General features: G+C 42.9%; 4 protein-coding genes, 1 long non-coding RNA gene and 1 other non-coding gene across 7 annotated transcripts in view; 3 read left to right on the forward strand and 3 right to left on the reverse strand.

Moving 5' to 3' along the window:
* Positions 1-138, forward strand: part of LOC117470800 — a 495-nt gene extending 357 nt beyond the window's left edge. The window contains exon 2 of the long non-coding RNA XR_004554725.1: positions 1-138. This exon is cut by the window's left edge and continues 61 nt beyond it. This is a non-coding gene — a long non-coding RNA (uncharacterized LOC117470800).
* A 32,730-nt stretch (positions 139-32,868) lies between these two features.
* Positions 32,869-32,942, reverse strand: trnai-aau. Its single transcript has one exon. It is a non-coding gene; the product is annotated as a tRNA-Ile (tRNA).
* Positions 32,943-40,877: 7,935 nt separating this feature from the next.
* tgfb2 (transforming growth factor, beta 2) lies at positions 40,878-119,711 on the reverse strand. Its single transcript, XM_034115544.1, has 7 exons — positions 118,479-119,711; positions 56,465-56,628; positions 45,265-45,397; positions 45,061-45,171; positions 44,415-44,574; positions 41,170-41,323; positions 40,878-41,070 (listed from the first exon to the last, which is right to left on the reverse strand). Exons 1-7 carry the CDS (start codon positions 118,822-118,824, stop codon positions 40,912-40,914), a joined length of 1,227 nt encoding a protein of 408 aa, XP_033971435.1. The 5' UTR covers positions 118,825-119,711; the 3' UTR covers positions 40,878-40,911.
* Positions 119,712-122,664: 2,953 nt separating this feature from the next.
* Positions 122,665-128,615, reverse strand: rrp15 (ribosomal RNA processing 15 homolog). Its single transcript, XM_034115677.1, has 5 exons — positions 128,509-128,615; positions 127,314-127,654; positions 126,340-126,437; positions 126,065-126,254; positions 122,665-123,248 (listed from the first exon to the last, which is right to left on the reverse strand). The coding sequence occupies exons 1-5, from the start codon at positions 128,543-128,545 to the stop codon at positions 123,105-123,107; spliced, it is 810 nt and encodes a 269-aa protein (XP_033971568.1). The 5' UTR covers positions 128,546-128,615; the 3' UTR covers positions 122,665-123,104.
* A 1,017-nt stretch (positions 128,616-129,632) lies between these two features.
* Positions 129,633-133,741, forward strand: LOC117470797. Its single transcript, XM_034115674.1, has 2 exons — positions 129,633-129,726; positions 131,982-133,741. Exons 1-2 carry the CDS (start codon positions 129,708-129,710, stop codon positions 133,469-133,471), a joined length of 1,509 nt encoding a protein of 502 aa, XP_033971565.1. The 5' UTR covers positions 129,633-129,707; the 3' UTR covers positions 133,472-133,741.
* A 3,259-nt stretch (positions 133,742-137,000) lies between these two features.
* Positions 137,001-144,179, forward strand: part of LOC117470771 (alpha-N-acetylgalactosaminidase-like) — a 10,848-nt gene continuing 3,669 nt past the window's right edge. Inside the window, exons 1-4 of one of the 2 annotated variants that reach the window (XM_034115645.1) lie at positions 137,001-137,116; positions 137,543-137,699; positions 138,935-139,075; positions 144,043-144,179. The exon at positions 144,043-144,179 is cut by the window's right edge and continues 75 nt beyond it. In XM_034115645.1, the coding sequence (XP_033971536.1) occupies positions 137,545-137,699; positions 138,935-139,075; positions 144,043-144,179 (433 nt within the window). In that variant the 5' untranslated portion in view covers positions 137,001-137,116; positions 137,543-137,544. The remainder of the gene's footprint in view (positions 137,117-137,542; positions 137,700-138,934; positions 139,076-144,042) is intronic. The other variant, XM_034115644.1, reaches the window with a different exon arrangement.

The raw sequence follows: 144,179 nt of genomic DNA on the forward strand, positions 1-144,179 counted from the left end.
GGAAGCCTACAAGGGGAGCCAAGCCAGATACGTCGCTCTCTCACTCCTCTGGGCACTCTCTCCGTGCCAGCCTCGGGGACCTGTTGCTGGTTTCATGGATTTATTTGTTTATTAAGAATAAACTATTGTGATATTCTTCCCCCTCGTCTCGCCTCCCTGCTTTTTGTTGCAGCCCAGGAGCCGGGTTGTAACACGTGGAACACCAGTTTGCCACGAGAGATCGCCAGGTGTTCCTTGGGAAGTTGTCCAATCCAACTTAATCGTTCCAAAAAATATTATTAAGCGCTGCAAATAAAATCTAACAGTGCCTTGGTCCCAAGCTAGCTTAAAGTGGACCTATCATGCTATATTTAAATGATATATTGTAGGGCCATACCTATATAAGGTATATTTATTTTTTATTATTTTATTTAACCTTTATTTAACCAGATAAAAACATTGAGATAAAATCTCATTTTCAGTGCTGACCTGGCCAAGAAGGCAGCAACGTTACACATAACACATAACACAAACATATAAAATACAGAGAACATAACAAAGAAAACAAAAGACGAAAAAGCAGTCACTATATTTATACGTTTCTGTTTTCAAAATACCAAACAGATCATGCATTTTAGCCATGCCTCATTTCGCTCTATGTGCTGTTTGCTGTCTACGGGGCTGATCTCTGTGAGCTGCAGCTGACCACGCCCCCCTGCAGGAGAGGGGAGCCGTGCTCTGATCAAGTCAAGAGGGGGAGAAAAAAAGATCTCCGTCCTCCGTGTTTTATTATATAGAGTCGTTATTCATTTGTTTTAAAGCTCAATAAATAACAAAGAAGACCTTTGACCGGCACTTTTCTAATTTTGTCCGGAAGATTTAAACTAACGGACATCTTGACCGGCGAAATAAACTGAAACTGAAACTCTGCCGCACGGTCCCCTCGTTCCTTGGAAGAGGCGGAGAGGTGGGTGTTTGTCATCTGCTGGTGGACTAACCGGAGAGAATTACAGTGCTTGCCTCGACGGGGAGGGATTGCATTGAATTAAAGCAGCAGAAGGAGCAAACGCTTGCCTCGGGGAGGGAGAAAGAAAGCCACAGTGGAGAATAAACAGAAGGGTAACCATGGTAACTATGGGCAGGAAGTCTTCTTTGCTGCTTTTGTGTCAGACTACAGCGCCACTTACAGGCCTGGCATATGTACTACAGCGTCTCGAGCGGCAATGGCCGGCCGTGGCCCAACCCCACATTCCCCTGATAGGTGGAGAGTTGGCCCAATAGCCGTAGAGCCACTGTCCTGACGTCAGGACAGTGTTCAAATCTGGATCAGTTTTTATCAGATCCGTTGCAGCCCCTTTTTTAGAGATTTGGGTATGGAGGAAAATAGAGAGGGTTGTGTTTTCTGACACTTGGTGAGTTCCCTGGAACACCGGGGACACATATTCATGTATAAAAGACGTACAAAAGTGCATTTTGCATGATAGGTCCCCTTTTTAAATATCATCTCCAAATGAAACACCCGTCACTTCAAAACAAAACACATACTTTTTTGTTTGCTGAGTATATAAACTGATTAACTGTTGTGAGAAAAAAGACAGGTAAAGTTAACATCTTACTAAAACCTTTATGATCAGTTTGCATTAGGCTATTTAATTCTTAGTTTCCAGCGTTGTACCATGCAAGCCTAATATGATGCATTTATTTCAGTCACAGATGCTGAAACCCTTGCCCTAATTAGTGCAAGGGTTAAGATGGAGCACATGTTCAGTGGGAAACTAAATGCTGCCAAATCAGGCTGGGAGTAAGTACATCTATATTTGTCTGATAAAATGTTTTAATAAATGTGGTGAATTAAGATAATTTGTAACTAAAGGCAGGTTGTTAAAGAGATGGGTCTGGAGGGCCAGGTGACTGGTCCACAGACAGCAAAGAAATGGGACAACTTGAAAACAAAATACAAGGTAAAGCAAATCACATGGCTGGGCACTGTGGTGGGTTAGTGTTTGTAGATATTATGCTACAGACTTAAACTGGCGACCCCAGCCTCCTATATTATAATGTGAATTTGCTTAGTTGTTTACACTTTTTAACACTTAAGGCGTAAGCAATTACACATTTCGAATTAGTACAATTTTTCGTTTGCTGTGCATTTATATACTAACTAAGCACTCGTATACTAACTAAGCACTTATATACTAACAAAGGCCTGGCTTAAAAAAAACGGCAGAACCGAACAGTGAACCGTGGAGGGAGGCGGGGCAGGAGTCGGACGACTCCTGCCCGGCACTCGGCCCCCGTCCGCGGGCTCGTAAGCCCGGATGGGCCAATCGTCCTCCTCGGCCACAGCAGCGAGAGCGTCCGCTCTCCGCTTCCTGTCGCCCGAGGAGGGCACACAGCATGTGAATCCAGGCAGGACTCACACACTGTGTGCTAGTCATAACTCATTATGAACCCAGAGCCACATGAGGGACAATCTCTCACACAATTGTCACCCATGTTTACTCAATTGAAGTGTCTCTTGTGCTTCAGTAACGGGGTGCTGAAGAAAAGAGGGAGCAGCTGCTGCCAGTCTGTCCCTATAGTGCTGACCAGCATGTTCATCCCTCTGCACAGGTCCCTCTGGAGGTAGCGGCACTGGCTCCAGAATGTCTCCAGCAGTGAGGCAGATGTTGTGGTGGAGCACTGCACACACTGCTATCACCTTGGGGGAAAAGGTGTGATGCACTTCCAGGGCCTTGAAGAAGATCCCTCTCCACCGTGTCTTCATCATCCCAAAAGCCCTCCCCACAACCGATCGGGCTCTGGCATGGTGTCGGTTGAAGCGCGCCTCCACTCTACCCCTCAACGGTTCCCGGTACGGTGTGATGAGGTTAAGAGGCTCCCTCAGGCACGGGTAACCTCCATCCCCCACAATGTAATGGCCAGCTGGTGGGTAACAGCCCCTCACAAACACTGGACTGTTCCTGAGCACCCTGGTGTCGTGGACCGAACCAGGGTAGCCAACAAAAATGTCCAGGAATGTGCCATAACTGTCACAGATTCCCTGAAGCTGGACAGAGAAGAACAGTTTCCTGTTCAGGTAATCCTGGGCAATGGGGGCTATTGGGAGCCTTGATGCGGATGTGGCATCCATCTATATCTCCCACACAGTGGCTGAAGGCTGGGCTGTTGGCAAGGCGATGAAAGCCATTGCCAACTTCAGCACACTGCCTGTGTGGGGAAATGGATGACCTTCTCCAACAAACATAATATTGCCTCACACATCCTGTGTACAATATCGAAAACTGTGGTCTTGGGCACATCAAAGACCCTGGAGACAACCGAATAGGACAACCCATGTGCCAGCCAGTAGACCACCAGGAGGACCTCCACATGCTGAACCCAGCCATGGTTCTTCTCCCTCCTGAGAAGGGTCATCAGGGCCTCGATGGATTCCCTCGACAGGCGGTAGTCAAATCTAAGATCTTTGGACTGATCCATATAGATTTTTACCACAGGGACATGGTGGTTGGGGTTGGCATACATGTTGATCCTCTCCTGTAGAAGACAAAACAGGTGTAAATAGTAAAAGGTTCAAATACATCAATATTGTGGCTTTCCTTTTTTGATGCATATTTGTTGTGTAAGGCAAGCACATGGGAGGAGATAGCCTTCAAGTTTGCTATGAATAACCAATACTGGAAATATGTTTGTTGGCTAAACCATAAGACCATTTTCTGTCAGAAAGCCCTCAAACCTAACTTCACCCAGGTACACAGAACATATACAGGAACAATTTTAGCTATACTCTTGATAGTATGTGCAATGTAAGCATCTGTAATCTATCATTAAAACCAGTATCAGAATCCACTTACCCCTTGTAAACCTACTGCCAGCCTCTGCAGTCGTGCTCTCCTCCTCTGAATATTTGCTCTGTTGTTTTGCAACACAGCAGCCATTTCTGCCATCTTGCTCTGAAATTGTGATACTGCCCACCTGCTCTTATATAGGACACTAATAGGGTCATTGAGCAACATACTACTCAGCTGGGTGATTATTGGTTATTCATTGAGTGCAACAGTGTTGGGCCTGTGGTAATTTGATAGTGTCTTTGGGTAAACAACTATTTTGTCCCATAACACATCAATAAGCCAATACAGCTTCAAATGTAATTGAGACTTTTGGCCATATTTTAATTCAACATGTTATAAACTTAAGAATGGTGATATGTACAACAATACATGTGTAGGTCTAACATGGTTTCCATCAATTGTTTTGTATGTTGCCAGGAGGGTGAGGTGAGTGTGAGCCACAATTATCAATGTGACAACGATTTTCTTTCACTTTACTTATTTGCTTTAATTTCAACCTTAATGAACAACATATTGTTCGCTGTTGCTCACGTTCATAAAGCATAAAACACAATAACAGCGCTTATTAATGATGCGCTTATAGTAGTCCGCTTTCGGAAAGTTGTAGTTCAGCAGATGCACATTTATGACGTCCGCTGGCGCATCATAAACACGTCGGATAGTGAAAGTGCAGTCGGATTCTCTAAAGCACCGCAGTCTCGTCTCCTAAATCCTTTTGAATTATCCTATCCACTATCCCTTAACCCTGTGACGTTTCACTCAGAGATCAAGGAATAGACGATAGGGTTAGAATTTAGGAGCTGATTTTTGGACTATTCGACTGCAGCCCCAATCACCGAGTTTAAACCATAGCTGAGGATCTTGGGTAATCAGTTCAGTGGGTGTGTACATGGGTTGTGTATCGCAATGATGCTCGAAATGTCCCTTATAGGCCTACGTCTGTTTCCGGTTATTTTATTTTGAAATTCAGTTCCTGACGGACGCCAAAAAAGCCAGAGATTATAGAATTATAACAAATAAATAAAAACAAGGATAATTGTGTGTTATTGTTGAGTAAATAACAGGGATGCAAACTCATCAGGTATGAAAAAGGTGACAAGGATCCGAGCCCCCCGACCCCACGGAATGTCGGCTTTAAAATTAGGAATAACAGATGATTTTAGCAGTCAGAACAACTAAAGCAGTTAATAACTAATACAAATGTATAAAAGCATTTATTTTAATTGTGTAGCAGTCAGTTTATAATTTTGGCAGCACTGTTAAAGTAAACAGATATGGTTCTAAACTGTATTGAAGTAAACATGTATTATTTTGAATTGTATTTTAGTGAACATGTATTGTTTGAACTGTTTTAAGTAATCCCATCTCACTTACAACTCACTGACCCAGAGATCCTGTTACACACACATACACCTCCTCCCACCAGCGCACACACATATTCTTTTCAAGGTCCTTTCTGGGCATCAATATATCTGTGTACAATGTTTGGTTGTCTGGGAAAGAATAGTTTGTGTGAAATATTCCTTGGGAAAGTAAAGGAGTGAATATCGGTGCAGAGATAAGATTGACTCTGTCCTTGTGTACTTCCGAATCTCACGCTGTGCTCAGAAGAAAACATACTTTTTCCCAGAACTCTGATTCGCTGTATTGGACCAGACCAGAAGTGAATCCAACCAGTAAAAACACCTGGGGGAGTGAGCAGCTCACACTGCTCCTCCCCACGGACTCTCTGATTCGTTTCAGAGTAAAATGGGAAGGAGGAGTAAACACATCTCCGCCCCAAAATATGGATATGAATACTGTTGTTTATGCATGTAAAATGCTTCCTGTTGCTGACTGGCTGGTCCCGATACCTGTATCGCACAGCGGTAGAACCTGAAGTCCGGAGTACTCTGTAAACTTGTATACGTGTTTTGTTTCTTACCAGTAAAATCAGATTATTGTTATAACCTTTATTCCGGTGTTTTGAATTCCTTCTCTTATTAAATATAACCAGGCTCATCTAACGAACGGCGCGTAGCGGAGGTGGGCTTTAAGCCACCATCCACAGTGTTTGCTACAACACTGTTGAGCATTTTGAAAATGTATTTTCATGCCTCTGTGCAAGGCTTAGTCTTTCTATCTTTATAGCCAGTGGTGTAAATTAACTAAGTTCATAAACTCAAGTACTATACTTGGGTACAATTTTGAGATACTTGTACTTTATTTAAGTATTTCAATGTTTTGCTACTTTGTTCTTCTTCTCCTCTACAGTTCAGAGGTACATTGTGTACTTGTACTCCACTACATGTATTTAATACCTTTAGTTACTTTACAGATGTGGATGAATGATGTGAAATATAATCAAATGTTAAATCAGACTTTAGTTCCACCTGGAGTAAATTCACAAGCTACCAGGCAGTATACAAAGCCATTCAAACTAGCTTCATCTTTACCAGCTTTGAGAACACTTTCATGATCAATCATTATAAAACATATCCTATATATTATTCTGAAATGGACCAATCTGCACAATCACTACTTTTACTGTCGCTACTTTAACTATATTTTGATGAGAATACTTTTCTACTTTTACTTGAGGAACATTTTGAATGCAGGACTTTTACTGTAACAGAGTATTCCTACACTCTGGTACTTCTACTTTTACTCAAGTACAAGACCTGAGTACTTCTACTTTTACTCTAGTACAAGATCTGAGTGCTTCTACTTTTACTCAAGTACAAGATCCGAGTACTTCTACTTTTACTCTAGTACAAGATCTGAGTGCTTCTACTTTTACTCAAGTACAAGATATATACTTATACCACCTCTGTTTATAGCCTATGAAAAAAACTATTTGAAAACGAAGGCTAAAGCTAACGTTAGCAGATAGTGACAATGTATGCTAGTTAGGTAGCTCAACGATTCCTTAAATAATATTGCGACAGAAAAACCTTTCAGTGTACATCACGCTCTGCCGCTCCGACAGGGAGCTCTGCTCTGAACACCTGAACGGCCCGTTCTAACAGCTGTTCACCAGCAGTCCAGTCTGTGCCACAGTGACTCCGGACCGCACAGTTAATATTAACGAACGCACCGTAGGTAATGTAGCTGCTGAAGCTAGACCCTCATCCCGGAGCAGCAGAGCCTTATTATACATCCATGAGCAGAGCCGACAGGCAGGAAGACTCGAGCACACAGCTTCATTATAATATATAAAAAAAGAACACCATGCGTGTCATGATGGCACATAACAGCTCGCGGCCGCAGATTACTCCGGGTCCCAGACCCCCCCCATACCCCAAAAATATTTTTATTGCAGATCTACATGAATCACACAAACGACCTATTTTGGATTCAAAACGGCGAATTTCGCCGAAAGGTGACAAGTTTGCATCCCTGAGAAAAGAATAACAAATTAGAAGGAAAAAAAGATTTTAAAAATACAGATTTCAGTATTCTGAGGCTCTGAGCCCCATTTCTTTTCCTCGTGGACGGCAAAAAAAGTCCGACATTATACGATTTAAAATAAAAACAATAATCGCTTGATATTTTTATGAACCCCACAGCTTCCGTTATTCCAAGACCCGACCGGACAAAAAGACGTGGTGCAGGCACGAAACACACTACCAATAGAAATACATTGCTTTTAAAATCGTTCTGTGTGACAAGAAAAAAAGGGGAAAATCGTGTTGGTGAACACGAATCAATAGATTAAATGTTGTGACTATAACACGAAATGCCGTGAGACTGGGTTGCGCTGGCTGTCTGTGTTGCTGCCGGTGCTCGAGCTGAACGGTGCTCTGGAGCACTGCCATCACTCGTTGTTCGGGACTCCTCCTCGCTAGTCACAACGGCATCTAGAACAGCATACATGACTTGTTAATTCCACAAACTACTGCAGCACAATACTAAATAGCAACAACAACTATAGAAAACTGGACGTAAACAATGGTACATATCAGGGGTGGGCATTTTACGGCCCGCGGGCCACATCCGGCCGCAACCTTTATTTTCAAAATAAAAGCAACACAGCTGTATTGCTTGCATGGCGTAAATACTTTTCTAACTGTGTTGCTTTTATTTTGAAAAGGGTGCTGCTGTTTTTTTAATTTATTTACGTAAACGCGCATGCCGTGAACAGCTACGAGTGATGCTGGCCGGCTAGTCCTCGAAATGTCCGCTAAGGGCAAAAAAAGAAAGATCGATACTGAATGCCGCGTTTTCAACAAGACATGGACCGCTAAGTATTTATTTACAGAAGTGAAAGGTAAAGCTGTGTGTTTAGTTTGCAGGTCGTTGTGTTCAAGGAGTACAATTTGAGTCGCCACTATGCTATCAAACACGCAGATAAATACAATAACCTGTCTGAGGAAGAGCGGGCAAAAGGGGTCGGATGCTTTGCTAGCTAAGCTGCAAAGCCAACAACATATTTCCACAAAACATTCCACATTGAAGTAAAAAGATATGATTCTACACTGTATTGAAGTAAACATGTATTATTTTGAATTGTATTTTAGTGAACATGTATTGTTTGAACTGTTTTAAGTAATCACATATATAGAAATTATATTCTCACTTTCAACTCACTGACCCAGAGATCCTGTTTCACACACACACCGCTCCTTTTCACCAGCGCACACACATTTTCTTTTTACTTGGTCCTTATGGACATCATTATATTTGTGCACAAAGGTTTAATTGTATGAGAAAGAATAGTTTATGTGAAAAACTCCCATGGGAAAGTAAGGGAGTGAATATCGAAGCAGAGATAAGATTGACTTTGACATGTGAAAGATGCTATGGGAAAGTAAGGGAGTGGATATCGGGGCAGAGATAAAATTGACTTTGACCTTGTGAAACTTTAGAATCTCACGTTCTGGTCAGAACTCTGATTCGCTGTATTGAACCTGACCAGGAGTGAATCCAACCAGTAAAAACACCTGGGGGATGTGAGCAGCTCCTCCTCACGGACTCTCTAATTCGCTTTGGAGTAAAAGGGGAAGGGAAAAGTCAAAACATCTCCGCCCCAAAATATGATTATGAATACTGTTGTTTTTTAATGTAAAAGGGCTTTCTTGTTTGGTGAGTTGGCAGGTCCCGATATCTGTGTCCGCATCGCATCACAAACCTGAAGTCAATTTCTTCTTGTTTGATGAGTTGGCGGGTCCCGACACCTTTATCCGCATCACATCACAAACCTGAAGTCCGGAGTACTCTGTATAACTTGTATATGTGTTTGGTTTCCTACCAGAAGTAAACTCAGATAATTGTTATAACTTTTGATTCCGGTGTTTTCAATTCCTTTCTTTATTTAATAGAGATTCAGCCTCATCCAACGAACGGCGCGTAGCAGAGGGGGTGGCTATCAGCCACCACAATAGGTGTTCTGCTCCAACAACATCCAGAGATGCAGCTGTCAAGACGAGTTATGTCTTATCCCACAAAATTGCAAAGAAAAGTAAACCGTTTTCGGACGGAGAGTTCATTAAGGAGTGTTTGTTGGACTCTGCGAAAGTGAAATGAGAAAGTGCCGCTCTCCCGACGCACTGTTACGAGGAGGATTGAGGACATCGCGGGAAATCTGGAGCTTCAGCTGCAGAACAGAGCGGTCAACTTTGACTTTTTTTCCTTGGCTTTGGATGAGAGCTGCGATGTACGTGACAATGCCCAGCTACTCATCTTCCTACGCTTCTCTCAAGCCAAATGGAGGACAACATTCTCAAGCACTTGCCAACACTGAAGGAAGCCACACCATCAGCTGATCACCTCCAGAGGTACTCATCCATGTTAGAAGCACTGCATGGTGAGTTTTCAAGGCGATTTAAAGACTTCAGTTGAGAATGAAATGAACATGATCTTTTCCCCATTTACATGCCATGTGGATGATGCACCCAGTGATGTTCAGCTTGAACTCATTGACCTGCAGTCTGACACACTTCTGTCAGAGCACTTTAGGTCAGTCTCACTGCCTGAGTTTTACGCTTCCCTGAAAGAGGAGAACTTTCCACACATCAGGAGACGTGCTCAGAAGATGATGGTCCTCTTTGGATCTACCTACATATGTGAACAGACATTCTCAGTGATGAAGTTCAACAAATCCAGATACAGATCCTCTATCACTGATGATCACCTCTCAGCTGTCCTTCGCATATCCACCTCAGACATTGAACCAGATTTCCGTGCACTTGTTCAAGCCCAAGACAAACTGGATTTTTCTCACTGAACAAGTAAAATTAACTGAAAAACAAAAATCAAAAGCACTCATTTCTTTTTGTATAAAGCTGATTCATTTCTTATCTTTAACATACTGTAAAACACCTTTTCAGTATTGGTATATTGAGCAGAATTAAGTTCAACTTATTTTTGATTCGGCCCCCCAACACAGCTCGAGTTTCTGAAGTGGCCCCTTGTAAAAAATAATTGCCCACCCCTGGTACATATGGTGTTAGCAAATAATAGCTCTAGCTAATGCTATCTGTGCTAACCGTAGCCCTTCGGGGTTCAATAAAAGCATAGGTTGTCAAACATAAATGTAAGGATAAAATAGGCTTGTTTGTTAGAAGTGAGCTGTACAATAGATAGGGACACAACGCTTTCAAGCAAAGCACAGAGCGTTAGCAAACACTTACCATCCTGCATGGCCGTTGCCGAGTCCAGGCGACGTTTCGCTTTGCGCCGTCGAGCTCCCGCTGTATTTTTTCATCCGCAACGAGGTGGAGTAACGTCTGTACCTCGTCAAACGACCACGGCGTGTTTTTGTTGTTGCTGCCATTTCTTTATGGATTTGTTGACGGTAGCTCGTCTGTTTTAAAAATGGTGCTTGTCTCGCCCAAGAATTGTGACTATTCTCTCTGACCAATCAGCAGTCGGTAGTGTTTACGTTCAAGGTTTAAGGTTCTTTATTGTCAATCTGACATAGCTACAGAGTAATTATGTAGTTGAAAATCTTATGTCACAGGCTTCTCCAACAATGCAACATAATAACATAATAACAATAAGAGCAAGAGCAATACAAAAAGAAAAATAGTTATAAAATAAAGTGATGATGTGGAATAGTGCAGTACGAGTCTATATACAAGTTATTGGAATGATATATATATATTAGGTATTAGATACATATTACTGAGTAGCAGAAGAATGTTTTGAAGTTGTTTCAACAGTTCAATTGTTTAACAGTCTCACTGCTCGCGGGAAGCAACTGTCTCCGAATCTTCTTGTCCTTGCCAGGATGCTGCGGTAACGTCTGCCAGACGGCAACAGAAAGAACAGTTTGTGGCTGGGGTGATGGGGGTCTTTGATAATCCGTAGTGATTTCTTCCTGAGCCGCTGGGAGTAAAGGTCCTCCATGGATGGCAGCTCCGTCCTGGTGATGTGCTGTGCAGTTTTCACCACCCTCTGTAAAGCCTTACGATCGAGGTCGGTGCAGCTGCCGTACCAGGCCGTCATGCTGCCAGTCAGGATACTCTCTATCGTGCACCTGTAGAAGTTGCAGAGTATCCTGGAATCCATTTTGAACCTCCTCAACCTGCGGAGGAAGAAGAGCCGCTGTCGAGCTTTCTTGGTGATGGTGGTGGTGTGAAGAGACCATGTCAGGTCCTCTGTGATGTGGACCCCAAGGAACCTGAAGCTACTGACTCTCTCCACCGTAGTCCCATTGATGGCGATGGGGGCGTGTCCCTCTCCCTGCTGCTTCCTGTAATCCACAATCAGCTCTTTTGTTTTGCTGATGTTGAGATGGAGGTTGTTATCCTGGCACCAAGATGTCAGGTTTTCGACCTCCTCTCTATACGCCGTCTCGTCATCGTCTGTGATCTGGCCGATGACGGTCGTGTCATCAGCAAACTTCACGATGGTGTTGGAGCTGTGTGTGGCCACGCAGTCGTGGGTGAACAGGGAGTAGAGGAGAGGGCTGAGCACGCAGCCTTGAGGGGCACCAGTGTTGAGAATCAGGGTGGAGGATGTGATGTTTCCCACCCGCACTGCCTGGGGTCTGCCCGTCAAGAAGTTCAGGATCCAGTCACAGAGGGCGCTGTTGAGCCCGAGGTCTCTGAGCTTGATGGCCAGCTTGGAGGGCACAATGGTATTGAATGCTGAACTGTAGTCAATGAACAGCATTCTCACATATGTGTTCCTGTTCTTCGGGTCCAGGTGTGAGAGTGCAGTGTGGAGGGTGAGGGCTATGGCGTCGTCTGTGGACCTGTTTGCTCTGTAGGCAAACTGCAGGGGGTCCAGAGATTCAGGGAGGGAGGAGGTGATGAATGATTTGACTAACCGCTCAAAGCACTTCATTATGATGGAGGTGAGTGCTACTGGGCGGTAGTCGTTGGGGCAGGTGATTATTGTCTTTTTCGGGACAGGAACGATAGTGGAATGTTTGAAGCATGTGGGGACTACAGACTGCAACAGGGACCTGTTGAAGATGTCTGTGAACACCTCTGCCAGCTGAACTGCACACACCCTGAGAACACGGCCAGGGATGCCATCAGGTCCAGGAGCCTTGTGTGGGTTAACCCTTTCAAAGGATTTACACACATCTTCCCTGTTTAAAACAAAAGGGCAGGATAGCTCCTGGTCCCTCTGTACCTCCACAGCCCGGCTGCTCTCAAAGCGTGCAAAAAAACTGTTCAGCTCATCTGGGAGAGATGCGCACGCAGACACTCCCGCAGCACCCCCCGCTGCTCCTTTGTAGTCAGTCATTGTCCTTAGTCCCGCCCACATGTTCCTGGTGTTACAGCCTTTGAAGTCAGATTCCACCTTCTCTTTGTACTGTCTCTTTGCATTGTTAATTGCTCTCCGGAGATCATACCTAGATTTCCTGTACTCCTCCAAATCTCCAGCTCTGTGCACGATAGTGCGCGCTTTCAGCTTGCCGCGCACATCGCAGTTTATCCAGGGCTTTTGATTTGGGAATGTCCGTACACAAACCTTCGGTACCACGTCATCGATGCATTTCCCAATGTAGCAGATGACAGTGTCCGTGTGTGTGTTGATGTTATTGTCCTCAAACACACTCCAATCCGTAGATGCAAAGCAATCCTGCAGTGCTGCATCTGACTCCTCGCTCCATCGCTGTACTGTCCTTGTTACCGGTCTGTCCCTTTTAAGTTTCTGCTTGTAAGCAGGCAGCAGCAGCAGTGAGATGTGGTCTGATTTGCCGAAGGGAGGGCGAGGGAGAGCCTTATATCCATTTCGGAAAGGGGAATAAACATGGTCCAGTATGTTTCCCCCGCGCGTCGGGCCGCTGATGTGTTGGGAATATTTTGGCAAAACCTTCTTCATGTTGGCGGTGTTGAAATCTCCGGCCACAACGAACGCCGCATCTGGCCGTGAAGTCTCGGTCTTATCAATAATCCCAAACAGCTGATCGAGTGCCGTGTTGTTGTCGGCGAGCGACTGCGGGGGGATATACACTGCTGTTATCACAACAGATGTGAATTCCCTCGGCAGATGAAAGGCCCGGCATGTGATCATGAGGTGCTCTAGATGAGCGGAACAGTCCGAAGAAATAATATTCACATCTGAGCACCAGTTGTTATTAGTCATTACACACACACCGCCTCCCTTACTTTTCCCCGAGTTAGCAGTCCGGTCCTGACGAAAAATAGAGAATCCATCAGGAACAATGGCGGAGTCCGGGATAGCAGGGTTGAGCCAAGTCTCAGTGAGAATTAACACGTTACAGTTCTTAATGTCCCGTTGAAAAGCAATCCGGCTTCTGAGTTAATCTAGCTTATTTTCAATGGATTGAACATTAGCCAGTAGAATACTCGGAAGAGGGGGTCGATTCTCTCGTTTCCTCAGTCTGACCAGCAGCCCGGCCCGGCACCCACGCTTTGTCTTCTTCTTGTGTCTCTCAGGTAGAACAGCAACAGGTAGCCATGGCGAATCTCCATTGTCTGTCGGAGGGTTATTATTGTCCACGAAGTTTCGCAATTGAAGAAGTTCCTCTCTGCTATATTGTATGGCAGAGTAGGTGCGGTCGGCTTGCATGTTGCGAACCATGTTAAAAGTAAAACGGCAAAAGTAAAATAAATATGTATAAAATACGAAAATGGGCAAAGTTGGAGAGGAGCACAAAGACGATGCGGCCATCTTCACCGGCGCATCTTATCCAGTCACTAGTTTAGCATATTCAGCTCGGTTGTTGGCTCGGTAAGAACCTCGATTTTGGAGGGCCAGAAAAAAGTGAAAACGTACCCGTGAGCCGGTACTACCCCTAGTGGAAAAGCAAATAAAAGCGGGCCGGGCTGCACTAAACCGTGCTACGTGCTGCAGTGGAAAAGCGCCATTAGAGGACCCAAATAATCCTGCAGCTGCTGACTCTCTCCACTGTAGTCTCATTGATGGTGATGAGGAGGGATTCTCCCTGTCGCTGTCTATGTTTTGCTGACATTGACCTGGAGGTTGTTGTCTTGGCACCCAGATGTCGGGGCTCTGACCTCCCCTCTCTACGCCGTCTTGTCGTGGTCAGGCCGATGACATTGGTGTCATCAGCAAAGTTAATGATGATGTTGGAGCTGTGTGTTGGTTTAATTAGTGTTGACAATGTTCATTTAGACCTTTAAATACAGTATGATTAGAACAAATCTGTAAGGCTTTTAATAACTGTTATTACCTTGTCATCCATTTTTCACTTGCCAAGCACAGATAACTATGCTATACCATGATAAATATGGTTGAATCTGCTCCAAACTGTAAGAATAAAAGGTTGCTGTTGCTAGTGTTATTCCTGTGAAGCCAGACTGTTTACATACAAGAGCCAGAAAGTGTGTGTGTTTGTGTATGTGTGTGCGTGCGTCTCTGTAATCTGTTAACCTGCTGGCGTGTCTCTGCTTCATTGTCAGCTACAGTAGCTAGCATAAAAGTCTCACACCTGGGAACAAGCAGGGAGCACACACACACACGCTCACTTCCTAAAAACCTTCATGATGTTATGGTTTGTTTATTGTTTCACCCCTGAGGTCTGCTCTGTGAGATGAAACTGATTGGACAGTATTAGTCTTCGTGCATTTCGACTTTGGTGGAAATGAAAAATGTTGCCTATAGTCAAATCTTTTTGGCTCCTTTTTTAAACAATAACTCCCATTTAACTTGGTTTTATAAATGTGCTGCAACCTTTAAACACATGTAAAGCATAGTTTTTGTTTCATTTGCATTAAGCATAACACATGATTGTAACAAGCTCAACAGTTAATAGTAAAGATAAAGGTGTGATGTGTAAGATATGCCAGAATTTAAGCCTACAACATAATATGAGCCACACTGTTTCACAGGGTCACATGTTTCCTCATCAACATGTTAAAAACTACAGAAATGTGCACACCTTTTCTCCTTTTTTACATTAAATACAATGATGTGTTTTGCATCTTAAGAGCCTCTTAATCCATGTATCTACCATCCATTTGTTTTTCTTTATTACACAAGTAAGTGGAAGAGCATCTGAGAGGCCTTTTTGCTTTTTGCTTTTTACCTTACTAAATGATCAAATGGTCATTGGAGCGAGGGGCGGGGCGAAACTCACGGAAGTGATTTCAAAACAAAAGCACTCGTTTGCTTGGATCTGTGATAATATTATAAACAAGGTGAATTTAGCGATCACAACGAAAACAGTCAATACACATTTTGAGCCCAGAAAACTAATGTTATTAAGGGCTGTAAATATAATAAGCCTATGTCTAAAATGGACAACATTGTAAGGAGATTTAAACTACAGCGATTCTGCACTGCGGTCAACTCAGCCGTCTCTCGCGTTTGTTTTTTCAAATCAGCAGCTCTTCATTTTTTCCTGCTATATTCAATGAGTGATACAAATATTCTTTACCACAAGTTCTTAATAAAACTAACACTCTTGGAGTCGGTACTAGTTTGACTGCTACCAGAAATAAAATGAAGTACTTTTACTGTGTACTTTGTGAGTAATCCTCTGTCAGAGTCCCCTCCATAGTACATAATGCATGTTTTTCTGCTATCTTTGATGAGTGATACAACTAAAATGTTACCATTAGTTTTTAATGAAATTGATAATGTTTGACTTTGTATTAGTTAGCCTACTACTAACAATACATTGAAGTACTTTTACTGTGTATTTTTTGAGAAATACTCTGTCAAAGTCCCCTGCTGAGAACAAAATCAAGCCACTTCTGCTAAGTTTGATGAGGGAATAATTTTTTGTTGCCATTAGTTCTTCGTGAGATTGATTTTGTGGACTCAGTACTAGTGAACCGATACCCCCACAAGTACTTTGAAGTACTTACTGTGTACTTTTCCAGTAATCCTCTGTCAATGTCCCCTCCTGAGTACAAGAATGCATGTTTTTCTTTTAATAAGCATTAAAGAACATTTCTTCCTGAGACTGATATTGTTGGACAGAGTATTTTAAGAGGATATGGTAGAGTCCAGTCAGTACTCCAGCAGCAGCATTTTTACACCTTGGAGTCTGGCCTGGATAGCTGGTCACAAATATCCTTCAGCAAAGTGACACACCCTGTCACTCTGGTTGGCCTCTTATGATGCTGCTGTCTTTTAATATATGATTATTTCTCAGCCGCTAGTTCGATTCTTCAGTCTCATCAGCCTCATCAGCCTCATCCTTCCATCAGTCCCAGTCAATGCCTCCAGCACACTTCCAGTGTCTGACTCCATATGATATTGTCCTGATGCTGTATACAAGGGTGATGCTAGGACTGACTTAGGGAAGAAATGCTGAACACCAGGAAGAGGAGACAGAGATTAGTTGGTAAAAAAGGTTTATTTAACCAAAAAACCCTTTGGGAATAAACAGAGGGATTAAATGTCCGCTTAATCCGGGGCCAGAGTTTTGTCACCAGCGGAGGTGCGGAGATGCACGGAGGTACACAGGCGAGGATAGCCGGGGATCCAGAGCTGGCGAGAGTTGACAGTCTCGAGCTGGTGTGCGTGGAAGCACGGAGGGAACACCGGCAAGGTGAGCCGGGGATCCAGAGCTGACGAGAGTAGACAGGTCTGAGCTGGTGTGCGTGGAAGCACGGAGGTAACTCAGATGAGGAGTCGGAGGCTGGACGTGGCAGGCAGAGGAGTAGGCAGACGGATACTGGACAGAGAGAGCATAAGGTAAAGATACAGGAACACAGAGAGTATAGTTAAACTATAGTCAATATACCAAGTCGTATTTACCAGCATGGTGAAACGACAAACTGGTGAATACTGGATGGAGGACCCGGGTATATATGTATGCAGGTGAAGGTGATTAGAGTAATCCAGATGATGAGCCACAGCTGAGGAGGTGAGTTGGCGGGAAACAGAAGTGGGTCAGCCACGCCCAGCCAGGAAGACAGACACACAGACAGACAGACAATAACAAACACAAAACAAAGGGGAGAAGAAGGAGGAAGAACTGCAAATCCTCACACTAAAAGCTTTAGGAATCCAAAGTACAACATATAAGTACTCTGTATCAAGATTGATGCAAAACAAGTGACATTTGACCTTTTTAGAGAGATTTAGCCAAAAAGAAACCACTTCTGGGGTCATTTGGGTGGATTTTCCATATCTCTGGCTTCCCTTGCTCGATTTTGATGGTTGACACCTCTTTCTGACCGTTAGAGCCAATAGAATCGAAGGGGGAGTCCCCCACACACACACGTTGTGAAGAGAAAAGGTGGGGGCTTCGCGCATGTAATTTTCCATCAGAGTGAACCTATCTCTAGCTTTGACATCTGGAAACGGAAAAGCAGTTTTAATGCTTATGGATTATCAGAAATCATTTCAAAGGGACACAGACACATTAGATTAACCTATGGATTAACTTCAGCAGCGTTTTTATCGTTTTAATGCCATTGAAGACCACTTTGGAGAGACTACAGAGCCAAGGTAAAAATGTTAGCATTTTTAGCTACCTAGGGTCACCTGTTTTGATGTCCGTTTTTGCTTATAACGTCGCAAATACGTATAATTCAGTGGTAATGTCGGTGTCAATCGATTCTGTGTCACCTTACGATGTGAAACCATGTTTTGGATGTGGTGAAAAGATAAATAATAAGGTTTTGTGAGTGATTTTCGGTGCAGTAAGGTGTTAGCATTTTTCGCTCGTTGCTAATTCAGAGGCTCAGTGTTAGCATTGTGGGTTTTCTTTTGAAAAAAAAGCATTTTTTCGCTCAGGGGTCATTTAGACGCTTCTTATGAGACTTGTGTTTTGTTTTGGTAAAAATGGTTCGTATCGTCAATTAGCTGAGATTCTTCCCGTTAATCTGGTATGACACATTAATAGGTTTTTAAATATTAAGAAGCCCTACACAGTTTCGTGAAAAAAACTACCCGCCAGACCCGGATTAGGGTCCTCTCGGGCTTAACAGGTTAATAATATTCATTTTCTGGGCTCAATATGTGTCTTGGCCGTTTTCGTTGTGATCGCTAAATTCACCTTGTTTATAATATTATCACCGTTCCAAGCAAACGAGTGCTTTTGTTTTGAAATCACTTCTGTGAGTTTCGCCCAGCCCCTCGCTCCAATGACCATTAGACCATTTATTAAGGTAAAAAGCAAAAACGCCTCTCAGACGCTCTTCTGTTTTTAATAAAGAAAAACAAATGGACAGTAGATACACGGATTCCTCTTGTCCCGTTAATCATTAACCAGGCAATTCTTAAAGGGGACAAAAAACTGCAGAGCGAAGCCATTTTAAGGCCCAGACACACCAGGCCGAAATCGGCCGTCTTCGGTTGTCTGACGACGAAGCGTGCCCTGTCGCCCAAAGTCAATTTGGTGTGTCCCGAACCCTCGGCCGTGACACGCCTTATTTGGCCTTTCACGGTCGATACAAGCTATCGGGCCAAGAAACCACTCTGATCAGCTGTTCAGCTAGCAAATGAGAAGCGAAACGGAAGTGAGGGACGTAAACAAACGATTTAAGAAGGCACAGGACAGCAGCTAAACCCCAGCAGGTGATACTTAAAGACATCAAACATAGCCCTTAAATGTCCTCTCTTACCTCCCACACATAGCAGGGACATCTCTGATATCGGCGGGAGCGTCCCCGGCTGTCCTCTGCTGAGAGCTCCGTGATTTGTTTGGTCAAGTCCGGTTTTTCATCTCATCGGTTTATTTGTCAGTATAAAGTTGCAGGATTAGTCTCAAGTACCTCAACATTGTCCTTAAGTACAGTGTCTAAGTAAATGAGATACTGTCTACTGCTGTTCATTTACTTATTGTGAGTCGCCTCGGATAAAAGCATCACATGGAAATGTAAATTTAGCAAGAAGTGGCCATTATTACATTACATACATTACTACATTGCTGACTCAATAAACTACACACCCACCAGAACACTGTGATCATCAGATGCAGGTCTATTAACTGTGATTTTATAGTATGTCTGCACTTTATGTGCTCATTTCATCATTCATGTATTTTATATTCTACTAAAACTGAATCTAACCATAAACAAGGTGGCCTGTTGGGATATATATATATAATATATCTGCATTATTTTACTATAACCAATACTAATGCTAGGGCTGCAACTGACAGTTATGTAGGCACATTGTTATTGTTTCTTATCGCTGTGTGATTAAAAGAATAAACACAAATAGCAGGATAGGCAATGCAAAACTTTATTTCGTACCTTCATACACACATAACACAACATTAGAATGAGCTTTTATCAACGCCTACATGATGATAACCTGTCAACATGACAGGAAAATAAACAGTTCGTTTTGTAGCTGATATTTCGACACTAAGACGGTGGACGAGAGTGAAAATGGAACGCACACGCTATTTGTTGTTTGTTTATATCACAGTCTGTTCTTCTTCTCTGTCTTCCGGTTGTTGCCTATTTTGAATGACGAATACACACTACCGCCGCCTGCTGGTAAGGAGAGTTATTGCCACTCACGCATGCGCAGTTCGTACGTGCTCGGCTGAAGTCTTTGCGGTGTGTTCCAGTGCGACACACCGCAGGAGAACTCGTCGACGCAACAGTCGGCGTCGGTGAGTTCTCTGGTGACTGCTTGGTGTGTCTGGGCCTTAAGAATAGTATATATAGTTTAGAGAGACCTTAGTCCTTCTAAATTGCAAACATAGTACAGTATAAAGTGACTTCTATAGAGTGGTGCAGTCATGACATATTTTTGTAGGCTGAACTGGAAGTTAGCATCACAAGGGCTCCTGTTAGGATTTCTTAGCCCTGAGAGCAGGATTAACTGAAAAGAGTCCAAGGAAGCTTATAAAAGTTAACAGCATTTAATTAAACAAATAATGCAATATTCAAATGAAAATATGCAAATTGGGTGGCTTGGCTCCCCCCCTCAGCTGTTGCCGGCCGTTTGCGTGGGGCTGCTGGGCGGAAGAGCTCGATTCTTGGCTTGCTGTTATCATCTGTGGTCTTCTCCTATTGGCCGGCGTCGACGGGGGCGTGTCCAATGCAAATCCTGTTGTTAATTTACAATATTCTAATGTCTGTGGTTTTTAAAACATTCCCTAATAACAGTATTGCAGTGTCAATAAGTGAGGGTTAAAGACAGTGTGTTTAGTGTACAACACTACGTGTCATTTCACCTTTAATTCACTGTTTCAAAATGTAGTCTTTAGCCACATGCTAATGCTAACCTTAAATTGAAGTTAAGAAGAAACAATATTTACTCACAAAACAGGAAGTCGTTCTTCCGTTTTTTCAGAATAAAACAGTGTATTCAATTTAAATTACGCCATATAAACATTGATTTGATTTCTTACACTCCCTCGACAAAAAGCAATGGACTACCTTGTCGGATTTTGGTACATTGCAGAAAATAAGCTTTGTGGCTAACACCAATATGTTGTTTTTGAAGCGTAAATGCAATCGGCAGAAATGAAAAGCTAACGTTAGGCTATAAACAAACAAAATCCAGATCGCTGTGCATTACACCCAAAAGCTAAAGGGGGGCTTGTGCCGTGTGTTGACGTTTAGTAGTTTATTTAGTCACTTTTGTTATGACACAGAAGCTTTGGGTATTCACGAGTGAGGTATTGACTAACGTATTTTATCTCGTGGAACAAAATGTGAAAATCTCTTAAGCTTGTGCTAAACACAAACTTTATTTCAGGCTCCTAAAAACAAAACCTTTTCAAAAAAACTATGAGTTCGATACGAGGGAACAGGAATGCTAAGCCTTTTCTGTGTTTAAGACACAAATTACTGCCCCACTCTATGATCCCTAACTGTCATACATCTCTCTTCTTGTCCATAAACCAGTACTTCTGCCTGTCCCTTCACTACCCCAGCCCTAACCCCAAACTTATTTTGCCCCCCTCTCTTCCAGGTCATTGGGTTTATCCCCGGCTAGGCTTGTCATACTGATGGACAGGGACAGTTGGGTTTTCTGGCTTCAAATCAAGGCCAGCACTCAGCCTTTGAGACAACGCTGCATTCAATGAGGGGGTCCATTCCACCGGGGCGAGCTGAGAGTCATTCAATCCACTGCTACCTCTCACATGCGCTGCCCAAACAACACACAAACACAGGAAGAGAGGGGGGGTCACATACACTTTCATATAGAGGCGTACGTCACAGACTCATGCATATTACTCAGAGCTCAAGATCAAGTAAAATAAAAGTTGGCTGAGCTACAATGATATCATATGTAGCTTTTCATCTGTCTCATTCAGATGATTATCAGGATCCTGAAGCAATAAACAGCACTGGGTCCACTGGATACAGATAGATACACATCCTCTCAGTTCTACAGACATTCCATCCACTCTGGCAGCAGCCATTTATCTGGATAATGATGCAATCTCCTAATTTAAGGCGAATTTCACGCAGAAATACCTCCTGCATTACTTTCGTTCATTTTTTGCCAGACCTATGCAATAAGCAAGATAAGGCCAACAATCTCATGTTTCTCTTGATGATGAATCCGACCCTGTGGCCCTTTGCTGCATGTTGTCCCCTCCCCTAATAAAGGCCAAAAGATCATTCCTAAAATATTCTTTGTTGGCTTTTTTTTAAATTATGTTGGCATTGGACTGGTGTCTTACTGGCTTCCATTACAGCATGTGTAGTTGGTTTTAATCCAAGCTATTCCTGTAAATAAATACAAATCTGCTCATTGTTGCATGTCCGACCTAGTGGACCTAATTTATTCTGAGATATCAGCAGTCCTTGCACTAAGATCAATGCCACGCTATACTGATAGTGCAAAATGCAACACTTTAAGTCAATACAGTTTTATAGCGTAACATTAAGAAAATACAAAAATCCACTAAGGAAATCCAATTGGTCTTTGTCGAGGGAGCCCTGGTGATGCTTTCTTCCGGGTCGGCCAACAAAAAGACCTCTTCATTGCAATGCCCACAGACAATGTAACAGACCTATTAGCACTATTAAGATATCAGGCCAACCCATTCTCGATCTCAGCTCTTCAAACAGGGACTCCTACTGTAGTCACAGTACTGCCCCTGGCCAAATTAGAAATCAAGTGTAGGATGTGAGTGTTTAGGTTTGTTAATATCTGCCCTGAAGGGAGTGGGAGGGGGACACAGGAAGTAGGGTTTTCTGCGGCCCTCTGGATTAACTGGTCTGCAGGTCACACAGTTTAAATACAAAGTAGTTCCTAACAGCTGCAACACAAACGTTGTTCCCTTTGACAGTATATATGTCAATCATAGAAGCACAGCAACCAGCAGGTCAGGTGTTGTGCCTAAATCTGTGTCCCATAAAAGTGTATTCTTATTAATGTGACTTTTGTGGCCTTCGAATGGAACCAACAACAAGTCATCACAATGTGCTTGTTAATCTCTTGTGAATTTCAAAGACCTGAAAACAAATAAAAACAGTGATGAAGACAATTTAGAAAGTAGCAGCCATTGGCTCTTACATTTTCAACAATACATTCTGAAATTGAATTTTAAAATAAGAGGTTTTAAGTGCCTCTTAAAGGTGGGGTAGGTAATTTTGGAGAAACCAGCTCGAGTGCGCTAGAATTTGAAAATACACAGCTGGAAGAAATCTGCTACTTCCTTACAGAGCCCCTCCTCCAACACACACGAACGCGCACATGACCAATGAGGGCACGAGATAAGTTTGTGCACAGATGGAAGGCTGACAGGCAGGTAGGCCATCCAGTTATTTTAGCCGGGCCGGCTAAAATGATTGGTCGTGCTTTTTACAGTACTACGGCTTCCACAGATGACATTTTTTTATGGATTTTTGGCAAAGCACTTACAGTAAGATATTCATTGCTATCGGGATGTAAAGAGCATTCCATGGAATATAACAAAAGTGTATCTCGAGCCGGTTTCTCAAACTTACCTACCCCACCTTTAAAGCCACCTGTTTTAGCTAGTTTTAAGTTTACCCCCAAAAGCTTTATCAATGTAACTTGAACAGCACTTCTCACCATACACACCTAAGCATGCCTCTGATTCTCTGATTAAACCTTAGTGTCAGATATTCCACAGGACGAGGCAGCACACCTGGGCCAGGTTAGGACCCTGCTGTTCCATCCTCCACGGCTGCTGAGTAGGCAGAGCAGCGCCTCTCTCCACATCCTGCCTCCATGTCACCCCCCTCACCCCCCAAGTCTATAAACTCTGGGAAATTCCCAGCCTTGTAATGTGACTGTGTAAAACATAATACTATGTGCAGGATTCTCACTGCGTCCTTAGTCCTGGGCTACTACAGCCACAGATGTTTGAGCAGGCATCCAGGAACCCTGGCGAGGTCATTTGCTTGGAAAAGAGGGAAGAACGGAAGTGTTTGTGTGTGTGTGTAAACATGTGCGTGCTTGTGTGGGCATGTGAGTTAGCGCAAGTAAAAGAGGGATTTCAAAAGGCAGATTTTCACACCAAATCTGAACGATATTTTACTGATAACTTCTTTTTATCTCGTATTTCAACTGTCAACCTTTTCCAAATGTCCTGACCTCACAAATGTTTCAAGAATTTTCTTTCTTGGTGAAGTGTAAATTGCAGAGGGACATTGGCACACATACACATATTGGTCTGGAAGCAGCCCCAGCTGAGCGTGGAGCTGCAGTGTGTGTTGGAGAGGTAGAAGCATGTGAGCAGCAGTGAAGGCAGCTCCGTGGAGTTTCCATTCAGCCATGTCATATTCCCCCAACACGCTATGTCTTTCCACACTGACTGCTGCACACACTGCACTCTCTGTCCTCTGCTCAGAACTACCTTTACCTTGTCTCGCCATCTTTTTGTATATTATTGCCTTATATTAGAAAAAGTTGGTGTCTTGGGAGAACATAATGCCACTTGGGAATCCATGTTCTTCAATTTATAAAGCTACATGCTACGCCATTTGCTCTTTGCTCGGAGCAAGGTTGGGCGCAGACCTTTCCATTGAAAACAGCTAGTAGGGTTTTGTTTTTATACCTACCCTGCTAGTTTGCGCCATGGATGTATAATAAGAACTGGATACAGCGTGGGAGGCGGGGCCTCATTCATTCCTATGAGAGTTGCTCATTGGCGCATGATGATAAAATGGTCCAACTTTTGAGAGAGCGAAACGTCACAGATTACCCGTCATGCCTGAGAAGTACCCGTATGTGTGCTCATAGCGCATGCGCAACTTTAACCACGCTCCCCAAAATGCTCATTCACATCAAGCACGTCTATTTCAAGAGAAGAAGAAGAAGAAGAAGCACGTAACAGCACCGCGCGTTCATGACAGCATGGTAATGGATTGTTATTATGATGGATTTGATATTAACGAGGCGGCTGTGGCAGTTAGCAGCTAGCGGCTAGCTAGTAATTATGCTAATTTACACATCAGTCGTGTAGGCTACTTTTATATTACGCTGATGTAACAGGATCTAGTGATATCCAAGCAACAGAGCTTAATTTAGCATGATACGTGTGTGGGTTGTAGCCTACATGAAACCACTTGGTAATATATACAAATATATGTATTTGGAGTTATGATCAATTGTGATTTAAATCTTTATCTAAAAAGACAAGCTGATGATGGATTACTGTGGTGGAGTTAAAATAACAATAGCCTATTTCTCTTTGAAATGTGATGGAGTAAAAGAATAGTAACTGTGATTATTCATGTTAAGTACCCAACAAGTAACTAAAACTTATAATACTTGAAGGAAAGGTGTAAAATGTTTCCATAAATACCAATATCACACACTACAACACAGACTATAACACCCCTTGTTGTTAAATACCAACCATGTCTGTATATATATATATATATATATACATATATGCCGCTAAAACTGTGTAATATACCAGGCTGCTAAATCCTCCAAACTGTTACAGGATGTGTATTTTGTAAAATGTGTAACTTTTTTTATTATAATTTCTGGTTTTTAATCTTTAATACTTTTTGTATGCATACTTTAAGTAACATTAGGCTGTCTTTGGCTCTTTTCTGCTGTAACAATGTAAATGTATTCTGATTCTGATCTAATTGATATGTTTTTGTCACAGTTTGTTTCCCTATATTGCGACACTTGTTTTGTTTAAGATTATTTCTCCTTTTTTTACAGACATCCCCAACCATAGTGGAATGCTGTTGTAAAGGATTGCATTGATCCGTGCATCAATACCTTCACCCAGCTTTGAGGCCTCCAATGAATGAAATCATCTTGTGGCTGGGAAAAATGTGAAAAAATAAATCTCACAAAGAGTGACTTTCTGGTGTAATCATTATAATATCAAAGACAAGCACTTTTAGTAACAATATATAAAATCATTCAGCAGCAGAGGTTGGGGTGAAAACAGCATTTCTCATCACATCTCCTCTTCATCCCATCTCCTTTCATCTTATCCAGTGCCAGGAGAGCTAATCCAAAGACCTCATCACACCTCCTCTTCATCCCATCTCCTCATCAAATCCAGATCTTCAGCATCATCACCAGTGTCTAGACCCCGGGGGGTTCCCTATATGCTCACGGCTGCATTTCCCCCTTTAGATATACGATTTCAGGTTCGGGGTCTAATCGCCAAAGACTTGGCACGTGTCAATAAATGTTCTTTAAACAAAATGAAGTCTCTCCTGATTTAACTGTCTGGACCACATCCTCAACTTTTTTTCAAACCTTAACATGCCTTCAGAGGGCTTTCCTGTTGATCATGTTTGGTGGATTTTTTAATAGAATCATTGTAATCAATATTATATTACCTTTTAATCTATATAAATTGTATTAAAAATTGTTGTCACTATCTTCTAGTTCTACTATGCCAGCCATCAGAGGTATACATTTTGTAACATCTCTTTTAGGTTTCATTTCTTATTTTTGTGAATTTCTATATAAAATGCTGATTTCTACCTGAAATGCTTATGTATTTTGAATTACATTTTCGTAAAGCTTTGACTTTTTCAGCTGAATAAATATTATAACTCTAGATGGTTTTGTTCAGCATTGCCAGCTTCACTGTTGAGCTTTATGTTGTGCCCAGCATTCTCCTGTGCTCTGAAATCAAAATGTGGATAAGCATAAAACAACACTAAAATAAACACTACAATACAACTTTTTATTTGACACTCGCAAGGCTGTTCATTTGTGTGTATAAATATACAACACAGGCTATATACATATACATATATATATATACATATACAAGTATAATTAATACAACTGTTAATTTGATTAGAGCTTTGACACATATATCTTTATTTATATATGTATAAGTATGACGACTTCCTCGGGCGATATCATATGGTATATCTAATTAATCTGTGTCAAAACGTGTTGTGCCCACATGCAAAGGTTGTAAACTCTGGTTTATCCCTGCGTGGTATTATAGTAATAGCAAACAGCAACGTGCAACTCCTTTAATGGTATATTGCAAGTGCAATAAGAAGCTACAGGGACGTTAATCTACGTCGGTAATATTAACTTTATTTAATACAAGATTTACATCATACAGCCCATGTAGTATAATATTTTACAAATGATGAATTACAGCAAACATGTGCAATATATCCATTATTACAGCTCCGTGGGCTGGCAGTAAGGCGATATGGGTCCGTTCTTATTGTGCATCCATGGGTAAAGGTAAAACTCATGTAGTACTGAACACGTCACATCACATGAACGTGCCGGGCGGCGCGGTCCCGTGGGTTAGATGCACGTTCATAATGCAGAGGGAAATAACTCTCAGAATAACGTTATTAGCACATTTTTACAACTTGAGGAACGAATGTTTTTAATAAGGGCTATACAAGTGTTTTATTTAGTTTAAAAAAAATTATCCAACGATTTACAGACCACTCTTTCCCCATGTAAGTCAATGGGAAAAAGTGTTTCCGGGCCTGGCAACCAAACGGAAGTGTAGTACCGCCGTTTGGCCACCACGAATATTTTCATCTGAGTCCGGCGCACTTCCTGGGGGCTTGGTTTGCGCCAGTTAGCACAGCTGTCATCTGATTGGTTGCATGCAAGCCCCGAGGAAGACCGCCAGCCGATGAAGCACATTCTCGTAGTGGCAAAACGGTGGTACTACACTGATTTCTAGTCCGTGAAGTCATTGGGCCCAAAAATACTTATGGAAAACTGTATGGTGCCAGATATGGGTACTTTTTTAATCTACTGTCGCTCCATTTTGGCTTCATGCGCCATTGAGAAACTCTCATAGCAAATGAACGGGGTCTCGCCTCCGACGCTGTAACCAGTTCTCTCCATGGTTACACGTTGAAAGGTGAGTGACAATCGAGGTCATAGTTGAAGTAATTTGAATTTTGACCGTAACCATTTAAAATCTCTCCATAGAAAGACAACAGCAACATCAGAGCAGAGCCGTTTTACCGCTGGTCATGTGAACGCAACTTCAGGCAAAACGATTACAACCAATGTTTTATGGTTGGTAACTGTAGAAAGGTTTCGGAAACAAAAATCCAATATCAATCTGCTGTTTTGAATTTTCTAAAGCTCTGATTCGCTCCTTCTACTGTCTTCTCTATAGCACCGGGCATATCATTAATGTAGTATTCTCCACCCATTTAACATGTCAAACCGTGGAAAATACCCCATTTATCATTAATACATTGAAATAATTACAACAGATGGCTACAGACCTACAGCATGGTTGCATTATCTGGGAAAGTCATTGGAAGTTAGGGAGAGCTTTTTTTTATACTTTTATTGCAAAACAAACTCTTTTATGTGTGTGTATGTGAAGCGCACACACAAACACAGATACTGCTGAACCTGTGTACTGATGTGGTCTGACCACAGAATGAAAATGTGTTCCTCATTTGGGCAGAGCGGGATGTGTGTTCACTGCAGCTCGGTGCAAACCAAGAGTTAAAAGCACAGTGGTTAGCTGTGGATGTGTTGGCCGGCTCCCCATAATGACAATACCAGATCGCTATTATCAGAGGTAATAGTATGAGTGCCCCCCCTCTCCCCCACAACATTATATTCCTCTCTCCCTGTGTACACCTCCGTTTACCAGTGGGAATCTCCAGCTCTATTTCAGCCCAGATTTCCTTTTAATTATTATTGGTTATTATCCTAAGTGGGATTTTACACGCACAGCTCTAATGTTGCACAGGGTCACTGAACCAACATAGAATGGTGGTTACTCAATCTGCATGTTCTCATCCCTGACCTCACACTCCCCCTCACACACACATATTCAGCCCTGGGCTAAACCGCTCTCCCATGGCCCACCCACGCCACATCCCTATGGGTCTCCCTGTTACACACTGGTGCACCATGGGAGAAAATAAATCTGAACTCTCTAGCAGGCCCCACTTCCATTTCTCACAATCATAACTCACTCCAACAATAAATGACAGCTATCGCTCACTGCTGGCTGTCCATGGATGAGGGAGTGAGTTTCACCGCATCTGAACTGAGGCTTGAAAGGGTCAAAGAAAGGTGTGAGAGGATGGTCCAGAGGACAGGCATTATTCTCAGACTTCCTCCTTTCTCTTTCTCCCTGTGTGTTTGAGACTGTTCTCAACAAGAAGAGCAACTTAATCTGTTGTTTCAGCAAGTGCCCCAAAACAACATGTGTTTATGTTAATGTGAAACACCTTCTAGTGGCCGTAGTGGTTATGATTCTAGGAATTATGTATGTCAGAAGAAAAGGAGGAAGTCAGGTGACGTCCTGTGTAGGGAGTAGAATGTGGCTCCTGGCTGAGTAAAAATAAATCAGACCTTAACACAGGAGACTGCGTCATTTCTAGTTTCCAACTGACAGTCAACCCTGGATTCTTTCTAATTGTTCACTTATCTTTATCAACTGTTGAAACCCTAAAGACAGAGGCCCCTAACACGGCAATCATTTAAAATGGACCCTGTTCTGCTCATGTTCAGGTTCATATTTGTATTTTGTGCCACTATTGTGACATGTCTCCATGCTTTAATGTTCAAAAAGCTCTTTATTTTTCTCATACTGCCTGTGCTGCAGCACCTCTTTTCACCCTCTGTCTGAAACCAGAGCCCAATAGGCTCTGATTGGTCAACACACTCTCACTCCATAAACGTCCAGGAGCGACGCTTGGTCAGGGTCCCGAGGCGTGCAGTTGGGACGCTCCTAGGCTCCTTCAGCTTCATAAAGGGACGCAAATAGCTTTCAACTGATTGCAATGTATTCCCATCTGCGGCGGGATTTGGCGCTCATGGAAGCACGGCATTCGTTTGTGTCGGAGGCTGTTAAAGGCAATGTGAGAGTCCATTCCCATTGGATAACGAAGAATTGTACACCCGGAAGTAAGTATTCCCCTTACTGTCGTGTCGATTGATTTGACAGTGATATCTGCACTACTCCATCAACTCAAAAACACCAGATTATCCTTGTTAATTACACAACATTGATTGGTTTAAATTGTGTGCAATGCTTTTGTACTGCACCCTCTATGAAACGTCAAGCTACCCCACAGCACCCCCAAAAGAAAATCTCTGGCGTTGCCACTGTGGGCTAAGCCCCGAATGTTTCCAGGTCCAGGAAACGCCCCTGGATGTCACTACGTTACAAAAGTAAACGAGTCAAATGGAGGCAGGAACTTTGGGATTTTAGCCTTTGCAGACCATTTACATGCACACAAATCTATATAACACAGTACAGGAAAGAGAAACCACACAGACATTATTTACCTAGGTTGAAACATCATCAACTCATGCAGACTTTCTGTCACCTTAGTTGCGCCTCCTGTAATGATTGTGTAGTGGCAACTCTTTTGGGGGCCAGTGTTTGTCATGTGATCCTGCTTTGATTGCCCGTGCATTTACGCTGCACGTAACTGGAGCTTATCAAAAGCTGCTAACCTAAAACGCTGTATGTTTTATTGGCTGGGTTTGGGGAATTTTAACCGCATGGTTGTTGCTGCCTGAACGGCCTGTTCTTAATCCATGTAAAGCACTAGTGACTTTGCTTTGAAAAGCGCTGTATAAATAAAGTTATTATTATTTAACAGGTGGGATTACTAACAATAGCCATGTTCCTTGTTAACATTAATTATCGTCTATGTTTATGATTACAATTTTTAGGGAGTGGCTTTGAAAGCTCGGATGTCAGTGTTGCAAAAAAGGTTGGCAACTTTAGGAGCTATCTAGCTACCTGATGCTACATGTTGCTATCGTCTTTCATTGGAAAAGGGTGGGCAACATTCTGATCATTTTTAAATCAAATCTACTCTTACTGGCTTCTCTGAATTGACTGAATCGCTATTCCTATTAGCATCTCAATAGATTTAATCCCACCGAAGTGTGTCTTGGAGGCAATTTCTAAACCAAGTAGAGTTTTCTTTTAGTTTTTCCCATCAAAACATTGTACTTTAGGCCTGATAGTGAACAATTACAAACATATTTTGTAATAGCATGCATTCTTTGGCATTTTTACCTTGGTAGATTTCCTGTCTGTCTCACTTGGTGAACTCCCAAACTGTTAGCGGCCAGGTTCAGACAATAAAAAAGATGATATCTCTGGATGTGTTCAAGGCTCAATATATTAAAGTGAACTTAAGTTAAACATCAGACAGACAGACAGGCAGGCAGACAGGCAGACTGCTGCTGGAGGGATTGAATGTCTCTGGCTCCAGGGCTGCCTTCCTGCCTCTTTCTCTATCATGATATCTCCAAGATGCCTGTCAAACTTTAGAAGAAACCAGTACAGAGGAAAGAACAGAGGGTGGGGGGGGGTTCACTTTGTACTGAGCTTGGGAGCGATACTCCTGTCTGCCTTTGTGCCCCCCCCTATTCTGGGTGAAACACAAAGAGAGTTGCTAATCCAGAGCTCAAAGAGAGTTGGCCTTCCTGTGTAATTACAGTCGCAATACAACACTCTGTCTTCTGGGCTATTACCGCCACCACAAGAGAGGCGGGGCCGGGGAGGGGGGCACAGTGAACCACACCGAGATGGTATCAAGTTTGGTTGAATTGCTGTCAATGGAATGCCTTGGCTGCGAGCATCCAAACACAAACACACACACACATTACGCGGTTAGACATGTACTTTCTGTCAGTAGCCTAGCCTCTGAGAGTTTTCTCTTCTTCTGTGGGCCAACACATTTCTGGATGCTGATGTCACAGTTTCAGTACCTCTCTCTCTGATTTTGTGTTATTGTGTGCCGCCAGCTGCAGCTGAGTAACCAAAATCTCCAAATCGCTTTTCTCCCCGGAGACAGAGTGCCCTTTCACCCTGAAAATCTGTCTCCTGCTGCAGACCTTTCACAGGGAGTGCCTGCTGCATGGCTGAGGCTCTGTGCAACATTCAGCAGGACCTCAGCCCGTCCCCTCAGAGCTCACCCGTGGTGGTTATATGCGAAGACAGATAGTGAAGAAATGTTGCACAAGCCTCAGGAATCTGATTGGATTCAATATTCAAGAGACAACCGGTCCTCTTGTAGCAACATGTCTCTGTCAGTAAGAAAACATCACTTCTTTACACAGAAAACGACAAATTACAGCTTAGTTTAAACAGAGAGCTGATGGAAATGTATGTGGTGGTGATATTTGAAGTCAGAATACAACAACTCGTTTTTTGGGCACTTGTTGGGTCCAGTATAAAAATGGAGGGAAGGTTTATTTACTCATTGTAACAAAGCTAGAGCAACTCACAAACACATGTGAAAGAAAAGCTACTGAAAACCGCTCAAAAAAGCTCAACTAAATTAAACGAAAATGTAATTTTCTATTAACACAAATTAAATGAATCAGGTTGCACACATCACTAGTAAATGACCTGCACTGGATTATTTCTTAAAGGTCCCATGTCATGCTTTTCCGGTTATTACCCGTCCCCTTGTGTGTTATGAAGGTTTTTATGCATGTAAACGGTCTGCAGAGTCAAAAACCCTCAAAGTACACCCTGTAGGGAGTAAAACTCTAACACAGACCTCCCCAAAACGCCTCGTTGGAGATTTCTCATTTTCTTCCTGGGTATTCTGACGTGGGGATACCCAGAGGCCACGCCCAGAGCTATGGCCGCACCCTCTGCCAGCCTTTCACGAAACAAAGCTTCCCAAACCTTTCAGCGATTCATGCCGGATATGTACAGCGTAGGGCACTGAAGAACGATGCTGTTCCTACTTTGTTTGGACCAGCGGGAGATTTGGGTACACAACCTGTAAGTATTCATTGTTGTTTGTGTATTTATGATGTTTAAAACAAACAAGGTATCTACCACGACTGTTTAAATGGGTAAACGTTTTTCGGGCTACTAAGTTGGGATCGCGGAGAAATGCTCTCCGCAGACCCATTCTCACAGCGTTATAAACCTTTTTCTTACTCAATATCAAGCCACACTTATTGTTTTTACTTCGGCTGTGAGTGTTTGTGTGTGCTCAGGATGAATTTCGCTTGTTCTCGCTGTATCGCCGAGAGGCTCGTTGCTGCGATCTGCTGCGAGGAGCCGACAGGCTTCCGCTCCTCGCAGCAGATCGCAGCAACGAGCCTCTCAACGTCCCGACCAATCAGAGCACACTGGGCTCACAGGGAGGGGGGGGGGGGGGGCAGGAGCTCCAACAAGCCGTTTAGGACAGAGAGTGAATACACATACTTTACAGAGATGCTGTATGAGAAACCAATGTGAGTTTGGAAAATTGCACAGTATAAATCTATTTTAGTATACCTCAACAATGGAATTATGATCAGTAGAAATGGCCATGACATAAATTAGATTCACTGGCTAGTATGGGGATTGAACCCATGACCTTGGCTTTATTAGCACCACGCTCTAACCATCTGAGCTAACCGGCCTAGAATTCCACTGTATTGTGATGTGTGTGACCTTTTCTGCTATACATTCAATGTGATATTTTTAACTAGTGAAAACCCTCACATTAGAGGGCGGCATACTGCCATATAATGGTAGTTTATTGTTCTTTATTTAAAAATTAATGTTAAGATTGTTATCCTGCTAGTTATTCCCATTTTGCTTTATGTAATCTGATGAAGTCTCTTTTTCTGTACGGTTTCAGATTCATCATTATCATATCCTAATAATGTGACAATGTTACATTATCTTCTGTTACTCTCAAAGACTGATCCTAAGTAATTTAAGTACAAAAGTCTCAATTACTATACTTGTTATGGCCTTACTTTGACTTTACCTCTTTCATATATTTGTTCTTTTTTATTGCATGGTGTGAATGTTTGCGGGAGTTGCCTATGTCCTGTCACTGTGTTTTATTAAACCCTAACATAAGTGAAAAATGTCATGCCTTACCTCAGTGGGTTATGGAGTTGTTTGTGCTTCAGATCAAAGTCTTCCTCAAAGCATTTAATGTAAAATGCTTTATTGTTTCCTGCAGTTAACTGAAGGAGGATCCAGAGGAGGGAAACCGCAGTCCAGTCCCCTCGTGTCGTTGAGCATGTGAGCAGCACTACTGTGAAGCTCCTGTTTCACCATTTTATTTTATTTATCCATTGTTCACAGCTCTCAAGAAAGGAAACAATTATTCTGCCTTAAATGTTACAAAAATAGTCCTTTTATAAAAAACGAAATATGTGTTTGTTTTTTTAAGTTTAAACCAGTATCTGGATGAAGAACTTCCACAATATGTTTACAAATCAGGTGTACCTATAGTGTCAAAGAAGAAAACGTAAGCCAAATACAGGAAATATACAGCCCTAATGATTCCAGATTAAATGTTAGTACTGTATTCTCCTCCAGAAATTTATTTTAGTGTAGTATAGTTTACAGAAGTTTTTGTTTAGTACATGAATTAAAGGTGGGGTAGGTAATTTTGGAAAAACCAGCTCGAGATCGCTACAATTTGAAAATACACAGTCGGAAAAAATCTGCCACTTCCTTACAGAGCCCCTCCTCCAACACACACGAACGCGCACATGACCAATGAGGGCACAAGATAAGTTTGTGCACAGATGGAAGGCTGACAGGCAGGTAGGCCATCCAGTTATTTTAGCCGGGCCGGCTAAAATGATTGGTCGTGCTTTTTACTGTACTGCGGCTTCCACAGATGACATTTTTTAATGGATTTTTTGTCAAAGCACTTAAGATATTCATTGCTATCGGGATGTTAAGAGCATTCCATGGAATATAACAAAAAGTGTATCTCCAGCCGGTTTCTCAAACTTACCTACCCCACCTTTAAAAGCGTACACATTTTTTTTTGTTAAATCAGGTGTCCAACTACTGCATTAAAAAACAATTTTAATGTGTAAGCATGTGCCTTTTAATGTATCATTCGGTGTTTTAAAAAGTATTCAAATATTGTAATCATGCTAGTATTCCATAAGTACAATTTTGATGTACATGTACTTGGGTATTTTTCCATTATCTGCTATTTTATAATTCTACTTCACTGCAATTCCAAGGGAAATATTGTAATTCTTACTCCACTACATTTATTTGACACGTGTTGCTACTAGCTACTTTTTACATAAATAATGTGTTCATATGAGTACTTTTCAACCTCTCCTTTTTTTAATGTGACTATAAGGGAATACTGTTACCTTTTTTGTGTATCCTGATTACGTAATCCCATTTCAAGTAAGACACTTCTCTCTAAGCCTGATCAACTCTGATTTCTGGATTTTATGCTTCATGTACAAATTCCTTCAGCACTCTTACACACCCAAATCATTTTTTAAAGTATCAGAGTTAACACATATTGACTGGTAAAAGGCTGATTAATCATCAAACTGTTCTCTAACCCACATCAGCAGGGGTGTGTGTGATGATGACACACTGCAATAGTTTCCAGTTGATATATATGATTCGTGGAGGTCCAGATTAGGCCTGGGAGCCGGTGCCAGGCTCTCCTCGGGTCTTCTCCCCTGGACAGGAACCACACAGAGCCGGGACCACACGCTCTTTATTTATCACAGGTGCAGACCTCTTCCTAATGGAGCCTCATTCCACAGCTGACAAAAAACCTCCCACACTCTTTGTGCTGATCTCACTCCCATTGCTCTTCACCCCACCAATCACTCGTTTGTCCTGTCAGCATCATGTTAGTACAGGATAAATCCATCCCATCAGGATTTACCTTGTTGTGTCCCCTAAAACTAATAATTGTATAATTTCAGGATAGACTGGAGACAGGAGCTTACAATTTCTTTTTTATTTTGTGACACTCATGGTAAACAAACACATGTACACAGAAGACTTTAATTAAATGTATTATGTCAACTAATTTCATCTAACTGTATTAGGTTAGTTGAAACCAATAATATTAAGTTGAACCTACTATTTTTTATTTAAATGTAATATTGTTCCTTTCAACTTGTTGACATAATACATTTAATTTAAGTCAATGTTTCAGTTTCTTCAGTGCACTTTGATCAGTTTATACAGCCCATGATGGAAAGGAACAGGGAGAAAAAAGTCTTATGTTACCTCTTATTTAAAAATAGATGGTCAGTCAATCACAGCTGCCTATATTAACATACTTTTTCAGTAAATTGAAAAAAAACTAAAACAAGTAACCTGAAAAAAAGAAAGAAAATACTCAACACAACAATCTTCCATCAGCAAAACTGGTTACCGGACATCTTCTTACTGTCTCTTTAATTTTTTTTTCAATACATTTTCTTAAACCTCAGGATGTTCATACAGCCTTTTGAATTGTTTGGTAAAGAATTCCACATTTCAACCCCGACTACAGAGATACACGACTTTAAAGTAGTACTTACAAACTTATGCTTATTCTAGTCTTCTGGCCAATCAGCATCAAGATTGTTGCCGGAAGTCCCCACGGAGAATAACTTTGCGGTAGAACTATTCTTTATACATCCATGGGTACAACTTCAGATAACAATGAACACATAATGAAATATGACCCCCGGTTTGATGATTGACAGGTCACAGAACAATGGGAGCTATCTACCCTTACCCACAATTTAAAGTAATTCACACAGACTATCTCCTCTTTACTCTTCTCTCTGTGTGGAGCAGCAAGCTGTCAGAACAAAGTGAAACACAAACAATGGCATAATCAGAGCTCCGTGTGCGGAGTTTAAAGCAATCAAGTCATATTACAGGATAGAGGAAATACAGAAAAACTGCCGTTGCAGGAAAGACGGCTGGCATAAATCAACTGACTGTGTGAATGTGAAAATGTATAGAATATCCCCTCCCATCTTCAGACACAAACACTTTTTCTTTTACCAGCTGTATTCACCTTGCAGGTGCAGCTATGTGGCTTTTATCCTGGATAAAGTGTTTAAGTCATGGATGTTTAAAGTTTAACTTCTTCATATTTGACTAATATTAAAGTTCACTTTTCATTCAGGAAGTATGACGCTGCGCTGTCAGTACACTTCTCCGTGTTTGAGATTGGTCGAATGCTCCAAATACCACCCCTTTCATGTGAACGCGCACCTAACTAGATAGGACACGGCTGGCTTGAGCGATCCACTTGATAACCAGCGTCGTAGTACAGCTTAGCGAGAGCGCGTATGTTTTGGATTGGGCCAACCGGCTAACTCAAACATATCCATGCAGGTTAGAACCAGCTTCGTAGTACAGGCCTCAGTTGAGAACCACTGCTCTAAAGCAAAACATTTTTGTATATATTCTGGAAAAATCTTTTTTTGCTCTGTTAACAACTAAAGAAATCTGAAATTCAGTTAAATCTTTAAGTTTTATCAATAAAAAACGTTTTTTGAAGTTTAATTTGAAGAAAACCAGTCATCCAATACAACCTCTTTATATTGTAAAGAATATGACATATCCTTAGAAATCATTCTGTTATTGACTCTGAATCTGTTCTTTGGACAGTTGGGTCATCATGTTCTGGTGCAAGCAGACCCAGATGTTTATTACACACACATCTGCTTCAGAAAGTACACACATAACACAAAATTCCCTTGACACTTAAATAATTTATTTACCACTTGAGCACCACAACAACAATGTGTTACAATACAGCTTTGTGGGTCACAATAACATCATCATCAATGATCAAAACAACAACAAATACACATACAAATAACAGCTCTGTTGTGATAAACTAGGTGCCTAGCTCTCTTGTCTTCTGCTGCACAGCGAGTCCACGGGGGGGTGCTGGGGTCAACTCTCCTCCCGTCATTAAAGGGGGGGGTTCACACTAACTAAGGACACTAAATACTTTGAAAATTAAACAGCATCAGTGCAATTTTTTTTTGTTAAAGAAATAAAAAAGATAATGATGGACAGACAGCAAATGTATGGGTGAAATACAATTGTTATATTAACAGTATGACGACACACAATGACTCTACACTGAAGAAATTGAAGCATTGACTTTAATTAAATCTATTATGTCAATAGACTTCACATAACTCTATTAGGTTAGTTGAAAGCAATAATATTAAGTTGAACCTCGTATTTTTGTTATTTAAACTTAATATTATTGCTTTTAAACTAACCTAATTCAGTTATGTGAAATGTGTTGACTCAATACATTTAATTAAAGACAATGTTTCAGTATTTTCAGTGTACAAACCAGTCAGTGCCTCTCAACGGTTGGATACATATGTTTTTCAATGTCATACCTACTCTTCATTAATACCTTTTTTAACCTTTTATCAGCTACTTCTGTCTCTGAACCTTCATCTGTGGCTGTGCTGAGCGCATGAGAGGGCACCGCTGTACCGCTAAAGTTTAGGAAATGTCCTCACTTCTTTAAATGTTCTCAATGTGGGGAAAGTCTCGAATTGTTCGATATCAATCTCTGCCAAACAAACCAAATGGGACATGAAGGACACCTGTTCTTTGAAACAGGTGGGCTTTCTGTGTGCAGTTTGCATGGTTTTCTGGCGTTTCCTTTGATGGTTTACAGTTTGATTTGATTGTCTCAACTTACTCAGAATTCCAACATATATTGATTGTGGGGCACATGTACGTATTCCATCTGTTATGGTTTGTTCAATATCAGAACTCAAATGACACGACTCTATCTTGCACACAATTAATGAAAAATCCGGACACCAAATGATGAAATGTCAGGATCAGGCTACTTGCATACTTCTACGCTGTATATATTTTTATATTCTAGTTGTAGATATCTGGGAACACGGTTACTACTTTAAACATGCCGAAACAGGCAATCTATTTCCAAATTATTTAAATCACTTCATTTAGGGGTTAAAATGAAAGTGAGCACTGCTAAAATATCAATAATACTCTCTCAATGCACTGTGAAAATACACACTGAACACTGTCGTGGGTCCAGTTCAAAGTGGGTCTGTATACTGTGTAAAAAAACAGCCGTACCCTTGACGTCCTTTAACTGTCTTCAAAGCTAAACAACCGTTTATTTATTTGTTTACAAAAACTCCCGAGAGATCATTTTACTGTGAAGGATTCAATCTTGGTTGGTCCCTTAAGGCGTGTGAGCACTGTTTACAACAGATATCATCATTCCCGCTTTAAAGCTTTTGGAATGACTTCCTTTGGTTGGTGACTATGGTGACTTAACAATGTCAAACAAATAGATAGTAGCACAAAAATATGATGAAAGACAATGGGGCGATACTAGTCTGTCATACAAGGGGGTGATTAATAAATTGTTGCAATAGGAAGATAAGATGCTGCTCTGAAGCGTTCCCTAGCACCTTTCTGTCAGTAAACACACTCTGTGGACACACAGCCTTATGTCATCTTCATCTTTATCTGAAGTGAGGGTTAGGGTCAGGACAGTAAATCCCATTGTGACAAATATATTCGACTCCTTCACTAACTCTGCGGCCAACAAAGAAATCAGGTTTCGCTGATTTCTAATGTTTAAATGGAAATGATGTCTAACTGCAAAAATTAGACCATTGTTATAATAAACCGGAATTATCCTTCAAAGAGCTTCCATGTAATTCTCTAATGGTGGCTCATGCATTATTCAACATAATCCTTTCCCAACATCTTTAAATCACAAAATGAAGTAGATATTATACATACATATATGTACATCATCAGTTTGAGGTTGATTCCAATTATCGACTGGGTCAAACTCTTCAGGGTGCTAAATTATAAACAGATTTATTTTAAATAGCAAACAAAATGACAAGATTTATAAAACTCCAAAGGATACCAAAAGGATAGACAAACACAGAAATGAGGACACGGTATGGTGTGACTGTGAATACTGTGGAGGGCTGATGGGGTGGGGGGTGTTAGTGGTGGGGCTGGGTACATTTCAGGACTTATTTCACATATAGATCACTTATATTTCCAGTGTTTGCCTTACTCTCGGTGTGACAATCGTGTGAGGTGATGCATAGTGACAGGGCCTTCAAAATGCAAAAAGGGATATTGACATACTGTGTGTGTGTGTGTGTGTGTGTGTGTGTGTGTGTGTGTGTGTGTGTGTGTGTGTGTGTGTGTGTGTGTGTGTGTGTGTGTGTGTGTGTGTGTGTGTGTGTGTGTGTGTGTGTGTGTGTGTGTGTGTGTGTGTGTGTGTGTGTGTGTGGCTTATATGGGTCCTGTGCAGTGGGGTCACAATACAAACATATTTGCATGACTTTTATACAACTGCTAAAGATTATTTTTTAAAACATCCCGTTTTGTTATCAAATGTGTTCTGCCAGCTGAAATTGTATTAGCAGGGAACGTTATAAGAGGACAATTGTTGTGTCTCTACTGGGACATGTCTCCATGCTTTAATGTTCAAAAAGCTCTTTATTGCTCTCATACTGCCTGTGCTGCAGCACCTCTTTTCACCCTCTGTCTGAAACCAGAGCCCAGTCTGCTCTGATTGGTTAGCTGGCCGACTCTTTTGTGATTTGTAAACCGCTTAGAGATGTCCCACCCCTTAGCCTATCACGTACAATGTATTGGAGTGCTAGCCAATAGAACGTGAGTTACATAGTGATGTCATTATGATACTGAAGTAAACAAAGGACTCCAATTGAGGCGTTTCAGGCAGGGGGGAGTGTGTGGGAGAGAAACTCCCTCTGGAGGGAACACAGGGATTGTAGTCTTTGCAGACCATTTACATGCATAAAAACCTTTAGAACACACTACAGGAAAGGGAAAAACCGAAAAGCAGAATAAGGCCTCTTTAAGACAGTTATCGTTATTAGTCTGTGATAAGCTCATACTGTCCGATTCATCAGTTAGGTTTTATTCAATACAGTCAAATCTTTTGAAACCAATATTTAGTTAGCAACCAAGACAGCAGTGAAAGTCCTCAAAGCCTCTCTTGCATTAGTTCATGGTTTAAGCTGCACAAATAAAATATAAGGGCAGTTATACTTTTTGTTTGGTTTGCTTGGCCACATAAGAACAAACTAATTCATGCAATGTCAGACTCATGTACGAGCAAATACCTGCATTGGCACTCTTCTGGGAGAAGTAGGTTCAATATGTATAAAAAGCCTTTTGATGCTTGGGTAGCAGGGGTAATAGCTTGTCGTTTGCAAGTGCCTTCATCATTTTATGTGTTAGTTGTACAAATAAATGTTACTATGAAATAATGTAAAGCTCAATTGTACTTGTACAGCATTGGTATATAAGTCAAGTTTCTGGTATAACACTGTTCCTCTTTGTTGTGCTCGCATTGAATTGTTCTGTACCACCATACTCCAGCAAACCAAGCAAATAGTCCAGTTGGACTGCATGTATATCCAAATCCACTGTGTGTGTGTGTGTGTGTGTGTGTGTGTGTGTGTGTGTGTGTGTGTGTGTGTGTGTGTGTGTGTGTGTGTGTGTGTGTGTGTGTGTGTGTGTGTGTGTGTGTGTGTGTGTGTGTGTGTGTGTGTGTGTGCTGCTGCTTTGTAAGTTCTTTCAGCTGCATTTGCAGGACTTGACCTTCATGTTGGAGAGCTGCTCTATTTTGGGGGTCTTGCCGATGTAGTAGAGGATAGTGAGGGGCTCCAGGTCCTGGGATACGCAGCAGGGCGATGCCGAAGCTTCAGGGTTGATCGTGTTATACAGGCCTAACACCTAAAGACACAACATTTAGAGATGTTTCATAAAGAAATTAAGTAAAGGAAAACGACCTGACCCCATAGATAGTTAAATGGTCGACCTGTCCCTCAGTACCTTGGAATGCTGGGTGTCGGCGCTCCACAGATAGGGACAGGCCCCGGCACAGAAGTTGGCCTCGTAGCCCTTTGGCTCGTGGATCCACCTCCAGCCGAGGTCCTTCTTAAAGTCGATGTAGAGAGAGCGTAAGCAGCAGTTGTCCTGAACGTTTCTGCAAAGAGATCAGAGGAGAGTTCAAACAGGGTGCAGTATGTGTAAAATGTTTAGAGGGGATACAATAGATAACGTTTATACAAAGGGTCCTCCATTCATAGTCAGGTTTTAGTTTTTTTGTGTCAATGTGGAGCAGGATTTTTCTTCATGGGTAGAAGGATAAGTCTCTGCGCCCATGCATCGACTACAGACGACTCAATAACATCACTGTCAAGAACAGGTACCCCCTTCCACTTGTTTCCTCTGCATTTGAATTGTTACAAGGTGCTACTATTTTGACCAAGCTGGACCTACGTAACGCTTACCATTTGGTGAGAATCAGGGGGGGACGAGTGGAAGACGGCCTTTAATACTCCTAGTGGACATTATGAGTATTTGGTCATGCCTTTTGGACTTACCAATGCACCTGCAGTCTTCCAGGGGTTGGTGAATGATGTTCTTCGGGATCTGCTCAATATCTATGTTTTTGTGTACCTGGATGACATTTTGATTTTCTCCAAGTCCTAACAGGAGCATGTGGTCCATGTACGCCTAGTCCTCCAGAGGCTCTTGGAAAACCACCTGTTCGTCAAAGCTGAGAAGTGTGTGTTCCACACCACAGAAGTTTCTTTCCTGGGTTTTGTGGTCACCACCGGAAACATCAAGAAGGACCCTGACAAGACCAAGGTGGTGACTGACTGGCCGCACCCTTCAACACGCAAGGTGCTCCAACGCTTTCTGGGTTTTGCCAACTTCTACCGAAGGTTCATCCGAAACTGCAGTTTGGTGGCAGCCCCTCTCACAGCCCTCACCACTGTGGCTGAAGGGGCTTTTGGTGAATTGAAATCACGCTTCACCTCTGCTCCTATTCTGATATTTCCAGATCCTACTCGCCAGTTTATTGTGGAGGTAGATGCCTCGGACACTGGAATTGGGGTAGTTCTTTCTCAACGGTCAGCCGAGGATCAGAAAGTTCACCTGTGTGCCTTCATCTCTTGAAAGCTGTCCACAGCAGAAATAAGTTATGACATTGGGAACCGAGAATCTAAGAACATCAAACCTGACGCTATGTCTCGCCAGTTCAAGCTCCCTCCGGCCTTCTTCATCCCTTGCCTATTCCTCAGCGCCCCTGGTCCCACATCTCCTTGGATTTTGTCACTGGTCAACCACCCTCAGACGGTAACACAGTCATACTCACCGTCATTTTCAAAGTCTACCCTGCTTATTCCATTAACCAGATGACCTACTGCCAAGGAAACTGCTGAAATCATGTTACAACATGTGTTCAGGCTGCATTTTCTCCCCATTGACATGGTCAAGCATGTTGCCTCACTCCAGAGATGGAGTACTCGAGTCCTGGATTCGGACTCGAGTGCCGATTTTCGGGACTCGTGACTCGACTCGGACTCGCGCACTGATTGACGCGACTCGGACTTGGACTCGTGAATTCTCGCACACGATGACTTGGACTCGGACTCGGACTCGTGAATTATCGCGTACGCTGACTTGGACTCGGACTCGGACTCATGAATTTTCCCCCCCACGATGACTCGGACTCGACTTGTACATTGACGCTCCGACTTGGACTCGGACTCGGACTCGAGCAAGTTTTCTATGGAGTCTGATGTCCTCTATCCTGGCGTGTGCACCGGCCGCGAGGCGAGTTCACGTACTGGGCCCCGCTATTCCAGTCTAAAGATGTCTAGAGACACACCCCGCATCGTGCTGTATGCTTTCACACATTCTGCTTCCACATTGGAAAAGAGCAGCGCAAAATGCTCTATGTGGAAACAATATTGAAGAGAAGGCTCCGGAACACATTACTCTAAACATCGAGTTCAGACATATATGAAAACTATCATCAGAGTAACGTGATCTAATCAATACATAAAGATTCAGCCGATAACACGAAAGCACACGGCTACTTAACATGCAGAATGACGTCATTTTGCATGCTAAGTAGCCATGTGCTTTCTGGGGCTAAATCTTTATCAGTAAACCGATTTAACCGGTAAAAGTTCCTTCAAAATAAGAGTCCCGATCTTATTACTTTCAAAATAAAAGTGCAAAACGAAAACTTTACCATAGGAAAATATTGGCATACAAATATAATCACTTCTCTAAAAGGTAACTCATTTTAAACATAGTTTATTTATATATAATAATAATAATAATATTAATATTAGTAATAAGCTTTATATTTGTATAGCACCTATTACAAGAATTGTAGCCAAACTCGCTTTACAGCAGTTCAATAGACAGATTAGTATAACATGACAGGATAAAAGCAATGTAGAGGAGCAGCTACATTTCAACACATATATCCATGAAGATTAATACATGAAGACTTGTGACTCGGACTTGACTTGGACTCTTCTTAGGTGACTCGGACTTGGACTCGGACTCGAACACAGGTAATGATGACTCGGACTCGGACTCGACTCGGACACTCCTTGGGTGACTCGGACTTGGACTCGGACTCGAACACAGGTAATGATGACTCGGACTCGGACTCGACTCGGACACTCCTTGGGTGACTCGGACTTGGACTCGGACTCGACTACGACTCTCCCTTGGTGACTCGGACTTGGACTCGGACTCGAAGAGTGGTGACTCGAGAGTGACTTGGACTCGTGAATTGGTGACTTGACTACAACACTGCCTCACTCCCATCACTCCTGGACATATACAACATCCACCTCACCCGCAGAGCACTCAGCATTCTGGGTGAACCCTTCCATCCCTCCAACTGCCTCTTCACCCTCCTGCCTTCAGGGAGGAGGTTCCGCAGCCTGAGGTCGAACACAACTAGACTAAAGAACAGTTTTTTACACCAGGCTGTCAGGAGGCTGAACTCTCGCCCCTCTCTCCCCTCCCTCCCCCTTTGGTTCATTTGTTCTGTTTTTAATTCACTAGGTGAACCTATATGTTCATAAAATAGTGTGTGTGAGCTTAACTGAGTGTATTAAACTAAAACGGAGCATTTTCCTTTTTTTTAAACAGTAAAATGTGCTCACGTGTTAAATTATTTGTTTATAGACTTACTTTACAGGTGACTGGTCATTTTAACGGAATATATTTTTAAAGTAACCCTTATTCCGGGTTAGTACCTGGAGCAATAGGCAGCATCCAGAGCTCTCTTGGCTCGATGGTTGGTTTGGTGGGAATGTGACTCCAGCCGGTATGAAGGCAGCAGCATGAGCAGGAGGTGTGGAGCCCGGGATCTGTGCTTAGGCACCGCTGCACTATGGACGAAGCTGTCATCAATACCTGGAAACATAACAGAGACCAATAAGCTGCATCTAAGGCACAAATTAGCTTCAAAGGAAGTTATTGGGGGATGGGGTCAGCCCACCAGTGATATTGATTGCCAGTCCGACTTTGGCTTAACCCCGTGGCTCTTACAGGATATAGTGAAACTTTGGTGCCTACACCTCAAACCCTCTGGGGGGTCCCTATACTGTAGCATGCTCTACTAGAAGATACATGTGTACATTTAAGAGTTAAATGCATAAATTCTGTGCAATTTGACAGAAAAATTAAGCAAAATTCTATGAAGAACCTTGTGCTCTTTTTAGCAAATTATGTATAAATGCATTGGTTTTATACATTTTAATGGATAGGGTATAGGGAAATCAGATAGTATTACAATATAAACAACACAATGCTTGTGTTTTCATCAGAGTTGTTGAAATTCATTCAATTTGGAATAACACCAGACTTATCCTGACTTAAACATTTTCTGGTTCTCCTTACCTGCAAAGCGTGCTTCCAGCTCCTCACTCTTGTTGGGAATAATGTAGTTATTTGATGGCACAAAGGTACAGCATGGACAGTGCAGGCTGATCTTGAAACCGCTGTTTCTGTCTGTGGAGAAACAAAAGTCACAGTAAGAGGATGCAACCAAACAACACATGGGGTAAACCATGAGGAATGTGATGGGGGGGGACATGTGCTCACCTCTGTGGTTCATCCATTCACTCACTGCCTCCGTCACATCGAAGGAGAGCCACTCGCCCTCCGTCTGTGTTCGTACCACCTTGCTGTCTATATATCGCTGCGTCGGGGACGTCAGGTCTTTGTGTCCTAAAATCTGTGAAGAAAACAGAAGCAAGCTAAGTTAAAGTTGTATAACAGAAATGTAATTACTTCAGTTTAAGAAACTTGGAGTAGTCTCAGTAGATAGAGAAATGTCTAAATATATATGCATTTCCATCATCTATTATTGCCTTTCAAATAACATGATACTAGTTTTACTAATACTACAATATTAGTTTTTTTTCTGATCAGCCATCAGAAGGTTTGATCAGGGTTTTGTGACTTTACTTCTTTGTTTAAGTTAGAGAAAGCTTGCAGTCATGGTTAAAGAAATGAAGTGAATTAGCAAAAAGGTTCGGGGGTAGAGCCAAACCTGAACCACACCTCTAATCCGGCCTTCTTTTACCCCTTTCACACCAAGGCTTTTTCCGTTCTAGCTCCGTGCTAGAGCTTTTCTGGTTCGGAACCGGTTCTTCGGTTCAGCTCCCGCTCTGTTCACACCGCTCAGAGCCCGACTGGTGCTGCGTCATTGCGTTATCGTTTGCGTCATGACGTAACCGTTTGCGTGCCTGCTTCATAAAGCCAAACCATGCGGAAACCCCTCACATCGACAACAACAACAACGACCGATTGTATTGAAGCGCTACTCGTTTTGGTTTTGCTCTGTCGAAACGAAATGGAAGAAATGGGACGACTTTACTACCAACTTTACAGTCGTTACATGCTACATTCAAAAGTTCTTTACAATCATCATCATCAACTTCAACGACGATTCCGTAGGAGAAAGAAGGTACATATACGTCCTATTCGATCGCGTTAGAGCTAGCTGTTGTTAGCCTCTGCATGCGCCAAGCTCAAAATACCCAGCTTTGCAGCATTCATTACTATGGTATAACATTAAAACTGATGCCCCTGCCCCCGCCTCCGACGTAAGCGTGATGTATGCGGTGCTTGCTTTCTAGACCGACAACTTTTTGGTGCTTGAAACGAACTGGATTCCGGAGCTTAGAGGCGGCTCCGCTGCGGTGTGAACAGGAAAAACCGGTGCTTTTCAGGCTCCAGCTCCGAACCGGCCCTGGAACCGCGTTGGTGTGAAAGGGGCATAAGTCTCTCAATTTTAAGACCCACCCTCCCCTTCTCAATTCAATTAATCTATTCCCCTTCCTACCCCATCATTTTCCACATCGCTACATCCCTTCATAGATAGATAGATAGATCGTACTTTATTGATCCCAAATTGGGAAATTGTTTTTGTTACAGCAGCATAAAAGGCATTTTACAATAAAACAAAATATACAAGAATAGAAATAAAATAAAATAAAATATAAAATAAAATATAAAATATACATGTCAAAATACAAAATAGAAAATATACATACAGATATTATATATATATATATATATATATATACAAATATACAAATATATATATATTCAAAATATATGGAATTATGGAGTATTAAATATGAAACAGATTATGTATGAGTAAAATGTACAAGGTGGTTTTATTTCTAGAGAAACTATGGAGCAGAGAGTTCTCTTCCAGCCAGAGGTGATTTGTTGTACAGTGTTATTGCAGTGGGCAGGAATGTTTTCCAGTATCTGTCCTTGAGACAGGGGAGCTGCAGCAGTCTGTTGGAGAAGGAGCTCCGTTGACTGTCCAGCTGTAGGTGGAGAGGATGGGTGGGGTTATCCATGATGGACAACAGCCTGTTCAGTGTCCTCCTCTCCACCACAGCTTCAAAGGGTTCCAGCTTGATGCCGATGACTGACCCAGCTTTCCTGATCAGTTTATTGATCCTGCAGGTGTCACCGGCTCTGATGCTGCCCCCCCAGCAGACCGCAGCAAAGAAGAGTGCACTAGCCACAACAGACTGATAGAAGATCTCCAGCATCTTACTGCATACGTTGAAGGATCTCAGCTTCCTCAGAAAATAGAGTCTGCTCATCCCCTTCTTGTACACAGCGTCAGTGTTGATCCTCCAGTTCAGCCCATTGTCTAAGTGCACTCCCAGGTACTTGTAGACCTCCACAACTGCCACATCCTCTCCCAGAATGCACAGGGGCAGAGGAGGAGATGTCCTCTTCCTCCTGAAATCAATGACCATCTCTCTGGTCTTGGCCACATTCAAAAGCAGATGATTTCTTCCAGTCCACTCAACAAAATCACCCACCAGCGCTCTGTACTCCTCCTCCCGTCCATCCCTTATACACCCTACCACTGCAGAGTCATCCGAAAACTTCTGCAGGTGGCATGACTCTGAGTTGTATAGAAAGTCAGAGGTGTATAAGGTGAACAGGAAAGGAGACAGCACAGTCCCCTGTGGGGCTCCAATACTACCAACCACCACATCAGACAGCACACTGCCCAACCGGACGTACTGTGGTCTGTCCGTGAGGTAGTTGGTAATCCAGGAGATGGTGGACGAGTTTACCCTCATAGCCTGCAGCTTGTCACTCAGTAGCCGAGGCTGGATCGTGTTGAATGCACTGGAGAAATCAAAAAAGGTGATTCTCACAGTGCAACCCGATCCATTCAGGTATGAGTGAGCACGCTGCAGCAGGTAAATAATGGCATCGTCCACCCCCAGGTGAGGCTGGTAGGCAAATTGCAGAGGGTCAAGGAATGATCTCACCTGCGGTCTGAGATGGGCCAAGACCAGTCTCTCAAGCACCTTCATCACATGAGATGTGAGTGCTACAGGGCGATAGTCATTGAGCCCAGAAGGAGTTGTCTTTTTAGGGACCGGAACAACGCATGATGTCTTCCACAGCACCGGGATGGTCTCCAAGTGCAGGCTCAGGTTGAATATATACTGGAGAACAGGAGCCAGCTGGCGTGCACAGGTCCTCAGGACCCTGGGGCTGATACCATCAGGGCCAGCAGCCTTGCCTTGGTGGAGTTTTTCCATCTGACTCTGGACCTGTCCTGTGCTCACAGTGAAGCGGGGGGGGGGGGCTAGATGGAAGGGGGGATAGAGGGGGGGGGGTCTGAGGCAAGATGAGCAGAGGGGGGGGGGGGGGTCAGGGGCAATGTGAGCAGAGGGGGGGTGCAGAAGCCAGGCTGGGTGGTGGAGGAGAGGTGTGAAGTGTAGGTGGTGAGCAGAGGGGGGATGTTGACGCCAGGCTGAGAGGAGGAGGTGAGGTGAGAAGAGGAAGTGGAGGAGACAGCAGCGGGCGGAGAGCTAAACCTATTGAAGGTGTTCAGCTCGTTGGCCCTCTCCAGGGTGCCCACAGTCAGTCTGTCTCTCCCTTTGAAGCCAGTGATAGCCTTCATCCCAGCCCAGACATCCCTGCTATTGTTCAGCTGGAGCTTAGTCTCCAGCTTCTTCCTGTACGAATCTCTGCCCCTCCTCAAATTGTCTCTCAGTTGATGCTGGACACTCTTCAGCATTGATTTGTCCCCAGACTTATAAGCTTCCTTTTTCTTATTTAAAAGAGTTTTCAGGTCACTAGTAATCCAGGGTTTATTATTGGGGAAACAGTTGACAGTTTTAGCCGGTAATATTGTTTGTTCACAGAAGTTGATGTATTCTGTGATGCAGTCAGTCATATTATTGATGTCCTCTCCATGTGGCACACAAAGCACGTCCCAGTCAGTGGTCTCGAAGCAGTCCTGTAGAGCCTCATTAGCCCCTGGAGTCCATTTCCTCACAGTCCTGGTGGATACAGGCTGCCTCTGCACCAGTGGGACATATTTAGGAGCCAAAAAGACGAGGTTGTGGTCAGATCTGCCCAGGGGGGGGAGGGCAGTGGCACAATATGCATTCTTGGTATTTGCATATAGAAGATCCAGAGTATTATTTCCCCTGGTGGGGCATTTCACATACTGAGTGAATGTAGGCAGAGATTTGTCCAGTTTTGCACGGTTAAAATCCCCAGTTATTGTTATGAATGCATTTGGGTGAAGAGTTTGGAGTTTGGCCACAGAAGAGTGAATGACGTCACCAGCCACCTCCGCGTCCGCGTTCGGTGGAATATAGACAGCAACTACGATGACAGAATAAAGTTCTCTAGGTAGATAAAATGGACGTAATCCCACAGCTAGCAGTTCAATGTCCGGGCTACAGAAACGCTCCTTCACAGTAACATGTCCAGGATTACACCATCGTTCGTTCACATACAGTGCAATCCCTCCTCCTTTCTTTTTACCGCTCAGAATAACGTCCCTGTCCGCCCGAACACTCGTGAAGCCGGGGAGAGCCGTGTTATTATCCGGGATGAGCGAGTGCAACCAAGTCTCGGTAAAACACATGATGCTACACTCACGGTATTCCCACTGCGTCTTCGTCAGCACGCGGAGCTCGTCCATCTTATTCCCCAAAGACCTCACGTTACCCATTATGATGGCCGGTACACAGGGTTTGTACCTCATCTTCTTCTTCATCCTCAGCTTGGCCCCAGCTCTGCAGCCACGCTTGAGCCTCCGAAGCTCCTCCGGGATGTCATGCCTGGCTCCGGGCAGCAGCACGGGTCGGCACAGCGCAATCAGCTGCTCACGCGTGTAAACAATGCCATCACTCCTCTGAGCATGGCTCTCCGACACAAAAAGTGAAAAAAGTAGCAGAAGAATGACCAGAAAACGTTCGAAGTAAAACGTGGCCATAGTTCGCTGCAAAACAAAATAAATATCCAAAGAAAAAAGTACAACTAAGAGAATAAAAGTAAACAAAAAGACAAAGAACAATAAAACACCGGGAGCTGCATGCAACAGGCAGCCACCAGCACGGCGCCTTACTTCATCCCCCCGAACCTTCATCCCTTCTTTCGGTCTCCCTTATCTCTTTCTATTTCATCTGGCACTTTTTGTCTCATTCCAGGTAGCATCTGGGGGCTAGATCGGGCCGAAGCACACCTGAAATGGAACCCCCACCCTGAGTCTTCCTCTGCCTGAACTTCAGGGTAGTCTAACACAAATTAACTGTTGTGTAGAGACAATATGTGAATATCTTCAACAACAACAATTTGCATTAGATCTTAAGTCAGTGGATAAGAAGAGTCAGTCAACGTATTATCTTGGGACAAATATATAGTCTGAACATAGATCATTATAAGTGTCACTTAATTTAAAGAGGCCCTATTATGCTTTTTGGGGTTTTCCCTTTCCTGTAGTGTGTTATATAGGAGTTTGTGCATGTAAATGGTCTGCAAAGGCTGAAATTACACTCCCCTTCCTGAAACGTGTCCATTGGACTCCTTTGTTTACTTCCATAAAATAATGACTATGTAACACTCGCGCTTGAGCATAATTTGTCTCCTCAATGTGTGCTGTAGTTTGTTGCTTTGTTGCTATGAAGCACTGTGCATTTAGTTCCAGTAGTGCCATTAAATTCATGTGTCAGGACTTGAGAGCCAATCAGAAATACGAGACACCAAAGTATTTTTTTCCTTTAAGTAACTTTAAGGAAAAATCTGTTACTGCAAAATCAGTTACCAAATATGCAGTTTACTGAGCTTTACCACCTGCTGTGTTTGCATTTGGTAATGCAGTGTATTCTAAACAGACACAATCACAAGACACACACACAAAGTCATAACTTAATACACCATACATTAGCATAGAAGACACACAAGCAGACAAAGTATATTTGGAGGACAATTGTTTGAGGCGTTGGTTGAGGTCTAGCAGTCCGCTCTTTTCTCTCTCTTTGATTGATTGGCCAGGTCTGGGAGGAGCATTGAGAGCGTAACCAGATGCTGGACAGAGTGTGTTATTCAGCTGTCCTTCAGAACCATGTGTTTCTGTTGGCTCATCCCTGCCTAATGTGTAAAACACAATTCCTGCTGCTCTCACTGAGATCTCCTGTTAGGACTGGTTAGGAAAACCTGAGAGAAGCGTAGACACAGTAAATAGAGAGAAGAATCACAGGTGAGATTAATGAGTTTGTATGATGTGGAAGAAAGAGATTTTATAACTCTTCTGAGGATTGTACTTGTTGACCCGTCTAGGTGACTGTAACATTGTAATATACTCATGATCCTCTAAAGACTTTTGTGTTTCTGCTCTATTTTATGTGTAAAGCTGAATTCACATGATGCGTGATTTGCTCTTTGCTCAACACAAGGTTTGGCGCAGAGCCTTGCAGTGAAAATAGCTAGTTACGTTTTGTTTCTATGGTTTCCTCCCTTGCTAGCTTGCACTGCTTCATACAGCTGTCATCTGATTGATTGCATGTTGAAAGGGCAGCAGTAAACAAAGTAAATATTAATCATAATTTTTACTTTCAAGTGGTGCTGGACTCCGAAGGTAGCGCTTCCACGTAGTCAGCAGCACTGCTCTCTCCATAGAAACACAAAGGCAACGCCAAACGAAGAGCTGTTTTATCACGTATCATGTAATTGCAGCTTTAGATCCTCATTTTTACTTGTGTTACTTTTTCAATACATATTTGTTAAAACATTGTGGCAGGGATTCAGTAAAAAAAAGCGATAGACGGCCGTGGGAGGTCCACGTCAAAGTATACAATACACAACAAAAGCAGTTCTAAAAGTAGAGTTTTTATGTGTTATTCGAACATGGACAGAATGATGCAGTAATGGGTGTTTGTCAAGAGAGTTCTAGAGGGAGGGGCAGCTATGGAGTAACATATGTAAGTCAACTTAAATCATGTGCGTAACTTACATACATAACTCGAGTTACATAAGAAATATACTTAGAAAATAAACGACTTCTGTTTTCCCAAACTATGATGTTTTACCAAACCTAACCAAGTACGTAGTCTTGTGTTTAAGTTTATCAAAGTACCCTAAAGATCAATTTACAAAAGTTGGTCTGAATTAGCTGTTGAAAGTCTTAAAACAAGACTAACGTGTCTTTGAGTGTGTTGTTGGTTGGCTCTCTCTTAAAGATTCCTTCCAAATGTGCTTTCAATATATGTAATGAATGAAAGATTCACAGTCCTTGAACTATGTGAAAAGTTATTATAGGGCTTCTGTCATCTGAGTTGGGTAAATCAATTATCAAATCAAGTAATTTTGAGTTAATAATTCCCCCTTGGTTTTTTTCATCCATAGATTATTTTAAAAGCATATATGGAAGGGATCTTTCAATAGTCAGTGGGCTACTGTGGCTCTGAGTTAAAGTGCTTGTCCACCAATCGGACATGGTCAACATGTCCATTGTCAGAATGGGGAAAATAGGACCCAAGACAGGAAAAACAAGAAACTAATTAACATAAACAAAACTGGGGAGCACGACAGACAGGAACAAACTTACAGACGGGAACAGGCAGGAGACATGGACAAGCATAGACGAGCGTGGACGACGATCAGACATGGAGCACAGGGGAAGACAAGACTAAATACACAGAAGGGTAATCACAGGACAAGACACAGCTGGGCAGGGGAGGCAGAAACACAGGGCAACAAGTGAACACAATCAGACAATCAGACACACCAGGGAAGCTAAAGACAGGAAGGCAAACACAGGAAGCAGGACCAGACAAGACACAAGGAGGAAAACATTTCAAAAATAAAAAGGTGGAAAATGAAAACAACATAAATCCAAAACCATGACATCCATGGGTCCTTGGGCAAGACACTTAACCCCAAATGGCTCCCAATAGCATGGCCAATGACGTGTGTGAATGTAAGTCTCCCTGAGCAGGTGCACCTTGTATGGCAGCCTCTGCGTCTAATTCCACACTTGTGTGCAGTAACAAAACTCAATACTGGAATAAAGTGGAACCGGCCTGAAGTTAGACAATCCAAGGAATTTTAAAGTTCTACTCACTTGTGTTTTACAAATATAACCAACTGATGATAGTGTCACCTGGCATTACTGTTTAAGAAAATGTATTCATTTTGCATGAATTTATGACATGACATGTCTTGTAATAATTTGTTAAAACTGTGCATTATTGAGTCTTAGGAGTCAGCAGTCTTACTATGTATAGACATAAATAAGTGTGTGTGAGTGTGATGGATGTGAACGAGGTGCATGTTATCGGGTCTCCCTCTTTGTACCGGCCCGTCCCTTCCTCCCTCACACTTCTAGGCGCTGTGTTTGCGTGAGAAGATCTGTGTTTGGAGCAGAGTGCAGCCCAGCTGTCAGCTCCTCGTCTGTAAGTGAAAATGTGACCTGGGGGGGTGCAGACAGGCTGACAGACAGGCAGCCAGGGGTGACTGCAGGGTCCATCACTAATGTCAAATCATCAGTGTGTTAGAAACAATCATCCCTGTGAACAGTGCCAGTCTTATGTGTTTATGTGTCCACCTCAGGTGTTAATAGTACTGCTATAATGCAGCCCTGTCTGAGATCTGCCGCTGTCAGACACTATGGCCTATGCTTTTCTTGTTAATGAAGTTTGAGTTTCTGCTATTTCATTTCACAATGGATTTTAGAGCTCTCCAGCTCTTTCCCAAAAGGTGGTCTTTTCTGATTCCTAATGAACTGTAGTAAGAGGATGAACCTGAGCCACACAACACAAGTGAGGTAGAAATTGAAGCACATTTTTCGTGGTGACCAAGCTCAACCTCTGTGTCAATCTATGACATCATTGGTCCCAAAAATACTTTTCCCCCATCGACTTACCATGGTTAAAAGACTGCTATTATTTATTTTTTACATAAATCAACTTGCCAGGGTGTACACTTCACTATACCTTATTATTTTCTAAAAGTTGTAAAATGCGCTTAATCCGAATCCAACATTATCTGCCCTAGTCATTCATCTGACTGAGCCGAGAGCGGCCATGAAGCTGCAGATTGGAGGCGGGGCTTAAAGAAAAAGCAATTTTGGCTTCATGCAGCCTCCATCAAGTTTCAAAACAGTAAACAGGCCCCCGCCTCCAACAATGTATCCAGTTGTCTTTAAACATCAATGCGGGCAACCCAAGTGTTGTTTTCTCAATAGTTAATAGCTGATCTGTAAAACATGAACAATTCCATTAGTTACAATTTATATAACTTTTGCAAGGGTCCCTCATTCGAAAGCTGCATCCAGATATTTTCTAGCACTGCTGCTTATCTGTTTTACTGATTATTTAACCAGGAGAGTTTAATTGTATCTGAGTTGTGTTTATCTGTGAAGAAATGGACTGGGACCTTATTGTAGATAGATGAGCGCAACACAACCGTCCCTTCTGGGCGAAAGTGACAGCAAGTGTTTTCCCCCGAAAAGGGGCGTGGCCGTACGTAGAGGGAAAGTACCCAGATGCGTTGCTCTCATCTATCACAGCAGCACATGTATTAACCGGCTGTTGAAAAAAAGACAATTTAAGTGCCTGTCTCTTTAAGGCCCCACTCTGAAAAAGCCCAGTCTGCTCTGATTGGTCAGTGTTTCTGGTGTTGTTAGCTAGGATTCAGATTCATTTTAATTGTGTCTGTACAGTGCCCATAATCCACACTGTTATAAACAAATGTCTTGTGTTGCTTACAGCCTCACTGCTTGTAGTAAAGATTTTTGAGGAAACCACTTTTTCACATTTTCCTAGGCTGGATGAGATCTGGAGAAGCTTTCACACACATCGTACACACATTAAAATAACAATGTTCAAGTGTTGTCTTTCAATCTAATCATGATGTTAAAGTAAAAATAAATGTTAAACCTTTAAATGTATGCTGATGATACTGTAATTTATGTTCACGGAGGCAGTCTGACACAAGTGGCTAATGAACTGACGAACAAGATGGTTCATGTAACAGCTTGGTTGGAGCAATGCTGTCTGCAACTAAATGTCAGTAAACTGTATGTATGTTCTTCACCAAAACCAAGTCCTTCTGCGTTGAGCCAGATGTGTTTGTGTCCGGGGAGAGGCTACAGGTGGTCTCACAGTACAAATACCTGGGGGTCTTAATTGATTCAAGACTCAATTTTAAGGCTCAGGTGAAAAAGGTTTGCAACAGGGTCAAATTCAGTCTGTCAAATTTGAGGTTTACCAGGGACTGCATGTCAACAAAGGCGGCTCTGATGTACATGCACTCTATCGTTCTATCTCACATCACATACTGCTTAACAACCTGGTCACATGCCTGTACAACCACTCTTAAACCCTGGAATCATTATACAAACAAACACTTAAAATAGTAGATAAGAAATCAGTTTATTCTCATCATTGCCCAATACTCACAAAATATAACTTGTTGAGTTGGGAAAATGTAATGAGATATGCAAATGCTTGCCTCATGTACAAAATAATACACGGCCTTACCTCACCTCCGCTCAGACATTTTATCACCATACGCACACCTGTAACTAGGTCAACAAGAGCTGCAACAAGAGGAGACTGCGTTGTTCCATTAAGGAAGAGTTCATTCAGCCAATCTTCTTTTTCTTTTAAAGCTGCACAACAGTGGAACTCAATCCCAGTAACGATTAGAGAACAAAACACCTGCAGTTTATTTAAATCTAACTTAAATACATGGTTAGTGGAAAATCAGCTCTGTCAACACTGACACAATCTGCACTTTACAACGCTCTGTTTGTACATGTGCCTTGACCTGTTGCTATCTGTCTGCTTTGTGAATATGTATTTTAGTTTTGTTTTTATGTTTTTATGTTTTTATATATGCCTTTATCATAATATAAGCATCTATGTTGAATGTTGTTTTACTGATTGTATTTACCTGTCATTTGAAGTGAAACATTTTTTAGGATGACTTTCAACATCTGTCCAGGGACTACAGATGAAAAATAGCCTGTTGGCTAACTCTGGCGCATTTACAGAAATGTCAATCAATGTGCACTGTCCCTGTCAAATAAATAAATAAATAAAAAAATAAAAAAATGTCCTCGCCCAAATAAATTGAACTCTTGAATGATGAAAAAAAACAACAATATACCACAAACAAACAAAACAAAGACTCTGACATCACTGATGTGCAATAAAATCTATGTGCAATATGTAACTAGTTAAAATTATTATTATTGCTTGCTGTCTTCTTAGTTTGACTACTTAACACTGTAACAAGAATCTGTACGTATCTCTGCGCGATATATAATTGTACTTCTGTGTTCTACCTTCTACCACACTACATTCTACATGTTACCCTTAATTTATTTTACAAATACTGCTGCCGCTGCTACTTTTCTACCCGAATATGTACTTTGTACTTTGTAAATTGTAATAACTGTTCATTCTTATTTGTATAAAGGGTTCCCGCCCGGGGGAAGTGTGTGTACCTGGTACAGTTCAATGCGCTGCTCAGACACCCGGGCCCTGTGGTTTTGAAGACGGAAGATCCTGAGCTCAGCCTTCACCAGGTTGGAGGCGTTCTTTTCCATGGAGGACACATCAAACGTCAGCCGCCTGAAGTAAGGGTTGAAGTGTGTGGGAGAGATTACATCTATAAGAAAGGAGAGAGAGAGCGGCTGATTAAGGATAAGTGTGTGAATGTTAGCGAGAGAACAGACAAAATGACTCGATATCTCTCCAGGGAGACATTACGTTATCTGTGGTGATCCACACTGAAATTGGAAAACTTTTTGGGATCGGAAAACAGGGAAAGATGGGGACCTCACAGTGTGTCAGAGAACTGTACTCTGCCAATACAAATTAAAATAATATCTTCCTTTTAAGTGGTTTGTTGACAGCTGCACAGAAAGTATAGATATATATAAATATATAAGTATAGAGAACAGAGTTTTTGGGATTAAGAATACATTTTTGAAAAGACAACATAAGATTTTAAGAGTAAGGCAGGCTATAGGCTCACTATATTTTCAATGTATGTTAATTTGATAGCATTTAAGACATATCATACAATCCAAATATTGGAAAGAAGAAGACATGGAAATTCATAATTCACGAGAGGTCATCCCCACCGAAGTGGGCCGGTCGGACAATTCACTAGCACACCCCCCCCCGTTGACAATTGACTAGCGGTACCGAGTTGGGCCGGTCGGCCGGTCGAGTTTCCCGGGCTGATTTTTAGTCCCAGTCCGCCCCTGTTGGTAATAAATACAAAACAAACACATTGCTTGTATTTCTACACCACCTTATATGTTGGATTGAGTCAGTATCAGATCGGGATATTTCTGTTTAGGTAAAACAGCGCCCCGTCAACGAATAAGTAAAAGTTTGGGTGGAGAGTGTTGACGGCTAAAAACTTTAGCGGTTCTGAGGCCTGTACTACGAAGCCGGATTTTCGCTTAGCGAGCTGACTTCAGGGAAAACTCGGGCTTTCCGGTCCTACGACGCTGGTTCTCTTTTTAGCGGGCTAGATCTCCATGGTAACTTATGCTGAGCGGCTAACCTCCTCGGGAGGAGGTTAGGTTGCAGGCTAAGAGATCAACTCAGTGAAAGCACCGCCTGCTGACCAATCAGAGCTCCGTGTGCGGAGTTTAAAGCTATCAAGTCATATTACAGGATAGAGGAAATACAGAAAAACTGCCGTTGCAGGAAAGACGGCCGGCAAAAATCAACTGACTGTGTGAACGTGAAAATTAATAGAATATCCCCTCCCATCTTCAGAGCAATCTGACTATTATAACATTAGCGTTAAGAAAGCTTACTTAAATATCTGCCACACCATAAGTAACCGGATCAGAGTAACATTAAGTACAGTCCGCGGCACTGTGAGTGCAGACGTCGATGTGTCCCATTATCATTCATATCATATCACATCATAATGTATCATATATTTCCTTATTTGAGTCAGCTTCTTGAGCCGTATCTGGCCGTGCAACACTCACAGTGTCACATACTGTATGCAGAAGTATTATTTTAAGCAACACATTAAGTTGACGAAACACTCGAGTCAAATGTAATTAAAGTCAGATCCACTCGTGTCTTAGACGGGGCAGTGATATCATAAACCTGTTAATGTACGCATTCAAACGCTTTTTCTTTTACCAGCTGTATTCACCTTGCAGCTGCAACTATGTGGCTTTTATCCTGGATAAAGTGTTTAAGTCATGGATGTTTAAAGTTTAACTTCTTCATATTTGACTAATATTAAAGTTCACTTTTCATTCAGGAAGTATGACGCTGCGCTGTCAGTACGCTTGTCCATGTTTGAGATTGGTCGAATGCTCCAAATACCAACCCTTTCATGTGAACGCGCACCTAACTAGATAGGACACGGCTGGCTTGAGCGATCCACTTGATAACCAGCGTCGTAGTACAGTTTAGCGAGAGCGCGTATGTTTTGGATTGGGCCAACCGGCTAACTCAAACATATCCAGGTTAGGAAAATCCGGCTTCGTAGTACAGGCCTCTGATGGACACAACAACATGGATGTAAATGTTGTTGTGTTTTCTATTTTTCTGTTGTGTATGTCTGAGCTGTGGCTCAGGATCAGAATTAATCTAAAGGGGTCTTATTGTGCTTTTTGGGGTTTTCCCTTTCCTGTAGTGTGTTATATACTGTAGGTTTTTGTGCATGTAAATGGTCTGCAAAGGTTAAATCCCTGTGTTCCCTCCAGAGGGAGTTTCTACACACTCTCCCCCCCCTGCCGGAAACACCTCCATTGGACTCCTTTGTTTACTTCCCTAACATAATGATATCACTATGTAACATTCACACTTATTGGCTAGCTCTAACACATTGTACCTGATAGGCTAAGGGGTGGGACATCTCTAAGCGATTGACCAATCACAACAGAGCTGGCCAGCTAATCAATCAGAGCATACTGGGCTCTGGTTTCAGACAGAGGGTGAAAAGAGGTGCTGCAGCACAGGCAGTATGAGAACAATAAATAGTTTTTTAAACATTAAAGCATGGAGACATGTCACAGAAGAGAGACAAAAAATGTATAATAAGAACCTGAAAATCAGCAGAATAGGGCCCCTTTTCGTACGGTACTTTAGTAAATGTACTTAGGTACTTTCAACAACTAATGTGTTCATGATTTCTACTCCCTGTGACTAGTAAACAGATCCTGCAGAGTCCAGAGTGTGCCTTTAAAGTCTGAATGATATCTCTCCTGGCGTCAAACATTTCAAAGCCAGGTCAGATGAACCCTAACACCCAATGACAGCCGCCATGCACAGTAGCAGCAGCACAATCCCACTAACACACTGCTGAGAACCATGTGTGTGGAAGTGTTTGACATACGCTTACACAGCACTGGGGGGGACACGCGCAGCACTGACAGCCACATGTGTTGCCATGTCTGACAGATGCAGTGGAACACACACACATGAACAGCGGAATACTGAGAACCATGTGTGCGGTGGAGAAGTGTTTGTCAGCGTCCCACAGCACGATGAATCAGGAGGCCCGGAGGTCTGAAAATGATGGCTGTAACGTAAGGCAGAAGCCCAGGATTAGCAAGACACTGCGGTGTGTTTAGAGAGAGAATACAACCACAGCAAGCAGCCAGACATGCAGCAGCTGACAGGCCAACACACAAACACACACACACAAGAGAAATACGTTTTTGATTCATGTCCTTTACTTTTTTTTTTAATATGGCAATTCTTGTCAAACCTTTAGATGTACTGTCTCTGATTGAAATGACCATACATATATTTAAAGAGTACATATTCTGCACAGTTTCAGGTTCATATTTGCATTTTGTGCCTCTACTGTCTACTGTCCATGCTTTAATGTTCAATGTTTAATATGTTTCTCATACTGCCTGTGCTGCAGCACCTCTTTTCACCCTCTGTCTGAAACCAGAGCCCGTCTGCTCTGATTGGTTAGCTGGCCGACTCATTTCTTTCACCACAAGCGCAAGTGTTATAGGGTTTTTTCTAAAGCTGGTAACAGTGGCGCTGGACCCTATTACTTTCGGCGTGCGTCCTCATACCGAAATGCAGATTTACCCCGTAACATTTTAAAGTGAAGTAAAGAGAAACTCCCTCTGGAGGGAACACAGGGATTTTAGACTTTGCAGACCATTAACATACTCGAAAACATATATAACACTACAGGAAAGGGAAAACCACAAGAAGCAGAATACAGCCTTTCTAACAGACAGCGGCAGTTATGAAAAGAGTAATAAGAGACAGATCCATTTGAAACCTTTCTCTATAATACTTAAGTATTTGCACAGTCATGCAGTTTACTGAAAGTGTTTTCCCTTAGAATAGAATAATACGACTTTATTGTTCACAGACATGGAAACTTGTTTTTGCCCCTCTGGCAGTTCATTAAACATCAAAGCTATAGACCACATGAAGACAGCCCTGACACTATGTATACTCCCATGTAATAACATTTAAGAAAATATGTCGTCTCTTAAGAACAGAGCAAGCCGACTCCCTGCAGGATAATTGACTTCCTATGTACATTGTTAGTATCCAGCTTCACTAATCTGCCAAATACATGGTCATGAATGTTCCTCAGAAAACAGAACACTTTATATTTAAAGAATATATGAGTAAGAAAAGCCAAATCAGTAAAGTAACCAAAGTAACTCTCCCAACCCTGGCTATAACATATCAAGCTTTTCAAATATGAACATGCTGCAGTCCATATGAATGAGTACATTGTGGATAGAATGCACAGAGTACTGTACTACAGTACTGTACGTAGAGCTGTGAGCAGGCCAGTGGGAATCCTTTTTATTTGCTTGATGAGAGAAAGTGCCATCCTTGGTGGATTTGGAGTATCTATGTAAATGACATAATAGCAGAAACACACTGTGGCAGAAGAATGAAGCGTACAGAAAGACTTACTGTCTGCTTCAACTTCTGACTGTTTGTCCAGCCAACTCCCAGGACCCTCACAACCCCCTGAGAAATACCTCGCCGCTGTTGTGTTTCAGCCGGCTGTCTCCAGAGTGTCTATCTCTCTCTACACTCAGCATATTCAGCCTACCATCAGGACACAAGTTAACATATTTGCCCAATATTTGCCAACTCCAGCAGCAGATATCTATATGTATGCATGGGTTTAAATGTATTTGTTGAGATGCTGCACCACCTTTGCTCCAACCAGGAGTTGTGAGTGTCAGAACAACAGGAAGATCTTCAGTACAGCAGCTTTGAGCTAAATGGTTTGTCAAAATGCTCAAATTCACAGTGACAATGTTACAATTCTGATCTTAGCTAATTTGGGTTATTTTTACAGTGTCCCTGATCCTATTTAAATGTGTGAGCATTGCTAATCACTGCTTATAAGCACAGCTAAGGTTGATGGGAATGATTTTTGAAGGTTTTAGGTCAAATATCAAAGTATTGGAATCATTTAAACTTGACCTAATGATGAAAATCCAACCAAAAGTTGTTGAGACATTTGAATCTTGAAAGTGTTGCTATACCAGATAAGCAAGAATTTATTTAATGTTTCACATTTTAATCCCGGTGGATGAAAATAGGGATTTAAGTGGTAGGATTTTACAGTAGCGATCTTATCACGATAAACAAACACATTTTGGTTTTAGCACAAACACGATAGCTGCAGTACCTGATGAACTCCGTTACATCGACACAGTTATACTGTCTGCAGTTTGTGCAGGCTGCCACTGAACTCTGTGCTGCTGCTCGCCCTCTTTGCAGCTCATTTTCACCGTCTGTTTTGACAAGAACCGTGCGTGTGCAGCACTGCTCTCAATCTTCATGTGTCATTTCCTACAGCAGTGTCTTTTGAAAAGAGTCTGCTGCGGAGAGTGTTTTAAACTCATTCTACCTGTGGGTTGAAAATCATAGACTATGGTAAGATGTAAAATATTACGTAGAAATAAGCCTAAAGTTCACTCACAACTTAAAAAAACACAGTGTTTACTTTTTAATGAATCAACATACATTAACTTCATACATCTATGATACTCATCCAAAAACAACATGAAGGCCGTTACCATATTTTCATTTATATTTGGAAATAAGACATGTTCTCATTGTCTGTAGAGTGAAAAGAGATTGAATAAAGTTTTAGAGTGGGGCATCCCGTTTAATTGTATAAAATTGTCACTACAAAATACAAAAAATATATTGTGACATACATTTTAGGTCATATCGTGCAGGTCTTGTGGAAGCACAATATGTGAGCTACTCCAAAAGTTGCAGCCACCAACATCAGATAGATAGTTTGTATAAAACATAACAGTAATAAAACAGATACATAAAATAATACTTGTAGGTTAAAACCATTAGTGAGAACAATACAAATCAGCAGTAAGAATTAATAAGACATGTGCATTGGTTAACCAACACTTCCTCAAGTGATTTCAAATGTACTAAAAGTGTGATGCAATCCACCTTGGATTCCAGTCAGCAGGACCTGTAGTACATTGCAGTTAGCATATCAATGAGAACCTAAGCACAATGGAGATGCAGCAATGCTCTATGGGAAGCGGTGTGACGTATGAACTCCGAAGCAATGCTCTGATCAAACAAGCACACATCAACATGTTTAATCCCTCTGCTCGATCCGGTCAGTGGCCGACACTGAGCAGTATGCAGTGTGAGCAGCGGAGAGCAGATGAGCCAAACACTAACAATGCTCTTTCTTGTTTCCTTCCCATTCCTCAATGGAGAAAGTCACCACTTCAAACTCCTGGAGGACCAGCTTGAAGGTGAACAGTTTTACACAAACTGCTGCAGAGCCTCATGAATGAGTGTGCTGTGCTTTGAACACAACACTGGAAGCATTGAGAGAGGCCACGCGACACATGCTGGGAATGGCAGACACACACTCCACATTCAAAACACACACACATTCTGATGGACATCCAGTTGTAGAGCCCAGTTCTAGGGTAAGACTGATATTTGCTCTCATACCAATATTTTCGATACAATTAACAACTAAAGGGGACATATTATGCTAATGCTAATGTTCAGGTTCATATTTGTATTTTGTGCCTCTACTGTGACATGTTTCCATGCTTTAATGTTCAGAAAGCTCTTTATTTTTCTCACACTACCTGTGCTGCAGCACCTCTTTTCACCCTCTGTCTGAAACCAGAGCCCAGTCTGCTCTGATTGGTCAACTGCTTAGAGATGTATTGGAAATGTCCCGCCCCCTTAGCCTATCACGTAAAATGTGTTGAAGCGCAAGTGTTACATAGTGATGCCATTATGTTTAATGACTGTGGGATATGTGTGAGAGGCAACTTTGGGATTTTAGCCTTTGTAGACCATTTACATGCACCAAAAACTATAACACACTACAGGAAAGGGAAAACCCTAAAAAAAAAAACATAGACAAAATAAAATGTTTTTGGTGTACTGACTCCTTGAGGTACACTGAGGCAGGTTTCAGTTCACTCACACATCACTAAAAATAATCTGTGTAGTTTGACACTTACATGTAAGTATTAAAATAAAACAATATATTGACTGTACTGCAGGGTCAATATGTAAAACAAATTCTAAGTCATTGCAGGGACTCAGTATGCTTCAGGCAAACAACTTGAGCTGTATAACATGTTACATCCAACCACGATTATGCTGACTACTTTCACACCACCTGACCATTCACTGTGAGAAGCATTATCTACTTTTTCCCTTTTTTTCCAATGTTGAGATGGCTATTGGTGTCATGGTGTAAAGAGTGTAGAGAGCTGAAGTAAACAGTAATGTGGGAACAGCAGTTTGTGGTTTTAGGGAGGGTTAATGCTGGAGCTATTGATATCATGCTGTTCACCCACTACTGCAAGCCCCAACATAAGGAAAACTCTTATGTGTACTTTGACACTACCATCATTGGCTGGAATATTACAGAGTGATGCTCAGAGAACTCAGAGAGCTCAGAAGAAATTAGTCATCAAAACAAGAAAATTACTAAGCATTTTACCATTCCCAACGCTTCACCTTTAAATATTATTATTTTTTAAATGTGTGTTTGGTCAGATGCCTGAAATAAGGTCTCTGGCTAACACAAGCTGATACACAAGAGATATTCACATTTGTTCTACATAAAATATGTCAGTAAATACCCCACTGGTGAATGTCTGAAGCTTCTATGTGTCATTAAAACAGCCGTTTCCAAAAGGTGACTACTAACCGCCATCACTCTGGACATTAGCCACCTTTAGCTTAGCAATGTTGATGCGCAGCCATGAAATTGTGATGTAGTTTGTTTAAAGTCTAATGGTAGCTTTTCACTTCAAAAAAAGTGGTGCTAACTCGTGAAGGTCCTGTTGTAGGACTTGACACAACTTGTACGTATCATATATGTGTGTTTGTCACAGAGCTTCATTTCTGCAATATATAAACAGATAAATTCATCCCTTTTTGTTGAGGGAGCCCTTGCAAAGCTTACTTGCTGTTCAAAACTGCTGACGTCTGGAAAGGAATACAGTATTCACTATCAGCCACCAGCAGAATGAGAGCAGCTTCGTTCCACAGGCCTGTGAAATACCTAAAATACATTCTACACACATAGCATAAAGGGACTAAAACTGCATTTTGTTGCACCATCCTGTGTTGTACAATGACAAACAAATGTTCAACCCTTGACGGACAACACAAGTATTTTTTGTCACAGAAAATTGACCAGGTATATCATCGGTGATGTACATTAGAACTTTACACTAGATATTGTTATCCAGCTTCTTATCTCAATCTTAAAAATAAATGTTGTAATATTATTTTCAATGCTTTACCACAAGCTGTAGCTTGTCATACATCCACAAATGGGATGGGTTTAATGAAGTCAGAATTTTACTGACTTTTCACTATTTGTGACGATTTAAAGTGCTTCAATTCAGACCCTCCATTTCTATTTCCAAATACATGGGTATTCTAGTTAAAAGGAGATCTGCAGGGAAATTCCAGAGGTTGGTTGAGGTGGGCCACAAGCCAATCATGCATGAGTGGCTGCAGGCAGCGGTTATACAGCGGAGTCAGCCCACATTACCACTGATTATCCAACTTGACAAAAAATGATCCACAACAATGCGATTGGTCGTTTCTATGAGTGTGTGGCACACCACTAGGGAACGGGACTAAGACAGAAGAGAGAGGAGGATGCAGACACACAAACACACACACACAAACACACACACACACACACACACACACAACACACACACACCACCACAAACCACACACACACACACACAACACACACACACACACACACACACACACAGTGACATGAAGGCTTTCATAGAGTTTCTCTCTCAGAGAAAAGTTGATGTCACGAGAGAGTTGTCACACACAGCCATCACGGGGCCCCTGATTCCCGCAATCAGTCACTTCATTACTCATCACTCCCATTACCTCAAATAGCAATGGCAAAGCACTAAAACATATGATTGTAGGACTAACCCAAGTTACAGGAGTACAGAGATCATATGAGAGACTGTTCTCTGTTGGTTTAATTAGCTGTTAGATAATGAGAACATGAATGGCACAACCATGTTGCCCTGCTTGGTCCTTGGCTCTAAGTTAGGGTTAGGGTTCTATCTAACCCTAACCCTAACTTCAGTACTATCCACTGAACCCTACCACTTTTTCATCCACTACTATCCAAACATTGAAGTTAGTATAGAACAAATAGCTTCTTCCCCAAAATAAAACATATTTTAGATTGACCTAAGTGTCCAACATTTTAGATATAAAGCTATTTAGTTTGGTGGGCACCTATTGAGACCTATTGTTGCTATACATTTTATTAAACACAATGACCACCAATCTTAATCCAGTTCCCTCAATATTGACACAAATGTGTAACAAAAGCAGCACATGTGTAACTTGTAAAAACTGAGTCACAAATATTTAGCAATAGCCGCGTTCACACCAAGTACTTTGCCGATTTAGTGCCGGCACTCAGAGCCCCGGGCACTTATGACCCCAGGGCATTTAGTACAGATCGCGTTCACACCGGAGTACTTTTCCCTGAGGGAAGATTACGCAATATGAGCCGCTGACGTCACTTCGTCTCTTCTGCTTTGGGTGTTTACTGGCAGGCAGCAAACAACTTCACGGCGTATACTGCCACCCGGAGTCCCCGGCCGGAAGTCCCCGGAGCTTCAGTAGAAGCTGCTGGGAGTCCCAGCAGCTTCTACTGAAGCCTTCTGAGTAAATCGCCAGAACGCCGACACCTCCTCATCTCCACCGCTCCCATGTTTTGTTTTGTGTTTGCCATAAGTTAGTCTCTCTGAGTTTGTGCGTGCGGCGCGAATGACTAATGCTAATAATGCTAATAATTGCTAATGCGAGGATAATACAATGGCGGCTCTACAAAACATTTCAGAGTTGTACGAGGCGTGGTTTGCAATTCGCCCAGCAACCAGAAACTGGGGCACTTTTTTTCCCCCAGGAAAGTACCATCTCTCAGCAGGCACTAAAAATGGGGGTAAAAGTTCCGAGATGAAGTGCTCTCTTTTTGGTGTGAACGCGACATAAGGGGTACTAACGGAACTAACGCGAAAAGTACAGTGAAAAGTACTCGGTGTGAACGCGGCTATTGTAGCAAATATGCTAAGTAGGACTGACCTAAATAGTCAACAATTTAAATGAAGTGAAGGAAATTGGAGGTTATGAAAGAAAGGAACCTTCCATTTGGTCTACATGGGGCTGCTGAAAGTTAGATTTTACCAGAACAATTGTCTGGTTTCTCCCAGTAAATTATGTACACTCTGTTGGTATAAATATCAATGTATTAACACATTAACACTGTTAAAAAAAATTTCCATCTGCTTGTTGTGCGTGAACAAATCACCATGTAGACTAAGTTCCACTATAATATAATAATACTGTCCTGAGATCCAAGAACATATGTTATATTTAGAGCATTGGACACAATCCCCCAGTTTGTTTGACTGTCTAAAGTGCTTCATGTATTTCAGAATCCTTCATGACATTGACACAGTACAATAATAGACAAAAATGTACACCTCATAGTGAGCCGGAAAGCAAACAGCGGCCATCTGTCAGTACCTAATATCTTTAAAATAATTAAACCCTCTAAAGTGTTTCTGACCAAAGGACATTTAGAGTTATAAGAAACCTGTGTGAGGATTGATTAAAGGGGTTGCTTTCCTGCACGGGGGGAGAAGGCTGCTCTCTGTACCCTGGCCGGTAAACTCTGACTGGTGGCTTTGTCAGCAGAAACCATGGCTTCAAGGTTCTCTTCCACTCTGCAATGAGTTAGTAGAACTCTGAGTGCCGGACTTCTGGCTAATCTGTCATTACGACATATTTCCATATGAAATGTAAGAACAGAATAAGGCTGCACTGCACATAATGTGGTAAATGATATGGTAAAACTGAAACATATGCTTAGATTCTTAAATATGTCTAATTGGGGTAAATTATCAGCCAATAAAATGTAGTGTGTCATGCTTATATATCCTTTTGAATATGTTCTTGAACTACATCATAGATTGTAATGCTCAGTATCACCAGGTTTGGACCCAAAAGCACAACTAAGAGGCTGGTAATCAGGCAGGTTAATATAAACGTTCAGATTGTAATGGTGTTCAGTTACAGCCTGTCTGTAGGCCATACTTATCCGGAATCAGGCAAAGGGTCAGAAGTCCAAAGAACCATCCAAAGGTTAAAACAGACAGGAAAAAGGCAACAATAGATAATAGCTGGTAACTAGAGTATACTGCAAGGCCAATGGGAAAGTAAAAAAGGTGTGCAGGGAAGCAGGGGAGATCAGGTAAGTTGAATGGCAGGAACACATAATTTACTGCATGGCAGAAAGGAGTGGTACAATATATGTATATATCCCATCTGCCTCCAGGCTTTATGCCTAAGCTAGGCTAACCAAATATGTACATAGCACACATACATGAGATGAAAATGTTATCTCCCTCTTGGAAAGAAAAGGAAAAATCGTATAACCCAAAATGTTGAAATTTTTCATGATTCAATACTGAGATATAACTTTCTTCGATGTATCTAAAAAAGCTTTGATAAAAATTTTAAAAAAGCATAGTGTCCCTTAAAAAGTGATGGTTGGGTCAATTTTCAAAAGATAAATATAGATAGTGTGTAATTTGAAGTATCAGTTGCAGTATCCATGTGATTAACGACCACTCTCTTTTCCTTTAGACCAACTCCATGTTTAATATGTGATTATTTTTCCAGTGGTTGTAGACTAAAAATCTGTGCTGTGGAAGATAAACTCACATTGTTCATGGTGATGACAGTTTCTATCGTCTTTAAATAAATACTAACTTCTGCCAACCAGGAGGAAATGGGAACAACAGCTCTTGGCAAATAGTCAAATAGCAGCAGATAATCAGCCCTACTTGACATCAAATGTGTGTTTTCATTGCCAAAGGCTTTGGGCATGCAAATTCTCCTATACTCTGGGCGCTTGACATTGCAAGTGTGGGGCTTGCCCAGCAAAGTGACGTCAATAGCCAATAACTTTTACCACGCTTTTTTTACCAAACTATTTTATCCAGCCGCCTGGACAGGCTCCATTGGCCCAACTCCTTAACCTGTTAAGCCCTGAGCCTGTTTTTCAGGTCTCAGGCTCGAAAATGACATTCCCAGAACAAATGACCATATCTTCCCTTATAAAAGGGTTAAATTAATAATCTTTTTTCTCAAAGTAATGATAAACCTGTGAGTTGGATGTAGAAAAGTCAGAATCAATATAGATGTTTTTTATTTTAAAGAAAATTCAGATTTTACATAGTAAAAAACTGTAAATTATAGTGTCCGTCCAACAATTCTTTTTTACTTATAGTGAAAACTACCCTTGGATGATGGTAAGGTAGACTAAAAGCTTTAGGAATCCAAAGTACAACATATAATAAGTACCCTGTATCAAGATTGATGCAAAACAAGTGACATTTGACTTTTAGAGAGGTTTAGCCAAAACACTCCACCTCTGAGGTGATTTGGGTGGAAATGTTTTTTTTTTTCCATATCTCTGGAACCCATTGGTCGATTTTGATGGTTGACACCTCTTTCTGACCGTTAGAGCCAATAGAATCGAAGGGGGAGTCCCCCACACACACTCATTGTGAAACAAAAAGGTGGGGGCTTTGCGAATGTAATTTTGCATTAGAGTGAAGCTACACTCTAGCTCTGACATCTAGAAACGGAAAAGCATGGATTATCAGTCTCATTGCTCATGGATTATCAGAAATCATTTCAAAGGGACACAGACACATTGGATTAACCTATGGATTAACTTCAGCAGCGTTTTTATTGTTTTAATGCCATTGAAGACCACTTTGGAGAGACTACAGAGCCAAGGTAAGCTTGTTAGCATTTTTAGCTTCCTAGCGCCAAATGTTTTGATGTCTGTTTTTGCTTATAACGTCGCGATTTCGTATAATTCAGTGATAATGAGGGTACCCATCGATTCTGTGTCACCTCACGATGTGAAACGATGTCATGGATGTGGAGAACCGATAAATAATAAGGTTTTGTGAGTGATTTTCGGTGCAGTAATCTATTAGCATTTTTCGCTCGTTGCTAATTCAGAGGCTCAGTGTTAGCATTGTGGGTTTTCTTTTGAAAAATAAATAAAAATGATCAGTTAGATGAGTTTCTTCCCGTTACATGGATATAAAACATTCATAGTTTATTAAATGAACATGCCCTCAGACACTGTTTCCTGCAAGATGTTGCGGCAGTGCCCCGGTACCGGGGTCTCTCGGGCTTAACAGGTTAAGTAAAGGGAACTGAGAACTTCCACACCAACACTATGTGCAATATACATATCATTATAATTACCATCATTACAATACACTCGCTGCTATATAACTATGTGCAATATTATTATTAGTATTATTAATAATGCTATGATAACGTGCAATTACGTAACTGCCACTACGTTTTATTTTTTGCACTACTAAATACTAAATACTGCTAATAATTGCATTGATTGTGTGACCATCTATGTTTCTATGTTTCTATGTTTCATGTTGTCTGTAGATGTTTAATTGCTCTTTTTGCTGCACTTTTTAGTTTTGCTGTTGTGCTGCTGTGTTTATTGTGTTTATTGTATTTTGTTACTCTGGCACAACAATTTCCTTCGGGATGAATAAAGTCTTATCTTATCTTATCTTATCTTAAATGTCGCATTCACACCAAAAAAATCCGGAATAAAATTAGTTCATGAGAACCTTTTTACCCCCTTTTCCGTCCCTGCTAGAGAGCAGGTACTTTCGTGGGAGAAAAAGGTTCCTATGTCTGATTGGCTGGGCGGAATGCAAACCACGCCCCGTAAAACTCCCAAAACGTTATGTGAAACCGCCATTTTATTATCCTCGCATTAGCATTATTAGCATTAGCATTAGCCCGGCGCACAAACGCAGAGAGACTAACTTATGGCAACACAAAAGAAAACATGGGAGCGGTGGAGATGAGGAGGTGTCGGCGTTCTGGCGATTTTACTCGGAAGGCTTCAGTAGAAGCTGCTGGGAGTCCCAGCAGCTTCTACTGAAGCCACTCCCCAACTCATGGGACTTCCGGCCGGGGACTTCGGGTGGCAGTATACGCCGTGAAGTTGTTTGCGGCCTGCCAGTAAACCCAAAGCAGAAGAAGAAGAAGTGATGTCAGCGGCTTCATTTTTCCTAATCCTCCCCCAGGGACTTATTCCGGTGTGAACGCGATCTGTACTTAGTTCATGAGAACTAAAGAGTTCTCATGAACTAAGTTCTGATGAACCTTTGTGGGAAAAGTACTGCGGTGTGAAAGCGCCTAATGCACATTAATGAACACTTAAAACAATAAAATGTGTCAAGCGTAAATATGCCAGATTTAGCTTTGAGCTCATTTCCATCCGTCATCACTACAAGTCACAGTAAAATGTATCAGGATCTGTTACTAAATCAGCAACAGTGTGGCGAAGCAGCTTCTCCCAGCAGCCTCCTGACCTCGGCTGAGTTTCAGATGCAGGTTGCAGCTAACCAAACTCTTTGAGCTTCCCACACTGAGCCAGACACGAGGGTTTCTCAGGAAGAGATGTAATGATCCAGCTGCGACTGGACTCAACTTTACGGGGCAACTTTACGCACTGTCAGGGAGTTGGAGGTTGCAACATGAAAGAGTCGTTACAGTGACCCTGAAGACAGGAACAAACAAAAACGGTTGGATTTGGAGCCGGTTTGAAAGGATTTAGGCAGCCTCATTTCTTTAAACCTAATTCTAGGCCATGAAAAGGGTGTTCCAAATGTACTTTCCAAACCTTGGTTAGCTTGGTTAGCTATTCATGTCACGACCAGGTGGCAGCCACATTATTCAGCTCTATCCGTGGGCCGAACAATAACAGATTTAAAATGTGGGAATACATAAATGAAAACATTTGCTGTGAAATAATTACGCTGTGATCCCAAGCTGTTAGGAATTCAGCTGTGACTGCATTTGCAGATGTACTGGCATGAAGGAATGGACATGTGCACATGTGTCTCCTCAGCACTGGTGGTGGGTTCTGGCACCGACATCATCATTACCATCTCTTTGGACTCGCACACATATGGTGATATTATGAGGTGTTTTGTGTAATATTTTAAACTGTTCGGAAACCATAAGTACCATTACTGAAAAGCATGTAGATTGAATGTAACATCATTAAGCTGTACAGGGATCTTATGTTTTTTTTCTTCCAGTGTAGGCATAGTGCGTTGACTTCTTCTGTGTGCAAGTTCCCCAGAACTCAGATTTATTACCGGATGCAACTGTTTACTACCTCAGAATCACTTTTACTGTTTGAGAATGGAAACACAGGCTGCATATTAGTCTGCAGGGCAGAAATGCCGGGACTGTCTTGAGGGAAAACTATTTGACCTACTTTAGAATATTTCTCACTTCTGTAAGCCATGCACAGGGGAAGAGTAGGGGAGAGGATGAGGAGTATTTAGAGTGATAAAAACACTTTACATAAAAATTAAAGAAGACATATAGAGAACATATAACTACAGTAAAACAGTACAAGGTCACGTAATGAAATGTGAAGCAATTATACGATTCAATTGGTTGAGCATGGTAATCTATTCCACAGAAGTTACTTACAGTATAAAATTCCCACCGCTTATAAATGCTACGTATGGAGGTGCTTATCCATGTGGAATTTTAGGTAATAAAGTGTTCTGACCTTGATTGAATGAGGACAAAATCAGTGTTTTGTGTATAAAACAAACAACGACATTTTGGACCCATTCACACTTTTCTCTCACTTTAATGTACTGACAATTTTATCTTAATTTCACCTGTCTCTCACACTGTGTGTGTGTGTGTGTGTGTGTGTGTGTGTGTGTGTGTGTGTGTGTGTGCTCTCTGAAACATGAGCAGAGAATATAAATAATTGTGTGAGCGCCACTGCAGACTGAATATAGGGGAAACACAGTTCAATCATTTGATTACAAGCTGTTATAATCAGCTGTCCTGGTGAATACTACACACACTTACACACACACAAACAAACAAAAACACACCTGCACACATACACATGTATGACTCTGTACGCTATATTGAATACTGTAAAATAAGTTATCTTAAACATTTTTCTATATTTGTATTTCTTAATGTATTCATACCTTGTGTTAAGAGTAGAAGGCAAAAGAGGAATTTCATTGTACAATGAAGCTGGTTTTTAACCGTGCATATATACAAAAAATGTATGATCTTGCAGCCAATGTAGAAGCAAACAGACTAACACATAAGGCACTATGAACCTCAAGGTGACAGGATACTTTAACCTGCTCTTATTCTCCCAATTTTGGCAAATTTCACACAGCACGTTCACAAAATCAACATTAAAGAGATAGGACTACTGCTTTATGAGCGATAAGCAGATGCTTAAGAAGTATGCCTCAGCTAAATGTCTTAATTATGAAGCTGGTTTAGTATGCTACATGCCATGTAAGCTGTTCTGACCTGTTAACATACACACAATTTGTACTACTTTCCACCCTGTTTGACCTCAAAGTATTTCAAATTGTCTAATTTAGAGACCACTATTAGGACTTCCACGATTAGGTCCATGTGTCTTTTTCACAGTACTGAATGAGATGGAATATAAAAACAGTATACAACAAATGTAATAATACAAGCTAAATGTTTTCATAGCTAAATAATTCGTAACAGAGACTGTAAATGACATTGTTGACCGGGTTTATAGAGGTGATTTTGATTGAAGCTAAGATGGTGCCGCAGATGGCTGCTTCGGTGTTTTGGTGTGCTCTGTTTTGTCTTGTTTTGTGCGTTAATTCAGTGTTTACATACAGTACACCGAACTCTTTCACCAGGGAAGAGCTCCTAAACATTAGAGAAACAACTTCAGCGGATTACTTTCCCACTTTTCTCTGCTCTTCCGTGGAATTATTGAACATTCTTGTCAATGGTACCCTCACGTGCATTCGAGCACTGAAACGCCACAGGAGAGGGAGACGGGCCGGGACACTCGTGCGCCTCCGGAGCCGCGGAGTTCGCACGCCGCTACCCGGAATATTCCTCTCCAACGTGCGTTCCATAAGCAATAAACTGGACGAGTTTCAGCTACTGGTTAGTAGAAACAGAGACTTTTCTTCATCTTGTGTTTTGTGCTTCACTGAGACCTGGCTGTGTGGATCGATTCCGGACTTGGCGCTGCAGCTGGGAGGCTTCCAGCTGTTCAGAGCGGATCGTGACACGGAGCTCTCTGGCAAATCAAAAGGTGGAGGAATATGTTTTTACACAAACAGTGGCTGGTGCAACGATGTGACAGTGATTCTGCAGCACTGTTCTCCCAACTTTTATCATCAACTACAAACCCTTTTATTCCCCCCGCGAGTTCTCTTCATTCATACTGGTCAGTGTTTACATCTCACCGCATGCGAACGTGCAGGAGGCGCAGCGCACACTCGCCGACCAGATACTGTGTGTGGAGAGGACTTATCCGGACTGCCTAGTTATTGTTCTTGGTGACTTTAACAAAGGCAACCTCAGCCACGAATTCCCAAAATACAGTGCCACAATGCCCCACCAGAGAGGGGAATATTTTGGATCACTGTTACACAACCATCAAGGGAGCCTATCACGCCGTCCCCCGCGCTGCATTGGGCCACTCTGACCACACCATGGTCCACCTGATTCCTGCATACAGGCAGAAACTCAAACTGTGTAAACCTGTAGTGAGGACATTCAGACAGTGGAGCAGTAAAGCTATGGAGAAACTTCAGGCGTGTTTGGACTGTACTGACTGGGACATGTTTAGGACTGCCACTCAAAGTCTGGATGAATATGCAGAGGCTGTGACGTCATACATCAGCTTCTGTGAGGACAGCTGTGTACCAACACGCACCAGGGTGAGTTTCAACAACAACAAGCCCTGGTTCACACTAAAACTGAAACAGCTAAGATTGCAAATGGAGGAGGCGTTTAGGAGTGGCGATAAGGCACGTTTTAGAGAGTCGAAGTGCGTCTTTGGCAAGGCGGTGAGAGATGCTAAACGACAATACTCTGAGAAACTCCAACATCAGTTCTCAGCAAACGACTCTGCTTCTGTCTGGCGTGGTCTAAAGCCTCTGACACACCAAACTGACACCAAAGAACACGTCCCGACGGAACGTCGCCTCACGTCTCCTGCGTCTTGGCCATGTTTCACACTGGAACACACCCCAAAGACTTCAGCCGACGGCCAAGTTGCACGTACGAACTGCGCATGCGTGAGTGGCAATAACTCTCCTTACCAGCAGGCGGCGGTAGTGTGTATTCGTCATTCAAAAGAGGCAACAACCGGAAGACAGACTGCGTTATACACCGAGAGAAGAAGAACAGACTGCGTGATATAAACAAACAACAAATAGCGTGTGCGTTCCATTTTCACTCTACAGCGAGAAGCTCATGGGGCTTTCCCGAACCTGTGTCGAGAGCTGGAGTTAAATGAAATCTCAGATTTGCCTTCTTAATAGTTTGTTTGGGTCCCTCACTTCCGTTTCGCTTCTCATGCACTGATTCGCTAAGCTGAACAGCCAATCAGAGTGATTTCTGTGGCCGACGGCCTACCGATTCGACATTCGTTTACGCCGCGTATGCGTTTGCAAAAAAGTCTTCCGTTCACACGCATTCGATTCATTTAACGTGTCCGTTCACACGAGACTGCTGGAAACGCTGTAGTACATATGCCAGGCCTGTAAGTGGCGCTGCTGCCGCCACAAAATACACCAAAAGCAGCGAAGAAGACCCCGCCCCCGGAGCATTGTTGTCATGGTTGCCCTTCTGTTTATTCTCCGCGGTGGACGGCGTGTGGAGTCCACCGATGTTTTTCATCTGCTTACTCGGAAGGCTTCAGCAGAAGCTGCTGGGACTCCCAGCAGCTTCTACTGAAGCCTTCCGAGTAAATCGCCAGAACGCCGACACCTCCTCATCTCCACCGCTCCCATGTTTTATTTTGTGTTGCCATAAGTTAGTCTCTCTGCGTTTGTGCGCTGGGCGAATGCTAATGCTAATAATGCTAATGCGAGGATAATAAAATGGCGGCTCTACAAAACATTTCAGAGTTGTACGGGGCGTGGTTTGCAATTCGCCCAGCAAATCAGAACTGGGGCACTTTTTTCCCCCAGGAAAGTACCATCTCTCAGCAGGCACTAAAAATGGGGGTAAAAGTTCCCGAGATTAAGTGCTCTTTTTGGTGTGAACGCGACATAAGGGGTACTAACGGAACTAAACGCGAAAAGTACGGTGAAAAGTACTCCGGTGTGAACACGGCTATTAGCAGAAAAGCGGCTGGCCCTGACAATGTCTCCCCCTCCACCCTGAAGCTCTGTGCTGATCAGCTGATGTGACATCTTTAACAGCTCCCTGGAGACATGCCACGTCCCAGCATGCTTAAAAAACCTCCACCATCACCCCGGTTCCCAAGAAAACAAGGATCACAGGATTAAATGACTACAGACTCGTCGCCCTGACCTCTGTGGTTATGAAGTCTTTTGAGCGCCTTGTTCTCTCCCACCTGAAATCCATCACAGACCCACTCCTGGACCCCCTGCAGTTCGCCTACAGAGCCAACAGGTCTGTGGACGACGCTGCCAACATGGCCCTTCACTTCCTCCTCCAACACCTGGACACAGCAGGAACCTACGCCAGGATCCTGTTTGTGGACTTCAGCTCCGCCTTCAACACCATCATCCCGGCTCTGCTGCAGGACAAGCTCTCCCAGCTGCACGTGCCCGACTCCACCTGCAGGTGGATCACAGACTTCCTGTCTGACAGGAAGCAGCATGTGAGGCTGGGGAAACACGTCTCTCACACCCGGACCATCAGCACCGGTTCCCCTCAAGACTGCGTTCTTTCCCCTCTGCTCTTCTCCCTGTACACCAACAGCTGCACCTCCAGTCACCAGTCTGTCAAGCTCCTGAAGTTCGCAGACGACACCACCCTCATCGGACTCATCTCTGGTGGGGACGAGTCTGCCTACAGGTGGGAGATGGACCATCTGGTGACCTGGTGTGGGAAAACCACCTGGAGCTCAACGCCCTCAAGACAGTGGAGCTGGTTGTGGACTTCAGGAAGAACGCAGCCCCACCCGCCCCCATCACTCTGTATGACTCCCCAGTAACTGCTGTGGAGTCTTTCCGCTTCCTGGGCACCATCATCGCCCAGGACCTCAAATGGGAGCAGAACATCAAAAAGCACAGCAAAGGATGTTCTTCCTGACCCCTAGATTCCACCGGGTCCGTCTGCGCCGCGTTGCAGTTTTGGTCCGGCCTCCTCCGGCGTCATACCCTACCAGGCGCGTTTCAGAAGCATTTCAGAAGCGGAGCGTCTTGCCTGCCGGCTCGCAGTTTTTGTTGATTTGGGCATATTTCCTGGACAGGCTACTTTGTACAGACAAAGTTAATAATAACTGTAATATTCCAGTTATAAACGACATGAATCAAAGATGTGTTGCTGTATTTTAGTGGTAAAAAAATGCATTCATCATCATAATTATTCTATATATATATAATTTACACAGTGCCTGTAAACCGGAGGAGAACGCTGGCATTTCTCCTCCTACTTGAAAGACTACGGAGGGATAGGGTCTGCAAAATTAGTTTGTGTGTGTGTATATATATATATATATGCTATATATGCTCTGACCGTTCCACTTCCTGCCTGCCCGACCTACGTTACGGCTGCGCCGCGACAAAAATAGGATTCGATCCTAATTTTAGAGGAGCCCTGCGCCGAGCCGCTTCTGGGCCGCTTCTGAGCCGTAACGCGCCGCGTGTGGTGAAATAGCACCCATTGACTAGAGTGGCCACGATCGCCGTGAGCACCGCGGCGCAGCCGTAACGCGCCGCAGACGGACCCGGTGGAATCTAGGGGTTAGGCAGCTGAAGAAATTCAACCTGCCAAAGACAATGATGGAGAACTTCTACACCTCCATCATCAAGTCCATCCTCACCTCCTCCATCACCATCTGGTATGCCGCAGCCACAGCCAAGGAAAAGGGCAGGCTGCAGCATGTCATCCGCTCTGCAGAGAAGGTGATCGGCTGCAATCTGCCATCCCTCCACGACCTGCATGCCTCCAGGACCCTGAGGCGGGCAGGGAAGATAGTGGCCGACCCCTCCCACCCTGGACACAAACTGTTCACCCCCCTCCCCTCTGGCAGGAGGCTGCGCTCCATCAGGACCAAAACCTCTCTCCACCTGAACAGTTTCTTCCCCTCTGCTACCGGCCTCTTAAACAAGGCCCGGCCCCCCCCACTGACACTTACCTCAGCCACAACGTAGTCTCTATATGAATTACATTAATGCATACAATGTTCATACTGCTTACTGCACATATTTCTTGTTTCATATTTTTATATCCTATAATTCATTCATAGCATTCTATTTCCATGTAAATTACTACTTTATTTTATTGCTATTTAACTATATTTTATTACGGTGTCCTTAAAAGATTTTTTGTTTTATATTAGATTTCTTGTTTTATATTTTATGTCTGCACCATGACATCAAGTCAAATTCCTCGTATGTGTGAACCTACCTGGCAATAAACCTGTTTCTGATTCTGATTCTGATTTATGGAAAAGGAAACCTGACAAACATAGAGAGTAATGGCGACAAAAAGAGGAAGAGGAATGAAAGAATGATAAAGAGTTGAGCAGATAGCAACAGACAGCTACAGACAGCCAAGAGGAAATGAAGGAAACAGCGAGAGGGATGGGAGACGGGAAGAGGGGAAGGAGGTGTCGGGAGCGTCAAATAAAAGCCTGAGAATAAGTGGAGAGAGAGAGAGCAGGAGAGGAAAAGAAAAGGCTCCGCAGCAGGGGAATGTGAGCTCCCGCCTGTCTGGTTCCCTGCAGACACCTCCGCCCAGCCACTCACCTGCCAATACTAAATTGAAAACAACTCTGCACATAATCCAGAGGAACTAAAAATACCCGGCGCTTTGAAAGCCCCTCCACCACGTCAGTCTCCACAGGCCCAATTCCCAGCAACAGATAAACACACATATACACAACGCTGATGCATGCTCTTTATGCACTGTGTGACCGGGATTATTGAGGCATTATAACAGAAACAATCATAGACATAGAGGGATGCAGATTTACATAAACTCTATCACATAGGTACGAGCCAAGGGGTTTGGAGCTTTGGCTACCAGCTTCACCAATCCAAAAACAGCTCAAATAATATATGCTCTGATTATCTTCACCTTGTTTTAAAAGGGTACAATTAAAAGTCGTCAACCTCCAAATCCTCCTTTTGTTTTCTATGATTTCAAACGGCTCACAGCCATATCCAAAATAATTTCCATATCACCAGTGAACAAACTGCAACAGAAATAGATCCAGCACTCTGAGCCAGCGCCTGGCAGAGATAATGTGTTTAAATGTGCGCCTGTCAGTCTGTCCACAGCTGATCTTGCATCCTAATGGCCCTTTCACTCTTATATTTGCCGTGATAATATATGACTGTTTGCACGAAAGAAGTATTATGGTTGTGGGGATTTACCATCTATTATTAACATATTCTATTGACGGCTGACCCCAAAGTCCTCTTAACCAGCCTGTGGAGGCTGCAAGTGATCATGTTAGTGCAATTAATGGCTCACCAACTTTAAATGTTAACACAGAGAGAGAGATCAATAAAACACAAACACAGATATGGTTGAGATGAATTATCATTCAGTTGCGCAACAACAAATAATGAGGTACATCACCTTGCTTCAACAACAACCAATTGCAGAAATGCCCCCTGAGTACAACAAACAGACAGCAGATATAGGTTTTCTAAATGACGCACCCACATTCTCCTAATCATGTTTAACGCACGAACATAGAATAGTTGATATGTTAATATGTTCCAGATATCAAAAGGTAATTATCTCATGACGTCTTAAGGAGTAATTCATATCTTATCAGGATATGAATTTCTCAATTAACAAAGCATATACGTTTGCACATGACCACATACAATTTTCCTTACATTAACTAACAAACTAACTGTATTATAATCTAATCAGCGTCTTTGTACTTCCTCTGACAATGGGTCAATTTATTTAACGTTTATTTAACAATTTATTTAACGTGGGTCTGCTGATAATTAGCAAAGAGACAATGGGGCCTCTCTGACCTGTGTTACCTTAATGAATAAGCGAGAAATACGCTGTATAAGGAATCTGCCATGACAATCAACATCTTCCTTAGTGGCTAAAAGTTCTGGCAATGGGCTAGGCTTAAAATAAATCTTTCCTAGTCTGTCAAAGTCCCCATTTTGGCCTTTTTTTCGCTGCCAAAATGTTTCACTGTAAGGGAAAACTTAATGGATTTTAACTATTTATATTGATTAGGAGTGGAAATGGACCCATCCATTGTCCCTAAACCCAAAAAGTCCCAAAATATCCCAATAGGACCAACAGCACATTTGTCCGACAGCCAGTCATTTTGAACAGGAACTCCCATTTTTGTTGTTCTACAATTGTTTTGATTTTATGTAAAGCACCTTGAGTTTTTAGTGTGCTGTATCAATTATTATTATCTGAGCAGCATATGTAAATCAAGAGGTAAGTAATACAATACAGTAAATTACTTCCATGATTAGAACTTAAAGGTCCCATGTCATGCTTTTCCGGTTATTACCCGTCCTCTTGTGTGTTATGAATGTTTTTATGCATGTAAACGGTCTGCAAAGTCACAAACCCTCAAAGTACACCCTGTAGGGCAGGGGTCGGCAACAGGCGGACTGCGGTCCGGATCCGGACCCAGACGCCGACCTATACGGACCCGGACCTATAATCAATACATTAATAGGGGATTTCAATTTTGACGGGGCGATTCTATTTTAACCGCTGCCGACAGGGGGCGAAAGAGACGAGTGAGCGATACAGGGAGAGAAACACAGAAGAAGAGATGAGAGCGCGGCAGAGAGAAGCGGAGAGGAAAGTGAGTGAAGAGAATAATTAGCGATACAGGGAGAGAAGCGGAGAGGAGAGTGAACAGGCGTGTTAGCGGCAGACAGGGAGAGACAAATAATGACACATGGCGCTCTCCAAGAAGAGGAAAGTGAGAACAGAGCTTTTAACCCTGAGTGGACTCATTCATGTTCATCCGGCCCACTGGGAGCACAGAGCCAGTGTGTCTCATTTGTTCAGAGACCGTGGCGCTCATTAAAAGTGCCAAAACGCCACTATGAGACAAAACACAAAGTGTTTGACCAAACATTCCCTCTCAAGTCAGGACTGAGGTCACAAAAAATAAGCAGTCTCAGAGCCCAATATGATCAGTCCACCAGGATCAAAATTAAAACTAAATATCGTTCCAGGGCAGGCTAACCGAGGCTAACCAATGAGCACCTGCATGTGTGTATGAGAATGGCCCTGACACCATTTCAGCCCAGATTTAAACTCCTGGCAGGACAAGCTCAAGCTCAATTCTCGCACTGAATTAATAAAAAGTGAGTGAGGGACTGCAATATAAGAGGGAAAGAAAGAGAAACTTTAAAACTGTTCAATTGTTATGATGTGTAAAGACTGATATTGTTCTATAATCGTCTGAAACTGTTAGGTCATGATGTGAAACGGTTAACAAAGAAAAAGGGAAACGCAAGCTGCTGCTACACTTTATTTTATTTATCTAAAATTAAGCACTTTTAAGATGCACATATTTTCAAAAGCTATTTTATTTATTTTCTCTATTTTATTTCTAAATGCAGCCCGAGAGGAACATTACACATATCCACAGTATGTTACTGTATATCTGTAAAGTTCAATGTTAATTGACAATAAATAGTTGTTTTTGAATTGTACTTTCTTTATTTGATTGGCAGTCAGTTGTTGATTACATGCAGACGTTGATAAAGCTACAGTTACTTCAATATATATCACACTAATTCATAAAGCAACTTAGACATTTTGATGTTCCGGACCTTTGCATGGGGAGATTTTCTCTAACTGGACCTCGTTGAATTTTAGTTGAATACCCCTGCTGTAGGGAGTAAAACTCTAACACAGAAAATACCTGTCTATGCTGCCCCAGAACGCCTCGTTGGAGATTTCTCTTTTTCTTCCTGGGTACAGTGACGTGCCCATACCCAAATGGACCCATTGGTCAATCCGTGGAGCCGTTAAATTAAGTCCGTGGATTGGTCCAAATGGACCAATCCGCGGACTTCCTCACACACACACTCAATCTTTTCTCAGCTGCAGCTCCGCCGATTTGAGTGAGTGAATACACATACTATACAGAGATGCTGTATGAGAAACCAATGTGATTTTGGAAAATTGCACAATATAAATCTATTTTAGTATACCTCAACAATGGAATTATGATCAGTAGAAATGGCCATGACATGGGACCTTTAAATGTGCAAGATATGGTCAAGGACACGCAAGGCAAGGCAAGGCACGGCAAGGCTATTTATATAGCACCTTTCAACACAAGGCAATTCAAAGTGCTTTACAAAAATGAAAGACATTAAGAAAATGGCATTTAAAAACAGTCATAAAATGCAAAGATAATAAAATAAACATTAATAGACAAAATACATGAATAGAAGTTACAGTGCAGTGTAAGATAAGAATAGTTCAATTAAAAGCAGCAGCAAAAAGAAAAGTCTTCAGCCTGGATTTAAAAGTAGTAAGAGTTGCTGCGGACCTGCAGGTTTCTGGGAGTTTGTTCCAGATATTTGGAGCATAATAACTGAACGCTGCTTCTCCATGTTTAGTTCTGACTCTGGGGACAGAAAGCAGACCAGTCCCAGAAGACGTGAGAGTTCTGAGTCAATTATTTGACACACAGGAAGCCAGTGTAAAGACTTCAGAACTGGAGTGATCCACTTTCTTAGTGTTAGTGAGGACTCGAGCAGCAGCGTTCATAATTAGCTGCAGCTTTCTAATAGATTTTTTAGTGAGACCTGTAAAGACACCACCGTTTTTTTGTATTCTTGTGTTTTTAGTATTTTCTAGTGTTTTAAATGTTTTGTCTGCTAACTCCAACTACCCCGAACCGACAGGCAAGGAGTATTCAATACAGTTGCGAGTTCTTGCTGGACAAGAAAACAACTACAACAACAACCCACACACTGGATACTACGCTTACAGAGGAACTAAGCGGCCTCGGAATATTCCACCCGACCTCGCACTCGAGTGCTACCCCCCAGCTGGAAAGGAGACGCCGCAGGCAGTGTGAGAGGAAGCAGAAGAGGGGTAAGCGCGGAGGCATCCGGGCTAGGCTAGCCCACACAGGCCGTCTATCCCTAGCATGCTGATGGCTAATGTTCGCTCACTTGACAATAAAATGGACAATATAAGACTTCTCCGGTCGACCCAGCGTGAAGTGAGGGAATGCTGTGTTTATGTATTTTCGGAAACATGGCTAAATGACAACATCCCGGAATCTGCCATTCAGCTCGACAGGCTAACAAGCTACCGCTCGGACAGAGCTATGGTTAACGGTGTGGGAAGACTCGCGGCGGCTTGATTGTTTACATCAGTGATGCTTGGTGTAGGGATGCTGTGGTTGTCTGCAAACACTGTTCACCACTGGCGGAGTTTATGATCATGAAGTGCCGGCCTTTCCATCTTCCAAGGGAAATAAACGCCATCCTGCTTGTCGCTGTATACATCCCCCCCAGCTCCAACAACAGGGACAGAGAGGAGGCACTCTGGGAACTCAACACAGTCACGAAATTAATCTATTGATTCGTGTTCACCAACACGATTTCGCCATTTTTTTCGTGTCACACAGAACGATTTTAAAAGCAATGTAAATAATAACAAATTAGAAGGAAAAAGACATTTAAAAAAAATACAGATTTAAGTATTCGGACACAGAACGATTTTAGAAGCAATGTATTTCTATTGGTAGTATGTTTCGTGCCTGCACCAAATAATAACAAATTAGAAGGAAAAAAAGATGACATAAAATACAGATTTCAGTATTCTGAGGCTCTGAGCTCCATTTCTTTTCCTCACTGACGGCAACAAAACTCAGACATTATACAATTTAAAATAAAAGGGATAGGGTTAGGCTTAGGCCCCGCTCACACGGGACCGTTTGCGTTTATGCACAGTATGCGTATTCAAAAAAGTCTTCCGTTCACATGCATTTGTTTCATTTAACGTGTCTGTTCAAACGAGGCCGCTGGAAACGCTGTAGTACATAATGCTGGGACTGTAAGAGGCGCTGTAACTTCCGCCAAAATACAACAAAAGCCGCGAAGAAGAGCAACCGAGCAGCCCCGCTGCAATGTTGCCATGGCTACCCTTCTGTTTAAGCCCCGAAACTGAAACTGAAACTGAAAGAAACTGAAAGAAACCGAATCTGTGGATATTGCATCCCGACCAAGAAGCACGTCTCCGTGGATATTGCATCGAGAGGACGGCTCAGAAAGAGAGAGATATTCTCTACAAACACCGGGTGAGATCCTCCTTTGTCAATATAATGGATCAATGCATGAAATCTGACTCTGTTTATTTTGTTTAAGGAGTATATTGGGCGTTAACAATTCTGGTTTGCCTTTTATAATATTATTTCATTCAAGAACCCCTTGTGCGTTTAATTAACACAGCTATTTTTGATAGTTGCTACAGCAGGAGAGGTGGGGAGAGGCGGGGCTATCGTTATTTTTTCAGGAAATATTCGTATCGAGGTGATTACACGGACTCGGTTGACCCCCCAGAGCGTTTCGTTTGCAAATCTATCCATCTTGGGACCCGTTATTGTTTGTGGGGTCAGTTTCTATCGGCCTCGTGTAAATAATAGGGCTATACGCACGCGAAACTATGCAGATACAAGCAGTTTTCTCCTCGTGTAAACGGCGCCTTAGGGTAAGATATTGAGTAAGAACATGTTTTTATGAACCACACAGCTTCTGGTCTTCCAAGACCCGACCGGACAAAAAGACGTGTTGCAGGCACGAAACATACTACCAATAGAAATACATTGCATTTAAAATCGTTCTGTGTGACACGAAAAAAATGTGAAAATCGTGTTGGTGAACACGAATCAATAGATTAAATTAATTTCGTGACTAATAACACGAAATGCCGTGAGACTGGCTTGGGGAACTGTACGGGGCAATCTCTGAGCAGCAGACCGCACGCCCTGACAGCCTTCTTATAGTTGCTTGTGACTTTAATCATGCAAACTTAAAAACAGTCATGCCGAAAATATACCAACATGTTTATTTCCCTACAAGAGAAAACAACACCCAGCTTATGGCGCATTTCCACCATGGCGCGGAGCGCGGTTTAAGCGTGCCGTGTCGTGTCGGGCCCGTTTTTGGTTGCGTTTCCACTATGCCTAGTTCCGGCGCTACTTTTTCACCTTTTTTCTGGCCCGACAAAATCGTGGTTCTATCGGGGCCAACAAACAGGGCTGAGTCGGGCTGAGTTTGCTAAACCAGAGAGAGAATCGCTGGCAAGGGGGCTACAACTACAACAAGATGAACATATTTGACCGTGATTTAATTGTAATACACGTTTCAAAATGATGCCGAAGTAACAACATACTGATACCGGTTAGTAAAAACCATGAATTAATGCTTTGACAAGTCTGCAGACAGACGGCAGGCGAAAAACCTTTTAAAATGCGCGTTGTCTAAATGGAGATCGGCTAAGCTAACGCAATATATGCTCCGACCGTCCACACTCACAACGGCCTATACAGACATAAATAAACCAGCGACTGTACTCGCCATGACACAGACAGTCTGTGGTTTGTACTTGTTTAACTTTTGTCTAGTTTCTGAACAGATATGAGGAGCTGTGAGCTTGAGTGCTAACAGCTGATGTTTTTCTGGGGTGCTCATTGAAGATGACGTCACGGCTCCGCCTACACTGCGTTACTATAGATACTACCCCAGTTCCTAAACTGTAATGGAAGCGCAGCATAAAGTGAGCCAATCCTAACAAGGCATAACGAGGCCTAGCCATACCGAGCGAGGCCGAGCGAGGCTGTGTAGTGGAAATGCGCCATTAGAAGGCTTCTCCCCTCCCCCACATCGGGCTCTCTGATCACCTCACTGTTATGCTAAAACCAGCATACAGACCTCGGGTGAAAGTCACAAAACCTGTTTCCAAGGAGGTACGTCTGTGGTCAGGGCTGCACTCAAAGACTGTTTTGACACTACAAACTGGGGAATGTTCAAGCAGTCAGCCACATACAACAACACAACCAACATCCAGGAATACACAGAGACAGTAACAGGCTACATCACCAAATGCATTGATGATGTGACCCACACCAGATTCATCAACATCAGGGCCAACCAGAAGCCATGGCTGACAGGGGAGGTCCACAGGCTGCTGTGGGCCCGCAACATTGCCTTCAGAGAGGGCAATCCAGCTGGTCTCAGAGCAGCCAGGGCCGACCTATCCCGTGGCATCCGGAAAGCCAAACGACAGTACTCCCGGAAAACAACACAACACTTCCGTGACAGCAGAGACACACGGAGCCTGTGGCAGGTAGGGCTGAATGATTAATCAATTTTAAATCGAAATTTGAAATTATGCAATTATCATGTGAAGCTGACCGTTGAGCGGCCCGACCAAGCAAGGAGGCAGAGGCAGAACGTCCAAAATACAACCCGGTGTGGGCATTTATTACTCACGGGCACATGACACAGCCTCAATCTCGCTGTTCACGTGAGCACAGTCACCAGCCACAAGGATCTCACACACCACACTACCAGCCCACTGACAGGGAAAACAGAGCCTAAATACACACACACTAATCAATCAACAAGACACAGGTGAGGGGGGAGGAGACAACACAGGGCACCAGGTGAACACAATCAACAACAATGAAGCTATACAACCCGTAACGGAGGCCGAGATCTATGGGCCCAGAGATCACCTCCGTGACATTTCCTTACCCCTCTCCCCCGGAAGCACAGTGTCTTAAAAATATTGGCTGCCCTGCAAGGTGTCTGCTTCCCCTTGTGCAGCATGGTTTCCTCAGGGGGGGGCGTGAAGTCAGAAAGAAGCTTCCCTTTCTTCCTCTTCAGGATCTGATTCTTCCTCTTCCGGCGCTCCTGCTGGTTCTGCTGCATGACGCGCTCTCTCTCCTGACGGATCTTCTCGGCCATTTTCACCCGCTCCTCCTCGGCTAGTAAACCATCTTCCTCGTCTTTGATTTTCTTCTCCTCTGCAAGGTTCTTCTCCTCCTCCAGGCGTATCAGACGAGCCTCCTCCGCTAAGCGCATCTCCTCTTCCTTTCTCACCTTCCTCCCTCTGTAACCAGAGCTGCTCCTCTTTCTGCTCTTGCATCACTCTCCGGTTCTCCGCCAGGATCTTTGATGCCTCAGCGGCAGAGTTAGTGCCCGTCGAGCCTTTAGCCAATCTGCCGTCTTGCCTCCGGAGTCTCCGTTCCTCTTCCATCATGGATTCCTGTTCCTGTATCCGTGCGAACTGCTGTTCTCTGGCTGTCTGAGACTGCATGAGTGATCTCATCATCTCCCTCAGTTCCTCCATCGTTTTCACCTCCTCACTTGGTAAATCCCACTTCTGACACCAATTGTGAGACTGACCGTTGAGCGGCCCGACCAAGGAAGGAGGCAGAGGCAGAACGTCCAAAATACAACCCGGTGTGGGCATTTATTACTCACGGGCACATGACACAGCCTCAATCTCACTGTTCACGTGAGCACAGTCACCAGCCACAAGGATCTCACACACCACACTACCAGCCCACTGACAGGGAAAACAGAGCCTAAATACACACACACTAATCAATCAACAAGACACAGGTGAGGGGGGAGGAGACAACACAGGGCACCAGGTGAACACAATCAACAACAATGAAGCTATACAACCCGTAAAGGAGGCCGAAATCTATGGGCCCAGAGATCACCTCCGTGACATATCAAATCGCAAAGCCTGCGATTTTGTAGTTGTTTTTGTTCTTCTTGTGTGTCAGTCATCCACACCAATCAGAAGTGCTGTGCTCCACATGTACCAGTCATTGTTAACCAATCAGAAGTGGCCCATGATAGAAGGTGATAGACAGATTGATCCAATCACCTGCCAAGTATTTTTGAAATACTTTTCCAAATGGCTTCCAATGGAGCTTTCCTAGATGGTTTGGTGAAACAAACCATCTGAGTCAGGTTAGTAATGCTCCATCACATGTTTCTATTACAGGGTGAATCTTAAACTGAAGCTTGACTTTAAAGCAACCCAACGGAAGTTTCATGTAAGTTTAGTTATTTCACTCGTAGCTCTGGCTGCGGGGGTGCTAGAGACGGGAGCACATTGATACGACCTTCCTAGCCGGAGATATGGCCGCATTTTACAATAAACTTCCATTGGGTCGCTTATCGCAAATCAAATCGCAATCGTAATATCTGTCAGAAAAATCGCAATTAGATTATTTCCCCAAATTGTGCAGCCCTAGTGGGTATTAGGACCATCACGGACTACAAACCTCCACCACAGACCTGTGACAGTAACACCTCTCTGCTGAACAATCTCAACGGCTTCTTGACACGGTTTGAAGCACAGAACAGCACACCTGCGCAGAAAACAACACCACCACCCAACGACCAGGCTATCTGTCTGTCCCCAGGCAGTATGAGCACACCCGAAAAGCCTCTGGGCCCGACAACATTCCTGGTTGTGTGCTAAAGGACTGCGCAGCTGAGCTCACAGAGGTCCTCACAGACATCTTCAACATCTCACTGAGCCAGGCTGTTGTTCCCTCGTGCTTCAAGGCATCAACCATCATACCAGAGCCGAAGAAGTAATCTCCATCCAGCTTCAATGACTACCGCCCCGTAGCGCTGACCTCCACCATCATGAAGTGCTTCGAGAGGCTAGTCATGAAGCAAATGAAATCCACCCTCCCCCAATCGCTGGACCCGTTTCAGTTCGCATATCGAGCGAAGCGGTCCACTGAGGATGCCATCTCCTCTGCTCTCCACCCAGCCCTCACCCATTTGGACACTAAAAACTCATATGTTAGAATGCTGTTCATAGACTTTAGCTTAGCGTTCAACACCATCATTCCCCAGCAGCTGGTTTCTAAACTAACAAAACTGGGCCTCAGTCCCTTTCTCTGCAACTGGCTGCTGGACTTCCTCACTGCCAGACCCCAATCTGTACGGGTCGGCAGCAACACTTCATACACCATCACACTACGGGTTCCCCCCAAGGATGTGTGCTCAGCCCCCTCCTCTTCACCCTGCTGACCCACGACTGCACACCCACCTACAGCTCCAACCACTTTGTCAAGTTTGCGGATGACACAACCGTGGTGGGTCTCATCAGCAACAACGACGAGACCCACTACAGGAAGGCGGTGAACCAGCTGGCCACGTGGTGCATAGACAACAATCTCTTCCTAAGGCTGCCTTTACACGGGAACGTTTGCGTTTACGCACCGTATGCGTTTTCAAAAAAGTCTTCCGTTCACACGCATTCGATTAATTTAACGTGTCTGTTCACATGAGACCGCTCAACCCGCTGGAAACGCTGTAGTACATATGCCAGGCCTGTAAGTGGCGCTGCTGCCGCCACAAAATACACCAAAAGCAGCGAAGAAGACCCCGGAGCATGGTTGCCATGGTTGCCCTTCTGTTTATGCCCCGACACTGCAGCGCATCGTAAACAAACACTGCTGAGAGGATCATTGGTGCCTCACTCCCATCACTCCTGGACATTTATAACACCCGCCTCACCCGCAAAGCACTCAGCCTTGTGGGTGACCCCTTCCATCCCTCCAACTGCCTCTTCACCCTCCTGCCCTCAGGGAGAAGGTTCCGCAGCCTGAGGTCGAGCACAACCAGACTGAAAAACAGCTTCGTCCACCAGGCTGTCGGGAGGCTGAACTCGCCCCCCCCTCCCACCTCTCCACCCTGCCCCCACTGGACCGGGACTTTAACACCCCCCCACACACACAGACACAACAAATCCAGCACCAGTCACTTTTACGCTGCTATGGAAATGTTTGCACTCTCATTTGCACTATGTACATCATCTTTTTATATATATATATCCTGCTTAATTGAAGTAAACGGTTATTTTGTGTGTTTTTTTTGCAATTATTGAGTCTTCTCGTAATTTAATGTGTGTTTTTTATACCTCGGGACTGTGGGAAACAGTATTTCGATCTTTCTGTGTGTACAAACATATTTTGAGATTGACAATAAAGTTGACTTTGACTTTTGACTTTGATTACAGTAGTCCAGTCTACTGAAGATAAAAGCATGGACAAGTTTTTCCAAATCCTGCTATGACATTAGTCTTTTAATCCTAGATATATTCTTAAGGTGATAGTAGGCTGATTTAGTAATTGTTTTAATGTGACTGTTGAAACTCAGGTCAGAGTCCATGACTACACCTAGATTTCTGGCTTTATCTGTTGTTTTGAACATTGCTGACTGAAGCTCAGCGCTAACCATTACCTCAGTTTTATCTTTGTTTAATTGGAGAAAGTTCTGACACATCCAGTCATTGATTTGTTCCATGCACTTACTCAGTGTCTGAATTGGAGCATAGTCTCCTGGGGAAATGGTTATGTAAATGTGTGTGTCATCCGCATAACTTATTTTGTTGTTTTTCATTATCTGATCCAGTGATAGCATGTAGATGTTAAAGAGAAGAGGCCCCAGGATGGAGCCTTGAGGAACCCCACATGTCATATTTGTCAACTCAGATGTGTAGTTACCTATAGAAACAACGTTTTTCACAATAATTGTAGAAGTCCAGTGTACATTTGAGTCAACAAAAATATAGTTTTTACTGGCTTTAAGAATAAATTAGAGAAAGGCTGCTTCTAAAGAAAAGGCCACAATGTTTTCAACATCAGTCAAAGAAAAGCTGAATTCTGAATCTTTCATTTACACTATTTAATAATATTTGATATAACTGCATCCTATAATATCATCATATATCTTGAATATTCAAGTTCCTAGTATCAAGAACAATAATTAAAATATAATTATAGATTACGTGTTATGCTTGGGTTAATATTTGTATGTAGTGCCTCTACTGTGACATGTCTCCATGCTTTAATGTTCAAAAAGTACTTTATTGTTCTCATACTGCCTGTGCTGCAGCACCTCTTTTCACCCTGTCTGAAACCAGAGCCCAGCCTGTGATTGGTCAATAGCTTAGAGATGTCCCGCCCCTTAGCTTATAATAGGCATTTGACTGAGCCATAATACCACCCTGTAAGAACTGGTGTCTATTTGCACTGCTGTAAATAAAAGCTTTTAAATGCTTGTTGGGGTGGCTCACTCCCAATATTGTTTTATGAGAACAAAGCAATTAAAAAAACATGGCAGAGACTCAAACATACACAGGGTGTGTGCACATGCAGAGTGGCAGCCTCTCTCAGAGGGACACACACCTCAGTGCCCACAGCTCACAGCTCTGCCACCAAGCTGTTGCATAACCCAGGCTGAGCAGCGAGACACACACGCTGCCTACTGCACTCCTGATAAGACTATCATCTTACACAGGACTTGTGCCGTTGCTGTAAACAATACAGAAAGTGCTGGAGGAGAACTTGTTATTCTTTTAACTCTCGCTCAATCGTCTCTTTCTTTCCCCCTTCTGTTACGCAATGCTGCTTGGCCACAGTGGCTGAGCAACTGCTCATATGGCAGCAGCGTCCAGGTCTTGCGTAAGTGAACAGAGAGCGGGCACTCAACAACAACCCTGTGCTGAGGTTCCTCACTCAGGAAAATGCTCAAGGTCTTAGAGTTTTCAGCTCTCCGTGCAGCTGCTTTCTCTGTATTACTCAATCACAGGAATAAAGGATCTCAGCTAAATATGGAAGATTCTGATAAAGAACTGTAGCCAAAAATCTGGGCTTCGGTCATCACAGTTGAATACTCACACTCCACAGAAACAAAAAATGACGGTTAGTTACCATGCAGTGTGTTTGCAGCAACGCAGCAATAACAACGTGACGGCTAGTTCTAATACTGCCCAAAAAAGATCCATCATAGTGACAATGACATAAGCTGAAACGTTTAAAAAAGAGCTCCCGCTCACGGGAATCAGAAGAAAATCAGTTCCATTTACCCTGGAGAGGATTGAATTATTACAAAATGTGAACACAAACACCGTCTGAATACATACTGAACTATTTGCTGAGGCTTCAGTATACTAAACAAATAGTGGTAGTAATATTGATAGACTTATCTCACTACATTTAAATCAGGCCCACTTTACAGTGACTAGCTGTGTGCAGATAAAATGCTGCAGCTTTTGAACCTCGAGTTTCTCATTCCTTAATATCAGAGTTCTCTGCAGGTCCTCACTTAGACATGTAGGTGTGTGTCTTTCTACAAGTTTCTGAAAGTCCTGGAGACAACACAAGAAAGATTAAGTCAGAATGCATCAGAGCTATAGTTTGACTCTTATACAATCATCTGAATACAGTGTGCATATCACAGTTTCAAATTTGGAACAGTGTATATTCATGTAAGCATGTGGCTCTGTTTGGCCTGATGGCTGGAGCTCAACCCCCACTGGCTTCATCACTCATGCTGTAAATACAGACTTTCAAAGCAGCATTCGTCCTCTACCAGGTCTCTAGTCTGCAGCCTATTCATATCTCTACAGACTGAAACAAGAACCTTACATTGTTCTTTCCTGAAGCTTTGACTACATTTACTTCACAAAGGCTGCCAAGGTTTAGCCAATTTCTTAAAATTAAAGCACTTTCCACAGTTCATCCAAGACGTAGAATACTTATCCCAAATATTTTGCCGTTCTCATTTGTCACTTTTGAAGGATGTAAAGCTCTTACTGTAATGTGTGAGGACCGGTACATACAAGCTATACTATAACACGACTGTGTTTCTCCATTGTGACATCCCAGATCAAGCTGTTACAGTTGACAGTTGGACAGCAGGACGGAGCAAGGGGGTCCGGTGAAACAGGAGAATACTCTGTATTTACAATAATAAGGATTGAACATCAAAGTTTATGTACAATGTTTCCCTGATGTTGATTTGCTTTAATGGTAAAGTTGCTGTCAGATTATATGCTCAGAGAATCCACAATTGTTTTTGTATGTTTACATTTCCCCTGTTGCAAATTAAAAAATTGCACTTTGGGAAAGCCTTTCGGTTCGGTACGTACCTCGGTTTTTAGGTCACGGTTCGGTACGTTTTCGGTAGAGCAGAAAAATTGATCACAAAACATAAAAATGTTTTGGGGGTTTTTAATTATCATTAAACTGTGAATAATGTATTCACTCAAATAAATACAAAATATAATAAAATAAACATTAAGGTGCAGCATTTCGATGAACTGAAATAATCTGTACTTGAACTGTACTGTACTGTACTAGTTTGACATTAGGACTTGCTTGCTTGTCATTGTATTTTCATGTTTTTTTTAAGAAAAATTAACTTGTCCACATTGCTTGCCGAAAGGGCAGATCTGCTGGCACTAACAATCTCTCATGCTGTGGAGAACACCCTCTCGCTAGGGACAGAGGTAGCAGTCAGATACAGCCAGGTAGCGCTTTGCTAACATGGCACTGAACTTTTTGCGAGTGGTGGAGGCTTAAATGCTAGTGGGAGTTGGGTTTGCACTTCAGTCATTTTTCTTTTGATACCGGTGATATTCACGTTCGGGTGATGCCTTTTCAAATGAGTGTGCAAGTTTGAAGTATTGCCAGCCGCGTAATCAATTTTAGTTGAACAATGCCGAAAAACAGCTTTGGTTCGGTCCACCTGTCTTTGTCCGTCATCCTTGTACGTAACTGCGGAACCAAAATGTTCCCAAACCGGAGACTTCAATGATGCTGGAGGATTTTCGAGTTCAACTTTATCTGCGTTCACCATTTCGACAGTTCCCCAAACTACTGACTAAATTTGAACGCATCCCTGTGACCAGCTCTCATAGTATGCCTCTCGTCCAATGAAATGACCTGGTCGCTCTATGACGCGTTGAACCCAATGTGAGCAAATTACACTGAACGCTGCGACGCAGCACCTGAGATTACTTCCAAAAAGTTTTTGACGTTGTCAATTTTTTACGTTTAACGTTATATTCGTTCGGTACACTTCGGTACACACATGTACCGACCCGAAGGGCCCATACCGAATATTTTCGGTACGAATACGTATACCGTTACACCCTTACTTTCTACTAATACTGACAGTTCTTTATTTCTGTATAGTCATGTTTTCTGGGATAGCATAATGGATTGCATTATAATCATTATTAAAGACTAAACTTTACATTTCAGAATCTACAATATTTGATGTGCAGCATTTCAGGGATTCTTGGAAAGTCTAACAAACAGTGATTTGGTGTTTTTACAAGCCTCCCTACACAAACAGCCGCCACACGACTGGGTTTATTTAGAGAGGTGCAGGGGAGATTAGCCAGTAGTTTCACTGTGTCTAACTAAACACCATCCATCATGCTGAACAACATGCACACCGGGCTCTACATGTCACAACACACACACATGTTAGCAAGGAAAGCTAACAGAACCACGTGTCAATTCCTATACTTTCATTTTAACACATGAACCCCACATCTTCCATTTTTATGTCATTCCACACAATCTTTAACAAATACATAAAACGTTGAAAAAACCAGCTGGGCCCTCTAGTCTCTTAGATCTGGACCTAGGTTACATAAACAGCTAATTCTGTCAAAATCAAGCACAGAGTTGTTCCCCACTATATATATATTATAAATAAAAGTCGCTACATGCGGTGATAATAAAACTTAACATTCAAATGTTACTCCTGAGTTCTCATCATTGACAATATAATGATGATTTTGCTAACAAGAAGTGGTGCAGCAATGAGTCTAAAACCCGTAAATTCTTTTTTTCTTTTTTCATTTTACAACTTCCTGTTCCCTCGTCTTTAAGTATGGGATTAGTTTTGTGTCATAAAGATAAAGGAACACTTTCTCAGAATCAAGCAAAACTAAGAGTTTAAGAGAAGAAAAAAAACAGAGTCAAGCAAAATACATTTAATTTCAAAAATAAAACTATAAGTTGCAAACAAATCATTTGTGTAATCATGTAAACTATAAGTCTTTTTTCTTTGTTTTAACATATTTTTTGTTTGCAGTTGTCTTTGCCTCTTTCTCAATGATCAGACTTTTGCTCTCGCTGCAGCTCTCTCGTTTGCGCTCCTTCATTTTTTGTTTTCGATTTTGACACGAACATCCCAGGTGGGCGGGACTTTCAGGGGTGCGTCCCCATTGGCTACTCAGTTTTTGAGTGACAGCCCAGTCCTCCGGCGATTGTACAGTGTAGCTGCGGTAGCTGAGCATGGACAGAAGACCCCCTGAAGAACCAGCATTTCAATTATTATAATACTACAAGTGAAAATATATGTAAGTATTGATCATTTGTGTTGTTTGTGCTGTACTATACGGTCTGTTTCTTTATTGTGTTAAGTGAGAAGTAAAGCAAAGCTGTGCTATGAAAGTTAGCTTTTGCTAACTTTAGATCCATAACAATGCTAGCTAAGTAGCCTAACAGCAGGGACAGTTAGCTACTTAGCTAGCAGTGAGTGAGCGTGCAGACACACTCAAACGGACTCGTGTGCCTGACTGTTCCAACATGCTTTCATGATTCTGTTTAGATATGCAAGTATAAGCCATGATAGCTTATTTTATTAACACGCTAATTTGATATGAAAATCAATGGAGGCTGAGTTTACTACTTCTCTTTGTAGGAAAACCTACCGTCCATGATGCCCCTGAGCTGAGTGTTATTTGTCATACAAATGTTGAGCTTTGGCTTCTCTTCTATGCATTGCAAAATGCTACACATAGGCTACTCGTATTAAGTATCAGATTTGAGCTCTCTTCCTATTCATTTTCAATTCCATTTAAAAATAAATGTTGAATTAATGGCACAATTAATTTGTTTTTTTCTATATGGAGACCTGTTGATAGTTAACTTCATATTTTTCATTTCCTAAAACAATTATTTTCCTCTCATATTAACAGTGTGGATCATTGAGACAGCGTGGTGTCCAGAGTCTTATCCCGTTTTCCCACTTCCTCTGAGGGGACAGCACGTAGCATGAAGAAAGACCTATGTCCTTTTATTTGAAACGTTCTTTGAGACTTCATCTTCTGGTTCAAATTTCAATAAATGTAATTTGTATAATTACTCTTTTGTCTTTATTCTACATGAAGATGTTAGAGATTCCATTCAAATCTGTTGATTATTCATATCTTCCTCAGGCTAGGAATAGTATGTTGAGTTTTTAATGCTAAATGTATATCATTTTCTCACAGGATATAGAATGAGACAACACAGTTTTTATCCATTGTGTATGAATAAATGCTTCAGCTCTTCAGACCAACATAGTAAGATGTGAGCATGTTCCTAATTTTGTTGGTATGCAACCTAGGTCTGGTCAGTTTAATAAAGCAAATCTATATTGTAGAATTTGTTAAATTAAAGCAGTCTTTAATTGTTTGTCCTAAACATAGCAATATATGCTTTTGAAAAATAACAGTATACAGTTTATATCAGGGGTGGGCATTTTACGGCCCGCGGGCCACATCCGGCCCGTTGGCCGGCCTTGGCCGGCCCGTGTGAGGTTGATCATAAATTATAACATAATGAAAAAAAACAGCAACCTTTTCAAAATAAAAGCAACACAGCTGTATTGCTTGCATGGCGTAAATACTTTTCTAACTGTGTTGCTTTTATTTTGAAAAGGGCGCTGCTGTTTTTTTAATTTATTTACGTAAACGCTTATGCCGTGAACTGCTACGAGTGATGCTGACCGGCTAGTCCTCGAAATGTCCGCTAAGGAAAAAAAAAGAAAGATCGATACTGAATGCCGCGTTTTCAACAAGACATGGACCGCTAAGTATTTATTTACAGAAGTGAAAGGTAAAGCTGTGTGTTTAGTTTGTGGTGCGCAGGTCGCTGTGTTCAAGGAGTACAATTTGAGTCGCCACTATGCTACCAAACACGCAGATAAATACAAGAACCTGTCTGAGGAAGAGCGGGCAAAGGGGTCGGATGCTTTGCTAGCTAAGCTGCAAAGCCAACAACACATTTTCACAAAACATTCCACATCCAGAGATGCAGCTGTCAAGACGAGTTATGTCTTAAAAGTTAACCGTTTTCGGAGGGAGAGTTCATTAAGGAGTGTTTGTTGGACACTAATATGCCCGGAGAAAAAGGAGGCATTTGAGAAAGTGCCGCTTTCCCGACGCACTGTTACGAGGAGAATTGAGGACATCGCGGGAAATCTGGAGCTTCAGCTGCAGAACAGAGCGGTCAACTTTGACTTTTTTTCCTTGGCTTTGGATGAGAGCTGCGATGTACGTGACACTGCCCAGCTACTCATCTTCCTACGTGGGATAACTACAGACTTCAAAATCACGGAGGAGCTGGCAGCCATGCAGTCAATGAAAGGGACAACAGCGAGTGATTTGTTCACGGAGGTAAATGCATGTGTGTAAAAAAGTTGGGACTGAAATGGGACAAGCTGGCAGGCGTGACAACGGATGGTTGTCCAAATCTGACAGGGAAAAATGTTGGACTATTGAAGAGAATGCAGGATAAAGTGACAGAAATTAACCCTGAGCAGAAATAGGTATTTTTGCATTGTATTATACATCAGGAAGTGTTGTGTAAGTCAGTGTTAAAAATTAACCATGTTGTTGATGTTGTAACTAAAATAGTTAACTTCATCAGGGCAAGAGCATTGAATCACAGACAGTTTGTTGCACTTTTGGGGAAAGTGAGACTGAACATCGTGACATACCCTACCATGCAGCTGTCAGGTGGCTCAGCCTGGGCAAAGTGCTGAAAAGAGTGGGACCTGAGAGAAGAGATTCAAGACTTCTGTGTGAAGAAAGGAAACGACATCCCACAGCTTTCAGATGCAGACTGGATGGCAGACCTTGGTTTTGCTGTAGATGTGACTGCACTAATGAGTGAACTAAATGTCAAACTGCAAGGCAAGGGCCTTTTTGTGCATGACATGTACAGTACAGTGAAGGCTTTCATGAGAAAGCTGCAGCTTCTCTCAAGCCAAATGGAGGACAACATTCTCACGCACTTGCCAACACTGAAGGAAGCCACACCATCAGCTGATCACCTCCAGAGGTACTCATCCATGTTAGAAGCACTGCATGGTGAGTTTTCAAGGCGATTTAAAGACTTCAAAACAGTTGAGAATGAAATGAACATGATCTTTTCCCCATTTACATGCCATGTGGATGATGCACCCAGTGATGTTCAGCTTGAACTCATTGACCTGCAGTCTGACACACTTCTGTCAGAGCACTTTAGGTCAGTCTCACTGCCTGAGTTTTACTCTTCCCTGAAAGAGGAGAACTTTCCACACATCAGGAGACGTGCTCAGAAGATGATGGTCCTCTTTGGATCTACCTACATATGTGAACAGACATTCTCAGTGATGAAGTTCAACAAATCCAGATACAGATCCTCTATCACTGATGATCACCTCTCAGCTGTCCTTCGCATATCCACCTCAGACATTGAACCAGATTTCCGTGCACTTGTTCAAGCCCAAGACAGACTGGATTTTTCTCACTGAACAAGTCAAATGAACTGAAAAACAAAAATCAAAAGCACTCATTTCTTTTTGTATAAAGCTGATTCATTTCTTATCTTTAACATACTGTAAAACACCTTTTCAGTATTGGTATATTGAGCAGAATTAAGTTCAACTTATTATTGATTCGGCCCCCCAACACAGCTCGAGTTTCTGAAGTGGCCCCTTGTAAAAAATAATTGCCCACCCCTGGTTTATATTATGTATAACCTTTAGCTTGAAAATACATTGATGTGTTTTTTATCTATAAAATAAATAGATAGACCGACAGACACTTTATCGATCCCAAATTGGGAAATTATTGTATTAAATATATTTAAAGTTGGAATAAAGTATAAACTACACAACACAAGTATAATGCACAGCAATCCATAAGATAAGTCCGATATTTTCATGAAAACTCCCAAGGAGACACCAACACTAACGTGGACTCCGGAGTTTGCTGCATGAGTTGCTCTGTACGATCTGTGGTGTAGTGAATTTCATCCCGTAAAAGGTTGGTCTCTGGCTTATTCCTGTCCCAGCTGTCACTCAAAAACTGAGTAGCCAATGGGGACGCACCCCTGAAAGTCCCGCCCACCTAGGATGTTTGTGTCAGAATCAAAAACAAAAAACGAGAGAGCTGCAGCGAGAGCAAAAGTCTGATCATTGAGAAAGAAGAAACAAGAACTGCAAACAAAAACCTATGTTGAAACAAAGAAAAAAGACTTGTAGTTTACATGATTACACAAATGATTTGTTTGCAACTTATAGTTTTATTTTGAAATTTATTTTATTTTGCTTGACTCAGTTTTTTTTCCTCTTAAACTCTTAGTTTTGCTTGATTCTGAGAAAGTGTTTTTTTGAACATATTGTGAACAGAAGCCTGAAAAGAGGTCTGTGGTTACGACAAGCTGAAGAGATTTTCATGTTTTGTTCTACGAGATAAAATCTTATTAAAAAGTCATAAAATACCCCACTTGTGAATGTCCTACACGTCATCACACCGAGAGAATTCCGGTAGGTAATTTTCTTTCTGCCAAATGTATTTACAGATTCAAAATCACAAAGTGTTAATAATATGTGGAGATTATCCTGCTGAACGTGTTATGTATCATAATCTTTGTTCGCCACAGAGCTTATTTTCTTCAATATACCAAAATCCATTGGGTAAATCCCATTGCTTTTTGTCAAGGGAGACCTTGTGTTGCTAACTTCCGGGTTGGTCTACAAAAATACATCATCACTGCACTAAAGATACTACAAAAGAAAGCAGTGCATTTGACATGCGTCTGAAAAGAAAACAAATTTGACCGAAACTTTAATCCAGACCAATTACAGTAGCAGGAAGAGAGGTGCCTCCTTCACTGTTCCACCTGAAATGCGACATCATTAATCTTTCCTCTTGTTTACAGTTGGAATGACAGAACTGTCTGTGCTACTATTAGTCCAGAAGAGTTAGTAGAAGGGAAATGTGACCATTCACCTGCAAACTACAATTCTTCTGGAAATTATACCTTCTGGGACTGTCTAAGGTCGCATTCACACCTAATAGTCCGTTTTCTGGTGCGCACCAGGCGACAGTTTGTTACATTGTTTCATTTTTCAGAAAGTTCGGTTTGCGTTCACACGGGCAAAACCCAAACGGATTATAAACTTTAAACACAAGTCATGTGCACGGAAATGCTGTTCAACCATTGGTCGGACATTAAGGGAGAGTATGGTTGTTTAGTTCACTTCAGAGGTCTCGGACTGCGTTCACATAAACCCAAACGAACCGCACCAAGCGGGTAAACGCACCAGGGTTCGATTCAACCGGACTATACAAGGCTGGTGTGAATGCGACCCAGTATTGTAGTCAAGTCACCAATTCACGAGTCCAAGTCACTCTCGAGTCACCACTCTTCGAGTCCGAGTCCAAGTCCGAGTCACCAAGGGAGAGTCGTAGTCGAGTCCGAGTCATCATTACCTGTGTTCGAGTCCGAGTCCAAGTCCAAGTCACCCAAGGAGTGTCCGAGTCGAGTCCGAGTCATCATTACCTGTGTTCGAGTCCGAGTCCAAGTCCGAGTCACCCAAGAAGAGTCCAAGTCAAGTCCGAGTCACAAGTCTTCATGTATTAATCTTCGTGGATATATGTGTTGAAATGTAGCTGCTCCTCTACATTGCTTTTATCCTGTCATGTTATACTAATCTGTCTATTGAACTGCTGTGAAGCGAGTTTGGCTACAATTCTTGTAATAGGTGCTATACAAATATAAAGCTTATTACTAATATTAATATTATATTATTATTATTGTAAATGACCTTTAATATGTCTAACTATATATAAAATGAGTTACCTTTTAGAGAAGTGATTATATTTGTATGCCAATATTTTCCTATGGTAAAGTTTTCGTTTTGCACTTTTGATAGTAATAAGATCGGGACTCTTATTTTGAAGGAACTTTTACCGGTTAAATCGGTTGACTGATAAAGATTAAGCCCCAGAAAGCACATGGCTAGCATGCAAAATGACGTCATTCTGCATGTTAAGTAGCCATGTGTTTTCGTGTTATCGGCTGAATCTTTATTTATTGATTAGATCACGTTACTCTGATGATAGTGTTCCAGACAGCCTATATGTCTGAACTCGATCCTTAGAGTAATGTGTTATGGAGCCTTCTCTTCAATATTGTTTCCACATAACGAGCATTTTGCGCTGCTCTTTTCCAATGTGGAAGCAGAATGTGTGAAAGCATACAGCACGATGCGGGGTGTGTCTCTAGACATCTTTAGACTGGAATGCGGGGCCCAGTACGTGAACTTGCCTCGCAGCAGGTGCACACGCCAGGATAGAGGACATCAGACTCTAGAGAAAACTTGCTCGAGTCCGAGTCCAAGTCGGAGCGTCAATGTACAAGTCGAGTCCGAGTCATCGTGGGGGGAAGAATTCACGAGTCCGAGTCCAAGTCATCGTACGCCAGAATTCACGAGTCCGAGTGTGAGTCCAAGTCATCGTGCACGAGAATTCACGAGTCCAAGTCCGAGTCGCGTCAATCAGTGCGCGAGTCCGAGTCGAGTCACGAGTCCCGAAAATCGGCACTCCATCTCTGATGCGACCTAAGCAACTTATCATGCTATAATGTCAAAGATGGATGCGTCTACAAACTACGAACATGAAGTAAACATGGACCAAAGGGCTTGTCAGTGATAGGATTTTGGGGAATTATATTGGTTTAGCATCACAATTAACTCTTGACTTAGAAAATAGTTGTTTGACAAAACAGCATAAAGGTCCATCAAGTAGCTTTGGGGAACCTCAGGGAACAATCATATCAGATGGTCTAAAAGAGAACTAGTTAACAAAAAATGTATGTATTTTACAGTGGTTGAAAGAACTTTAAAACGATAAGTGGAATATGAGTTTGTAATAGAAAATTAAAATAGTAGTGACCTTTATACTTAAGAACTCTGTAGATTTGCGCTGTAGATCCACCCATCCAATCTGTTGGATCATTGTTGGGACTGCAACTGACCTTTTCAAGGAGTAACTGATTCACAAAAATAGTACCATCATAAAATGTCATCAAAATCTTCATCGTTCTTAATATTCTTTATATTCATACAGTGGTCCGGCAACTCTTTTCTTTTTTTTGCGCCGTACAGCAATCCCACCAAGTCCCTGTTATATCTCTCACAGGCTCCGCCCTCTACTGGACTCTATGGGTACTACCTTATCATGCAAGCATTCACCTACTGAGATTTCTATAGACGTAGCCGGCCCCGGGGCGGGCCTACCTGAATGCGTGCGCATCTCACTTCCCTATAAAAGGAGGCCTCGCCTCCTGACCACCATCCTTTACTCTTCAGCGAGCGGAGGTGATAGCCTAGCACTGAGTCCGAGACGTATTATTTGAGAGAAAGGAAGAAAGTAAACGAGTATTTTTTGAAATCATGCCCTGGATTAAATAGCGGGCGTCGATCCCCACCACCTCTGCTTCGAGTGTGCCAGGATATGGCCGAGGCGGTGCAATTCACGTTCACCATTCCTTCCGGGTCCGGCGTCCATGGAAGTCCACCGCCCAGGGCTGTACTCTCCCTGGATGATGATCATGGCGGCGGGTGTGTGGGCTACTCGCTCATTGCTAGAGATGCCCCCGCCTCACAAGGTCAGAGCGATTATTGGGCCGCAAGGCCGAATAAGTAGCTTGGTCCACGGGCCTTGCCCCAGGCCTCGGTGGCTTCACATGATATAGGGGCGACCCTACTTCATCACAGGCCGCCGCCGCTGCCTGCCGTGTGATGTCCCTGGGATATCACGCCGCATGGCACTTTCCAAAGAGGACCGTGTTGATCTCCTGGGAGCCCCCGTGTTTACGGAAGGGCTCTTTGGATCGATCTCCTTGCTCACGGGATAAGGAGTAATCGCAGCGTGGCTGCTTCTTGCCCATCCCCAGAGGAAGAAACACTGTCATACACTCCCCGCCTCTGCTGTAAACCCCAGTATAGGGAGCCAGCAGGTGGGTATGTGCACGTGAGTGGGATAAACCGAGTGCTGTCAAAGCACTGTGCGGGTTCAAGAGACGCTATTGCCGGCGTGCTGTTGTCAGAAATCACACCTTGCCTGGTATAATAGCTCCGATTAATGCATTTCACCGTTGAATGGGAAATACAGCGTTAATACGTGGGCGCGCGGCCCTCGTAAGAGTGGCCGCAGTGCGTTCAGGAACCTCCGCAGGAGAACGGTGGTTTACGTTTGTAAACTCTAGTTCTGGAGTGGTGTGTGTGTGTGTGGGAAAATGCATTCAGTAAACACGGTTGCATTTATCCCAGAGTAAGAGTCATCTCTCTCCACAATTCCATTTTTCCCCATAATGTCCGTTTCAAAGAGAGGGCATTGTGACGGTGCGCGCGGCCCCCCTCCCCTGAGGGCGGGCCGCGGTGCGTTCAAAGACCTCAGTAGAGAGAAGAGTCACCGCTGCAGACGAGAGAGCGCAGCGCGACGGTGAGACGAAGGGAGAGGTGCCGGCACGGAGATCCCGTGCCCGCAGTGCCCTCCACCTCTTCGGCCCACCCCGTGGAACCGGCGTGTCGGCACTCACGGGGACGGGCTGCCCAGCCCCGGCAGGCTCCGCAGCAGTAGAGAGCGGCCGGGTGGGGTGCTCCGTCTTTACGGAGCTGTCTGGCGGGGGGAGAAAATCTCTCCGCCCGGGACGAGAGGGCGAATCCCGCCTCCTCCCTGTACAATGCACAGATCACTACGTTTTCTAAATAAAAATGAGGTTGATCTGTATCCAAATCTAGGTGTCTTTTGTTTTCACAAATGCTACACTTACACACAATGTTAACCGTACAAATTCCCCATTCGCTGCCCCAGCTGTAGCTCCTGTAAAGGAGGTGACTAGTGGGCATGCGCAGATGAGAGGGATGAACCGCAGGGAGTGCTATCTAAAGGAAAGCGCTATGCGGTTACAGGGACATTATGGCCAGCGTATTGCTGTCAGAGAACACACTACGCCTAGAGCAAAGACTCCAGTTAATGCAGTTTACCGTAGTGGTAAAGGCTGCATTATGGCGGAGCCCGCACTCACACAAGAGCGCGTGGCGGTGCGTTCAGGGACTTTAGTAAAAACACACTACGCCTATAAAAACTCCGATTAATGCTGTTTACCGTAGTGGTGAGAACAGCATTATGGTGGAGCGCGCGCACACACAAGAGCGTGAGGCGGTGCGTTCAGGTACCTCAGTAAATAATCGGCCCTTTCTGTGTCGACCCTCCATGGGCAAATCTTCCATTCATGGGGAGTTTTGCGGCGGAACGGGTCACCAGAGAGTATCACAGCTTCATAGCTGCGGCCCCACAGCTGAGGGCTTGTCCATAAACACAATGTTATGGGGAATGGAAACTCAGCTGTGTACTAATAGGGTGGATGGACAAGACGCTGAAACGGGGCTATTCACTCCAGTTTTGCAGCATCCCACCTCCTTTTATGGGCATGCGAGAGGTAAATCTGTCCTCCCAGGAGGAGATGAGTTTCCTCTCATAAGAGATTCGGGCTCTGGTGCAGAAGCAGGCTGTGTCTGTTGTGCACCCTCAGCACAGAGAAAAGGTTCTTTATTCCATGTACTTCCTGGTTTTTCAGGAAGACAGGGGAATTCAGACCTATTCTAGATCTCTGCGGCCTGAATCGCCACATTTCCTGCAGGAAATTCCGCATGGTAACTATGAAACAGTTACTGGGCTTGTGCAGCCAGGCGATTGGTTCACCACCATCGACCTGAAAGACGCGTACTTTCATGTAGAAATTGCTCCAGAGCACAGAAAGTATCTGCGTTTTGCCTTCCAGGGGATAGCCTACGAGTACAACAGGCTGCCGTTCGGCTATTCCCTATCCCCACGCACATTCAGCAAATGTGTGGCCACAGCGCTTTAACCGCTGCGCGCCCACGGCATGAGAGTTTTCTTTTACCTAGACAACCTCATAGTCATGGCTGGGTCCCGGGAACAGGCAATGTTTTGCACAGCACGATTGATCACACACCTAACCAAATTAGGCTTTGCGATCAATTGGAAAAAGAGCACCCCCATACCTCACCAACAGGCGTTGTATTTGGGAGTGGTGCTCGATGCAGACGCGCTACGCGCCACCCTGTCAGAGAGCAGACGTGCGTCCCTTCTCCGGGCGGTGCACAGGCTGCGACAGGGGGCGACAGTGACAGCTTTAACTGTCATGCAGACTCTGGGTCTCATGGCGGCTGCTCACATTGTGGTCCCGCTGGGGTTACTACATATGCGCCGCCTGCAGAGGTGGTTCTCCAGCCTGCGTTTGGATCCCAAGAGGCACAAACGTCGGCTGGTGACCATCCCCCCCTCAGTGGAGGGCAACCTCCGGAGGGGGTCTCCACTGGGACGGGTGACCTCCTGCATCACAGTATTCACGGACATCCAGAACAGGATGGGGAGGGACCTGCCTGAAGAGGGCTATAGGTGGGCGCTGGGCTCTACGGAGTCTCGACACAGCAACCTCCTAGAGCTACGGGCGGTAGTGTTAGTTCTCCGGCATTTCATGCCCCTAATTCAAGGGAGACATGTAATGGTCAGGAGCAACAACAGCACCACAGTGGCTTATATCAACAGGCAGGGCGGAGTCCGCTCCGCCCCCTTGTTGGCCACAGCGGAGAGGCTGTGGTTATGGGCTTCAGAGGTGGTGTTATCTCCGAGAGCCCTCCATATCCCGGGACTGGAGAACAGGGGGGACGACCTCATGGCGAGGGGCGGCCCCCTGCCAGGCGAATGGACGCTTCACCCGGAGGTGGTGAAGCAGATCTGGGCCCAGTTCGGGAGAGCGGAAGTGGACCTGTTCGCCAGCCGGCACAACAGCCACTGTGCCCTGTGGTTCTCCATGGCCCTGAGCGACGACCCGCCTTTGGGGGTGGACACGTTTGCACACGAGCCATGGCCAAGGAAGCTGCTATATGCCTTTCCACCGCTGCGTCTCATTCTCCCTCTCCTGGGGAGAGTGAGGCGAGAACGTCTGGCAGTCATTCTGGTGGCACCGGATCGCGTCGGGGCTCCGTGGTACTCAAAAATGACACAGATGAAGGTGGGCCAGCCCTGGGCGATCCCCCAGTTCTGGGGGGCGATGTCTCAAGAGGCAGGTGCAATCGGGGCGTTAACCACTCTGGGCCGTCCTCTTCAGGCTTGGCTCCTGAGAGGGACAGGCTGAGACAGGGTGGATTGTCTGACAGCGTTATTCAGTCTATCCAGGCAGCTAGAGCAGAATCGACCACAGCCTGTTACAGGCCAAGGTGGCTGAGATTCCAGCATTGGTGTGAGTAGCGGGGAATAGAGCCCCTATCTTGTGAGTTGGGCTCTATTTTATCCTTCTTACAGTTACTGGTGGACAGAGGGCTTGCTCATTCCACAGTGAAAGTGTATGCAGCAGCCATCTCGTCCTGTCATGAGGGATTCAACGGCAGGTCAGCCTTCTCTCATCCACTGATGTTGCGGTTTTTACAGGGGGTCAGGAGGCTGCGCCCGGTGGTGCACGCCTCCGCCCCACAGTGGGACCTGCCGCTGGTGCTCGAGGCTCTGGTCACGGAGCCTTTTGAGCCTCTTGAGCTCTCCTCCCTGAAAGCACTGTCGTGGAAGACAGCGTTGCTACTTGCCTTAACGTCAGCCAAAAGAGTGTCCGAGTTAACCGCTCTGTCGGTGCACCCGAGCTGTTTACTGATTCGGGGTGATCAGAGTGGGGCGACACTCAGACCGAACCCCTCCTTTGTGCCCAAGAGCCTAAGGAGTGCGTTCAGGTCGAGGGCTATTCAGTTGGGGGGTTTTAGTCTTCCACCCCATGGTGGGGCTAGGGAAGCTAAATTACACCTCCTCTGCCCGGTGCGCGCGTTAGCATATTATGTAGAGCTCACAGCTACCCTGAGACGCACTGAACAGCTGTTTGTGTGCTTCGGGGGCGGGGTGACTGGAAAAGCTCTGTCCAAGAAACGCCTGGCAGGCTGGCTTTGCGAAGCCATTGCACACGCCTACAAGCAGGCAGGGAGAGCCTGTCCCATGGGGGTCCGTGCGCACTCCACACGAGCTGTGGCTGCATCAACAGCCTTATTCAGCGGTGTGAGTGTGGAGGATATATGCACGGCGGCGTCTTGGTCAACGCCAGGCCCCTTCATAAAGTTTTATCTCTTGGATATGTCTGGCTCTTTCTCAACGTCTGTGCTTGCTGTGGCAACACAGGACTGGTGAGGAGGGGGGGGGCTGTGGGTCAGTGGGCATCTGACCCCCTCCCCGGGCGTAAATGCGCTTACATTTCTCCGGACCCCTGGAGGGTCGCGGGGTGATGTAATGTGCTCTGGGCCCTTACAGGGCTGAAGGGCTCCCCTCGCCTGCCTGGGGGCAGGAGGGGGAGAGCCCTCCGTACTATTGTCCCTACACACTCTGCACAGGGTCAGTGGCGGAGTGGGGGGACATAGGGGGCACTTGCGTTCTCCCCGTGCTCTTTAGGGACTCAGGAGGGAGAGTGCATAGTGAACCCATACAGGGCTGCGGACTTTCCCTGTCTGCCTATGGGCAGACGCACGGGAGTCCTCAGCACTATTTTTGAGCACACGTTTTTGCGAGGCAAGCGCGTCAGGGTGTGCTCTATCGGCCGCAGCCCGGACTTCTCCACGGTTACAACCGAGGGAGAGGTGAGTGAGGCGCAGTGGCTGCTAAAGCCGGTCAGGGACAGTGAGGTGGAACGGTGTGCTGGACGACAGTGCGTGCATACATCGGGGCTCCGCCCACTGTACCCATAGAGTCCAGTAGAGGGCGGAGCCTGTGAGAGATATAACGCCAGGTTACGTATTGTAACCCTTGTTATATTAAAGCTCCCATGTCATGCTTTTCCGGTTATTACCCGTCCCCTTGTGTGTTATGAAGGTTTTTATGCATGTAAACGGTGTGCAGAGTCAAAACCCTCAAAGTACACCCTGTAGCGAGTAAAACTCTAACACAGAAAATACCTCCCCAAAACGCCTCGTTGGAGATACGTCACTGCCCATTTGAGTCTTCCATTTAGTTCCGGGTACCGCCTGATGTCATGCGGTACCCGGAACGAAATGGACCAATCCCGAAGAGCTATGGCCACACCAGCAGCGGCGTGTTCCTCCTCCAGAGGTTCGAAGAACCGGCATTTCACAGACGAAAGCTTCCAAAACATTGCCCAGTTTGAGGCCGGATATGCACAGCTTGTTTGGACCGTTTGGAGCAGGGGAAGATCTGGGTATACAACCTGTAAGTTTGCATTGTTATTTGTGTATTTATCAAACAAGACTGTTTAAATGTGTAAACTGTGTTGGACTGCTAAGCCATTGACACAGTGCTAACTGTGCTAACTAAGTTGCTAGAGTTTCCATATATCAACTCTAATATCAGCAGATGGCCTTGCATACATGTATCTCATGGCAGGAGAATGTCTGCATTCACACACACGGAATACTCGTACAGTATACTGTACTGTGATTTACCGTACATTGTGACCGTACATATACTGCATGTAGCTAACGAGGCTAGCTGTATGCTAGCGCAAAACAATGTATTCATGCAAGTTACATTGTATGGTAGCAGAATACCCGTATACGATTGCAATTATAAACACGTTATTGCTAGCCTAATATGAACCACTAGCTTTTGTTCATAGTAGTTTTATTACACTGCATTATAGTTGCCTTTCCTCCAAGCTAACGTTCATATCGTGTTAGCTACCAAGGTAAACAAAGCTAGGTTAGCATATTAGCAGGCAAGCTGTTCATTACACAACTACTACTAACGAATCTAAAACAACTAAGTTTCTCTAATATTTTGTGATTTGCATTTGATTTCGTCCAGCCAGATCCTGGCGGACAATCCATGACGTGCTAAAAGGCACTTCTACTACTACTGAGGCGTCGTGCTAAAAGGCACCGCACCGACTGTGCGCAGGCAAGATGCAAGGAGGAGGAATGGATGATATACCGTGTATATATGTATATTTATGTTCATTTTGTACATTTCTAAAAATAAAGTTTAATGGAAATACTTAGTAGGCCTATCCTTTCTTCCCTGAATTCATATATAGCAAACCATGATTTGATTTCTCATCAAACAGTAGTAGTTTATAACGGGTAAAAATAACTTACTCTTTGTTATGAGCGGCTCGTAGGCCACAAAGACAAGGAGACATACACGAGTTTACAAAACCACGGCACATTTATTGTGGTAAATGCAGATAGGTGGTTGAGAGGATCGCAGAGTTAGTCTTCCTGCAGCCGCTTTGGAGAGAGACTGTGTCCGGAGGTGTCCGTGATCGTGCTGATTAGCCTCTTCAGCTCCACCCCATCGTAAGACAAAGGCCCTGGGGCCGTCACACTCTTCTATAACAACAGTTAAAAATATATATGTATATAAAATATACGGCTGTGCCGACGCCATGATAAGACTGATGTTACGCTGAGAGCAGCCGGGAAAAGCACTGTTAGACATGGGCGCAGCCTCTCTGGTGGTTGACTAATCAGAACGAGTGGCCGAGCTGACCAATCGGAGCACACTAGGCTCACAGGGAGGGGGGGGCAAGAGCTCCAACGAGTCGTTTAGTGGAGAAAGTGAATACTGCTGAATACACATGCTTGACAGAGATGCTGTATGCGAAACCAATGTGAGTTTGGAAAATTGCACAGTATAAATCTATTTTAGTATACCTCAACAATGTAATTATGATCAGTGGAAATGGCCATGACATGGGCCCTTTAACACAGGCGGAGCCCTCTACCTTGGGGGCACTGTCTGTCCTATACCGCTCGCTGAAGAGTGGTGTAGGATGGTGGTCAGGAGGCGAGGCCTCCTTTTATAGGGAAGTGAGATGCGCACGCATTCAGGTAGGCCCGCCCCGGGGGCGGCTACGTCTATAGAAATCTCAGTAGGTGAATGCTTGCATGATAAGGTAGTACCCATAGAGTCCAGTAGAGGGCTCCGCCTGTGTTAATATAACAAGGGTTACAATACGGAACCCGGCGTTACGGCGCACTGCTGAGCCAGGCTTGTAAGAAATACTAACTTGCCGGCAAGCCCCCAATCCTTTCCCTATGTGTTGCACTGGACGTGAGGTTGTTCCAATTCATTCTTTTGTGAGTGCAACACTTTCCTGACTAGGGGGGAACATGTGGTTGACTCAGGGCCAGGCCACGGTTGTCTCACATGACTTGTTAACCAGGAACGAATGATTCCTCCGCACACCCCCTCGGAAACAAATCTGTATCATCATAAGGGTGTAAAAGTGTGTATATTTTTTTGTGATATATGTCTTGCTCCAGAGTCATCTACCATGTATCAAACAGGTGCCACCAATAAAGCCTAATGAGTATGCCAACCCTTAACCTGTTAAGCCCCGAGCCTGTTTTCCGGGTCTCAGGCTCGAAAATGACATTCCTAGAACAAATGACCATAACTTCACTTCTAAAAGGTGTAAATTAATAATTTTTTTTCTCAAAGCAATGATAAACCTGTGAGTTGAATGTAGAAGAGTCAGAATCAATATAGATTTTTTTTATTTTAAAGTAAATTCAGATTGAACATAGTAAACAAATGTAAATGATTGTGTCTGTCCAAAAGAAAAAACATTACTTATAGTGAAAACCACCCTTGAATGATGGGATAGTAGACTAAAAGCTTTAAGAATCCAAACTATAACATATAATAAGTACCCTGTATCAAGATTGATGCAAAACAAGTGAAATTTGACCTTTTTAGAGAGATTTAGCAAAAATAAACAATTCTGGGGTCATTTGGGTGGATTCGACCTATCTCTGGCCCCCCTTGGTCGATTTTGATGATTGACATCTCTTTTTAACCGTTAGAGCCAATGGAATCGAGGGGAAGTTCCACATACACTCACACGTTACCAAATAAGGAGTGAGAGTGACGCGTAGCCAAAACAGGAAGCTGTCATACACTTTGGAAGCTATCATTAGCAGCTAATATGAAAACTCAGTTTTTGACATAAAAATGCAATTATGGATTATCAATAATTTTTTCAAAGTGACAGACACATTGGATTAACCTATGGATTAACCTTTAGCCGCATTTTTCTCGTTTTAATGCCATTGAACACAACTTTTGATCAGAATAACAGCAAAAGGTGAGCATATCTCCGTGTTTTGCTACCTAAAGCTACGTCGTGTGTTGTCTAGTTTTGCTTCCCCTGTCGCGAGTTCTGATCGCTCAGTGATGATACTTATATTTCTAGAATCTGTGGAATCTCAGCTTGCTAGCTAAGCTTGTTTGTGCAGATCCGATAAGTATATCGATCGATTTATACCTAGAGTTCTGTGCTAAGTGCGTTAGCATTTTTTCGCTCAGGGCTCATTTATGCGGCTTTCACACCAGTGCTTTTCCCTTTCTAGCTCCGAGCTAGAGCTTTTCTGGTTCAGCTCTGGTTTCCCTTTTCTGCTCCCGCTCTGTTCACACCGCCCAGAGCTGCCGCTGCTGCGTCATGACGTCACCGTTTACATCACTGATTTTCTCCCCAACGGAGCTCACAACAACAACGGGGGACTGCGTCGGGTCGATGATCGTGTTGCTTTCAATCATACGAAGCCAGATTAAATTAAATAACGACTTCTCCAACCTTATACTTTTCTCCAGAGTGTCGTGGTTCATTGTTTATTAATGTGTTTCAGCTGCATTTACCGACCGCTGCAGTGCTGGCTGCTCTTCCACGGTAGTTTATTCTCCCGTTAGCTCCGGGTTAGCTCACACGGCTCTAAAGTATTCACTGTCTGACTGTCACACAAGCAGCTGATACATATCGCCAGTTCACCTTAAGTGAATGTGTGTCAGTGTGAATTGACGCTGTTTGGCATCACAACGCTGTTATGAAAGTTTCTCTGGTATAACATGGGTGATGTTAGCATAGCAACCGAAGCTAAACTGACTACTTGCTAAGCCGTTTTCTACAGGCACATTTTACCGGCGTATTTGTCATTATGATTCTACTTGTGATAGTCGGACATGACAACCTGTGCAGCCCATGTATTGATTCCATCCGATAGCTGCTATTAGGGCTGTGCAATTAATCGTATTTTAATCGCAATTACGATTTTGGCCTGCCACAATTAAGAAAACAACATAATCGAAAAAAATGATTATTTTGCTTTGCTAGGTTGTGACAGTGCACTGCAACATATTTAATCAAATGTATTTGTATTTATCATATTTATGTATGTTTAGTAGCTTGTTGAAGTGGGCTCCAAAATATTTGTTGATCTTGTTTATTGGTATTTATTATTTTGATATTATTTATTTAAATGTAGATATAAATGTATCATTTATTTTATTTATTTTTGTATTGGTTTTTCAGTTGAATTATACGTTCAGGGAAATCAACAGTTAAAAAGATACTGTTCAAACTATTATTTGTATTTAAAAGTTCAATAAATTGATGTTTTCAAAGTCATGAATAATCGTATTTAATAATCGTGATATCAATTATTGACCAAAATAATCGTGATTATGATTTTTGCCATAATCGCACAGCCCTAGCTGCTATAATACAAAACAAAACGTCTGCCTGCTCTCCACAATGATCAATAACAGCGAACGGATGGTCAAAGTAAGGTACAAATAAACAGAATCACACGAAGCCTGGTTAGTGTTGCCTGACTTTATAAAGTGTGTTTTTTTGTAGTGTGTGGTTGCCTTCTAGTCACTTTGCTCAGCGCTACTGCTTGTAGGCAGGCATGACGAGACTCTTCAGTCGACCCATGTTCAGGGGAGGTGGGTTTAGTTTCCTGCATGCCTCGACGTAAGAGAGACGTAAGCGACGCCGCCTCTTAGCTCCGAAGCTCTTGCTTCTAGACCGACAATTTTTTGGAGCTGGAAGTGAACCGGATTCCGGAGCTAAGAGGCGGCGCCGCTGCGGTGTGAACAGGAAAAACCGGTACTTTTCAGGCTCTAGCTCCGAGCCGGCGCTGAAAACGCGTTGGTGTGAAAGGGGCATTAGACGCTTCTTGTGAGACTTGTGTTTTGTTTCGGTAAAAATGGTTCGTATCGTCAGTTAGCTGAATTTCTTCCCGTTAAGTGAGTATGACACATTCATAGTTTATTACATTTTAAGAAGCCCTGAGACACAGTTTTGTGAAAAAAAGCCCAGGTTAACCCTAACCCTAACCCTGACTACTACCACTTGACCAAACCACTTTCCTGTTCTACTATCATCATAAAAAAACCACACAAATAAGACATATCAAAACATTTCCACAAGTATGCAGATTTTAGCTGTTGGGAAAAAACTGGTAGTCACTCGCTAACCTGAGATGCTGTAATGGGATCAGTATCGGGAGGTTAAACATTGAATGACTTGCAACAGTCCTTTATTCCTGGCCTGAAGTTCTGCTCTCCTGTTTTTTGCATTGGGTGAAGTGGGTTGATAGTCCAATGCTCACAGTTTGCCACTGCAGTGCACACCATTGCAGAAACAAGTAATAAACTCTTCAAATAAATCAGTCTCAGTCTCTCTGCTTCCTATTAAGATAGTGACACATCCTTCCTGCAGGCTCTTTGAAGGCCTGATTAGAGGCAGATCTGCAAACTAATGCCAAACAACACTTTCTGTCATGCGTCCCCTTTGCAATTTACACACCACAGGAATGTCTCATACCGGAACGGACGACACTTCCCTCTGCTTTGAGATTACCAGCTCTAAGTCATTTCGTTGTTTACCAGATCTTTTGTTTCAGTTCATGATAATTAGGCTAATTCCTTGTTCATGCTGGAAAAAGAAGTGTGTAAAAGCCCCCTCACTTGTTGACTTTAATGCAATTTTGCCAACACAATGCTGTTTGAATAAAAACAGGTTCCAAGTGTGTAATGTGGGGAATTGTTACCTGATGGGGAGCTAATTACTGCCTTTGTATTCTGCTCACTAAATAAAAGCAGAGAGAGACATGTGGTCCACTTTTGCCTAGTAAATAAGCAATAATGCTCTGGCTTGCCATGTTAACACACTTTCTTTGAATTATATTTGAAATGTTCACTCAGCATATTGTTTTCATACAGAATTATATACAGGAAAGAGTGCGAAATCTGTATCACTCTCTGATGCCATGCTCGTATGTCCTCAAATCAAAAAGCAATTTAAATCAAATGCCAAATATCACTAAAGACAGACACTAGCCGAGAAGAAGCAGGATTTATCAGTGACTCAGGGGAACATTCAGACTGTGTTCAGCCACTCGTAACAGCCTTCCTGCCTTCAAGGACAGAGTTGCTTTATCAGGATGTTTCACTCTATTACACTCCTGATATATGCATACCACAGGAACAACACATCTCTTTTTGTCAACTCTATTTTCACATCTTCTGCAGGGGTCATGAGCAGCATCAATCTCTCAGTCGGTGCGATAAAGTCGACTTTATGCTGTAAAAGTAGTAAAAACACTGAAAGCTAAACTTGTCACTCAGTTGGCAGTTTAAAAGTAAACGAAGGGATAATAAAGCTATTTTCCTAGGAAAAGAGTGGTGCAGTGATTACGTATTTTGTAGGCTGACGCGAAAGTTAGCATCGCAAGGGCTCCCTCGACAAAAGGATTTTGGTATATTGCAGAAAACTAGCTTTGTGGCCAACACACGTTTATGATGGTTAACCAATTGTTCAGCAGGATAATCTCCACATATTAACAGCACTTTGTCATTTTCAAAACGCAAATGCAATGCAAAAGCTTTGGACATACACGAGCGGGGATATTTCTGATGTATTTCATGTCGGAGAACAAAAAGTGAAAAACACCAAAAAGACACTGACTTTGAGACAAGGGAACCAGAAGTGGTAAAATGTCATTTCCGAGTTTTAGGACTCATTCCTGCACCACTCTTTCTATCTGTTAATATGCAACCAATGGTATCTGGAAGGTAAGTATTTAACAAACTGTAAGTGAACAATGTTTACTACACATGTTGTATTCTACACATGATCATTGAATGGTTTACTCTTTCTCTCTATGACTCTTCCTCCCTCAAGAATAGATGCAGAGCATAATGCAGAGGCAACAGGTTGTAGAGATGCATGTCACCAACAGGAAAGCTCAGGGAAATAAAAATAACAACATAACACGCCCTGCATTTCAGTTAGGAATACCCTAATATTATTCTGCCTTAAAGAACAAGATATGAAAAAACCTGACATTCCAGAAGGGTATGGGTGTAATACACTTATTCACCTCTTTTATTTATATAGTTGCTTTCAGATAATGTCATGGACAGCTGTCATTTCATTGGCTAAGCATTGAAAAACAAAGTTGAATTGTTTAATATATAGGTATAGCAGCTTGGACAGTTACAGAAAACCTTGATAAGTGTTGCTGTCATTTTAAGTAACGGACTATTTTTCTTATGGGAAACAATACGATCATTTTTAAATCAATAAAATCATTTTAAATCAGTTTTGTGTGTCGTGTCATTAGTTTATTTAATATGTAGCCGTGTCATAAGCGCTATAATGTGCGGCGAGGTAGTCATAAATTACAAAAGAACACTGACAGAGTCATCAGGTACCTTTCAATATGTTGCAAAACGATGTGCAGCACTGTGAGTTTGTTCAGGAAAAACCAAATGATCAAGGAGGTGCCTCAAAGATTTAGTTCTGCACTTCGATATAGTGTGTGAGCTCAACAAAGTAAGGGCAAAATTATCAAAATGAGTGTGGCTAAAGAATGATGCAACCTGTAGTTTCATTAGATCGTCCTGTGTGGTTATGTATTTCCGACTCCATACTCCTGTTTGCTGAGATAAGTTCCAAACAGACGTTAAAAGTTAAGAGCTACCGACTCAGTGTTTCTCCTGCAGGAATTTCCCATCACTGAGTGGTAGGCAGGGTATACACACGATGGCTCACAGCAAACTAGGGTTAAATAAACGACTGTGAGACGTGGGACAGTGCCTCCAGCCCCTTCCATATGCAACCCCCCCCCCCACCCCTCCTCATTCCACTACCCGGCATTTCTGAAAGGCTTTCAGGGCCAGTGTGCCCCACACTGCTGCCTCTGAGGATTTCCTGGCACCCAACCAAGTAAGATACTGTGTGTGTGATATTCAGTTTCACACAACTCACGCTCACAAGTCAAGTTAAAGAGACTAAATAAATGGAGCCTATCAGCTGAGGGTTCAGCATCTGTCTCCAGATGTGAGGACCTGGTCAGTGTCACCGCCTCACATGAATGGAAATCAGTTCTGGCCTCCTTCCTCCCTGCGTGTTGATTCTGTAATATTTATACCCTGCAAATGCTTTCCTGACTGCCCTTGGCACCGGGCCAGATCTATTCATATTTAAGGTATTTACACAAGAGGCAGGGCCAAGGATAACATCTGATGCAAAATACACCTCAGGGCATACAAAATGTCAAGCTAATTTATTTTTGCTTCACTTCATGCGCTCGTATTTCTGATGTGAATGGGGAAACAATACTCGGGTCAATGGCTCTGCAGTTTCATTTAATATGATTATTATGTGTCCACAGCCAAGCCTTTCTCTCTGATGTGTCTTTGATCTGAGGAGAAATTCATCTTCTCGAAACAGGAGGTCAAAGGTCAGGGTCAGCCACAGAGCGGCACCACTGTAGCTGGTGGAGTCAGTGCAGTAGCTTTCTGCATGAAGAGTTATTACTCAACCATGGCTTCCGCTGCAAACTACAAGTTGTTTTAAATTCATAAATAAAACAACACACCCCGTACACACACACACACATTTGTTAGAACACATTTTAGGCTGGACATCATTGTGCCAAACAGAGTGGCAGTGGAATAGTGAACTTGTAATGCTGACACTGATGTTTATACTAAAAAGGGTGATCCATAAAGAAATCATACAATTTACAGACAAAGCCTAGTAACATCAAAGGTCAACAGCATGTTGCATGTGCTGAAAATGCATTCCAGGAAAGCTAAATGTAAACAAGTTGATGAATTTCAACATGCACACAGTTAAAGGTAACTTAACTAAATCAAAGTTTGACACTGAACAAGCAGAAGTGGGTCCTACACACAACAAACCAGGCTCACCTTGCAAACTTGTTGAGAATAATTTACATTAAGAACATTGGAAGCAGAAAGAAGTAGCTTCTCGTCTGCCATGTTATTTAAAATGAATAAAAGGCATCTTGAGCCACATAGATAACACAATATAGGTTTAGTCTATATCGGCTCTAAGACATCTCTACAAAATACACTGTAACTTGCCTATTTCTCATGAAAAATGCCTATTTTGTCATGAACAAATGGAACTTGGTAATATGCAGACCCTTGTGACATGCAGCAGCGGCTAAGTGTAAAAGCGCATCCTGCCTCGCCCCATCTCTTCTGTTGAGTATAAGGGCTGTTGGAATCTATAGGTATTGCATTACTGCCATCTGCACAGACCCTGTACCTTTATTGTGATTGACAGGTCCTCAGGCCAGCTCTTCATTGTCCTCCCTTGTTGCTGAATATAGGCTACTATGGATGTAAAGAGAACTGGATACAGTGTCGGAGACGGGACACAGTTCATTCCTATGAAAGTTGCTAATTGGCGTATGAAGCCAAAAATGGCCTGCCCCTCAAGAGCAAATGTACCCGTAACTGCGCCCATAGAGCATTAACACTTGCTTTTCGCTAAGCCCCTTCTCCAATCCACAGTGTTGCAGTTGGTCTTGGCTCAGTCTAATAAATGGAAAGGGAATATAACTCTTTATTAAGCATTTAGCGCAATAAACAATCTTTAGGACCTAATGATTAAAATAAGGCTTATACAAGTGTTTGTACTAGGTAGATGATTTAGTTAAAAAAGAAATACTGCAGTTGGTTTTCACTGCAGACATTTGGTGACATTAAGTCTGCGTCATTCGGATAACGGAGAGCCTTTAAACCACATGTGTCAAACTCAAGGCCCGGGGGCCAAATCAGGCCCGTGGTGGATTTAATTTCGGCCTGCAGGATAATTTCTAATTACTATTAGATCTGGCCCGCCGGTATATTGCACGCACACCTTCACTCAATCCTGAGGGTCTCCTCAGCTCAGAGCCTGACCCCAAACATTGATGAACTTGCACCCAAGATGAGATGCCAAGTATCTGGCTTGAACTAGCATCACAGAGCAGCACACTGAGTTTACATGGATGTTTCCTTCTGCACTTTTTTTCTTGCGACAACAGGGCATGTTTGGTTTTTTCTTTGAGGGAAATTATTTTTTTGAAGAGTTGTTGGCCTGTGGAAAAATGTAATCATAAGAAATGACTCGGGAAAAGCTGCAGATAGAGCCATAAGAAATTAATGCAACTGATTATTTAATGTTTAATGTTGTTTTTATAGGCAATAATTTAAGCTTTGTTAGTTCCAGGTTTAATATGTGCAATAATTTAATTTCAATACGTTTTGCAATAAACATTGAACCAGTCCGGCCCTCGACTAGTACCCATTTTTTAATTTTGGCCCACTGTGTATTTGAGTTTGACACCCCTGCTTTAAACTATATGCCAGAGGAGGACAAATGAAGATGAAGACTAAAAGGTTAACAAAAACAATGTTGCCCCTGCACAACAGATCATCCAGCCATGGACATTGTGTCAACACTGCCAACTGTAAAGTCTACAGATGTTATGCTTAACTGGTAAAACACAAAACCAGGTTTATGTGATGTTGTTCTGGCCTGCAGTTCTCGGAGTTAGAGGCGAAGATGTTGTTGATGTCCAAATAACCGCTCCCCCCACCCCCATTACATCTGGCTGTTTCCCCTGCACTCCTCCAGCCAAGCACGATGGGACGAGTCTTCCAAAACAATGACAAACACACGTGACCACGTCCAAACGCTGAGCCTATTGGGGACCTGAGTCCTTTAAACTTCACACTTCACTACCATCAGTGGGTGTGTGTCATTAATTAAGGTCATGCACACTTGGACAAACACACACACGTACTTACTCTCTGACGGGTATACTGGCTGCATGTCGATCTTGTGCACCTCCTTGGCGTAGTACTCCTCCTCGCTGCGCTGGCGCTCGCACGTCGCCGCGCGCTCGTTTGCCTTCTCCTGCAGAAGGTCGCGCGTGCTGTTGTAAATGGCGACGATGTCCCGGGACACCTCCTCGGGCTCGGGGAAGTCCTCCGGCGGACTGCTGAGCTTCAGCTTGCTCAGGATCTGCCCTCGGATGGCCTCGATGCGCTTCTTCTTGAACTGATCCATGTCCAGCGTGCTGCACGTGGACAGGCTGAGCGCCACGGCGGCTAGATCCAGAGTGAGGAGAAGACTGACCACACACAGGTTCATTTTCTCCTCTTCAAATCTCAAATAATAAAACAGAAAAAAGTTCACCAAAGCGATTTAAATATCTCCAGGCAGACACATTTCTCGTTCGAAAGTCTAAGTAAAGCGCCTTTATGTCTCCAAAAATTGTATTTTTCTAATTCCACAGTTTCTGTAAAGTGTACTTGAAAATCCATTCAACTGTCCCCGCAGACAAACAGAGCTGATATTCGGTCAGAAAGGATCGCGAGGATCTATTCCTGGATGGCGGTGATCTCACAGCCGGAGTGCGTAAAGGTGCAGCTGGATGGTGCCGTGGGGGGACGTGCGGCCACCCGAAGCATCTGAGACATATGGAGGAGAAGAGGAGAGTTAGAGACAGCTGAGGGTCTGGTCAGCGGGACGCACAGCCTGCGGGTCTGCGCACACCTCCACCGCATCCGCGCGCTCCACCCGCACCTCAGCCAGGTTCCTATCCGTCAGAGAGTGGATGTGCGACACGATGCTTTTTATCCTCTTGGCATATTCTATAGTGGTCTTAAAAAAAAATACCCGAACCCAGACGCAGTCCTGATGTCCTAGTTGTGAACTTTAATCCAAGTATTTAAATCAATAATCCATAAAGAAGTGAGATTTCAGTGTGAAAAAGTCTTCCAGCTCGGAGTTTGCCTTCGGGGCGACTGCATAGCGTTCAACCCATCTAGTCTGGGAACGGCTCGTCTTTGCGCGTGCCAAGCGGACAGCAGAGTTGGAGAGTTATAAAGGACTGAAGTTCGCACGTGCTTCTCCTCCGCGCCCTTCACTCCGAGGCTGTGGTCATCAGTGTGGGAGCAGGGAACCCCTTCAATCCACGTTACAGAGCTTTTATTGTAAATAGGAGCGCTCGCTGTGCCCATTGGGACAGCGCTGCAGCGGCTAACGGACCACTGCCCCCCCCCCCCCCCCCACCCTCGCGGGGTGACGCAGGGTCTTAGAGCCCGTCAGCGCAAGGCATCTAAACTGTTTACTAAGAACATCAGAAACATTTCTCCGTTGTACTACTCTTTAAAACAGGGGTGGGGAACCTTTTTCCTCTCAAGGGCCATTTCAATTTTTCCACATCCTCCGAGGGCCGTACAAATTATTGACCTCTGCTTAAAAAAACTAAAATCACAGCCCATTCATTTCGCCTTTCTTTCATGCTGTGCAAAGAAAAAGCAACCTCTTAATCCAGATATCTTACCATGACTCGTGTATGCATGCACGTGCACGGTTGTGGCATGACCCGCAAAACAGAAAGATATGGACACAAGATGTGTGCAAATGTATTTAGTATCCTATCCATGTGAACATGAATTAAGTGTGGGGGGGGGGGGGGGGGGGACCTAACCTCCTCTAGGGGGGTCCGGGGGGCATGCTCCCCGGGAAGATTTATGTTTAAATGTTGAAGTTAAAAGCATCAATCTGGTGCACTTTGAGAGCAACATTAAGATATCTATGGATACATCTCTCAACACCCATATGAAACAGAACTGTAAGCAGATGTTCTTTTTCTTTATGGATATTTTACAAATCACTCCCCTTTTAAAGTGTATTCTTGTTTATTAATAACAACTTTTTTTTACTGTCATATAGTAGTTTACTTTATTCTCTTATTTTTGTATAACTATAATGATCATATAAAGATGTGCCTTTCAGGGCCGTCCCTCCCTACAGGCCGATCATGCAGGCTGCATGGGGCCTCACATTGCGCAGGGGGCCTCGGCTTATGCGCAGTGCTCCGTGCACCGAATCGTGGTGGGTTATTGTATGAGTCAACTTGCGAATGTTGTATAAGTCAAATGTCAAACTTTTGCCAATTGCCATATTAAAACATCAGCTGCAATTCACGACATGAAGAAGGCAGTCTCTGCATAGCATATAGGCTAATGGAGATGCAGTTATTTCCAGCATTCTTTATTTACCATTCATTCAAGTATGTTATGCCTTTTATCTGATAATGTACAGGAGGAAGAGTGATACACTGTCTGTCTAGTTGGCTTACATAACAGTTAAAGTTTACAACCTAAAAAACATGGAGTATTTTTTCCCCCTTTTATTAATTTGTATGTCAATTTGCACATTTCATGGTGATGCTCAGCCTCTCCCCTTAACTCCTAACAGTCATCATCATTTCAACCACAACACAGAGAAATACTGATAGAAATGTGTGTGTAGTTGATACATTGCTGACAGAGGGAACTACATTTGAATACAGATTTAAGAAATATGAGTTTTTGAGCATGTAATAAGCATGTTTTGCTCTCCCTGGGGCTCTGATCATCTCTTCAGTTCCCAGACGTTCAGCTGAAAGGAGCCACAACTCATGCTCTTAATGACTGCCCACAATGTAAGAAGAAAACCATGAGTGCATATTGAATATCGGTTTAAGTTATGACATTATGACAAACAGTCTGTGGCTCTGTGGCCCGGGGTCTCCTCCTGTCCCCTGATGTCAGATGTTAGACAGCACCACCTCCACCCTCCTGCTCCGGCCGCTCCCACACACTCTGGGCCTGCCCTGTGCCAGCTTGATTTATGTCCACATCCCTCAGAAATTGTTTCATTATTTGCCAAAACCTGGTGCCGGCCCTCCATGCTCCGCTCCACCAGAGCAACACATCCATCAGCCTGACCCCCACCCTGCCTCTGCATCACCAGGCTGCTGCAGTCACACGCTGTCACTGCCAGGTGTGTGTGTGTGTCTCAGATGAACTGTCCCCACTACACCTGTTGCACATAAGAAAACTGTAGCAGCAAACATGAGGAAAATATATGGGAGGGAATTAAACATAAAACAAAGCTCTGCTCATGAGCTGGATGATCTCTTTCACTGTCTTATCACCGTACATGAGTTTTAAACAATACAACAATTCTAAGGTTTGCACCTGAAACTTGGATGATCTTTACCACACAGACAATTCTGACCGAAACAAGTCTTGGATTTGTTTGACAAAAGCACGTTTAAAATTGAGCTCACAAGGGCAGTTGATAAACTTGAACCAGGGCCTGATTAACCCAAATATTTTGTCAAACTTGGCAGGTGAATAAACTGGAATATTTAAGGAAATATTCATTTGCATTGTCTTTTTAAGGACCCGAAATGCCTCCATTGGACTCCCTGGTTTACTTCCGTAACATAGTGACATCACTAAGTAACTCTATCGCTTCTATTGGCTAGCGCTCCAACACATTGTATGTGAAATGAAAGGGGGGGGGGGGGACCTTTCCAACACATCGCTAAGCCGTTCACCAATCACAACAGAGCCGCCCAGCTGACCAATCAGAGCAGACTGGGCTCTGGTTTCAGACAGAGGCCGTTTCTCAATGTCGAGTATACCTGCAGCAGAGCCACTATTTCAAGTATACTACGTCATCGAGTGGCAGCGAATGCTGGGCATTTAACATGCATTTAAACAGTCCTTCGGCGCCACTCGATGACGTAGTATACTTGAAATAGTGGCTCTGCAGCAGGTATACTCGACATTGAGAAATGGCCAGTGGGTGAAAAGAGGTGCTGCAGCACAGGCAGTGTGAGAAAATAAAGAGCTTTTTGAACATTAAAGCATGGAGACATGTCACAGTAGAGACACAACATACAAATATGAACCTTAAAATGAGAACAATACGTCCTCTTTAAGTCAGAATTCAGAGATTGAAGTCGAACAGTAAAAATGCGGGGACACACTGCCCTTTTTCTGTATTTAAATCTGTAACTGTTTGTTTGTGTCATCTTGTAAAAATGACTGAAAAAGGCAAAAAAAGCCCCAAAAATAATCTTTATAAAAATACTGTTACTATGACCAGACACATGTCCAGTCTACAGAAGACCACAGTGCACTGATAGACACATGAACTCGCTGTTTATTTAACCAGCACTCTACAAAACACTCATATTTACAGAGTTTACAGAACACAGGTAATTCATAAAAAATGATTATGTAGATGATGATGTAAATGGAAGCAAACTGATGCCGAGTATGATGGAGGGCAGGAGCTCCACATGGCAAGGAGCTTCTCTCAGTTCCCTGTCACATCCTGTTCCCATGTATCAGTTATTGTCCCTCAGAGTGTTGTACTGTCACTCATCATTCCCCTCTCTGCACAACATATTGAGCAACAAACATCATAGTGTGAGAGGCCATACAAATATTTGCGTGTTTATACAGTCAGTATAAACACATTCCAGGTTTTCTCTCTGTGCAGTCCACACACACACTGACAGGAGGGGTCAGGGTCTCTGATCCACACACATGTCCCTGAAGGCATCACAGCCTGCAGTCCTTTCAGTCTGAGTCACTGTCCTCCCCCCCTGCTCCTTGGTTTGTATCGGCCTCCTCTCCCTCACTGTCTTTGTCCCAGTCTTTCATGGTGGCTCCCATCATGAAGTCGTCTGTGAGGACGCTCCAGGCGGGCTTCTCCTCTGCAGCCTGCACACACAAACAAAAACATGGTTTATTATATGCTTCTAGCTGTGCCTTGTCCCACCGATGCCTTCATGAGGCAACAGCGACACCTTGAGTGCACTCAGTGGGCAGTAAATGCAGTCAGTTTATGAATCAGGGTTTAGAATGTTTTAATGTTTTTTTAAATGAAATTATGATTAATTTACTTTTGCAAACAATAAAGCAATCCGGCAGCTGGCAGATATTTACTGCAGGATATGTGTTGGACACAGACTGTATATGGTTGGACACTGTGACACATAGAACTTGTTAGGGATGCTCCGATCAGGGTTTTTGGGACTGATCACCGGAATCAGAATCGGTCGTTACCGATCCGATCACAGGGTGGGTGGGGGCTATGGGGATCTTCCATTTAAAGTGTGGTATTGTGAATTGTGTAGCAGAGTTTCCGTTAGCTGGTAATTATCGGACTATGACCGGTAATATATGCTGATGTTTAAAACTCAGTTAATGGGGATCATTTTTATATTGCTTCAGTTTATATATACGGATCAAAAAGTTCAGATTAATTTTTCAATAAATGATGCACTTCCATAAACAACAAACAACATAATTATTACATTCAAATGAAGTACATTATTCAAGTTGACATTAACTTTGGATAATAACACGGGAGAAATGAGCGGAAGCGCTCTCTTTTCCTCTCTCCCTCGACAGCCTGTCAGTATCTCATGCAGCTCACTGATCCAGTAATGAGCGACCCGACAGTGAAGAATAAACATATTTATAACTAGTTTAGCTTGTTCCAGAGGTAGATAAAATAGCTAAGTGTGTTAGGTCTAACTCTTAGTGTGTTTTGCTCCGCTCACCGGTCCGTCACAGCGGGTGGAGCTGCAGGATTTCTGCTTCACACACACGTTGCATACCGCTATTTTATTGTCATTTTCGGACACCTTAAAGAACTGCCAGACTAGTGAAGCCATTTTGGCGAGCTTGTTTTGCCGCGCACAGAGAAAAGTGTCATGTATTTCACGTCATCTGATCGGCCTTTATAGAGAGCACACACACTATATAAGACCAACACATTTGCCGTGAAATAGGAATGCAACTTATTTTTAACCTCTCAAAGAACCAAAATCAAGAACCAATATAAACTGAACTCGATAGGCAGAACCAAAAGTGTAACCATATATCTAAAATCCTACAGGGTTCTTACACCTTTTCCAAAGTCAAATTCAAGCACTTTTCAAGCATTTCCAAGGTGCATTTTCAAGCATCTTACAGCTGTTGTAATTTACATATTTATATACACATACTTATACTCAAATGATTATTTCCCTACCTCACATTAAATCAGATGTTCTTTATGCTATAAACAACCAAATGTGTGTTTCATAATAGCATTCTACATGAGGATGAAAAATTAAAAATGTTAGAAAAGAAAACTAAGTTTAATATTTCAAAATGAGTGACCCATCTGTACGTAGACTGGGCATCCCATATAACCTGGCTGAGCCAATATAAAACAATCAGCCAAATAACTTTTCAATATATTATTGATTACTATTTTTGAGGTACTTTTAGGTTGGCAGTAAACACAAGTCAGAGGTAAATGGTGTACTTTGACTCCACTACATGTATTTAATACCTTTAGTTACTTTACAGATGTGGATGAATGATGTGAAATATAATCAAGTGTTAAATCAGACTTTAGTTCCACCTGGAGTAAATTCACAAGCTACTCTGTAGTATACAAAGTCATTCAAACTAGCTGCAACTTTACCAGCTTTGATAACACTTTCATGATCAATCATTATAAAACATATCATATACAATTATTAGGGATGCTCCGATCGCCAATTTTGGAGCCGATCGCCGGAATCAGTATCGGCCGATACCGATATCGCTCTCTTTTCCTCTCTCCCCCTCTCTCTCTCTCCTGACAGCCCGTCAGTATCTCCTGCAGCTCACTGATCCAGTAATGAGCGACCCGACAGTGAAGAATAAATATATTTATAACTAGTTTAGCTTGTTCCAGAGGTAGATCAAATAGCTAAGTGTGTTAGGTCTAACTCTTAATGTGTGTTCTGCTCCGCTCACCGGTCCGTCACAGCGGGTGGAGCTGCAGGATTTCAGCTTCACACACACGTTGCATACCGCTATTTTATTGTCATTTTCGGACACTTAAAATACTGCCAGACTAGTGAAGCCATTTTGGCGAGCTTGTTTTGCCGCGCACAGAGAAAAGTGTCATGTATTTTACATGCAACGATAGCCTAATCTAAAATGCTCTCCTATGGCGTACCTTTCGTGTGGTGTGTGGCTCGTCCGCGCAGACTCTCGCATCGTTATTGTTGCACACTTTGCAGGAGGCTACTCTTGGGCTTCGCTTGACCCTCGTCTTAGCCATGGCTTGTATTTGTCTTCTGCTAGCCAACGCTCGTTGAAATGGCAACCTCCTGGCATACTGTCATCTATCACTCTCATCAGAATGCCCAGGTCACACGCTTAACAAAAACACTTGCCGGTCACGCACATTGCGCGGGAAGGCCGGAGCGGAGCTGTTTTATGTAAAAGCGAAGCAATTAAGCGCGCTCCGACTTCTTTATTTTCTTTTAATCTAAAAAGCGAATTAAAGCATTTACAATTTCAAGCACTTTATCCCAAATTCAAGCACCATTCCCAAAATTCAAGCACTTTTCAAACCTTGAAAACACCTCGTACAATTTCAAGCATTTTCAAGGATTTCCAGCACCCATACGCACCCTGATCCTAACAATACCCAACCCTAACATGTAACTCTCATAAGGAACACGTGGACAGGACATCAGTGAACTCACCGCCTCCTTTTCAGCCTTGACAGCTGATCCGCTGCCTCCGTCCGTCCTCCTCAGCACGTCGATGAAGTCTTTCTTGGAGACGGACGACAGCAGCTTGGCCTTCTTCCTCTCCGAGCCTCCCACTTCCTTCACCTTGGTATCTATCGTCTTCTGGTGTTTCCTCACAGCGTTGAACAGCTGCACCACCCCTCTGAGCACGAGAACACACTGGAGTCAGGAATTCAACTTGCTTTCTGAGAATGTTTAACAAAGCCTCAGAGAAAAAGAGTCCTCACCTGGTAGAGATCCTCTGCATAGCTCTCTCATTCTCTCGGTCCTTCACCAGGTCCGGCTTCTCCCTACTCAAATTCTCCCACGCTCTCTTCTTGTCCACCTGATGGTCACAAAAACAAACTCACAATTAGTTCCACAAACTTGTCATATTGTGAAAAACACAAAACGCCTGCAGCTAGTGCAGAACGCAGCTGCACGTCTTCTCACTGGCCATAAAAAGCGTCACCACATCACCCCAATTCTGGCCTCACTGCACTGGCTTCCAATTCGGTTCCGAATTGATTCAAAACGTCTTTTATTTGTTTTCAAAGCCCTAAATGGGCTGGCTCCGGCTTATATAGCCAAACTCCTCCATCGCTACACCCCAGCCAGAGCATTAAGGTCGGTTGACCAGCTGCTGCTGATAGTGACCAAGACCAGGCTCAAAACCCGAGGTCACCGAGCCTTCGCAGCAGCTGGCCCTAGGCTCTGCAAGGCGCTATCAATCAAATTAAAATCCGTTAACCCTGCCATCTTTGTGACAAGTTGCAGAATACTCTCTTTGAGGAACACAAACAGACGGTGCAAAACATGCTGCAAGTTACTTGAAAGTAAGGGTCAGTGTTCTAATATTTCAAAATTACATGTGGACTCCAGATTTTGTTCATCATTATTTAAAACATAAACATTGGAAACTGCCATCGTTGCATCCTTAGATTAGACACAATGAATTCAGAGCAGTAGGATCTAAATGTGGCACAGAGTTCTGGTTCGTAAGGGCGAAGTTTGTGTGGATACACTTACAACATTTCATTTATGACAATAAAATCAAAATGTGTTCATAATAGGAGCAAATCATAAAGAGCCATAGGGTGACTCAGCATTCAGGCAGACACGGACCCTTGGACTTATTTCATTAAAATAATTCAGATGTTAGTAATGGGATGACAGAATAAACAGACAACATGAAGGAGTTTTAAAATGTGCGCCCTGATACCTGTTTCCTTCTCTCCAGCAGCTCCTTTTTCTCCTTCTCCTTCATCTTGTCCAGCTCCTTGTTCTTCACCAGGATGATGCTTTTTGTCTCCGGGGTCTTCTTCCCCAGGATCTTTGCCATGGCCTCTGCCCACCCGGCATTGGCGTTTCCGTCACCTCCTTCCTCACCCTCTCCTCCTTCCTCATCCTCATCTCCATCCTCGTCTTCATCCTCTGCCTCGTCCCCGTCTTGGTCATTTTCTCCTCCATCACTCTCTCCATCATCTGAGCCTTCATCATTGCTCCCTTCTTCAGAATCACTCTGCTCCTCGTTTTCCTCTGACTCAGGCTGTGCATCGTCCGCTGAGGACACAAAAAATACACATTATTATTACTGCGACAGCTATCACTACACTGATACTAGAATATCTTTAGTGCAGGTAAAATAATTAATGTATTAGATTACTGTATCAAATACCCCAGCGCCGTGTTTTCTTATATATTGAGCGGTGCTACAGCATTTATTTATTTCGTTACATTTGGCCTAATTTAGAAACCCAATGTATACATTGTTCTTGATAGTTTGCTTTAAAGAAAACCCCTTAAAAAAGGCCCATGACACTCAAACATGTGAAACTTCGGCTTAATATAAGTGAAATATTATGTCTGTTGTCTAGCACTCAAACCTAACCCTAAAATCAACAGCTACATTTAAAGTGAAACTAAAGTTGCAGTGCTACTTTGCGATGTCAACATTTATCAGAAAAGCATCCAAACCATAAGGGTTTTCTGACAACTGTAACAACGTGTATTGTAAGAGTATGGAAAGAGGTTTGTTGTGAGTGATTGTAATGCAAGTGTAAGTGAATGTGAACAGCATTAGTTTACGTTAATGGTATTCAATAAACTCTTTCTCCTGTGACAGACAGGTTTTTTTAGCTAGTCTGAAACACACTACACAGTGCTGTTTTTCCTTTTTAATAACAACAAATATCATTGAGCACAGCTTCAGTTCTATTTAAACTGGGTAGCTAACCAACAGAAACTGGGCTAATGCTAAGCTAGCTGTGCAGCATGTTTGCTTCTAACACACAGTAGAGCTAATGAAGTTACGTCAGCTAGCTACTATCTTTATAACATTAACATAAAGTGTGAAAAACACCCCTTGTCCTAGTTTTGAGACGCAACAATATTAAACTGTATAGAAAAAAACCTACCAGACAACTGCACATGTGTTTTCACCAGAGCTGCCATCGTGGAGTTACACTGAAACGGGTCCGTAGAGCACCACTAGCAAACAGCGAAGGTTCCGCACATGAACCGATAAGGTGCATTACTGCCACCTACTGGGTTGGGGTGGGGACCAACCCAGTAGGTGTACAACTCTACTAAATTATTAATATATAAATAACCAATTAAAATAAATAACAACATTTTGGTAAAAATATTACTATCTTGCCCTGCTTAATTTTTTATTTTAAAATGTTTTAATTGTCTCCCTAACCCAATGTCCAAGACATGTTTAAGACTTCCTGATGTCTTTCTTTAATGTTTTTGTATTTGTTTTAGATAGTATAGAATAGATAGTAGTGCTGAATGGCATGCTCCACTAAATTATCCACCTGACAGTGCTCACATAATCCTGAGTGATGTTATTAAATGCAGTGTTTTATTTAGTCTCATATATTGAAGATGCTTTTTATTTCCTGTATCCCAATTATGTTGCCACACTTAATGATATTATTTTGCTTCAGATTTACTGTCTAATGTCCAGGATGTCATCTTGTTTGTTTTGACTACTTGGCTAATGTATCCACAATTTCATTTCAATGAATCTCTCTGTGAGCTGGTATCCACATAAATAATATTACAGTATTCTTATTCCTGACTTATTGTTATGCTTCCATCTTCTTTCTCACTACCCCATATAAAATATCCTGTTTGACCCTTTCTCTCTCTCAAAAAGGTAGAAGAACCTTGGTAGTCGAAAGTCGATATTAAGAAAGCCCTTTATTATTTGCCCAGTAATGCATCCTTAACTGCTTAGTATATGTAGCGGCAGTTTGATGCAAGTTTCATTTTGTATCAAACCACACACCTACTGTATATACTTTAACATGTTCTATCCTTGTATTGTATTTACTACTTGGCCTTAGGCTACACCTCTCACACACTAGTTATTCAGATCCCACACAGGACACAATAAAACCAATGTGCAGATACCATACACACACTTGTCATGTTGTAATCACTTGGGATCACCTGGAGGAGGGATACAGAAAGGCAGACCGGTAGTGGGTGTGTCCTGTATGTGCTGCTGTCCTATAAACAGGGGAAAAGAAGCACCTTCAATTGTATTTCCTGACTACCAGGAGAAAGCCTGGCATTACTACAGTCTACTGCCCACCAGAACAACATGGCACGGATTAAATTGGGTAAAGACATGTCCACTTTCCATATCTGCATTTTCTCTGTATCTCTGTGTTGATGACTGGACGTTGCTTTGCATGTGTGGTTGGTCGATTCACTAGTGTAAACTATGCTTAACAAAACACAATTAGCAGTGTAAAATTCCTCCTTTTTCTACATGCTAAGAAAATAGAAAAGAACTATTTGAATGTCTTTGGGGTGTTAAAATAATAAAATTAAATATATTACAGTAGCTTTTCTATTGTTCTTTATTTATATCTTTACTATCCCAGTCATAGCTTAAAAGTAGCAAGTGTTGGAGTCATTCAAAGTGCGAACAGATAGGAATCATAGCAGCATGCGTCTCTGCTGAACCTGATCAACCAGTCTCTCTCTCTCTCTGACTGGAGGCTGGTCACGCATTACAGACACACAGTGGCTTCACTCACTAACACACCTCAACAGAATGTCATCTAAGTCATTGGTTACTGGTACATTTTAAGGTAGAAATATAATTTATGCTTTTCTATATCATTAAAACATTAGAAAGTAAACCTTTCCTCTCATTTGAGAAAAAAATTCAAATAAAACAACATGTTATATATAGTTATGTTAAATCTTAAAGAGGCCCTATTATGCTTTTGGGGGGTTTTCCCTTTCCTGTAGAGTGTTATACACGTTTTGTAAATGGTCTGCAAAAGCTAAAAAAACAAAGTTCATCCCCGGAGGGAGTTTCTCTCTTTTCATTTCTCCCCTGCCTGAAACGCCACCATTGGACTCCTTTGTTTGCTTCTGTAACATCACTTTGTAACACTCACACTTTTCCAATCACAATGGGACCTGCCGTTGGTGCTCGAGGCTCTGGTCACAGAACCATTTGAGCCTCTGGAGCTCTCCTCCCTGAAGGCGCTGTCATTAAAAACAGCATTGCTGCTGGCCCTGACTTCGGCCAAGAGAGTGTCCGAACTGACCACTCTGTCGGTGCACCCGAGTTGCCTGTGGATCCGGGGTGACCGTAGCGGGGCGACACTCAGACCGAACCCCTCCTTTGTTCCCAAGAACTTAAGGAGTGCGTTCAGGTCAAGGACTATACAGCTAGACGGCTTTAGTCTTCCACCCCATATTGGGGACAGGGAGGCTAAACTGCACCTCCTCTGCCCGGTACGTGCGCTGACATGTTATGTAGGGCACACGGCTGTCATTAGGCGCACTGAACAGCTGTTTGTGTGCTTTGGGGGGGGGGGTGTGGCCGGTAAAGCTCTGTCCAAGAAACGCCTGGCAGGATGGCTCTGTGAGTGCATTGCACATGTGCTCTATCAGCCAAGTAAACTGCGGCCCCGACTCCTCCACGGTCATGGCCGAGGGAGGAGAGGTTGCGGTGCAGTGGCTGCTAACCAAAAAGCCGGTCAGGGGCAGTGTGATGGGTTGTTGGACGACAGGGCGTGTATCCATCAGGGCTCCACCCACTGTACCCATAGAGTCCAGTAGAGGGCTCCAGAGCCACTATTTCAAGTATACTACGTCATCGAGTGGCGCCGAATGCTGGGCATTTAACATGCATTTAAACAGTTCTTCGGCGCCACTCGATGACGTAGTATACTTGAAATAGTGGCTCTGCAGCAGGTATACTCGACATTGAGAAACGGCCCCTGTCTGTCCTATGCTGCTCGCTGAAGAGGGTGTAGGATGACGGGCGGGAGGCGAGGCCGCCTTATATACTGTGGGCCTGCGCGCGCACTCAGGTAGACCCGCCCCCGGGGGCCGGCTACGTTTATAGATTTCTCAGTAGGTGAACGCTCGCATAGTGAGGTCAAGGGCAGTACCCATAGAGTCCAGTAGAGGGCTCCGCCTCTGCTTATATAACTAGGGTTACAATACGTAACCCATCGTTTCAGACAGTGGGTGAAAAGAGGTGCTGCAGCACAGGCAGTATGAGGAAAATAAAGAGCTTTTGAACATTAAAGCATGGAAACATGTCACAGTAGGAACAAAATACAAATATGAACATGAAAATGTACACTATTTACTATTCAAAACATTTTAACCAATTTTGTACATTCTGCACTCCATATATATATTGAAATGTTTTAGATTTTTATGATGTCTCGCGGACTGTACAAAATAAAAAGTAATTCACTTCATTAAGCAAAAAAGAAATCAATGAAAAAAACTAAACTTTTATCAAACATTATCCATAAAACCAAAAAAAACAAAGTTCTTTCTATCTATCACATTGCACAGAACTCCCTCTTCGACTACCTTTGTTGTTGTCATGTTTCAGGATCGAGGAGCCCTTTAATGGAGGCGGCTGTCGGGTTTGCACTGGGAGCAGTGGGAGGATGCATTCTGGGAGTGACAGAGGACCCAGTGGACCAGACCCTGACTGTGATGACTGCAGCCGCTCCCCTGAAACCACTGATGGACGAGGTCAGGACTGTAGGAGCTCTGGGGCTGGGGACCCTGATGGGGGCCACAGCACTGACCACAGCGATGACCTCAGTAGTAGCTGGTGTGATTCTGTCTGCAGTGTTAGCTTCAGTGTTTGTGGCCACCAGGAGCTGCGGCCCCACCCTCAAGGACTCTGCTGGCCTGTGGATCTCCGCAGGAGTCGCTGGGGCCTTCGGGACCACTCTTAGCGGAGCCACGCTGGGGATCTCTATTGAATGGATTGTGAAGAACTATGGCATGGTGGGCCTTCTGTTTGCGCTATGTCTATTCAACATGCTCAAACCCCCCCTGCACTATATATTTAAGATCCTCTGGCAGCAGGGAGAGGCCTGCTGCACTCTGGGTTCTATATTCTTGGACAAGGGGAGGGAACAGGTGGATTTAACAGACTTGGAAAACAGAAACAGAGTGGCTGTGCAGATAGAGCAGAGGATCCTGATGGTGGAGAACGGAGGCAGCATGACGGATCACAGGAAAACATGGGCCACTGAGCAGAGGCAGAGAGAGGAGATAGAGAGAAAGAAAATGGAAAGTCAAGAAGCAGAGATGGAACAGAGAACCATCCATGAGTGGATCAACACTGTGTTGGTGAAATACGTGGACTTTCTGGCTTTCTCTGGGATACCAATGACGGTGATTGCCGTGGTGACATCCGGATTCGGGGTGTTTGGTTACGGAGGACACCCATCCGTGTTTATAGTGCTTTTGGTTTTGGTTGCAGTCATAGCCTACGTCCTGATGAAATCTACGGACTTTAAGTTCTGGATGTTGATAGGCTGTATGGGGATGGTTGCTACATTCGTCGTCGCCATACTAACGCTACACGCCGGGCAGGTGGTGGTAACAGCGGCCATGAAGCTGCCACAGGCGGAGCAGAAGCAGTCCAGAGAAAAAATCAGTGCTCGTGTGAATCAGCAGTCCTCTTTAGAAGCTTTGAACGCAGCTTTCTTCGTGGCTAAATTATGCCAGTTGGGTTTGGGGGCTACAGTGGGAGGTCCGCTGGTGAGACGAGCAGCAGGAGAGGTGAAGGTAATAGTGGGGGCAGCTTTAGTGGCGGGGGTTTTACTGGCCGGGGTGGAGGTTTTAACCCCGATTCTAGGAGAAGGGGGAAAAGCAGGGGCGCTGCTGGGGGTGGTGGGGGCAGCGGGGGTGTCTGTGGGGGCAGCGGCGGCTGTAGCTGGAAGGTGGTCCTCATGGGCAGGAACTTTAGGAACTATAGCAGGGCTGGTGTTAGGAGCATTAGTATTGGGGAAATGGCACATTGTCAACATCGGCCTGCAGGTGCCTGTGGCCTACGTCTTTGCTATGACCAATCCTTTTTAACACATTAAAAAACCAAAGGTCTGCTGTGAAAATTGTCAATGCACTATAAGTTACCAGTGTGTCATTTTCACTACTTGCCTTTTTACTTTAGGTACTCTACTGTAAAGGATAACTTTTTGCTTAGTTCTTCCAGAATCCAATGTGCCGAGCCAAACGAACACTGAAAGTGCTATAAAATGTTGACTTTGCTTGTTATAGATTTTTCCTGTGGGCTATGGAGCTCCGTTGTAGTGCAAAAACTATTAAAAAACATCAATGAGCCTCACTGTTGCACTGGGAGAATTGTTTCTTAATTACCATGAACACACACACTGGGACAACCCACACACACCCTCCTACTGCACCAAGAACTCACAAGAGCACCAAATGTGGATTGTTCCAAAATCTGTAAAAAGTCCCCCAGTAACGTTTGTAACAAACTACAGATTAACATCTGTTTAATAACGTCTGACCTTTTTTTAATTTAAATTCAACTTTGAACTCAGAAAGTATTGACAGACGCACATTTAATAATTTGAAAAATATAGAATAACAACAGGCCAGTCCTTTAAAGGTCCCCTATTATACTGTTTTTCATCAATATATTATAGGCCTCAGATATATACAAACATGTCTCTGAAGTGTTTGGCTCGAAATACCAAACAGATCATGCATTGTAGCATCCAATAATCCCCTCTGTTTCAGCCCTGTTTCAAAAGTGCTGATTCTCTGTCTTTTACTTTAGATAAAAATCTAAACACCCCTCTGCGAGATATTTGGTTAAAAAGAACAAAATGGTGCTCTAGGAGGAGATTCAGGTGATAAGATCGGGGGGTGTTACCTTGGTTGGTTATTGGCTAATGGTTACACAAGCTAAAAAATCGTTATGACATCAAAATCTGATCAGCTCATTTTCAGACATGTTTTTATATAAATGGATCAGGACAAAAAGTGAGCAAATCTTTTTTCCTGAAACTTTCAGAATCTCTTTACAGAGAGGACGCATGTTTATGTATAAAAGACGTGAAAAAGTGGATTTTGCACAATAGGTGACCTTTAAAGCTAAAATACATTCATTTATAGCCAATACATTTGCAATAATACATCTTCAAATCCTTCACTATAGAGCTTTTTAACTTTCTTGACAGATATGTCTCTTACAAAGGTTAACGGTTCAATTCCATATATCTAAATCCTGCCCTTTAGCACATACTGATAGCACATACATGATGTTTTTGAATACCTGTGTAGCTTATGACAGATGAGTTAGATCCACTCATGTAACTACTAAGTTGAAACCATAATAGTTGGAGCCTGTATTAAAGACCTGTGTCTGTCGGACAAAGAAAGTTGTAAAATAATATTTTATTTTCATTTCATTGAGTCTAGGGGCACCACAGAACTGTAGCTTCTGGACAACATTTTTCTGGATGTGAACCCAGGGACTGTGTGGAGATGTCTTCCCGGATCAGGATGGGTTTCTCATGGTCGTCCTCAGAGTACATTTACCGAGTGTTTTTGTTGATTGCTATCTGCAAACATTAAATTTGACTGTAACTTGAGATTTTAGTTCAAATGATTTCTAACATCGTAGTTTTACTAGGAATGTGCTGGTATTTATATTTTATAGATCTGTATTCTGATCTGTTTTATAATTGTTAGTGAGATAGAAACTAAGTAATTGTATATTGATTGTAATGTGTGTACCCAGCTAGACATTTTTGGTTCTAAAAACATTCTGAGAATGTTATCATTCACTGTTCTAGGAATGTTTTCAGCAGGTTTTTTTTTTGTTTCCAGAATGTTCTTCTGAAAGGGAGGATAACGTTCTCTAAAAACATTCTTAAAATGTTTGGTGATAACTTTAAGATGTTTTTGATAACATTGTTCGAACATTATGCCCTACTATTCTTAAAACGTTTTCAGCTGGACGTTTTATTTTGGTTCCCAGAATGTTCTTCTGAAAAGTAGGATAACTTTCTCTAAAAACATTCTAAAAATGCTTGGCAATAACCTTTTTTAAATGTTTTTGATAACATTGTTAGAACATTATGCCCTACCATTCTTAAAACGTTTTCAGCTGCAAGTTAGATTTTATGTTGCCAGAATGTTATTATTTTAGAGTAGGATAACGTGCTTTATCGTTCCGATTTATCAGAAGTCTTTTCTTTTTTTTAAAAATGCGACCAGCAGCTAGTACAAGTCACTGTCGGTGTCACATGTACTAGAGGGGACCCAGAATCAGACATTTATTTATTAGAAAAGGGGAGCTGGGAGTGGAGGTTGGTTGGTTGGCACAGATACAGACGTAGAGACAGATAGGGACGAGCGGGAAAGACTTGGCCCTCTGTGGGCCAAGAGTAGCACGCATGTCTTATTGTTGTTTTCATTTTAAGTGGAGCCATGAAAAATGAGAATTGCCTCAGGAATGCAAGCTTTGTTTCTATGAGCATGGTCAAGTGGAGACCACATCCATAAAACTAGTCAAGATGACCCTATAGCCCGTGCAGAATGGAGTCCAATTTATTACTTTTCCCAGTACATTGACTACAAAGTCTTTGAAGATCTGGAAAGATTCACCAAAAACCAAACTAGTTTTTTAGTCACCAAATAAACAGCAATGTTCAGATCAATTACTTATTCATGTTTAAATAAAGGTGAATGTATTCTTGTATTAATATCACTCTATAACCATAATACGTTACATAGTTTATCTGTTAATTTTGGCTGTCTTTTCAAACTAAAATGGTCTTGACGTCCTCTACAGTGGACATACTGTAAAATAAAAAAATTAAATTAAATAAAAAAAGTCTAAATTGCAAGATGTTTTTTTGACCCTAAATAGGTAGAAAAAAAAGAAAGAAAAGAAGATTGGACTTTAAAGGAAAAAACTTTTTTCCCCCTCGGTTCCCAGGAGGATAAACTGTCTGTGCAAATTAAATACATTCTCTCATATGAAATGCATGGGAGTTATTTGAAATAAATGGCATATTAAGACAAGTAATCACATGTGAATGCTGCAAAACCTGTTTTTCCAGGTGAACGGACGCATGTCTGCACCTCCAGCTACAGGGGAGGAAAAGGAAAACCCAACTGTAATATACAAAGGAATTTAATCCTCACTATCTCCTGTGTCGTCTGAAGAGAAAATAAATTAATAAAGTTACTGATAAAATTATCTTTAAATGTTCCCAACAAACCTCTTTCTCAGTTTAGAGTGTCATGTGTTATTAAAGTATATACATATTAACTTGATGAAAAGCATGGACTTTATGGTCACTTTTTTGTGAGAAGTCCCTTAGAAAGCACTGATATTTAATTTCAACCATTGATATTAAATAATTAAAGCAACACCTGCATCATACTGACTGCAGGATACATGTAATATAAAGGAAAAATACAAATTACAAATGATTAAAAAACAACAAAAGTATGGAAAGTAAAACAATATGCAACATATGCCTCCACAACACTAGTGTAAGCCTGTTTCCTGTTCTATCATGTGACATTGAGCAGTCACATGACACTTAGCTCACCTTACCAGGAAGAGATAAGCGTTGCAGCTCAGGGGAAAATCCAGGAAGTAGAGAGAGCAGTCATATGCTGCAGCAACAAAACACACACACGGAGAGTTCACAACAGCAAGCTGAAGCTTCAGCTACACAGGTAGGACCATGTTATTTCAAACATGGCTTTTCAGAAGTGTAAATAATTGTGTGTTTGTGTGTACATATAAAAAAAAAGGTTCAAGACAAAAACGTACACTGTATATGATAACCTATATGCAACACTGAATGTAGTTGAACTTAACGTTGATTAGAAATCGCAAAATAACCTGCAGTGTCAGTTAATGCCTAAGTCATGAAAGCAGATAAAATGTGATTTGATGCTAAAGCACTGAAAGTGGTCAAGCTGTCAATTCTGAACATTCTGCACAAAAGGAACAAAAAAACAGTAAAACTCACAATGAAATGTATCAAAAACACTACCATAGATCATTACTACCTTGTCAAAAAAACAACATGTATTGTGTATTCTGTGTGTGAGTAAATGTTCAAATCTGTAATTTGCACATTTTACATTTTTTTTTAGAAATGGGGCCCTTAGCGGTAACTCAGCTCCTTGCCCTGATCTCACTGACCGTTGCCCTGGACAACGGATTGCTAAAGACTCCACCAATGGGATGGATGGCCTGGGAACGCTTTCGCTGTGATATCGCCTGTAAAGAGGACCCAAAAAACTGCATCAGGTGTGATCAAAAGGGACATGTCTGGATTACTCCAGATATTCTGAGAAAATATATTGAAGGCTTTATCACCAACAAGATAAATGACTGAAGTACACACCAATAAATGTCCTCCAATTAGTAAGAGTGCTAAAGTTTTGAAAATGAACATAGTACATTATGACATAACTTTGCTGTTGAAGCAGTTTATTTTGAACGCTTGAACATCTTTCTCAGAATGACAGCCGAGCAAGTATCTGAAAAGTTACACACAGATTAAGTAATTGACAATCAATTTAAATCTGATTCTAAATGTAAATGATGGACAATGTTTTAGTTATGAACCAAATATGTACAGCATAGGAAAATTGTGTTTTGCAAATGAATTGGTGTGACAAAAAATCTTTTAAACAAGTTCATACAGATATTACTAAGCCAATTTCCTCCTGGAAATTGCAACGTGAAATATGTATAAAGTGTGTTAAACCAAGAAATCCAGGAACAGTAAAACATATTTGTGTCTGTGCCTCTTTGTTAAAACCTGTTAAGCCCCGAGCCTGTTTTTCAGGTTTCAGGCTCGAAAATGACATGCCCAAAACAAATGACTACAACTTAACTTCTAAAAGGATTATATGAATAATTTATTTTATCAAAGCAAGGTTACATCTGTGAGTTGGATGTAGAAGTGTCAGAATCAATATAGATTTTTCTCAGTCAGAGTAAATCCAGATGGAACATAGCAAAAAAAGGTAAATTCTTACCTCCGCCTAAAGAAAAAACATTATTTATAGTGAAAACCACCCTTGAATGATGGGATGGTAGACTAAAAGCTTTAGGAATCCAAAGTATAACATATAATAAGTACCCTGTATCAAGATTGAGGCAAAACAAGTGAAATTTGACCTTTTTAGAGAGGTTTAGCAAAAAAAAAGTCCAGGCGGAATAAGCTTTCGGCACATTTGGGCACATCTGGTTCCATCAGTGCCATTTGACCTTTTTCAGGTACCAGACTATAAAAATGGTGTATTACATTGAATTATCACCATAGGTATTCATTCCATCCAAAGAAAAATAATTAAAATTAAAAGATTAAATAAAAAAATAAAAATATTTTTTTTAATTTAATTTGTGAAAAAAAAGTTACTGTGGAAAAATGTCCTTAATGAATGGCCAACTTTTAACTAAACTAATTAAACCTTCCACCATATTCAGTTGAAATCTGTAAAAATCTTCCTTTTCTCTGTCCATGGTGTCCACAGCGAGGGTCTGTTCAGAGACATGGCTGACCGGCTGTCTGAGGATGGCTGGAAGGAGCTGGGCTATGAGTATGTAATCATAGACGACTGCTGGATGTCCAGGCTGAGAGACAAACAAGGGAGGCTGCAACCTGAACCCTCCAGGTTGGTCTACTTTTTTCTATTGGAGATTAAGCATGTCTGTGTTTCATCTAGTATTACAAAAGACCGAATCGGCCATCCCAATTGGGGCTTTTGATGTAGTTAACAGGTCCACATCCTAGCCACATCTTGAAGCCAAACTGAGGGCTCTGACCAAAGAATGGGATGCGAGCTTGATCCTCCACTGGGAGACACCTCGTTCTTCATCTAGCCTGCGGACAGTTTCTGACCAGTCTTGCTTACTTGAGCTTCCTTTCAAAGACCTCTTCAAGACGATCTTCCAATTGGACTGTAAGCTTGAGGAGCACAGCTTGCTTCTTGACAAACTGCATTTATAAAGCACTTTTCCAGTCCTTGCCCCCCTCAAAATGCTTTACATATACAAGTCTGCAGACACCATTGGCCATGCCATTAGGCGCTTTCACACCGGAGTACTTTTCCCAGGAATAGTTCCGATAGTTCCTGGGATTTTGCGTTCACACCAAAAATATCTGGAACAAGAACTTTTTTTTGCGAACCTTTTCACCCCTTTTTAGTCCCTGCTAGAGAGCAGGGACTTTCCTGGGGAGAAAAAGGTTCCAATTTATGATTGGCTGGGCGAATTGCAAACCACGGCCCGTAAAACTCTGAAAAGTTTTTGTGAAGCCGCCATTTTATTTGCTTGCATTAGCATTATTAGCATTAGCCCAGCGCACCAACGGAGAGAGACTAACTTATGGCAACACAAAAGAAAACATGGGAGCGGTGGAGTGATGAGGAGGTGTCGGCGCTTCTGGCGATTTACTCGGAAGGCTTCAGTACCAGTATGTTCCCAGCAGCTTCTACTGAAGCCAGTCCCCAACTCCGGGGACTGGCAGTATACGCCGTGAAGTTGTTTGCGGCCTGCCAGTAAACCCAAAGCAGAAGAAGAAGAAGAAGAAGAAGAAGAAGTGACGTCAGCGGCTCCCTTAGGGACTTATTCCGGTGTGAACGCGATTTATATCTATCTATCTATCTATCTAAACACATCCTCAGAATGTTGCAGAGAAAACGTGCCTTTATCACATTAAAGGAATGTTTTATAAAAAACTTTCTGTCATCTCAGGCCTCAATAACCTCCTGAAAACATTATCCGAATGTTGCTTTGAAAATATTCTTCTTTTGTTAACATGTAACATTGAGGGAATGTTTTATAAAGAACATCTGTAATGTGTTACCTCAACAACGTCCAAAAAACATCCTTAGAATGTTGCAGGCAAAACGTTCCACCTTTGTTAACATATCACATTAAAGGTGGGGTATGTAATTTTGGAGAAACCGGCTCGAGATCGCTAGAATTTGAAAATACACAACCGGAGAAAATCTGCCACTTCCTTATAGAGCCCCTCCTCCAACACACACGAACGCGCACATGACCAATGAGGGCACGAGATAAGTTTGTGCACAGATGGAAGGCTGACAGGCAGGTAGGCCATCCAGTTATTTTAGCCGGGCCGGCTAAAATGATTGGTCATGCTTTTTACAGTATTACGGCTTCCACAGATGACATTTTTTTATGGATTTTTTGTCAAAGCACTTAAGATATTCATTGCTATCGGGATGTTAAGAGCATTCCATGGAATATAACAAAAAGTGTATCTCGAGCCGGTTTCTCAAACTTACCTACCCTACCTTTAAACCTTATAGGAACATTATTTGAAATAATAAACATCCTCAAAAGGTTCTTTGAACATCAGATTCAAACGTTTCTTTAAAGGGCCCATGTCATGGCCATTTCCACTGATCATAATGACATTGTTGAGGTATACTAAAATAGATTTATACTGTGCAATTTTCCAAACTCACATTGGTTTCGCATACAGCATCTCTGTAAAGTATGTGTATTCAGCAGTATTCACTCTCTCCACTAAACGACTCGTTGGAGCTCTTGCCCCCCCCCTCCCTGTGAGCCTAGTGTGCTCCGATTGGTCAGCTCGGCCACTCTGTTCTGATTAGTCAACCACCAGAGAGGCTCCGCCCATGTCTAACAGTGCTTTTTTCGGCTTGCTCTCGGAACATCAGTCTTATCATGGCGTCGGTACAGCCGTATATTTTATACGCTAACTAACCGAACTGTACCTACAACTGTTGTTATAGAAGAGTAAGTTATTTTTACCTGTAATAAACTACTACTGTTTGATGAGAAATCAAATCATAGTTTGCTATATATGAATGATATGTTATAGGAGCAAATAATTCAGGGAAGAAAGGATAGGCCTACTAAGTATTTCCATCAAACTTTATTTTTAGAAATGTACAAAATGAACATAAATATACATATATACACGGTATATCATCCATTCCTCCCCGTTGTCGGCATCTTGCCTATCGCAGCCGGGGCTTTTTAGGACGAGGCCTCAGTGTGGTAGTCCCGTCCCCGTCATGTATTTTCCGCCAGGATCTGGCAGGACGAAATCAAATGCAAATCACAAAATATTAGAGAAACTTAGTTGTTTTAGATTCGTTAGTAGTAGTTGTGGTAGGAGTGTGGATCTATCTAATCCATCTATCTAATAAACACAGTAAGCTTGCCAGCTAATATGCTAACCTAGCTTTCTTGTTTACCTTGTTAGCAAACACGATATGAACGTTAGCTCGGAGGTACGGCAACTATAATGGAGTGTAATAAAACTACTATGAACAAAAGCTAGTGGTTCATATTAGGCTAGCAATAACGTGTTTATAATTGCAATCTTATACGGGTAGTCTGCTACGTTCGGTCATTCATTGTAACTGGCATGAATACGATGTTTCCCGCTAGCATGTATAGCTAGCCTCGTTAGCTATACATGCTATCAGCGTCGGAGGAAAGCCAACTGTAATGTACCGTCCTTTGGGGGTCTGTGAACGGGCAAAGAGAGGGGATTTCCCCGTTGTCTCTGCTGGAAGTGTGAGATAAACCGAGTCCCCATTTCAGGGACACCTCTTGGAGGTCTCTAGGCCGTCCTTTGGGGGTCTGTGAGCGGGCAAAGAGAGGGGATTTCCCCGTTGTCTCTGCTGGAAGTGTGAAATAAAGAGTCCCCATTTCAGGGACACCTCTTGGAGGTCTCTAGGCCGTCCTTTGGGGGTCTGTGAGCGGGCAAAGAGAGGGGATTTCCCCGTTGTCTCTCCTGGAAGTGTGAAATAAACGTAGTTGTTTGATGTTCGTCAGCTTGCCAGCTGGATTACAATGCTAATCTACGTTTGCTAGTTGTTCAGTTGTTCAATATGCTATACTATACTATGAACAACATATAGTGGTTCATATTAGGCTATCAAGCACATGTTTACAATTGCAATCTTATATGGGTAGTCTGCTACATTCATTGTAGCTGGCATAAAAACAATGTTTTTCCGAGCAACCTCATGTCTAGCTCTTAGTAGCCTTGTTGTTTAGCTCGGTAGCATACACGCTCGGAACGCCAGCTATAATGTAATTACGTTTCGCGACTGACCGTACGGTAAATCACCTGGAGTATACTGTCTATGAGTATTTTGTGTGTGAATGCAGACATTCTCCTACTATGAGATACATGTATGTAAGGCCATCTGCTGATATTAGAGTTGATATGGAAACGCTAGCAACTTAGTTAGCACAGTTAGCACTGGCTTAGCAGTCCGAAACATGTTTACACATTTAAACAGTCGTGGTAGATACCTTGTTTGATAAATACACAAATAACAATGCAAACTTACAGGTTGTGTACCCGAATCTTCCCCTGCTCCAAACGGTCCAAACAAACTAGGAATAGCATCGTCCTTCAGTTTCAAATGCTGTGCATATCCGGCCTCAAACTGGGCAATGTTTTGGAAGCTTTCGTCTGTGAAATGCCGCGCACACAGTAACGTTCTTCGAACCTCTGAAGGAACAGTGTTAAAAAGACATTTCAACCACTGACTTCGTCGTGGTTCTTCCGTCGGTAGGACAAACAGCTCAGATTTCTCCTCACATTTCAGGAAACAGGTCCTTGGCATTGGCATGACTGGATCGATTGTGAACTGAACCAGAGCTTCCAACAGTAAATGTTAGGCTGGCAGAGGGTGCGGCCAGCGCCGCTGGGTGTGGCCATAGCTCTTCGGGATTGGTCCATTTCGTCATGCGGTACCCGGAACTAAATGGAAGACTCAAATGGGCAGTGACGTATCTCCAACGAGGCGTTTTGGGGAGGTATTTTCTGTGTTAGAGTTTTACTCGCTACAGGGTGTACTTTGAGGGTTTTGACTCTGCACACCGTTTACATGCATAAAAACCTTCATAACACACAAGGGGACGGGTAATAACCGGAAAAGCATGACATGGGCCCTTTAAAACATTATTAGAACCTGTAGGTAACGTTAGCCAAAGTTGTGAGAAAGTTCCCTGCTAGCTGGGATGCCCAAGGACACACCAAATCAGTATTTTGACTGCAGATACTGGGGATCTACCTCCTAAACCAAAGTAATCCCATAACAAGTATAAGGGCAACGCCCGGTGGAAGGGTGGTGGCTGTGATATGGTTCGGAAACTTCAATATGTGCTCAAGGTCAACCAGCAGTTGCCAGAGGTCACGTTGCCTGCAGATGTTCTTGTTGCGGCTTTCGGCTCCTACCCAGCACTGATAAAGGTGATGGTATGCTTGGAAGATTTGGCCCACTTTGCCAACTCAACTTCTGCACTGATTGCTTCAGGAATCGTCTTCAGGACCTGACTATCGTCCTTCACCAAGTGCCTTTGGGCAGCAGCTTAGGATGTGCTTCAGGGTTCCTCACTTGGAGCACAGTGGGCTTGGTGACTCATGTGTGCAGAATAGATGGGCTTCAAAGCACATTATATTTAAAACTGGCACAATATGGCAATATTACCTAGCAGGAAGTAAGCTATTCTGGTTACTTTGCTTATATTGGATTTGCAAAATGTTGCCTTGATTGTACACTACATGATCAGCTTCCATTGTTCAATAAAATGTACAATGTGAGTGCTTGCTTTCTTCCAGGTTCCCAGGGGGCATAGCAAAACTGGCTAAGTACATCCATGACCGTGGACTGAAGCTGGGAATCTATGCAGACATGGGCACTCACACATGTATGGGATACCCTGGCACCACGCTGGATAAAATCAATATTGATGCCC

Source organism: Trematomus bernacchii, unplaced genomic scaffold, assembly GCF_902827165.1.
Source record: "Trematomus bernacchii unplaced genomic scaffold, fTreBer1.1, whole genome shotgun sequence".
Lineage (NCBI taxonomy): Eukaryota > Metazoa > Chordata > Actinopteri > Perciformes > Nototheniidae > Trematomus > Trematomus bernacchii.

What these genes read in the sequence shown, in the direction of transcription:
- tgfb2 (XM_034115544.1), bottom strand. Translation starts at nt 118,824, where the DNA reads ATGAACCTGTGTGTGGTCAGTCTTCTCCTCACTCTGGATCTAGCCGCC. An exon ending in TGAATGGATGAACCACAGAG is followed by an intron (nt 45,172 to 45,264) that starts GTGAGCACATGT and finishes GTTTCTCCACAG; the next exon opens with ACAGAAACAGCGGTTTCAAG. An exon ending in GATGCTGCCTATTGCTCCAG is followed by an intron (nt 41,324 to 44,414) that starts GTACTAACCCGG and finishes ATCTCTTTGCAG; the next exon opens with AAACGTTCAGGACAACTGCT.
- rrp15 (XM_034115677.1), bottom strand. Translation starts at nt 128,545, where the DNA reads ATGGCAGCTCTGGTGAAAACACATGTGCAGTTGTCTG. An exon ending in ATGCAGAGGATCTCTACCAG is followed by an intron (nt 126,255 to 126,339) that starts GTGAGGACTCTT and finishes TCTCGTGCTCAG; the next exon opens with AGGGGTGGTGCAGCTGTTCA. An exon ending in TCAAGGCTGAAAAGGAGGCG is followed by an intron (nt 123,249 to 126,064) that starts GTGAGTTCACTG and finishes TTGTGTGTGCAG; the next exon opens with GCTGCAGAGGAGAAGCCCGC.